Below are 138,456 nucleotides of genomic sequence, written 5' to 3' on the forward strand. Positions count from 1 at the left end.
CTACCTAACATGGTGTGAAACTGGTAGCGGCAATAACCTTGTGGCCCTGAATTTATCCCATCAATGTGTATGGCAAGAATTTAGAAAGAATTGACAGAAAAAAATGGGTCACTTTATTGCAAAGCTGCTAATATGTTATTATTAATGAAGTATTCCTCCATAGTCCTTTCAAATTCTTCCGGTGTCCGGCTCACTTTTTCCACATTTTAAGAGACAGATTCAGAAACGATTTCTCTGAAAACTTTTATTTGACAAACAACCAACGGCTGGATGGATATTTTCATTGTAAGCAATAAAAAGGAGAAATGTATGTGGCTAATCGGAAATGCATGTCAACGGTTGTTGTCGGGGGGGGGGGGGGGGGGTGATCAGTCCGTTTTTGTGTCGCTCTCATCTTGAACCTTTTCCTATGAGCTTGTAGCACAGAAACGACGACAGCAGCATGGCCGCCGCATGAATGAATCACAGTCCATTTCTCTCCACGTGTCCCCGCACAGGACATTCACTCCTGGTCCTTCTCCTCGCCGTGGGTGATGATGTGCACCAGGTTCTTGTAGTCCAGGTTGCCCGCCACATCTGGAGGGAAGGCAGCGAACATCTGCTCCATCTACGGTACACAAAAGAACACATTTTCATCCCGCTCCTTCCCTCTGTCGCAACGTGGACCGGCGGGTTACCTCTTCGGGGGTGAACCGGTCGGCTTGTGTTGTCAGCATCTGTGTCACACTGTGGACAGCGGAGACATGAAGCAATGCACCCCCCCCCCCTATTGTGTACCATAGATGCATATGAGTTTGTCAGTCAGCACTTACTAGTCCTTCCTCAGCACTCCTTTCCCCTCAGGGTCAAACACTTTGAACGCATTGAGAATGGTCTCTTCTGGATCAGCACCTTTCCACGTGGACGGACACACACACACAGAGTGGTATGAGTCAATTTGACATGCATGTTTTTTTTTTTTTTAAAATAAATCGCTACCTTTCAGTTTCTCCCCAAACATAGTAAGAAAGACGGTAAAGTTGATTGGGCCCGGAGCTTCTTTAAGCATCTCATCGAGCTCTTCCTGTTTCACATTCAAGCGACCTATAGGAGCAAACACAAGGACACTTAAGTAGAGATTGTATAATAATTTACTTGGTTACTTATAATTTATCTCTGTTAATTATAATATTTATAAAGTTGTGTTTATTATCAGAACAATCAGGTTGTGCTGCTTTACGGTGAGGCGTGTGGCCACCATTTTGGCTGAGATGACAAAATTGGTCTCCCTGACCGATGAAAAGCAATCATATCATGTTTTGTGTGTGTGTGTGTTTAAATCTTAACACATCACCATAGGGATAAAGTGTGTAAACGCACCGAGCGCTGCAAAAGTGTCCCTCAGGTCATTTTTGTCGATGAAGCCGTCTCTGTTCTGGTCCATGATGGTAAATGCCTGAGGTGCACACACACACACACACACGATATTGTTGAAAAAAAAAAAAAACTAAACGCACGATGATCTACCTCGTGGTCTACGGCTGTTGAGGTCTGAAGCCCAGGGGATGGGGTTTAAATTTGGCATGCGGCACATGAGAAGCATTTCGTGTGTAACCTAATCGCCAATGACGGCCGTCTGAATATTTGGCCGAGCGCATGCCAGCAGGGAGTTGCTGTTAAAGCTGGGATGGACTGAAATGCCGACAGGTGTTTGTGTTCCAAACACGGCAGGGGCGGAGCTACGTGGTGATCAGGGGACTCTCTGGCCACCCCTCATCTAGAGGAAAATTGTGATACTTGTGACTTTTCTATCATTTTTACATGGGTTTAGTATTATTGGATCCCTTGATAATCTGCCATAATTCATTGAGATGAAATGCATTAAAAAAATCTTGTAATTGATCCAATTGCAAATTCTAAAAGAATCGGTCTTAAGTAAAGAACCTTTGATTCATGCAGTAAGTTAAAATCGTGACCCTCAAACAACGTGGCTGAGAAGCCATTGTTTATCATTGCTTATGACAATTGATCACACTGATTAGCTATTAGCTAACAAATCGACGCATGAGATAGAAGTAGACTATGCAATGGTGGACAAAAGAAAAGTCACAGCAAATAATATGGCATTATCGAGTAAATTAAGCAAAGCAAAATGTTGCTCTTGATTTAAGACTTGATCCTGCTTGTTTTATGAGTGTTGAACAATTTTATTTCGTGAAACCCTGACTGCAGATAGTATGATAAACAATGACTTCTCGGTTACAGAGGGTTTACAAGCATGCAAAAGTACTTGTGTGTCAAGCGGCACGCCCTGTTGACAAATTTCAGATTACGCCCTTGAACTATGGCCTTGACCTGATATGACAAAGACGGTCAAATGTGGTCATCCAACTTGGTGAGATAATACATTTATATAACACTTCTTTCCACAAAGCGGGAATAAGGATACGTGTGTGACAGAGGCGTAATCTCTTTGATTCACCGCGTTGGTTTCAGGTTGTGCAGTTTAAACTCACCTCCTTGAATTCCTGAATCTGGGCCTGCTCAAACATGGAGAACACGTTGGAATTGGCTCCCTCTCCTGTTCTCTTCTTGGGTTTTTTGGGCGGCTGTGGACCAAAGGTAAGGAATTCATGATGATGAATATCATGACCTCGGGATGCAATCCCGCATTGGTCGCCAGGCTCATAGTAAGGCGTAATATTATCATCATGCTTGTTATTGTAGAAATCAGTCCAAAATACTTTTTCATGAAGCATTTTTTGCAACTGCAGTGAATAATATGAAATAACAATACATATACCCTGGCAATGATGCCATTAAGATAATGTGACTTGAAAGCAATTTTAGGGTGATAAAAAGGTAGCAATACCCAAAAGCATTATGCCTAATAGTCATTTTTGAGCAACCCCCACCCCCAAAACGTCATGCGGTTCAATTTGAGAAGGAAACATAAAAGTCTGCGCACTTCAAGGCAGCATCTCTTGTCTCGTAACACACACAGGGTGACTTACCATGGTTGAGCAGCTGGGAGGTGAGAGCAACAATGATCCAGTGAACAATGAAGAGAAGGTGGGTGGCCTTTTGTAGCCCCCCAGCTGTCATCTCCACTGGATGATATTTATAAACGATGTCCACTTTAGGAAGTGACAGGTAAACGATGCTTCGACCCGCTTTGTCGGCCACATACTATTTCATGTGCGCTCTTCCCTTGAGCACAGAAACACACATATAGACACCGCCGCAAGATTTGCTTTTGTCACTGTTAGCAGAGAGCTGAATAACATGATTAGAATATCCAAAGCAGTTCCAATGTTAAAGTCTCACCCTCTCTGTCCACGGAACACTGGCTTTACTATGGACACAATCTGCCACTGTATTCAGTAAACTCAAATCATTTTGTGGATGATGTTGGTTCATTTTTAGAGCCCGCTATTACCACCCAGATGGGCCAAATGCAATTGGAAGTAAGATAAAATTGGGTTTAAGTGCATTTCGACACATATATTAGACGTCAAATCTCCAATGTGTTGTTGTATGGATGACAGTCACAAAACAATAAGCTTGAGTAAAAATAAACTTTGGTTCTCCTTGCCAACAAATATTTACCCAGTTGGAAAGCTCGTTTGTTTCCATCTTAAATGATGCCCCATTTTTAGACGAGTTGTTGAGAAGAGGAATGGCATCTTGTAGCAGTGTGTGCCCAGGCTACTGAACAGCACGAGAAAGAGGCGCCAGCCTATTGTGCAAGTGTTTGGTTCAACCACACTCCTGTGACGGGACTCGTCGTTTGTTCAAAGACTAAATGGGACATTCTATCCTGTTTTCTGCATTCCATACATGAAAGAACACCAAACAAGGGTCAAGACCCCCAAAAAGCTGTTTGTCACAGACAGTGACGATTTGGCACATTTTACATGTTCATTTGTGCTCCGCATGCCAGAAATACTTACCACCAACGCATACTTGCGGCTCAGCACCCTTGGATTTACATATTTATTCCATTTTTTTAAAAACAATTTTAAACTGGGCTCCTCTCTTCCAGGAGCATAGTTTGGGGCTGTTTGATTTGTAAATTAAAATTGTTTAATTTTTAGGGCTTTCAGAGCTAACTACCTTATTGGCCGGAATATAAGACGGCCCTGATTATAAGACTCAAGTTTGAAAAAATACTTTTTGAACACCTAATTAATTTTTATACAGAAAATAATTACAGTACATCTGAAACAAATGATTATAACAATATATATGTGAGAAAAAGCATTTTAGTTTGCCTCATTCAAATCTAAAACGCAATCACATTCCTAAATGAATTGGCTTCTGGTGTTTGAAATGTAAATTACATCATAACTTCTCCTCAGCTGCTGGTTAACCTGGCTGATCTTTGACCTGCAACAGAAAAGGCTCGAAAAGGCTTCTTACCACATTTTAAAAAAATTTTCTTCTTTGTGCTAACGCTATTTTTATTCTTTGTGGCAGGGGTTCACTTTGGCCTGGGGAATCAAGTTCAGCATTCGCTTCAATGATATCTGGCGCCATCTAGCGTCGTGAATGGGTATAATGTCTAGACCCCCGAATATAAGACGACCCCCACTTTTTCAGTCTTATTTCAATGCAAAAAACACCGTCTTATATTCGGGTTAATACGGTATGTTATTTAGTACAATGGTACTTGGTGAAAAACCACTGTATTTGAAAACCCCAGAACAGAACCAGACAACGGAGGCATGAGACACATGCTCACTGTCACCAACGAGCTCTGCGACATCACAAGTAGCCGTTCAAATATGTGCAGCTAAATAAACACGTCCTTACAATGTGAGCATGCTTCATTAACAGGTCCTCTCAGATTGACTCAAGGTTCCCAGGTCAAGAAAAGTGACAGTGTGTGAGAATGAGTCAGGATGACGAGTTGACACCACGTGTGCGCGAGCTATATCGAGAGAGGCGCTCCCGACAGTCGCTGTCAAATAAAACGCAGTTTGATGGCCTCGCGGCAGATGTCAGGGGTGTCATATCGCAAGCATAATGTGAACAGCCAGGTCACAGTTATTGTTACCCGAAGGAGACTGGGGGGAGGGGTTGAGGGGAGGTACATGCTATTGTTGAAAGCAGCCCCTCCCTTTGTGATTTGTGAGCAGCCAAGGCAGCTACTGTGTCTGGAATGACGGGCCATTGTATCCCTGCAGGCTGAGCACTGGGATGTACGCGTGTGCCTAAAAATAGAACGACCTCTTCAAACTTAATGGACGTGGACAAACGGTAACATCACTGCCGGGCCATTAAAGCCTTGAGATGATGTAGGAAATATGCACAGAGATGTTCAAAGTCCATACATCCATTTTCCTTTCTCCTCACAAGGTTCGCGGGGGTGTGTGCTGGAGCCTATCCCAGCTGTCTTCATTCGGGCAGGAGGCGGGGGACACCCTGAACCGGTCACCAGCCAATCGCAGGGCACACACAGACGAACAACCATCATGTTCAAAGTCAATGGATATATTTAATATTGTGTGACCAAATCTCCACAGGGAACTGGAATAAAACATTGGTTGTTAGCAAACATCAATATCATATCCAGCATCAAAGCAGTTCAATGAAATGTACAACTTAAGAGTATAAAAATAAAACAAGGATGGGTAAACAACTGGTTTTTAAACAGTGAAACCCCGGACGTCCTGCATTTGGGAATTCACTTCATTATTCGTTTCGGTACTCAGGCCATAGCAATAGCAGTAGTGATGCGATAAAAGTATTGCTTTGGGGGTCATCACGGAACTATGTTGCAGTTGAGGAGTTTCATTTACACATAAGTTCTATTTTTTTTTAGGAGGAGGTTGGGTTGTCTGTTGTGTACTTTTGTTACGTATATAACGGGGCTTCACTGTATTCTGATCAGCAGGAAATGCGTGCATTTGGGTTCATTAATTGCTTAAAAAACCTTTTCAACCAAATGGATCAACTTCAATACATTCAAGGAAGCTTGTACATTGAAAACTATCAAAGTGTCATGAAGTTGAGAAGTCTTCATGTTCAGTGATTGACTCTTGTCAAAACACATCAAATACAGCATCTATTTTGTGTCAACACAATGTAACTTATGTCACAGGTCACATTAGGATTTACACAAATCAAAACGAAACACAACAAAGAATCCGAAATCGATTTCATTTGAGTGCTAAACTGGCATTTTACACAATCAGGACTGCCTTTAAAACACAGAACTCAGAATGTGAAAATGTGTTTTTTTTTCCCCCTCGTCATTTGCTGAATGATGGAATTTAAACAGAAACCAAATGAGGCAGAAGCAGAGGAAAATACACTAGTTGATTCCAAACTAGAGCGAACCAAATTATTTTCAGCCACTACTTTCACCAATTTGGATTCCATCGACGGGATGGGAGAGTCCAACAATGCTGCTTTCATCTCCCTCTTTTTTTTTGGGGGGGGGGGGGGGGGAATGGAGGCTTGCCATTGACAAATGGAGGCACTACACTAGTCAGAGCCAGAATGCAATCACTCACTTTTATAGACATTTGCACATATTAAAAGAATACTCATTAGACATTCAAGAGGACATGTTATCACTTTTTTTTCCTTTAACAAAAATAGACATGGCTTATCCAGCCTTGAAATTCCATCTCAATATATATTTATATATATATGTATAGAAAATTATGTCTTGTCTATTTACAGTCAGATAGCATTCTGAAGGATTAGAAAGGTCCTGCTGCACGGCATTGCGGCTAGCGCACTTTTTTTTTTTTTAATTCTCACCTATCCCCAGGAAGACAAGCCTCTGCTTTGCGGCTTTATTGACTTAGTTCAGATTTTTGTTTGTTTGTTTGTTTTTGTTTTTGTTTTTTTAAATACATGGCTTTACTAACCTAGTACCAATACGGCCAAGTCAAACAGAAAATTAGTAGTGAATGATTGTAAGGAGCTCTTAATGATTGTGTGTTGACAGTCGCAGATGCTCCGAAAAACAAAATGCTACGGAGGCCGTGACAGAGCCCGTGCGTTTCTTTTTCTTCTTTCGACCTGTAACTGGTTCTGTTAATATTTCAGCAATCCACGTGAGAGTTTGCATTGCTACAGCTGAGCTTTTCGAGCATAATTGCATTAAGTTGAGTTTATTTTCCTTTAAACGTCATTGAACTGAAAGGTAGAGCCACCCCAAAACACAGTAAAAACACCCTGCTTGAAAAGTTGTTCGGATGGCATTTTGGACATTGGTTTATTCCCCGAACAATGGCCTCTTATTTCCGAAAACTATTTGTTGTTTCTTGAGTGGAGTTGCCTACTTGGATGCCAATCAAAACAACTGTGTGGCAGTGTTTCCTTGTGACTTGGTGACATTCTCTCCGATTTGGACCTCCTCGCTGTCGGAGAAGAGGCTCCTAAACAGACGACTGGTCCCATACCTGTCCAACAGAGTCAAGAGAAAATATTAGCAATATAGCGAAGGAACCCATTCTCATCTGGTCAACCTCCAATGTGTTCAGATTCTAAAGCTATTTTGTTTTTAAACCATGAGAAATGACAGAAATGACTCCAGGCTCTGCTGTGGAACACTGCAGCTCCAGCAGCGTTACCTTCGAGCTCTGTGCTGCCGCTCCGATTCAAGTTTTGTTGGGCAGCTGTCACGTGGCCTTACATGAAACGGGTGAGTAAAAGATCACTTTGAAAACTTTCAGACCACCCACAAATAGATTTCACGATTTAACTTTTGAAGGTAATGGGTGGCATCAGCGCTCTTTAGGGAGCCACCCATATGCATATTCATATGGATGAATATGCATATTTGCAAATGCCAAATTTTCATTCAACACATTTTCTCATATATCCATCCATCCATTTTCCAATCTGCTTTATCCTCACAAGTCCAAAAATGATTTAAATTAAAGGTTGTAGTGTAACTAAATGGGTAAAAAAAAAAAATCCAAGGGTGTGAATACTTTTGCAAAGAACCGTGTGTTCTCACAACATAACTGTATGTTCTACAGTTGCGCCTTAATGAGAATTTTGGTGGTATGAAATCCAATTTGTATGACCCCGAGTTTAGTTTGTCTTGAGATTGTTAGTAATAAATGAAATCCATTAGTGAACAACAACAACCACAGACACGCATTTTGGTACCCTAGTTTCTTCACAGTTGGACACAGGCCGCAAAGCAGTAAATAATCTAGAGTTTTTGGCTAATACACAGGGGTGCTTTCTTGCAAACACGAGAAGGCTATTCATAAATATTTATTGTAAATCCAAGCTGCCGCCAGGAGACAGATTAAATTAGCATAAATACTGGAAAGAGCTTCTGGCTCATTCCAAAAGACTGCAAAGAAGCCACTTTTAAAGAACATTCTTCATCATGTTTACTCTCTATTGACTCGTAAATTACTATGCTCGATATTGTCATTGTGCCACCATCCACCCACCATCACTGCGAGTGAAAATAGATTCTCAACAGCACCTGAGGTCAAACAGAAACGTCTACAATTGCCATGATTTGCAACCACTACGCCATTAACCTTCGGGTGCTGCGAGAGCTCAAGCGATATGTAAATGGAAATGTATTGATGGGGTTATAGTTACCACAAATAATGTACAGTATCTTGGTTTACCGATGCCACGGCAGAATAGTGGCAAGCAGCACAATGAAATGCTCTTCCGCAAGGTGGCAGAAGGTACCATTAACCTTTGTATCAACCTGTTGCCATTCCGTCAACAGTGTTCAACTAACAGGCCCACGGCTCACGCAGAGAAGGTAGATGTTGTGAGCAAATTGACATTGAGATGCTCGTTATTTCAGGGAACGGATTTTTTTTTCTGGTGGTGTCCGATGATATTTTTCTAATGAAGAAAAAAAAAAGTGCCTTGTATCATGAAAATTTGAATGAGTTCACTCATTCAATGACAAGGATGTTTTTTTTTAGGGGGGTTAGATTACAGGCATTCAATCGCAGGTACCTCTTTATGTATATATATTTTTTTTTCTTCACATGGTATGATAAAGGAGATGAAAATGGGCTGGGACTGAATTTAAAGCAATCAACTGACCTTGGCAACGGGGTTGATGGGCGTGCGTCCAGAACCAGTATGAAGCCTCTGGCGTTCCTCGAATCGACCCGGTGACCTCTCCCTGCGCACATCCATCACACGCCCCGGGGAGCGCTCCATTCGGGGGTCGGCCATGGCCCTTGCCGGGGAGCGCTCTAATCGAGGGTCGGCCATGGCTCTGCCGGGAGATGCGATGATCCGGTTCTCCAGCATCCTGCCGGGAGACTTTTCTCTCTCCAGAGGACGGCTGGGGGATTTGTCACGCCGAAACTCGGTGCGGGCCTCTCGGTAGCGGTGGGGTGTGCCAGGCTCCCCGTGGACAAGGGGGTTGCCTGCCAGCCTTTTGGAGATGTGTTCGTTGTAGGAAGGAGGCCCACGTTTGTTTGGGCTGTCGGGGAGAAGGAGGAAAGGAACAAAAGGAAGCGCGCCCTGGGTGACGAGTCAAGGCTACCAATTCTACAGGAAAACAGAATGCTTTGTGTTCTACTCGGCAGATGTTGGAAAGGGAAACCGAATGACTCATCCACCGCTTTGTGGTAGTGCTCCACGAGGGGACTTTATGAAAAATGTACTTTTTCATTGCTTGTGTTTAGGTTTCTGTGGAATGCCTGCCCACTAATAAATTGTGGAATTTGCATAAAGATTTTATGTGTCTGTGAGTGAGCCGTTCTGCACTTTCCCCACTGGTGTAGCATAAATATAAAAAGTCTACACACCCCTCTTCAAATGCCAGGCATCTGTGACATTTAAAAAATACATCTTTTTGAGAGGGGAAGTAAAACTAAAATGAATCACTTCGATCCATTCGTAAACAGTAATTGCCCACATCCTCTCAGCAGTAATTATTCTGTGGTTTCTGTCTCAATCCCTCTCATGTGATATTGCCTAATTGTTATTAAGCTGTTTTTAGCAATAAACAAAAAGAATCAAACAATCGGTTAATAAACAGCAACCGGGGAAAAAGGTTATGTAATACACGTAAATGCAAAATTCGTCTCTAAAAAAGTCTCAAAAATCTATTTGTTTGGCAATGCAGGACTCGGGTTGCTAAACTGAGTCAAAGATACAATACAAATGGCTTTGGAATGTAGCAGATAAGCAGACATCAAAGCCCATTTTTGACATCAGCACTTTTTTTTCCCAGTGCTAACTTCATCAAAAGCGCAAGCACCCATCCACCCATTTTCTACTGCAGATCCTGTTCAGTGACATGGAAGCTGGATCTTATACTAGCTGACTGTGGGCAAAAGGCAGACTGGTCCGGACTGGTTGCCAGTCGAGTGCAGGCCACACAGAGACCACTCGCATTCACAACAACATGCATGCCTACATTCACTGAGCGGGACTTAATCTCACGCTAGCTGCAAATCAGCCCAGTGTACCACTACGCACATGTTTGACTCCTCAAAAGCAAGCATCATGTTGTAATAGACCACAATCACATGACATAAAATAAAAAATGTAGTCTTTATTAACTCCCCTTCAACATTTACATGTTTAAATTATCTCATGATTTATTACATATAAAAAATGATCTCTTCCTCCTGCAAAACAAAAGAAAATGCAGCTCTCACTGATAAAAAAAATAAAAATAAAAATACGAAGGCCAAACTTAACCATCACCAACTGTGCAGGCCAAGCTGTGCCCTGCCGTACCAGCTTCACCAGTGGTGTCAGCAGACCAACCCTCACCAACAAGAAGTGAATGACAAACGCCACACCCAAAACAAGAGACCGACCAAAGATCTTTTTTTTTTCTTCGTCAATGAAAAGATCTATCTCCCTGATAGATAAATTAAACGCTTTTTCCCCTCCCGTCCGATTAAACAAATACCAAAATCTAGCTTGAAGCTGAAGTGGGGCTCAATCAATCACAAAAATTTCTTTGGAATCGGGACATCGCATCATTTGCACATATACAAAACGCTGGAGGAGGAAAAAAAATGTGCAGTCCATACCCTGAGTGAAAACAAAGGCGACCTCACCTGCGTCCGGAGCCACAATGTTGCAAGTCTCCTCCGCCATCCTGGTTCTGAATCAAGTTGCCCTTACAGCAAATTACTCTCAGTTTGTTCTGATATGATGACGCCAAGTAAATGGCGCCGGAGGAGATAGCGGGGCCAAGGTAGCGTGGGTTTGGGATGTCCAGGTGAGCGTATGAGTGGGACCTGAAAAGAGTCGAGAAAGAAGCTACGCACACTGGTTTTGGCAGAAATATGAAAAAATATAGTAATTCAGTGTCAGCGACTATATTTACATTTACTTACAGTAGCTAAACCTGAATACAATACTTCATAGCATTCAATGGATTCATTCGCCATGTACTGTGTTGTTGTGTACGTTTGCCATCAACCAACAAGAAGAATCCCGTCGGTCTCTAATAATAAGCTTACCCTAAAGCAGAATGTCCCTGGATCTCAATCACATCCAGAGAGTTGAAGTAGGTCACAAAAAGGTATGGCTCTCTGTAGGCTGAAAGGTCAAACTCTCATTGAATATCACATGGCATGCTGATTTTGTAAACAGGATAGAAAATGCAATATTATAATCCAATGAAGATTCACTGACCGAATGACAGAGGCAGGCGGCTCCACTTGATATCATCAGTCCTACTCCTGCGGCCGTATGCGTCCACAAACACACCAAACTCTGCGATAAAAAACATTTTCTTGTCAAGTAAAAATAAATCAGCACTTTTTTTAAAGTTGGTGGGAACATTCTACGTGTCAGCAGCAGGTGCATATGAGAGAAAGTGAAGAGATTTGCTCTACTGCATTGGCATTGCGGCACCTTCGCTGGCACACAGAAAAGAACATCTCACCATGGAAACAGAGCAGGTATTCCTCCTTCTGAGGAGCCGTGGTGACCTGAATGATGGAGATGGGGAAGCTGTGGGAGGATGCAGCAAACACAGCAGAGGCTAACGTCACGTCGTTTTTATCCAGGAACTCTGCGGGGATGGACACACGCATTAGTCAAGCGGCTCAGTCAGGTTGAAGTGAACGCGCAATCGATTTAATATCAAGAGCACTCGACGAGAGGCCGTGGCGGATGACAAACCTTCGAGCACGTACTGCTTCATTTCAATTTCATAGAATTTGTTGGTGCCGATGATAATACTGTAGCCAGTGAAGTGGATACAGCTGCAAGGCTCTGAGGTCTCAATTTCCTGTAAATCAAGTCAAAAGTTGAACAATATCACCCACGTCATTGCTAGACTTAAACATAGCTTCGGCTGTATGCGCCGCTTACCTTTCTGATACAGAACTTGTTGAGGCTTTCATTAAGCCGCAGAATTGTAATTTTATTGGGCATAGCGGCACAGATACAGATCCCATTGTCAATCTGTGAAGGAGGTGAAAAAAATAAAATAAAATACATTTTGGGGAGGGGTAATGCTCATCTTTGAAAACTGATCATTTTACTCCATCTGACAAAAGTCATCTAACTGACCTTTCCAGAGGAGAATAGATGGCACCCTTTCACCGTCTCGAAGATGAAGGGGTTGAGGTCTGGTGGAGCTGGGAGATGGGATTGTGATAAAGACTGTTTCACCTTCTTGATCTCCACCAAACACAGGGCCCGATCCTCTCCTGGAACACACATTCCATACAAATGCACTTTATATTGCACAATATGAAATGCATATTGAAAGACTTAAAACATGAAGGGAAGCATGGGCATGATTAATGAAAACCTCTACGACTTGGTAATAAAGGTTACCGTACTTGGGGGCTGGGGGTTGGGGGGGCAATTAGAAGAATTAACATTGGTGAATGGCTTCACTGACTAACCAGTGATCATCAACAGCTTGTCGAGCTCCCTCAGGATCTGAATCTGGAATACGGCGGTCAGGCCCGGAATGTGGGTTAAGGAGTTCTTTATGACGTTCAGCGCATACAATCCTTCCTCAGAGCCGACCAGCACGATCTAAGGTGAGTAACAAGGACGGCCGTAGCTGTAAAACCTGCAGGCGGATTGCGAAGCCGCCTAACGACAAGCTTGCACGAAATGTTTATGGCAGAACCTGGTCAGTGAGAGGCAGAGTGCAATTGATGTCCAGACGGTCGTCGCCCTCAAGCTTCAGTAAAGAGTTGCCCAGAAGTTTCTGTAAGGACAGCACAGTACAAGATGTGAGGAGAAAAAAAATTGGGGCGGGCATCAAAAGATGTTTATCAAGAAAGACAACAAGCTCTCAAACATCCCCTTCATACAGATAGAGCAAAACCCACTTGATGTTGGAGAACATGCAGCCACAGATGAGATGGTAGCCTGAACAAACAATAATGAGTCATATTTTACACATATCACCGGCATTACCTAATTCCCCTATACAAGTGTAATTTATGCAAACAAATGCGGTTGTCGGGGCGCTTCCAATTTTCAGTACTTCAATTATTCATGTGACTATTTATATGTAACTATTCCTTTGGTGAACGCAAAAGTGCCACAGCGGCACGTATCACAGCAATAGGGAGAAATGAATCATCTGGGCATGCTGCACTGCGAAGGGGACCATGACAGTTGAAGAGGTGTGGGAGGCAAGGCAACTATATGGAAATCTCCGAAAAATATCTTCATCTATATTTTGGTTCGGAGCTTTGGTAGCGAATGCCAACCGAGCACAAATAGCTTTTCTTCTTTCCGAGACACAATAAGGTGGCAAAGAACGTGTAAGTATATTTCAGTGAAAGAGCTGAAGCAGCATGGCTCTTGCATGCGCATGCATAGCACAGCATGCTAACGGCCAAAGGTATAGAGTTCCAAACAGACCCATGCATTTGGCACAGTCTTTTTTCCGTGCACATTTGGCCACTTTAAAACAGCGACCACGGAACCATTTAACAGCCTGGTTCTGCGTTATCCTGCACAGAGCTGTGATAGTGTTCTATGCATGGACAGGTACAGCAACTACATGCTCAGGCAGTTGATCACTGAAGCCCAAGCATTCGTGCAGCTTCTTACAGTACCTGAACCAGGGGTGACAGGTTCTTCTGTCTTTTAGAAACACCTGCCTATAATGGTCCACGCAAACGCGTCGAATGGGGATACACACAGCACATAATGACATTAACAAGGACGATCAAAACACACAAAGAGAAGATGTGGTTGGTGATAACATGCAAAGAGAGAGAAAGACAGAAGAGGAGAAAGAAGAAATGAAGGCACTGGCTAATGTCGGGAGCATTTAGTAACGTTGACTTCAACCGCAACAAGCAGTACACGCTTCCCTTGAGTTCAATTACAATTTGACACGGCCATAAAACATGTATTATTCCAAATGACACAGACAAAAGGTTTAGCGCTTACGGCGTCCGAATCCCCTTTGTCTTTAGTGCCACGGCTACCAGCCACCACAGACTCCAGTACAGCCACCCAGCGCTGTTTGTCCGGGAAACTGGGAGCCATGAAGTAGAGAGACTGGCCTGGCCAACAAGTGGTGTGGGGGTGTGACTCCAGCTTCAGAATGTAAGGGATGTCTGGAAGCAAACACACGGAAAATGTGGATCGACAAATCTCGGATAGGTGGATATACTTTCGAGTGCGGTACAAGTAGCTGGCAATGAACTGCTGACCTGACTTTGCAGTGTTGATGAGCTCTGAGGCTCCAACAGCTCCATGAACAGTTATCTCTCCATCAGGAAGACAAAGCTCAAACTCTTCCTCCGCATTGACACAGTCTAAAAACGACATGTCAAATTAATTTTGCACTGCGTACTGACTTTTCTCTGATGTCTCTTTCATATCCTCGAAAAAAAATGTTGTGACCTTCTCTTGGCTCCGTATCGTAGATTGATATTTTGGTTCCATCAAGAACCACATATTTCGTCTCCCAGCCCTGCTGACCACGCTTGCCATTTCTATGCAAAACACGAAAAATAATCATGATTCAAATATCAGTTCAGAACGTTATGGTTAATATCAAATTTCACATCACGGTACATTCATTGTCCATGGACCAGTATATGTCAGGAAGAGTGAACCATTAACCTTGGCTGCTTCATCCATCCCTCCAAGCGAACATGTCCACTAGCTTCCTTAACCTGTAGTCCCGGGGAGCTTGCCTTCTCTCGACATAAAGCCTCAGAGAAGTGGGTGGCATATTCAGCTGGCAGGCCACAAGTGGCTGGAAGGCATGGTGAGCATTTGGGATGGCAAAGAGTGTGGCATTCTACAGAATGACACACATACACAATTATAATTAATTATAAAGATTATTCATGGTAAATTCTGGAACCAAAAAAAAGTTATTTTTTTCACACTCTAACATTTTCCAAATAGGCCTGGTTACAATCCCAAAAACGTCCATGTGAGATTATGTGGTGGATGGCTTTCAAAGACGATGGTTAACAATTTTGATAAGAGTAGCCAATAAATCCCTCGCTGAAATACCACCCGTTGTTCTCTGTAAACAGAGGAGACAAACCCAGACAAGTGGCAGCCTGGCGTCCAAAATGCACAGTGTCCAAGCAGACGGCACATTTGGCAGCCCTCATGTTGAGACCCACAGTGAAGCGATGGGGAATGTTGTGGTGCATTCTCTCCTTCACGCGACGACCAAACTCTGCAATGTAAGAATAAGGGGAAAAGAGCTGTCAGAAATTGAGATTTTGTTACACTGGAGAGCAGGGACATCTCACAAGATTTATTTTTTCACAGTTTGCATGGTGAAAATGACAAAACAAAAAGAGATTTTATTTTTTGGGGTGAAAATACTCAGATGTTTGCGTGTGAGCCTCGGAAAATGCCACTATGCATGCCAGTCAGAATGGAATGCATAAATGATGAAGTATGGAGGTCCAAAAAACATGAATTGAGGTGCACACCACATTGGAGAAGACGTAAGAAAGGAATGGGTGACTGCTAACTTACTTTCAAAGGTGACCCTCCTCTTTTCTGCAAGGAATAAGAGGAAAGAGACAGAAAGGAGATAGCAGTCTAACAATAGCTATGTGAAAGTGACACACACACACAGGTTGAGGCCTGAATCACAAAGAAAGGCAATGGACTTGTCACTTCAGCAACGTGTATCTGATAGGATCAGAGCACGTCCTCTTGGTCCGTCTACTTTTTATTATATTGCTATAATAGGAGGATTCTTCAGAAGTCATTAGGAAACTTAAGAAATAGAACAGTTCAAGCAGATTGGTGCGACGAGATAAATTCGGTCCTTTCAAAAGAGAAATGTCTACATACATTAAAACCAGTTTCATCCATTATCTTTCCCTTCCGAGAGAGGCCCAGGCAGGATTAACAATATCGGCTGGATAAAAGCACAGCGGCTACAAACTGAAACACAACTTTTTTTTCTCCTTTTGAACGGTAGTTTGTGTTTCAGATTTACAAGGTCCTGAGCATAGTTATCCAACGTAATTTAGGACCTAATCCTGCCTTAGACAGACTGACAGAAGAAACAAACAAACAAACAAAGGGTCCATTTTGTTGACAGTGATAGGATACACATGATCTTGAAGATGTACCTAACGTAGACCGAGTGTGTATGTCACCTTCAGGTGTGGATGTCTCCTTTGAGCGGGTTGAAGGGTTAAGCAACCCACAAGGGTTGGGTTGATGCTCGGGGGACTTGACAATGGCCGACATGAGGATTTGATGGCGAGCCTGGGCTGGTGTGGAAGTAGCCATGTGATCCTGCGCTTTGAAATGAGCGGCTGTATTTTCAGAAAAAATAAAAATAAAAATAGTCAGTAGAAGTATACATTGTGTTACGAAGAACTTGTATGAATAACTGACTGGCACTGACTGCTACTGAACATGGACTGTTACAACGTACCCTCTTCTCTCAGGGATCGTAGCTCTATTCTCATCTTCTGAAGAGCCTCTTCCAGCTCTCCACACCTTGAGCGCTCCTTCTCTAAAGCAAGCTTCATGTCGCTGTACTGCAAGGGAACTGCCGGCTGGGGTTGAGGAGTCAATGCCCCATTAGTTGTAGTGCCTACATCTTCACGCCGTCGACCAAAAATACCCTGCTTGCAGAGGGAACATGGAGAGATTATTCGATTTATATCATGAGACAACATTTTATCAATTGCGCTGCTCCCCTTTGTCCCCTCTACAAAAACAGAGCCTTGATCTTAGACTCAAATTAGTGATTGTCAACTGGTGGGTCACAGACAGTATTTTTACTCAGGGTTTTTCAGAACACTATAAATGTGTACCAAATATCTACGTAAAGTATACAATATTCAGTCAGTCACTAGTCACGAGCTTCTCTGTAAATGAAGACGGTGCAGCTCAGCCTTTGGCTAGCAAACATCAGAGTTAGCAATATGCTTTTGACGGTATGTCAAACTCATTTGAAACGCCGTTTAAAAATGTACGTTGTTGTAAATGTATTGTCAGAGGCTATTTAAAAAAAAAAACAAAAAAACAAAAGGATTTATTGTTCTTATCTACTATAAAAGTGGGCCATGACTTTGCAACAATAGGAAGTTGCGGGCCCAAGGGTGACAAGATGACAACTGTTGAGAACCACTGCTCGGAAGCAGACTACAAAAGCTATGAAACAGAGGCTTCCTCTAGTGGCTCTCGACTTTCGACCCAACATGAGACTGACACTGTTCTATTGTTTTCTGGCGTCTACTACTTATGTGTTAGTATCAGTAATTTGTCTTTTGTAATTGCAACAGCTGCAGCTGTTGTGAAATGCGCTACATCGTGGTATTGCATTACATTGTAGAGTCGTAACAGCCAGGCGCCCCAATATTTTTTAGCTCACTTGTGTGCAATATACAGTACAGGGATTATTCACCTCACTTCCATCTATGTGCTGAAGCAAATTTTAACCGTTTATTAGGATGTATGTCCATTAAATATTTATTTCTGACCTTCTTTTTCTTGGAGGGCTGGTCCATTTTGGCCTGGAGGAAGTCAATGAGTTTGGTCTGCTGTGAGATGGTGCCCTCCATCTTCACCTTCTCATGGGAATATACAGCCTGCAAAATAAAGCTGAAATGTAAAACCCTTTGAGGATTTCACAGAGAATACTTTTCTTATTTAGCTCTACATTAGATCTCTCAGGAATCATTGGAATTTCGAATATCAGTCATGAAGGTCCCCACACAGCATCTCATTCAATTGCCAGGATATTGCAATTGATCACCTGTATATTCTCCAGCTGGTATTCCAAATCAGTCCTCTCAGTCTTGAGCATATCAGTCTGGTCTAGTGCATCCTGTAGACCCTGGGTCAGACGGAAAATGTGGCTCTTTTGGAGATCCATCTGCTGCTGCAGCTTCCCTTGCTGTGAAAATACCATCAGACAAACCGTCATTGAAAAAAATGTGCTAATAAAAAAACAAACCATATATAACACCTTCCTATTCAGTGAATGTAAAGTATATCCAAACATCGTCAAATTGCAAGTTTTTGGGACATGAAAAAAATGAAGAAAAACAAAAAAACAAAACAAAAAAAACATTGGGGCCTTTTTTTTAAGGGAGGGAAAGAAAATTAAACAACTGAGATAATGTAACTATGGATGTTTAGAATTAACCAGTAACATTCAAATCCAATTTAGATGTGAGTCAGCACATAGCTGCCACCATGTAATGTGGCTCTGAATAACCCCACATCAAGTTCAGCTGTTCCAATAGGCATTTCCTCACACTTTTGTAGTGCCGAATGGAGAGAAGAAGCTTAAAAATTTGATTGTGGAACTTGTGGTGTTCTGAAATTGAAATATATTTCATTTGTGTGGACAATGTCTTGCTAATCTAATTGACTTCCTACCTCTTCCATCAGCCTCTGTTTCAACTCCCTCTCAGTTTCCAATTTCTGCTGCAAGCTGCGAGCGTTCATCTCCAGCATGGCATGCTTCTTCTCCAGGTCATTGAGCTGTGTAAACAAGAGTAATCAGCACTGGCAGAATTTTACAAAAATGACTGCATTGGATGATTATGTAATCTCACATATCTAGAAGCTACATTCAACTTGAATTAGAAGAATGCAGTTCAACTCACGGTATCTGACAGACTTTCAGCTTTGAGTCTCTGCTCCTTCAAGGCCTGCTGCAGTGCCAATATCTCAGCCTTGTGCTCTTTGACAGCTAGTTCGACCGCCTGGCGGGATTCTGTACTGCGCTGGTCGGCCCGTAACCTGCGAAAAGCACAGTAACAAACTGTTCATCAGTCCTGATACATTCGAGACTTCCAACATTACCTGTTTTGTTTTTCATTATCCAACAGTCTCTGCAGTTCCCTGGTGCGTCTTTCGGCCTGGCTCTTTTCATCCTCCAGGGCCCCTCTCCAAGCCTCCCACTGCCGCTCCTTCTCTAGCAATTCGTCATTCAGGGACTCGAGCTCCACCACTTGCTCCTCCAGCATGCTACATGTCGTCTTCAGTGTCTCAATATTCTAGGAACGTAAATACAATGGCAGGTTGAGGAGACTATCATTCACAGAAATTTGGAAAAACGTCTTTGCTGGTCCTCCGACATTTCCGGTGGCAGAAAAGTCTCTGCCCCAATTTGTTTGGAATCGTCTTTCTAACTAAGAGATGGATATACTTTACACTGAAAATTGAGTTTGGTCAAACATTGGGAAACATTACTTGTTTTTGATTGTTGAGATGCATCTCACGGTCTGCCACCTCTCTCCTGAGCCGGTCCACCTCTTGGCTCAGCTGCAGTTGCTCCTCCCTGTCATCTGATGCTTCATCCAATTGCTTGGACAGGTAGAAGTTCTGGCGGTTCAACTCGGCATTCTCCTGACTCAGCTGGGTAAGTTGCTCCTCCAGGTCAGTGATCACCTGAAGCAACAAAAAGAGCTCAATGAATCTACAGTGCTTTTGGAACAAATAATTGACTGTGACAATGAATCAAGTGATATGACTGATACTCCAAGATTCCACTACCAAAAAGTTTCACCTTGGTATTTTTGATCAAATAAAGTCTTTCAGAAACCTAACGCATGTAAACTCCACATAGGAATCCCGAGGCAAACCTCAGAAATGTGAGGCAGACATGCTAGCCTCTCTGCTACCCATTTTAACTCATTCAGTACCAGCCAATTCTGGACCAAGTCTGAAAAGACGTTTAAAAACGTCTTTGGGAGTGAATGAGTTAATGATATAAAGAGCCATCCATCCATCCATCCATCCATCCATCCATGAAGATATGAAAGATATTTCACTTCCCGTGGTATAAATCAGCACTTACTGAACAGCTGTCTCTGAGGGCATCAAACTTCTGTTGAATTTCATCTCTGTGATTCTATGAAAACAGAAAAATGTGGATCAAAATTTAGGAATGACAAACACAATGTAACAGCCGATTTATTAAAAAGGTAAAAAAAATAAATAAAAACTTGTTGACCCTCTTTATGTTGCGCATATGGTGAATGATGCTCCTGCTTTTAAACGTCCTGTATTGCCTTAATTTGCATGCGTACCGTCACATGGTAATGGCAGTCATTTGTTCACTTGCACTTGCCGTCTTACCCTCAAGGCGGTGATCTCCTCCTCAGCCTCAGCAGTGGTTTCCTCCAACTCAGTCTTTGCTTGCTGCAGCTGGCTCTCCAAGGCAAGACGAGCTGCCTGCAGGCTGCTTATCTGCGACTCGCGCTCTTGCAGAGAGAGAGTCAACTCGGACACCTGTCTCTTGATCTCCAGCTTTTCCTCTTCATGTTCTAAGCCCATCTGGAAAGGCAACAGGACAGTGGTAAATGTGTGTTTACTGCAGTGTCACAATGACCTGAAAAGGAATATATTAGCATATAATTATCATCATTTGTTGGTGCAGAGTAGCAGATGGTAGATTTTTGTAAAACACAAACAACAGTTTGAGAAACAACTCAATCTCAAAACTTGGGTAACAGCAGTTACCTAGACCTAAATTCAAGAAAGGAAAGTAACATTTCAAGTTTTCAACACCAGCTTTCCGTGACAACACGTAAAAAAAAAAATGATGAAATGAGTATCTTATGAGATTTTATGCATGGACCATTTGTAAAATATGCATGTGTATGAGACATCGGACAGCAATGGTGTGTTGGCAGGTGTAGTCAGCTATGAGTGGCACACTTTGCATCAAGTCTCAGTAGGTAAAAAAGCGACACTCGGCCAACAGATTGCCTACAGTAATATGGAAAAGTGGTGCAGAAGGGCTTTGACTGTCAAAAGAAGTGTGTGCTAAAGTGGTTTATTTTGAATTTGGTGAAATGTTAAGAATGGGTGAAAACAAGTCTTTGATTCTCACTGAAACTGAGCACCAATCTGTAGTCGTACCGTATATTAATTGATCTGAAAAGACTATCAGCTCAGTGGCCGATCAACCGCCTTAATCCGCTTTGTGGACAGTAAGACTGTAATGCAATGCTGCATCGAGAGATGGCTAAAGAGCATTACTTAATCCTGAGCAGAAAGATTTTGTTTCTGTTAGCCATTGGCTCACCTCCCGTAGCCTACTCTCCAGCTCCAGTAGACGGGTCCTCTTGGTCTGCTCCTGCTGACTGATTTTCTCAAGATGTTCCTCCAGTTTGGCATTCTGAGCCTCCAGCTTGCCAGCCTGAGACTCCAAATAGAACTTTTGCTGTCGCAGCTCTGAGATCATCTCCTCCTGGGCTTTCCTAATCAAGCAAAACCAAACAGACAAAAAGAAATAAAATGTAAAAAATATATAGATCACCTGTCCTCTTTACTTAAAAATAGAGGGGCCCGTGTTACATCTTCAACAAGAGTGAAATTAACAGTGGTATGATAAAAAAACATCTTTCTGCTAAAATAATGTGATATTGTAATATATTCATTCAGTTTTAGTTTAGTGACATTTGCTCTGTGTAGCGTCATGAGCCACCCCAAATCATTAAAAGGAGCCATCAGCCATGGTGCAAAAAGATTTAAATGTACACTAATGAAGCCGTTGGAGACGGGAAGAGATGGTGTCAGTGTGGGTGGGGACCCTCATGAAAGCACAATGTGGGTACAAGGGCTTGTTAGCGCACATATTCTTCTGGGTGTAGATGCTGCTGTTCGCAGCCAGCTTGTTAGCCTCTGACAACTCAGCGATGCGCTGCTCCAGGTTCTTCATCTTTGAATCCATGGCGTTAATAGTCTGCAGAAAGAGAGGCCGCACAGTGTGACTGTGCAAATAACAAAAAAACTCCAGGCGTACACAATCATGCAAGCTTTGGCATGCACACATTTTAGTGGAAACGTTTTGGGGAGGACGGGGGCGGAACAGAAGGTTTCACTCTAGTAAAATCCTCTTAGCTTCCCTCAAAAGTGTTGCTTGAATCTTCCACTGTCAAATTCAGAAGATGAAAAGCTTCTTAACTGCCTCAATTCTACCACATTAACCAGATTAGGATTTGAGCCCAGACTTTACAGTGCAAAATGATGTACAGTACAATTTAATCGTTCTTTAAAGTGCTCATTCCGATATACCCAACCCACTGTGACGCATTGTGCATGGAAAGAAAGGAAAAGATGGAGTAACGCTGTCACTTTTGAAAGATGCAAGTTCATAAACTTCCCCACGTAAACATTCAAAATGTACACTCAATACACGACAGCCTTTTTGTTACATTATTTACAGGAGTTACAATTATTTATGGAGACTGAAACTGAACAATACACATTTGCTTTACCTGCATCTGAATGTACAGTGTGAATTTAAAGGCGGTTCTCAATGTGACAATTTTAAGTTGATTGCCATTTCTCTTACTGCTTTCTGCTCGCTGAGAAGTTTGCTGTTCTCTCTTGACTCCTCCTCCTGCTGCGCTCTCCGGGCTTCTAGGCTCTCCTTGTCGGCTAGGTCCACCTTCATTTGGGCTTCCAGAACCTTGATGAGACAGAGCCAGCGAATGCACGTCATGGGGTCTAGCTTTGGTTGAAAATTCATCCTGTCGAAGAAATTTTCAGCCCCGTAACGCCACCTTAATTTTGTCCTCATAAAGCCTCTCCTTTTGGATAAGCTGAGTTTCCATCCTTTGTGCCGTCGACTGTGCATCTCTCAGGTGGTCCTCCAGTTCCTGGAGGGAAAGGGTTTAGGTTAGTTGAATAATACAAAGAGTCGAATAAACGACCATTTCCGGAAACGCATGTTCACACACCAATGCAGATCGGTTTGCACAAAGCTACTATGGCAACAAATACACAATGAAAAGAAACAGAGAAACTTGCATTGAGAAGTTGCAAATCCACAAAACGGCCGTAGCTGCGCCTGTTCATGCTGAGACGGTCTATGGAGTCTGTTGATAAGCTGCCATTTATGAGAGCTGAGCTAGCTAGTTCATGCAGTGTGCAAGTATGAGCTCTCAGAAGGACCGATGAAGATAACCAGAGATGGGCAGTGGGTACGATTAGGGGTGGAGTGCTGAAGAGTATTAAGGAAGTCTTATCTGTAGGTCTCTCACCAGGATCTTTTCAGCCATCTGCTGAATCTGCTGGGATTTGGTCTGAATGTCATCTTTCAGCTTATTCTCCCGTCGCTCAACCATCTCCAGCCTCTTTACTTGGTTCTCCAGGGTCTTCCTGCCCTCCTGCTTACACACCAAAAACAAGAAAATGAGACATGGGGCGTAGCGTACACGGCAACAAAGTTGAAAGAGGTGGAGGGAGTCGAACAATGGTAACAGTGTGTGAAGAATATTTTACAATAAGGAGAGCAAGTTGCAGCATTTTTGTCTAAAGTGGTACCTCTGTCTCTCTCAGACGTCGTTTGAGCGTGTCACTCGAATCGCTTTTTCCTCGCAAGCGCTCCAGGTCTCGTTCCAACCGTTCTTTGGCCTGTCTGACATTCTGCAGCAGTTCGGTGGCTTCTGTGCTCGCTTTCACCGCCTAAGGGAGATCAGGAGGTTAAAAGGCAAGTTAGTGGATCCCTGGACAGACTTCCTGAAAAATTTGGACCAGACATTTGCACTCATACAGTGAATAAAAAATATTTGCAGATTTAAAAAAGCTATAATTAAGATTCTGGCGGACCGGTAGTCCAGTGGTTAGCACGTGGGCTTCACAGTGCAGAGGTACCGGGTTCGATTCCAGCTCCGGCCTCCCTGTGTGGAGTTTGCATGTTCTCCCCGGGCCTGCGTGGGTTTTCTCCGGGTGCTCCGGTTTCCTCCCACATTCCAAAAACATGCGTGGCAGGCTGATTGAACACTCTAAATTGTCCCTAGGTGTGAGTGTGAGTGCGAATGGTTGTTCGTCTCTGTGTGCCCTGCGATTGGCTGGCGACCGATTCAGGGTGTCCCCCGCCTACTGCCCGAAGACAGCTGGGATAGGCTCCAGCACCCCCCGCGACCCTAGTGAGGATCAAGCGGTTTGGAAGATGATGAATGAATAATTAAGATTCTTCAAAATCTTGTTTGTGGACTTGCCATAGTCACATTCAGTGAGTCAGATTTCTCTCATTGGGGAGAAAAATGACCACGGATTAACTGTCTCTACAATATATCTCTCATTTCAGAAAATCAAATGAAAGACTTAAGAAAATCGGCAGGCATGAAATATTAAACAGCAATAATACAGAATAAACGGAGAACAAGGAAGGCGACGGTGATTGCCGGACCCAGCTTTCTAGGTTATTAAGACAATTCCTTGTCTCAAACATACAAAGAGGACTGCATTACTCTAAATCCATAGTTCTTAACCTTGTTAGAGGTCAGAACCCAACCAGTTCAATGCATCATTAGTGAAAAAAAATGATATATATATATTTTTTGGGGGAGGGGGTTAAACAAATTCAAGACATAAAAAAACCCAATTATAAGTATAATGTATACATTTTTTTAATTGCGCACAAAATGAACCAGCCCGTAATGGCCAAGCGGGCATGTCATAACTAATTGACATGTTGAGTCGGGTGTGTCATAAAACCTCCATGGCAGAGGCTCTGTCGAATCTGTGAAACTGATTCACTTATCTCCTTTGGTTCGATTGAACCCAGGTTAAGAACCACTGCTCGAAATCATCGATAAATGTACCTTTGACAGTTTGTCCTGGAGCTCTTGGATTTTCACCTGCTGCTCTGCATTTGTCTTGAGAAGGAAACAAATGGTGAAATATAACTACAACAGCAGCACCATGAAACTATCACACCGTGAGTCTCACTTTACCTTCTCCAGTTTGGAGAGAAGCTCCTCTACCTCTGCTCTACCTTGCTCTTTCGCCTGGAAGCATATAGAATGATGACGTACACCTTATCCAATTTCCAATGTTTACCGTTTAATAAGGCAACAGGAGCAGCGATGTGTTGTACAGTATACTGCACATTTCTTGGATAGTGTACCTTCTGAATCCTCTGCTGGTACTCCACAGCCTTCCGTTTGAGGTCCTCGCTGGTTTGTCTTGAGTCCCTAAGTTCCGATTCGTAGAGGTCACTACGGCGGCGCGCAGCGGACAGGTCCTCCTCCAGCTGCCTGATGGTCACTTGCATTTCCTCCAGCTGGGCATGGTACTCCTAAAACAACACGTCCGTATCAGAATCTCATGGCGCCAATAAAAGAAATGTATCATTTGTGAAATCACACAAATGAGAACGTTTAGGTGATTAAGACAAAGCCAAAGAGCATTCATTTCATGTCTATTTATTATTGCAGTTGTAAAGCAGTTTGTCCCTTTCATGTAGCTCAGTGTTAAATGACGGAAGGGGGCCACAATTTTCATCAACACTTTTAATATAGTGATTTTTCATTTACTATTTCTCAGTGCATGTCTAAAAGAGACACTATTCAATAACACATAGATAGAAGCAAACGACAAAATAACATGATGTGATTTTTGTGCTTGCATAAAAATTACCATTCAAGGATGGCACAAAATCTCTCAACAGCAAATCAACATTAAGTGCAAAAGCTAATTTTGTACACCCATTGAGAGTCTTAATATGATAGAGGTATGATGTTTGTCCTGCATGCCAGTCAAAATCCACATAAAATCATTAGGCCTACTCAAGTACAAAGTAGTATAGGGCATTATAAGACCCAATGCAAGTGGAACAAAACCATGCCACACAAATTCGACAGAAAACTCTGACAAAACTCCAGTTGTAAAATTCTAGTTTTACACTCAGACAAACAAAAACTACAACAAATAAACAATTATTGAGGGCAGACAGTACTGTGTTCCAATGCACTGAGTAATCCTTACATAGTAAGCTACGTAATGAATGACTCACGCAAGTTAAGTACTTCTCTTAATGGCCCTTTTATCATTTATCATATTATCAAGTTTGCATTAAATGCTTTGTGTTTTTTTATGCATTCGAATTATGCGAAAACAAATTACAGAGACTCGTTTTGAACAGCATGAAAACAAGTGAGCTGTTCTCTTGCTTTATAGAGTAGACCAAGATGTGCTGGCATTGTTTCACCGTGCAGCCAGCTATAGAAGCTGCAGTGCACTGCAGTAACGATTGTTGATCCCCATCAAAACCAAATCAAGGGTAACACGGAAAGGGTGATTAAATGTTTCACATAATCTATGATGGCTAATTCTGCGATTCTTTAGTGGAGAGTCAAGACAAAATCCCTTGCTGAACATTTTTGCTTTATCTTGATAAATTATAACTTGGTTTTTTTTTGTTTGTTTGTTTTTTCATGACTGTATGGGTATTTGTAAAGTACTGTATTACACAGTAAAACGTGTACAGCATTCTCCAATCCCAAATGCAGAATCATTAGGCCTATCTTACCCCTGGAGACAACTGTAGGCAAGCGTGATGATTAATGATCAAAGTCACTTATTTCTGTATCTTGCAGGGATGCCATCTGCAGGGATGACCTTTTATGATTACAGAACGACAGAAACTCAGAGGTGGTGCCCTGCCCAGGAAATATGCAAGGTGCAGCATTGCACTGCTACTCCGCCATTTCATGATTACAGGTCAAGACAAACATCCATCCATCCATTTTCAGGACTGCTTATCCTGAACAGGGTCGCGGGGAGTTGCCGGAGCCTATCCCAGCTGACTTTGGGCGGAAGCCAGGCAGGTGCACCACTACAACACCAGCGAGTGTCTAGACAAAGATCGATCGCCCATTTCGATGGGTAGATGGACGGAGCCGACAGACTTTCCCTTTTAGCCGGTCGTCTTTGAATTTTGTTATCATGCGGGCGCTAATGGAATAACAAGCTTATATTGACGATGACGAAAGGAATGATGCAACCACAATACATACTTGCTCTTTAATTTCCTGCAGTTTGTTGCTCTGCTCACGGATGTCGTGCAGCAGCTGCATTGCTTTGTCATCTTCTCTAGAGACTTCCACGCGCGCCTCCTCGAGGCTACGCTTTAGGCTCTGCAAACACAGCAAGGATCACGGTTCAAAGTCATATTCGTTTATTTGGTCAAGGGCACCGTAGCACGCAAGTTTTAGAGTGAACGACTTGGTTTTAAGCTTTCATTTGAGTTCCCTCTGTATTTGATTAGTAAAGACAGAGAGGTCTCGGGCGAAACGTCAAGATCTAAGAGCTTGCTTGATGGAAGCATTTCACATTAAGATGACTACTGGAAAGCCAAAAGATTTTGCTGAGGTAATTGGGCTTTTTGGGAGGGCATATCAGAAGGTGTTTGTGTAACTCACAAAATGTCTGGAGGCATTCTCTCACATCTACAGAGACATAATTGCATGCTGTATGACTCACGCTGCACTCCGTAATGTAGGTGGCGAGGTCTTGCTCGAGGATGCTCCTCTGAGTCTCAGAGGCCTTCAGCTCCACATCTTTCTGGTGTAGCACTGACTCGAGATCAGTCATTTTGCGTTGGAACCTGGAGATCTCCTGCTCCATCTGAATGCAGGGTCAAATGAATCATTGAATAAAATCCTGTCTTGGTAGACGTCAAACTCAGGCTCGGGGGCCAAAACTGGCCTGCCACATTATTATATGTGACCTGGGAAAACAAATCTTGTGCATCAACTTCCATGTTTTTTTTTTTGCCAAAATTGACAACAATTTCAAATTGACATTGGTAACAAATAAAAACCTCAATCTCCTGCAGCAATTTTTCACTTACCGGACCCCTTGTTATGGTAACTTGAACAACTATAATCCTTCTGATTTTACAACAAGCTATCCATCAATTTTTTGTGTGTATGTGAGAATCTGATGATGCAATTAAACATTTATATGCTCATAACATATGGCCCTCAGAGTTGAAAACAATATGACACACGACAAAAAAAGGAGTTTTACACCAATTATGTTGTTGATTTGACTACACTAATGTGTCGGTAACCACTTGAGAGAGACTTTGGCAGTCGGCTACTTATGTACTAATACGAATGTTTATGAATTTCGCACGGCACCGTGTGTGACCTTGAGGAGCTGCGGCGGGCCAGCATGCACTGTGTTCAGTTCCCATGTAAGTAAATCAACAACAAGGTGGTTTAAGACATCTAAAGGGGTTACGACTGAGTTATGACTCAACTGATAGCTGATAAAGGCCACTTTGGAAGAAGAGTGTCACCATTTATAGGGGACTGAGTGACAATAAACAGAAAAGAAGCCATTGACACCAATGCTTCAAGGGGTATCATTTTGGGATTGCCCCATTCTCTCCTGCTGGTTAAAAGGCAAAATGACTGGAGCATGAAACAACTCTTAGAAAAAAATAAAACAGCTACCAATGAGTTTCTTAAACACAAGAGCGCATTTCGGTGTCCGCAGCATAATCGCTCAAAACCGCTATTTCACAAGGTGGCGCTAAGCGTTTTAAGAAAAAGAATGTTAAAACGAGAATAAAATACATATGTAAACACCTCAGGAAAAAGTGTTTGTTTAGAGCCATTGAGCGGGGTGCAAATGATTGGAATGGGACCACCAGCAAAAGTCTGACCTTGTGACATTTGTCTTGGGTTTCTTGTAATTCTTTGCTTTTAAGGTGGAGCTTCTTTTCCATGGAGTTGGTCTTAGCAGGAGAGTTGAGGCCTGCAGACACTACCCTAGAGTCAACAAAAGCAAAAGAATAAAAAGCAAAGGCAAAAATCAAATCAACAACACATCATCACTCCTTACCAGGCCAAACATCAAGGTTATTTGTTGGTTACTTGTGAGTAACACGCAGCTAAACCATAAATCTTTACAAAAAAGATGCGATCTTTATTTAACTTTTATGTGCGGAACATTTTAATTTAATTGTAGTTCAAATGACTGTGGTGTCATTGAGCAAGACTCCGATATCCCCAAGTGCTCCTCAGACGCTAAGTACCCCCCAGCCCCAGTGTGTATGTGCTTCACATTTTCACTTAAAAAAATTAATTAAGTAATAAAACAAAAAAAATCCCAAAACCAACAAAAACCATTTAAAAAAAAATTCTTCATAGCACTGTATTTGCTCTCTCCCTAGGATTACCATAATGTGGCTATAACTTTAATACACCAATATTGGCTGAATCTGTTGTGGAATATTTAACATACACTACACACGGACAGCGGTATTGAGGCATATCGCTTAATCCATCATTTAATCAACCGGGGGCTGCATTGAATGAAGTCCACGTGAATCAAAATTCAGTAACGGGACATTTTGGACAGTTTTTTTTAATTCCAACAATCTGCAAACAGTTTGGGGAAGGCCCTTTTCCAGGATGACTGTGGAACAGTTCAGAAAGCAGAGTAGATTCAAAAGCATTTTTCTATGAGATACTCACATTTACACTTAAAAGTAAATATTGTTCTCGTTACCGGTATTGAAGGAGACTATTTGCTACATTAGGGGGTCAGCAATTAGTTAGGGCAAGATATTTGCCAAGAAAAAGACTTAGGACCACTTGATCTCCTCAATGAGCAGAGATCATTCCCTGTGGGGTCATGAAAGCTCTCACCATGGCCATCTTGGCTGTGTTCATTCAAGGCAATTTGACCTGATGGTCCATTTCATTTGAACTCTCCATTTAAATGTTGGACAATTGACCAAACCACTTTGACTAATTTAACATTTTCCTCCACATTCCATTTATGGATGAGTTAAGAACAATAAAACAAACACCTGTACATACATTTTACACCTTTAACCTTTGGTATTTAAAATTGCTACCTTCATAAGCGTACGAAAAAGATTAACAGAAGATAAAACGACACATGATCTGTTGCTCATTTCCCCGCCCCCTCCCGAAAAATCACCAGTCAAGTACAGAGTATGAGTTTCAGACACGCTGCTCAGGGGATTTTGTTGAGTGTCACTAATGAGCAGTCAGACACGTTCACCAAAACAAAAATGACAACAAAAGAAGGATTCTACAAACCCCCAAACCACAATATTAGCATTATCATCATGCCCAGCATTCTTGGGCTCAATTGTCTCTTTTTTTTCCCCGGGAGTCTATAATGCATATGCGTGCGCCCACACATCCTAGGAGCGCCTCTCTTTACTGAGTCAACAAGAGCAAAGGATACAGTACGAGTAGTAAACATAACTGCTGGTATGTAACAGCAAAAGAAAGAGACATTTAAAAATGAAGAAAATAAGACGAGGCGATGAGAACAGTCAAGATGGGGGTGGGGAATTGGGGGAAGGAAAAACACACCACACATTGGTCACCATAGAAATAGATGCTCCCCCAATCTCAGCTCTTGCTGTCTAATCTGCTCGCGCCTTTTCCTTCCTTTCTGTTACTGCAGCTGTCATGATCCGCAGTCTCCAGCACGATCAAGCTGGCACGGGCTAATCAAACACGTCCTTTTGGATTATTACCGGAGGTTAGGAAGTCAAACAGGATCAGGGATCATTTGGGTCCCACAATAACAGTAGAGAGGGCGGGAATGTGTGTGTGTGTGCGTGTGTGTGTGTGTGTGTGTGTGGGGGGGGGGGGGTTCCACCTCTCAGCGAACCTCATTGACACACTCAGCTGCATACCAATCAGCATCAATGGCAAGACAACACCAGCTCACAGCCCCTGACCCATGAATTTGCACTCCCTGGTCATTGGATCAACGACATGTGCTCTCAAGACACAGAAAAAAAAAAAAAAAAGAATAGCAGAAAAAGAAGCAACACATGCAGATTAAGTAAACCTCCTCTTGTTTATGCTATCTTGCACAGCATATTGCAAAACCCAATTTGTCCTCAACAGGCATGACACTGACAACCCAAGTGCCCAGTCACCGAAAACCATGCACGCGCCCTGGAATTTGTTGTTGAGCTAATGAGAAATTTGGAGACACAGGAAGCGCCAATGGTAGCATGGGGTCTTTAATTAACAAAGGTGAATCAGATAGGCGTATGCAAGAGGTCCACCAGATGAAGTAGGGAGTGTGTTTAAAAAAATATTTTTAAAAAAGCCAAACAGTGCAGAGAACAAATTGAACTTACTCAGATTTGGCCAACGTTGTCAGTGCTCTGCTGAAGAACCATCCTAGAAAGGGGAGATCCTTGCCCTGGAAGCCCACAGGGGGAGCTCCTCGCTTGGATGCTGAGGCTGGCCGGGGGGCTGCCTGCGCCGGCTCCTCAAAATTAGAGGTGTCATCTTCAGCGTGCAACGCAGGAACAAAAGGTGGGACAGCTGTCGGGGTGGGGAAAGAATTAGAGTCGGGAGCGAAAAAAGGCAGGGGAAATGTTTTGAGAGGCGGACAGGCTAATTCAAAAAAGGGGGTTGGGGGGGAAGACAGAGGAGGAAAGAAGGAGGGGAGGGGAACCTCGCAGAGCGGTGTGCGCCGAGTGCGGTAAATCGCACGTTGATGCACATGGTGCCTCCGTCCCTCCCTCCTCACACTCACTCACTCGTTCGCTTGCGCTTATGCTCACTTGCCCTCTCTCACTGCAGCAGAGCAAGCTTCCCATCTTAAACCAGAGCTGAAGCCTTAATATCAATCTGCATCCATTGATAAATACATAGGCGTACCTGTGTCTTTTTTCTTTCATACAGTTTATTAACCAGTTAATGGAATTCAATTCAAAGACTGTCAAAACAAACTGGTAGCATATTCTTCCATTGGCACAAAAGGCCAAATGGGGATTCGAAACATTGGCTCATCGTCTGCAGATGACTACAATCAAAATTCATCAAAGATGAGAACGTTTGAGAAGAGAGGGGAGGGCTTGCATATCAATGTTTGATAACAACGTCAGAATACCAAAAATAACTGTTGATTCATCTAAAAACGTGACGTATTGCAAACAGCGGACGCATTCGGGAATCACAGCATTGTTGTGCATTCTAATGTGACGGCACTTGAATGAAAATGTTCCCCGATGTGACTAGTGTGTGTAATTTTATCACAGACGCTGAGCTGAAAATGTCAACCTCTTCCACGTCTTTCTCTGTTATCCAAACCAGCATCATGTTCTGTTGCTAATGCAATCAGTCTTTCATTGATTTGATTTTTTTCTTTTAACTCAGCATACAAGCTTGATGAACACAATATGACTTCTACATGATGCCCTTTAATCACATTTCTTCTCCATTATTTTGTTTATGAAGTGAAGACATCCCCCAAAACTAATAATTATTATTAAAAATATTATTATTTTGAAAAGGCCTAATATTGGCACACATAATCGCCCAGCTGATTAATCGGCCAGGCCCTATAAGAAAGCAACAGATAGCCAGAGGAGAATCTCTACCTCACCTTGTCGTAAATTGTTCCAGTCCACTCTGGAAAAAAACGAGTGGCATCTGAGTCCTTGGAATCCCAGACGTTCTTTAGCTCCGCACAGCAAACTGAGCACCAGGTCGACAAACTGTTTGCTGGCGCGCGGCTCTTCTGGAATCTTTAGATAATGCTAAAAGCAGACAACATCCACTTCAACGTTCAGTTATATAGACACACGGTATATACGTATTTATTGAGTAAACAATATCTGTCCATTAACCATGCAAGATGTAGAAAGCATTCCATTTGACGCAACTTGTTTTTTGCTCATTATTAGTGTGATTTTGTTTTCTTTTTTGTCCATTCCTTAAAATGAAAATTTGTCAGGTCACATTTTTGAGATGAGAAGGCATGGCTTACAATCTCTGTTCAAGTTCACTCCAAATGTATTTTTGCTGTTTGAGGTCAGAAAAGCTAAAACAGAAAACAAAACTACAGAGGGGACTAAGAGACGAAGCCCAATTACAAGCGAATAAACAAATGAAGCATCTTGTCTGTATAATTTTCCATATTTGAGAGTTTCAAAACGGTAAGCACCTGGAAGTTGAGGATGTTGTGGATGGTCCGTGTTGAAGTGCCATCAGAGAAAGGCAGTTTGGAATATATCATGTCATAGGCAATGACCCCGAGGGACCACCAGTCACACTCCACGCCGTAGGTGCTGTGAGGGCCCCCGTTCATGGCCTCCAAGACCTCAGGGGACAGGAAGTCTTGGGTTCCCACAGGCACTGTGGGAGTGGCCACCTGGATAAAGATAAAAATGACGCACCAGTCAAGTACAGAGTCATTCACACAGACAGTAAACATTATAATCCACTCACCATTTTATTAGCTGTGAGCTTGGCAGCTGATCCAAAATCTGCCAGTTTAATGTGACCAGTCCGATCGATTACGACGTTTTCGGGCTTGACATCTCTGTAAGTGGTTATGTTCGAAGAGATTGCTTTTAAAGGAGGTGGTGGTTGGCTCACATTTGTGACATGCGTAATAAGTCAGTGCACTTTTTTTTTTTGTAAATTAGGTGAATTTCTGTTTGATGAATGGGTAGCTTGGAGCTGTTGATGAAACAAGAAAGTGGCAAGAGACAATTCACTGTCTATTCTATTTCCAACTACACTAAAAAGGCGTTTGTCCTTTTCCTGTGTCATTTCTAGCCAGGAGATACCCATTCAACAACAACTGCAACTACCACCATGACTCTGTAAGATCACAAAGCAGTCTCACCTGTGGACATAGCCCAGCTGGTGGACAGCATGAATGGCCTCCACCAGCTCGGCCAGATAGAACTGAGCCATGGACTCGTCAAACTGCTCCTCGTATCGGTTGAGCAGGGACAGGAGGTCGCCGCCTGGCAAGTACTCCATTGCCTAATACACAGTTGGAGGCAGTCAGAAACCAAATACATACCGGCGGGATCGCTATTTGCGTCTGGTTTGGTTGTGACTAAAATACGCAGCTAGCTCATGTTGAGGATAGATCTCGAAGCGGGACTATATTTAGAAAAACAGGCAACAGTAGAACCATGTGTGAGATCAAAGCACATTTCTGTTTAGGATTATAGGGTGGCTTTCATTTTAGATGATGTAACATCAGATGCGGTGGTAGATTATACGTGACATTGCAGTCAAACAACTGTTCCTCTAAAAGAAAACTGAAATGGCACAAACGGGACAATCATTGCAGAGCATGCCTGTCTGTATTCATAAGCATCAAACCAGTACAAGGCGATGGAAAAAAAAAAAGTCTTCCAAGTTTACAAGCATAAATCTAAATGCGTCTCTCCGTTTCTCGCCTCTATTGTCTGCAAGCGGAGATGAAAGGCTTTTGTTCAGGCTGATTTCAGCTATAAGGCGGCAACCATTATAGCCATAACAGATGAGAGCCCCTGGTGCATGAATGGTCGGCAAGTCTGAATGAGAGGGAGCATTTTGCTGTGTTACCTAGCAACAAGGGAGACTGGGAGCCGCTCTACCACACGGATAGAGATGGATGCTTTGTATTTTGCTCCATGCTCTACTGGGGAGCAGGGTGAGACAGAGGGGCAATAAAGAAAACGCACGAAGGGAGAAAGAATGGAGGCGGACATGATAAACATGTGAGGGCTCACTTCTCTAAACAGTGTCAACAGTGTGGACACAGATTATCATAAATACTGGAGAGTAACGTTCTTTATTACTGTCAATCAATTCAATGTTGACATCAATATTTATTGATCCTGACACACGACAAAATTTTTTTTCAAAATTACATTTTATTTAAACCTTAGAGGAAATCAACGTCTCCTACCGGTTCTAAACCATAAGGACATTGTCAATGTTTTAGGGGAAAAAAAGGTTTATTTTGCATTTTCTATTTTTGTCCTTGTGTCGCTTTTTTTTTTCTTAAACAAGTTGTTCCTCACACTGCACACTTCAGGTTCCTTCCTGGAGCAACTCATGTATTATTCTGACTGTTCTATTAGTTTCACGTACTGAAACTCACAGCTGTGAAAGAAAAATGGAAAAACAGTAACCTTCACAAAAGCACGATAAGTACATTTTGGTACACCGTGAGATTTTGTGCAGAATTATACTTTCTCCACTGTCAAGATAATCATGTACTGTATTTATACTCCTTTCCATTATCATTGAACTCAACTAATTCAAATTATTCATCTTCCTCAAGAGACACTCGCTAGTCTGGTCGCCGTTTTCAGTGCCTGACAACGTATTAGTTTGAATGTTTTCAAAGTGGCTTGACATTACATAACTACAGTGTTCTTGTAAATCAAATTACAAATAAACTACATGAGAGTGTATCGATCCATGTATTTTTTCAATCTCTTATTTTGGTTTTGGGTGAGCTGGAGTCTAGCCCAGCTCATTGCTTGATTACTAATTCACACAGTACGATGCCGGATAATTTTGTCAAGATTAACATTCAGTTGCAACCGAGAATCGAATTCAGCGTACCATAGTCATGATAAAAAGAGTTGTGGCGAATTGAGGATAAAAGCACAGCCTCACCAAATAGACATGCTCGTCATCCTGGAAAGCACAGAAGAGCTGTGGGATCCAGGGACTGCAGTTCAAAGACAGAATTCTCCGCTCCTCTTCATGAAAAACCACCTGAATCAAATGGGGCCCAGAATATGCAAAGAATAAAATCACAAAACGTGCAATCGTTAATTTCTGTTGGTTTTAAATGATAAAAAAAAACAATCATTTCATGTAACGACAACCTTTTATGTGGTGGTTCCATTTAATGATTCAATCATAGATGTGCAGCCTGAACAAAGCATTTCTTGTACATTACATTACATTGCTCATTTAATGCTCACTTTCCTTCTCTTTCTATTACAACTCATGTACTATTCTGTCTGTGAGCTGTTCTGTTAGTCACATGTTGTGAAATGATGTATCTGCACTGTAAGTGTTTGACTCGACAGCATCCTCCAGTGGGATTTTCTTTGACTGCAACAACTGAGCCAGGTCACAACTATGGCATTTTTTTTCTTTGTTGTTTTCAAATACTCCAAACAACCTACAAAATAAGTCATGACACACCAGAAACAAAACCTTTTCTACGTCAAAATTATTTATATTCACCATTCACCTGTATTTGCCTCAAACCTTTTTAAAGAAAAACAAAAACAACTACTTTATTTGAATAAAGGGCATTTCATGACTTCCAGGATGTAGTAATTACGAAACATCCCCCCCCACAGGAAACAGTAAGTTAATTCACAGCCAGTGTGAAAGAGATCATTTTCACTTTCTTGATGGTCATACAATTATTAAGAAAAGTCAATGTCTAACGTATAATATGTAGCTTTTAAGAAAACACTCCTGCTTCCTAGAAAAAAGTAAGTGACCATATAAAATATTCATCCCTCTCAACATACAGTCACCATCCTTAACGCCACTAACATTCTTCAACACAGCAGTGAATGGTTGACAATTTCCTGCACTAATCAAGGTGCTTCTAATTGCAACTACACAGGAGGCCAGTGAAATAAAATGATTGAATTTGAAAATTGAGCACAGAGCATGTTGTCTTGATGAAAAATGATCCAATCAAGCAATATTAAAACAGTTTAGAAAAAAATCAGCTCTGAAATACTCACTTATGTACTTACATTTTCCTGAGCACGTAAAACTGTCTTTTCCATGACTTTCAGAGCATAAATATCTCCTGTTGCCTTCTCTCGTACAACTTGAACCTTGCCAAAGCGACCGTGACCCACTGCAGCGCACACCTCAAAGTCATGAAGGCCCGGCTGCAAGGCCCGAAGCTCAGAGACCACCTCAGAAACTGCCACCATACACAAAAACAAATCAGTTTAGTGCACAGGTCATCAGTTCAGTGGCAATTCATTAACAAAAGAGTTGACCGTAGGTTTCAATGCAAGTGTGAATGGTTATTTGCTACTAAGTCCTCTGCAATTTGCTGGCAACCAATCCAGGACAATGAGTCGCTTATCGATTTGTGATACAACTACTGAGCTCATCCTATACAACACATCCATCCATCAATTTTTCGGAAGACTTGTCCTCACTTGGGTATGGGTCAAACTGGAGCTCTACAGGCACTTGTGTGTCATATGCTTACACTTGTTTACAAAGTTGGCCACATGGTGTATCTTCATCAACTCGGGGGATTTGCACTCTTGGTACAGTAACAACAGAGAGTCCACAAACTCCTCCCGACCCAAGAGGCATCCTGGTTGCTGCCCATTCAGGTTGATTCGACCCTGTGGAAATACACGAAGGGACAAAAAGGAAGTTACCTCATGGCACTTGCTTGTTTTTGTACATATTGATATTTTGGGAGCAGTTGGAGAGAGACGTGTACCTGAAACAGCTGATTGAGTCTCGAGCTTCGGATAGTGATAGCGTCGGCGGAGGTCGGCATCGTTTTAAGGCCTCCCTGGCTCACGTATTTGAACTTCAACATTCTCAATAATATATATCCTATGCCAATGACACATACAGACCAGATCTCCGGTTAAATGTGACGTTGTGATGGATTAAGAATAGCGCAAAATGTACAAGAGTTACATTTGTAAACACAGCATGCTAAGTGTAAGTTAGCTAAAACCCGTATTTATTAACGAAAATAAAGTTGGACTTTCGTCTTCACTTACACTCACAGACATAAAACCCAAAGCGTGGGGCCCCTCATGGAACTTCCATGCAAGTACCGGTAGTCCCTTTACGAATATATTACAAATAGACTTCACAATACAAAACGACCGGTGGCTTCCTCCTTGTTTGTCATTGCTTCCGGTAAACTTTCAAATTTTGCGCGTTGCCCGCCCATCAGTTCTAGTGTACTTCAATGAGATAGCATGTGATTGGCCAGGCCCGTGTAAAGGTGGCATTTGATTGGTTAGATCTATATTTGTGGGCAGGCCTCATAACTTTAACCAATCACATAGTCCGTCCTTTTGCTTCGCAGGTTCGCAAGAAGTGACTGACGTTCGTTTATCAGCTAAAAAAGAAGCTGTGAGCAGTTTTCACCAAACTGAATTAATGTATTCGTGAATAGTTCCGTGATACATGGCAAACGTAATACAGCATGTTTAATGTACTTTTTAAATATATCACTATGACTCATCTGACATCTTTGCAAAACAGTGGATGAATATTTTATGTTTGATGAGTCATAGCTTACTTTTTTGGGCGAAAGTTTTGCGCTCAATTGTCACATTTAATTTTGAATGGGCTGATGGGCCTGCTCATTTCAGGGTGAGGTGGGAAAAAAAGTGCAAATGTGTATATAAAATTGTTTGAAGAAATAACAACATGCATTTTTACTTTTGAACATCTGCAAAAATGATTACTTATTTACTCCAAATAATGCATTTTTGTTTAAATATCTACAGAGGCAAAATCTTGTGAAGGACAAGATAATTAAATATCCTTCTTTTAGATGGCAAAAGGTAGACGTGACATGAGATTTTCCTGAAGTAAAATGTGTACTTCGGCTCTAAAAAAATTGAAATCACCGTGACTGCACGACATCATATTACTGATTTAAAAATATATGTATATAAATTCCACGTAGACAATCAACAGTCGGGGATTGTTTTATTATTATTTGTGATCACAAATGCATATTTCATCCTTACAAATGCCAGTAATGAGTCAATGTCATATCACAGTGGCTTCGGCTTGTCCCAGGAGGTGTAAGGAGGTGCTGGAATTGTGGTTTTAGGCTTAAGGCTGTGTTTGTGATTTGGTATTTGGAGACGGTTTGGGATTTGGAGTAGGGTTAGGAACAGGATTGGGGTTGGGAGTGGGTTTAGGTTTAGAGTTGGGATTTGGATTTGGAGTGGTGGCAATGAAGCACCCCCTCTTGTGCCACTGCATGTCCCTCACACGTCGGACAGACTGGATCTGAGGCGCAGTGGCTCCCCAGTCATTCCAGTGCTTAAAGTCTCCGTGCTCAAACACATACTGGCGTCCTCTGTAGCCCGGGTACATGTAACCCACCCACCTTAAGAGGCAAAGTACAGTGGACTGAATGACAGCTCTCCAACGATAATCCAAACTTTTACACCGGCATTTCAACCATGCAGATAACACCGAAAAGCCAGGAGATTGTATCTTACGTGCCGTTGATGGCCTTAGCACTGGCAACTCGATCCTGGAAACCATAAACCCACAGACTGGGAACATCATCGTCAACAATCTCCATTTTCCTGCCTTCAAAACCTGCGTTCTCAAACAGGTGCAGCTTGTGATCTGCACTGTCCTGGAGAGAGACACACTCGCTTGAATTTCCTGTTGTATTTGTTGACGTGACAATGAGCATTATGAATACGGACCACTTTTAGGGGCCTGAAAGAGCTCAGACAGAAGTGACTCTGGCAGTTGGTCCAGGTGCTCCAGCGGGGATACTCCCCCTTCTCCAATACAAACTTCTCACCTGCAAAACGTGGATGTTCAAAACCAATCCATCTGGAACACAGGAGAGAAAATAACGTACACACATCGGTCCGTGTTTTTTGGTTGGTGGGGTCTTTAAATATTCAACGGAGACGCAATCACTCACGGTCCAGATTCCACAATGATGGAGCCAACTTTCTGTGTCTTCTCCAGCACATCTTTACATTCGCCAGATAATTCCACTTTCTTTCCACGGAAGTTCTCCAACTCGAAAACGGTCAACTATGACGCAAATATTAACATGAATGACCAAGTCCTTTTTGGTAAGTCCTATTTACTCAGTTTGTGTCATTCAAGTACCTTATATGAGGCTCCAGCTCCTCCCTGGCCCTTCTCTGCAGGTAACTGGTCTGGGCTTCCTTGTTGATCTGTCATTTTCCTTAGTTCGTTGCTATACGATTTAACATTTATATGTCTTCACTAATGTAGACAAACAATATGGCACACTCACACCGTCATAGTCTACGGGGCTCATTTTAGATTTGCTTAAATTATTTCTGCAGAATAGAATCTTAAATCGTTTCATTGCCTTGTACAGCCAAACAGTCGTGCTTTAAGTACATTTACAAAAACATCATTTGCAACATATGACGCTGCTGCACAATCAAATGAGATCCAAACATAAAAAGTTCCTTTACAATTAATTATGTTCAGTTTTGACTGACACGTTCAAAGAGGTGTCCCTTTAACATTACCGCATGCTTATTGTTGATGAAGGCAGCATTTTTTTTTTATCTCATTCGATGGCGGCTTAGCAGAATCAAATTACACATTAATAGTACATACTGTTTGGAAGCAAGCATTCTGTGGCAGATAAGGCAGAACTCGTTAGAAAGTAGGAAAAACAAACTTGATAAGGATCTTGATGGCCACATAAATATTTTGTTCACCTGGATGGCTTGCGTCAGTGCACCTGGTACAAGCCAATATCCCTGTCTTGCGTTGTTCTTTTTCTTTCTTGTCAGTCTGTCTTAGTGTGAGGGTGCGTAAGTGGGTGTGGAAGCCTGGCGAGCAGTCGGTGGAGGCCAGGGGGGTATTTATGGTTTATTTCTGGCCACAGCAGCAAAAAGCCTGTTGATGCAGCAAGTCTGTCGCACCCATTGTGTCCGTCACACTGCTTCTCAATAGGCTTGCCCTCTGTCCCTGGCGAATGCGGCCCAGCTCTGCTCGTGCTGCCATCCTGACCATGATCCTATAGCGGGCACATACTCTGCCAGCGCGCCAAGAGAATGAGCTGAGATCTTTCTCACTCAGCAATCTGGACCACACCCAGCTACCTTGCTCTACACCTGGCGGCTCCATGGCTGGTTCTTCAGCTTGCACGCTAACCCTCCTCTTACGACGCCAACTTCTGTCACAAGAGTTCATTTAATCAGCTGAATCATCATGTGCAGGTTTTGCCACAAATAAGAACTTACACTCATTGACATTTCATAGAAAAGCTTTTTAATAAATTGCAACAAAATGTAAATAAATGACTTGTTTGGTTATTGTTTTTTCATTAGAAAACAAAGGCACATAAAAAAAGAAAAAAAATCTCAATTCGATAAACATATTCACACGGTGCGGTAACATAAAAGCCTTCCTCTTCAGCTTGCTGATGTTATCATGAGATGTTTGGATTACTTTGTTGTACTCTGAATATAAGTAAAATGATTGTCTGATCACTTATGTGTAGAGGCAAAAATAGGGTGTACATAACCATATTTCTTACCGCATTTCTTAAAGTGCAAATGTTTACCATGAAAGATCAAATTATGTTCAACGAAAGACAAGGGGTGATCTGCATTGATGAGAACTTGTGAGTGACTCTGGATTTCCTGAGGCGGGCCGAATGGCATGAGTCCACGGTCAATAACAGACAGCAACAAAGAACAAAATAGAAAAAAAATTGGCAATTGATGTCATGTTCTGCATTCCGTTGACGATCACTGGTTGACTTTGCAGCATTAGTTCAAACATGTACTTGCCATGACTATAAAATGTCACATAGCCTTGGCAAATCATTTCCGGGACTATTCGTTTGCAACGACTGAAAATATTCCGTTTCAAAAAGGCCTGCGTTCCGTTTTGCATATTTCAGATCTGGCTCAAATGTACAAATAAGGCACTCAAGTGCCAAATATACACCTTGGTGAGGTGTCTCTCAGCACAAACATCTGACATGGATGGATTCTGCCCTTTAGCACGGTGGTTCCTGTGGGGAACACAGTCCAGAGAAGACATCAAATGACTAACATTCACATCCATTTTCCTTTTAAACACGGAGAACACACAGCAAAGGTGACAAATTTCTGACGAATGAACAACATATTTTCATCTTTTTTTTTTTTTTCGACTCATAGTCCTGACCTGCCACCTGCAGCTCTGCTACCATTCCCCTTCATGTTGACTGATACGCTTTTTAGACTTCAGCTCTGTCAGCCAAGCTGGAGAGACCGCACTGAGAGACACACAAAGATTTTGTGAAAGGGGCTAGAACTCTTATTTACCCAGCATTTATCTTTTTATGCTACTCTTACCCTCCATCTGTGGCGCCTATGGGTGGAAGTACTCGTGCGGCTCCGGCAAGCTGGGCAGCAGAGCGAGGAAGGCGGGGCAGTGGGGAAGGAGGTGGCACCACTTCATCATTTGGACTTTCCTTGTTGTCTTCAGTCTCCTCTCGCCCTTCTGCTCTCTTTTTCATCTGAGCCTAAGGTAGTGTGTTTAGTTCAGTATCATCACACACCAGAGCATACAATATTTGGTATGAGCGTCAGGAAACATGAACTCACTTCCGCCCCCCCCCCCCCCACCCAGTTAGTAATCTATAAACAAATACAGTGCAGCTCAGCCTCTGGCTGATGCAAACTCCTAAAAGACAAACATCTGAATGAGCTTTCCTTGAACTTACGATGAGGGTTAATGGGCTGACGCCAGGAAACACAGGGACCTTTCGGGAGGCAGAAGGAGAAGGGGCGAACCTTGGTTTTGGCTGTTCCTCCTCTGAGTCAGACTCCCTTTGCCCTCCATCTGAAATCAGCAGAAAGTTGATACATTAGGATGTGGAGCTAGCGACATATATATGAGAGAGAGAGAGATAAAATGAGATTAAGGATGACCTGTGGAGTCACAAGACCTCCAGTCCGGAGTTTCTATCGTAGATGGTTGCGAACGGCTGGAACGTGATGGCCGTGATCGGATGCGCTGCTTGCCCAAGTCCGCCCTGGATTTCTGTGCCTTGGTGTTGAGGAGGGGGGTGGAGATCTGTGCGATGGGATTTAGAATTTTGCATCAATCAATATTAACTGTATAGAGTGGACCATCTGAAGGCGAATGGACCTAAAGTTTTACAGTTTGAATACAGATTTTTTTGGGAAAAAAAATGCAGGGGATGAGGATTACTTCTGAACATACAATTTTATTTGACCTTGAAGAGGAATATTTCAATTTCCAATATGTACAGGGAAAACTGTTCCATTACCTCAACAAATCAGATTGATCCGTGTCCTGGTTTGAACTTAATGCTTCAACGGTACAATGTGTGAATATGCAAAGTGGTACACTCAAAGGTTACGTCTTTGTGTAAATCAGATTCTTGAATGGTCTAAGGTGTGTAAACAGAGTCATCACGAACCTCAGGGAAACAAGATTGCGCCAGTTCAGTTGCATCAAGATCATCAGAGACCTCAGCGAATGGATCAGTCAAAGACCTCGGACTTGGTTGAAAAGCAGTCCTTGGAAATCAGCCCGAAAAAAAACATAAGCAAGGCTCCCAACTGAAAAAAGCTCAAGTTATTGTTGCAACGCAGTCACATTGTTGTGAATTTTCCGGTCCAAACTCTTCTCAATTTCTTACAACTTGAAACCACTAGAGGGCATAGAGAGCTCAAATGTACATTTTTGAGCTTCAACAGCCACAGCTCAACTTTGAGTTAAACTTTTCCAACACATAACCCAAAGGCTAAATAATGGGACTTCAATGACACTGTGTATGTGATCAAAAAGGTAATTCTGCTCCCTGCTCAGCCTCAAACAATGTAACTTTCTTCAAATGAGTATAGAGGTGTTTATTCCATTCATACTAAGTTCCATTGTACCGGTCAACATGTAAATCTCTACCTGTCAGTTTTAGACCTCCACTCATAGGCTGCATGCTGCCTCTCTGACTCCAAGTCGATCAAAGCATCCGTTTCTTCACCATGTCTATGTGTACGGTAACTGCTGTCGGGATCCTGTGGGACACACACACAAAAAAAAAAAAGTGATATTTTTGCACCGTTACGTCACTTGTACTCATCACGTTAGGATGACATAATGGAGAACTGAAGGAGAAAATCATCTGTGCGCGGAGCAAAGATCACAAACTACATGGGGAGACAGGGGTGAGGAGCAACCAAGCAAGCGTCTTTTAATGAGCTGCTTAAAGAGACTAGGCTGCGGTTACTCTCACACCATGATCATGTGTTTGCAGACAGTAGCGCGCACAAACACAGACTGACACACAATGATATAGATATCCCATATCCTAAAGTTCCAAGTTGCTGTCACACCCACATGCTGCAATGTATGTGCACACATGCACATTCCAAATTAAAGCAATCTGTCACCTGGGGCATCCCAGTGTCTGATACTGTCACTTAGATACAGAGGGAAAACTCCGCCGAGCCTCCGTATGATTTTACGTGCTCAAACCGGTGTCCATTTATGGCAAAATTTCGACAATCTTGAAGCAATATAGCAAGAACGAACTAAATACAATGTATAAAATGCATTGGTGAGCTCCCCTCGAGCATAATGGTCAAGTAAGGAACAAAATGCCACCGTAATAGAATGAGGCTATAATTCTTGTGAGAAGTAGCATTATGTAGACGTGACAGATGATAATTCCTGGTCCAAATGTATACCAGAGATGATTTATGGGAACCTGTCCGAAATACTGTATGTAGGGCCTATTTGGATGGCATCCTATTTCTTCGGGAAAAGGAACACAAAAGCATCAAACTGCACATGAATATACCGCTCTTAAGAATGCCATTGAGTCATGAGATGTTACCAAATAAACCAAAGGGTGTGTCAAAGCGCTTTGTTCTCACACGCCAAATGTGAGCATAGCAAAATGCAATGCAAAAGTATACTCTCATTTTAACGTTAGAGCTCTGAAAATGCTTCCTCGTGGCAGATAACAACATTGAAAGATTTTAGATTAACATGCCAGCTAGCATTTTAACCAGGAAAGATACAAATAGGCCTGATGTTAGCATACTAGCTGTTAGCATGGTAGCATTTTAACTTTCTGAGTTTGTTTGTTTGTTTATTGAACATAAAACATATACAGTAACAATTTGACAGAAAATAAGGTAGATAAAAAATTATAAAAGAAAGAAATCAGTCTTCATTCAACACAGTTATTATGTTCAAGGGAGTAGGAAGAAGTAAAAAACGTATCTAGTCCTACCCCGTTATATAACTTTCCAGATTTTAAGCTTATGAAATCTGCTAAAATTACAAGACGTATTGTGACAGCACAACAAATCGCTGGTGTCGTGTCTAACATTTAAAATGAGCCCAGCCAAAGCCTTGCAAGATGGCAGGAACCACAGAGAAACATGAGCGACAGAGCAAAGGATGAATGTACGGAGACTGAAAAAATACATTCGTGGACAATTTAAGCTAGTAACCCGTTTTTTAAGGTCATGAAAAGCGAGGATGTATGGCCACCCCCAAAATTTACATGGTTACAAAGTCAGAAACCCAGTCAAGGTGCTAAGGCATATTCAGCCAAAGTAGGATGTAATTCTTTGCGTTGACTCTTTGTCACATTGTTATTGTCCGCTGCCATATCAATGACACACGACACCATAGAGAGGGAAAAGGCATGCTTGGGACTGATAAAACACCACATTTGGAAGACCTTATCGGGTAACCATGTTTTTTCCTGAAACAGGCTGACCACTAAGCTCCATCCAGTATTTTGTGTACTGTATGCATTTGTCTAGGGGAATCCCTCATAAAAGAATTAGGGCTTGGGAAAGGTACAATCAATAAGAACCATTAATTGACACAAACTCACTCATTCCTATCCACAAATTCACATGTGTACATATTGATCGATGACGAAATGATCCTTTCCAGATCGTCACTAAAAGCAATGGCATGTTGTTCATGTGACGTTCATTCATACATATTAATCGAGATAATGTGGGATTTTTTTTTGTACACCAAAATAGGACTTTTTCTAAAATGATTAATAGAAAAAAAAACCCAACAACAAAATCATTGGTGGCCCAAGACTTATGGTGCTGTATGCTGGGTTACAAGAGCGGCTCTTACAGTGCAGGTTTCAGTGGATCTCTTTTGTCGACTTCTGATGGAAAAGTGACGCATTGATCTCCTGCTATGGTGGGCAAAGCTGCGGAGAGACAAAACGGCTTTCTGTAATCTCCCATTGCCGTTTCCACCTTTGTTTTCTTCGTTGTCCTCGTCCTCCTCTGCAGTGCTCCAGACTAGCGCAAGAGCCCCCTGAAAGGAGCGTCGCACACAGCCCACCCAGCCTGCCACATGAAGCTGGGCAGCTGACAGTTTTCCTCCAAAGTACTGCATGGTTGGAGAGCTCATATAAATACCACGGCGACTGGGGTCTCCACAGAAAATCCGAGATTGTGAAAAGTGACTTTCTGTAGAAGTAATGTCCATAAAATTGTCATGGATTAAGCACCATTGCTTTTCTTATTTTGATTTCAGCTCATGGCCCCGACCTGAAACCAGGTATTTGTTGTCATTCAAGGCAGCAAAAAACAACAGGAGCCTTCAGAGATTCACTGCGGTGGCATTGTAAACAGCCATCACAAGAAACCCCATCAAGTGTACCTCATTGTACAAGAATAATCTGTGTCAGTTGATGAGTCTTCTTCAGAGACAGGCAGTTTCATTTCCATTTCGTGCTGTATCCTTTTGGGAGCAAAGGCAGACGTCCAAAGGCGGGGTCCGGGTCAAATTAAGCGCTCATCTTGTAAGATCTATGCTTTGCAAGAGAAAATCCAAAAAGTAATGGACGTGTCCTCGACTGGGTCATGATGTAGTTTACTGATTCGAAGCAGGCCTTGTCTGAGGGCGGCATTCCTAGCCAGGAATCCTCTTGGAATGTCGGAGCAAATGTGAGCTCCAGATTGGTCAAAGGACATGTGAACCTTCTTGTCCACAGTTAAGCCCGGCCTCTTTGGTGTGCTGTGAAGTGGGCCGGTTGACAGGCTCAAAGCAGAGTCTTAGCATGTAGATTGACCTTGTTTGGTCACTGTGACACGCAAGCCTTTCACTCAGATCCGAATTAGGATGTGGTGATCACACACTACCTTGATACTGGCCGATGTATCCTGTCTGTCTTTATGCGCTTTGCTCAGTATAGCCGGAAAAAATGTACAGTACTCAGTCGACTGTACACGTCGTGTTTGCCCATTGACACATTTGACCTGTTCAAGCTTTTCTCGGTTTAGTTCATTAATTACATAACCCAGATGCAGTCTTCAAAGGCAAGACATTCTTAATTGCGTTACAATTAAAATTATGTCAGGGTTCTAGACAGCAAAAGCACCGGTGGGAAGTTTTAACTTTAGCATCAGCACTGCCCCCTGGTGGTGCAAGCATGGTTGGTGGTCAGTTCATGTTCCTCAAGCTATATCCTCTATTACAAACGCTAAATTTCACACATGCACACACCAATGAGCGGCTGCTGCCAATGCAAGGCACTGCCGGGCCTACTGGGAGCAAATTAGGGATCAGTTACCTTGCCCAAAGACACTCTGATGTGATCAGTCGGAGCTGGGATTTGAACCGCTGACCCTGATGTCACTTTCAACTCAGCCACAGCCTCCATTTATAATTAATTATAGACACAATTTAAAAACGCGTTTAAACATGGAAACACACTATTATTGTAATTTCAAAATAACCTACACTATTACATTTTAACTTTTTAGTTTACACCATTTACAAATGAGCTGTCCCATCTGCCCATTACATTTTTTTTTAAAACTAACGTGTACCTTGGGCAATATCAGTTTACCCACCCCTGTTGTAACGAAGGTAATTTTATTTTTGTCTTGTAATGTAGCATTGCGCTAATTGTTTTTTATTCTGTATTTATTTATTTTTTTAACCTGGACTCTTTTCTCTTTGAGTTTAACATGCGCAGGGCCATCTGATAATAGCTCACCACATGTAGGTTAGGGCTTGTTTGCTAAAGCATGCAAACAGGCGAAAAAGATTGAGGGAGTATCACAATGACGCACGCACTGAGTACAGACTGTCTAACCACAGAGATCCGTGCAAGAGAGCCCACAGTTTTCTCTGCAAAAAAAAAAATAATGATGCATGTTCAAACAGGCAGGTGATCTGATCTGCCTCTGCTTGCTTTGCACTCTCAAAAGATCTTTCTTTGCGATGAATAATATGCCGATTTTTTTTTTATCTCGTGCAGGCTTAGAGGCTTGTGTTTAATGAGAGGTATGTGCTTGTTTATAGCCTGAACACACAACGTGTGTAAACATATGTCGCTGTTGTAAATAACAAAAAGGATTTGCGGTGAAAACTGCAGAACTACACTGCGAAGTGAAGAAGAAGTGAAAAAAAAGTAAAATCTGTACATGTAATAAATTACAGTATCTTTGTGTTTGTTTGTCCAAATATTTTATAGCGAGCAACAATTTACGCAATCAGCAGCGTCTGGACTGACAAGAACAAGGCGGGAGATGGCTACAAGCCAGTTAAATCCTACTCTGGCATAAAATGTCATTTCAGTATAGCGCAAGTCAACACAAGTCTGACTCCAAAGTAATTGGTGAACAGCTCTATTTTGACAAATATAAAACATTGTTATTCACATTTGCACCAAAATGTTATCACGCGCGCCACCACCTCCACATGGAAATCGGTTATAATCCTGCCAATTTGCAAGCATCAATCAAAACAACGGTTAAAATGGTCACAGGCGGCTTCTCTCATTTACTGTGTTATTCATTGGCAGCCCGGACACGGAAGGGCGAACATCTGTGCTGCAGGGATTCGGAAAGTTGCCAGTAACGCCATAAAAAGTCTCTAAATGTTGTTGCTTGCTGCCTTTTTTGAATTCTTCTTTTTTGTTTTTTAAGATTAACTCAATAGATAGGTTAGGAAAAAAATTGCGATATATCGCGCAAAGACATAAAATGGGGAACATTGAAAAGCCACGTCATCGGACCCCAACTCCACCCCGAGTCGTCATGGTAACAGAAGCCACACTCAGCAGTTGACTGACTGATCCGACCCCACAAATCGTGTGATGTGAACCAGAGTTCAATCAGGAGGTACAAAGTGGACTTTTATCTACTATCTATTTTGCCGTAAGAATGTCTGAGATATTTTATGAAGGAAGACACCTAGGAACTGCTTTAAATGATGGCGGGGGTGGTGGGAAGGGGGTGGGGGGTTAATTTCTCCTTTAAGCAGCAACTTCAGGGCTTTCCCTACAGATGGGAAAAGTACAATACATTTACGATATTGCGGTAATGACAAACAGACAGCAGTTTATTGACATCGTCAATGTTAACAATGCGGCCGACACAACATGAGATGTGTGCTTGTCCACCAATATTGGTGACTCCAAATTCGATAGTGTGGGTTTTACCACCAAAATGACAGTGATGGCTTTCCCTTTCCTAAAAGATCATCTAATCCAAAAAAAAGTCTATTTCAAAAGGACAACAGATTATTGTTTTCACAAAAACTTTCCCCAAATAGGGCGCAACAACTAAAAAAAATAAATAAAAATTCAGACACCAATTCCTCAAGACGTCTCAGTCTCAACCTCACAGATGCAGACCATAACGTTACAGCGAACAGAGTAGAGCGTAACAAAGGTTATGAATGTCGTTTGAGAACTAGCAACGGATTGACACAAGTCAGAGGTTCATATTTCTTTTAGCGCTTGAGCTATCCAGGTATCACATTTCAAAGCAACGCCAGCAGAGACTGACCATATGATCGTGACCGCTCATCCATAATCGTCATTATCGACTATCGTGACGCAAGGCAGGTCAATTCTTGGCTGGCGTAGTTTCATTAGTCACGATCACTCACGCCCACTTAAAGTACAGCGGTGTTCTTTTTAGGGCATGGCGTAACCAGGTGAAGCGAGAAGAACAAGATTTTTTTTTTCTTATTGTGTCGGACAGCGAGCGGCTGAGTCAATGGTAAAATATCACTTATACAAAGTCTGTTCAATGACTTTAGTGGTTTTGCCCAATATCCACTTTTAAAGCCTGGGTTTCCACTCCAACATATCAAGTATAAAAAGTCTACGCACCACCACAAATGGCAGTTTTTTTTTTTTGTGGAGAAAATCAATTTGAAACGTTTTCACCTTGAACGTGACCTAAAACCTGTTGGGGAAAAAAATCCAGAAGGAAGACTTCACCAATCACATTTCATTTCTGTTGAAGGGATGTCAGCACACGTTGAGGACCATTTGAAATGCCTTTTGATGAACCCCAAATAAAGTTATTGGGAAATCAAATTCTCAATGATGTATTAATATTTTAAAAATGAGTCATACTTCAATACAAGAAGCCGAATGGGCGTTTACTGAATCACGGTCCATGTTGGGCTCATGTTCAATTGTAATCATGGCTTGTAAAGATCCATAAAAAGAGTTCAAAGAAATGTGACTTTACCTCATACTTGTAATATTTGCCTCCTTTTGCCAACTCGATCTGCGGCTCCCGCTCTTGAGACTCCTCCTCTTGCTCTCGGTGGTCCTCCTCGCCGTCCGGGCGCACGAAGGTTGATTTCGGCTCAAAGGCCCCAAAGGCCCCTTCCATGTGCACTCTCTCTCGAGCGGCACCATCCGGAGCCACCCGAGCGTCTTCCCTTGCGTCCCGTGTGATTGCCTCCACATTTTTCTGTGACCCCCATCGGGTCGGCCTCACCGAAAAGTCATCGAAATGACCGACATCCGCCGGCGCCACAGGCTTGGGCTCGCTGACCGAGAAGTTGTCGTAAACGATGCCGGTTTCCGCGTAAGGTTTGTACGGCGTTTGAGGCAAATCGTTAGCGTCAAAGCCGATGAAATTTGGCTCCGTCTTTTCGCCGAAGTCCCTTTGCGCCTCCCCCCTGTGTCTCTCCAACCCCCCCTTTTGTTGTTGCATTTTCATCTCCATCTTGCGTCTGGTCCTGGACTCCTCCTCCTTGAGCGCTTGCGCCACCCTGGATTCCTGTTTTCTCTGCTCCCTTTCCTCCCGTCTCTGTCGCTCCTCTTCTTTGATCATGAGCCGCAGTCTTTCCATTTCGTCCCTCCTGCTCTCCTCTTCCTCCAGTTTTTCCCTCTCCAGTTTTTCCCTCTCCAGGTCCTCCTGTTTCTGCCTCTCGTTTTGTTCGACCTTCAGCCTGAGTCTCTCGATCTCGTCCCTCCTCTGCTCCTCTTCCTTCATTCTTTCCCTCTCAAATTCAACCCGTCTCCGTCTCTCCTCTTCTGCCATTGCCAGTCTCGCTCGTTCAATCTCCTCCCTCCTCGTCTCCTCCGCCCTGAGTTTTTCCCTCTCCCATTCCTCCCTTCTCAGCCTCTCCTCTTCTTCCATGCTGACTCTCAATCTTTCGATCTCCTCCCTCCTTTTCTCTTCCTCCCTTAGCCTTTCCCTCTCCAATTCCTCCCTTCTCCGTCTCTCCTCTTCTTCCCTCTTCAGCCTCTCGATCTCTTCCCTCCTTCTCTCCTCTTCTCTCAGCCTTTCTTTCTCCAGTTCCTCCCTTCTCTGCTTCTCCTCTTCCAACTTTTTCACTCTCATTCTTTCAATCTCCACTCTCCTTCTCTCCTCTTCCCGAAGCTTTTCCCTCTCCAATTCCTCTCTTCGGTGTCTTTCCTCTTCTTCCCTCTTCAGCCTCAACCTTTCTTTCTCCTCTCTCCTCCTTTCCTCTTCCCGCAGTCGAGCCCTCTCCAATTCCTCTCTTCTCAGTCTCTCTTCTTCTTCCCTCTTCAGCCTCAATCTTTCCATCTCTTCCTTGACTCTTTCCCTCTCCAATTCCTCCCTTCTCAGTCTCTCCTCTTCTTCCCTCATCAGCTTCAATCTTTCTTTCTCCTCTCTCCTCCTTTCCTCTTCCCTTTTTCTCTCCTGTTCCTTCCTTCTTTCCCTCTCCAATTCCTCTCTTCTCAGTCTCTCCTCTTCTTCCCTCCTTAGCCTCAATTTTTCTATCTCTTCTCTTCTCTCCTGTTCCTTCATTCGTTCCCTCTCCAATTCCTCCCTTCTCAGTCTCTCCTCTTCTTCCCTCCTTAGCCTCAATTTTTCTATCTCTTCCCTTCTTCTCTCCTGTTCCTTCGTTCGTTCCCTCTCCAATTCTTCCGTTCTGTGTCTCTCCTCTTCTCTCTTCAGTCTCAACCTTTCGATCTCTTCCCTCCTTCTCTCCTCTTCTCTCAGCCTTTCTTTCTCCAGTTCCTCCCTTCTCTGCTTCTCCTCTTCCAACTTTTTCACTCTCATTCTTTCAATTTCCACTCTCCTTCTCTCCTCTTCCTGGAGCTTTTCCCTCTCCAGTTCCTCCCTTCTCCGCCTCTCCTCTTCTTCTCTCTTCTGCCTCAATCTTTCTATCTCTTGCCTTCTTCTCTCCTCTTCCATCAATCTTTCCCTCTGCAATTCCTCCCTTCTTTGCCTCTCCTCTTCTTCCTTCTTCATCCTCAGTCTCGCTTTCTCCTCTTCCCTTATTTTTTCCTGCTCCAATTCCTCCTTTCTTTGCCGCTCCTCTTCTTCCCTCTTCAGCCTCATTCTGTCTCTCTCCTCCCTTCTTCGCTCCTCTTCTCTTAGCTTTTCTTTCTCTTCTTCCTCTCTTTCCCGTCTCTCCGCTTCTTCCTTCTTTAGCCTCAATCTTTCTTTCTCTTCCCTTCTTCTCTCCTCTTCTCCCAGGCTCTCTTTCTCCAGTTCCTCCCTTCTCCGCTTCTCCTCTTCCAGCTTCTTCACTTTCGTCCTTTCCAACTCCTCCGCCCTCCTTTCTCTCTCCAGGGCCTCTCTTCTCTGCTTCTCCTCCTCCCTTTTCAGCCTCAACCTTTCTTTCTCCTCCTCCTCCCGCTTTCTCTCCTCGTCTTCTCTCAACAATTCATCCCTTCTCTGCTTCTCTTCTTGCCTCAATCTTTCTTTCTCTTCCTCTCTTTTGATCTCTTCTTTCTTCAGTCTCTCTTTCTCCGAATCCTCCCTTCTTTGCCTCTCATCTTTTTTCTTCAGCCTTAGTTTTTCTTTTTCGGCCTCCACCCTGCTCTCCTTTTCTCTATGATTGGCTTCTTCTTTCTTCCTCTTGTTCTCCTCCTCCTCTTCTTTTTGATTCTTCTCCTCCTGTAAAATCCAGCTTTGCTTTTTTCTTTCCTCAGCTTTTCGCCTTTTCTCCGATTCCAATTGTTTTATTTCTTCCACCTCACTGATGTCCTCGTCCTTGCTATTAAGAGCTGCTTGTTCCTTTGATTTGCTTTCCGCTTTCGATCCGGTGGTAAGAGGGGCTTCTCCGTCGTCACTCTCAACCGCAGCGATTTGAGCAGAACGACGTTTGGCAGCATCTCGGCTTCTATCCATTTCAGGAGAGGAGGCATCGTCGGCATCGTCGTCTTCTGCTAATGACTTATGCTCCGACTCCTCTGATGTGTGCAGTTGTTCTGTCTGAGGTTTTTCAGTCGTGTCGGGCAACGACGTGGTCTCCGCTTCGGAAACAGCTGGCAATTTCTGAGTCTTCTCTATTGTTGGCACGGTTGATGGCACTGAGCTGGGGAGAAAAATGAGAGTAATTCAATTGAAAAGCAAACGCCCATGTTAGCTTTCAAAAAGTTAGCCGCAGTTTTCGACAGTTTGCGACATGGGGCCCGTCATTGAGCTTGAAAAATGACTAGCTACGTAAGCAAAAACAAAACTGCAATGTCTGTCAGGAAAAAAAAATCACAATTAGATCTTCTTCTGATATCATTCAGCCACCTTGAAGGCTATTTTTTTCTAAAGGACAATTTAGAGTGTTCAATCAGCCTGTCGTGCATGTTTTTGGAATCTGGGAGGAAACCGGAGTACCCGGAGAAAACCCACGCAGGCACAGGGAGAGCATGCAAACTCCACACAGGAAGGCCGGAGCCGGGATCGAACTTTCGATCTCTGGCTGCGCTGTGAGGTCGACGTGCTAACCACTCGACCACTGGGATGCACTAATACCACTTTATCCAGCCCAGTGGAAGCACAAGTTCCCTGTGACATCGTACAATCAAAGATTGGACATTCATGATTACATTTATGATTGCCGAGAATGATGACAACACAGCAAAAAGAAGGCGTACTGACCTGGTCTCCTGAGTCCAGTTTTTGATTCGCTCCTTGACACCAGCCGTTTCATTGACAAACTCGGGCTGCACTCTCTTCACAGAAACCTCCGGCTTTGACGCAGAGTCAAATAGAAGACTGATCCGGCGTTTGATGCTGCCACCTCCGCTGCTTTCTTCCACCACTTTGCCCTCATCACTTTCTGGGGCGGATGACTCTGGCATGTTCGGTTTAGGCTGGTCTGCATTTTCTTTTCCTTTGTTGAGAGATAGAGATCTGCTGCGGTCAACGGGTCGAGGCGCACCACCAGAGTTAAACTTGGAGGTTAGCTCCATGGACAAGCGCTTCCTGGTTCCGCCCCACTGAAATGTTTCATTGGTTTTTGATGAGTCATTGTCCGGCGATTCGTCAGGCTTTTGGATCGTGGTCGCCGGAGATTTGTCTTCACTCTTTTCAACATCATTGGATTTTGTGTTAGTTATCACCTGAGTCTCTGCCTTGTGGTTCGTTTTGGCAACTTCTTTCTGGACTGCAACAGGTTTGGTTTCAGCTTTGATTTGTTTTTTGGGATCCTTTGTATTGACGGTCGTGGACTTTTGTTGAGGTGGTTTTGTGGACTGTTTGGTCAAGGGTTTAGGGGGAGTTTTACCCACGGGTTTTTCAGCCTTGTCTTTGGAGGACACATTAACAGCCCGCGGAGCATTTATAGAGCGAATGGTGTTTTTCTGTGTAGAGAAAGGCTTGGCAGAAAGTCGAGGCTTGGGGGGGAGCGATGGCTTGGATTTTGTGACATCTATCACCTGCGGTGAGTCAACTGTGCTCTGCATCGTTGGGTTTCTAAAATGAGAGAAAGTGAAAAAGAGGAGTTTAAAAAAAAAACAACAGCTGGAAAACACCAATGTAGGCATGGAGAAAACGGCCCCATAACTCAAACAATCATTACAACACCATTAAGCCATCCACCTTGGATTGCTTCATTTTTTTCGTCTCGCTTTCCCCCTTTGACATTATTAATTATTATCATAATTGCCAGTAAATTAAAGGGGAGAATTGATCTGCCTATTGCGAGGTCCACAAACTCCAGACTGGATCAACTTTGCCGATGCCTTTTAGAGCCAGGTATGGCATCCATATTTGCCTTAATTGCTTCAAGACATACTTTATCAAGAACCAGTTCAAAAGAAGCCACCGAATTCTTAATGATCACTTAATAAATCATTACATGCATCGGTAACCTAAACGATTGGGCAAACTCTTACAATGTTACAAAACTGAACTTTGCCAGTCTGGCATGTTTGGGGTGTGTGTATGTGTGTGTGTGGGGGGGGGGGGGGGGGGGTTAGGTTTCAACTCTTTGCACGTCACCCACGGATCACCAAGCTCGCCCTCTCATTTATTTTCTCATTGAGAATCAAATACAGGGGTGTGTCCAACCAAAGGAGAGACGGCTGTTGAACACACACACTGAACTTGTTTGACTATATGTGTGTGTATGTGAGTGAAAACGATGTACATGTGTGCAATCGTTACTCAAAACACCAAGTAAGCTGCAGCTGGTGTTGACTGCTGCGTCCACGTCCGGCCTTGCTCTCGTTTTGTCTTATTACCTTATCTCTTTCCAACCACATTCTTGGAAAGGTGGTTGTGTCCACTAACTCTCACACAGTGCACTAGGCATTCTTTATTATAAGTATGAGCATATATTTATGAAGAGCATAAGCATTCTTCATTGCAAGCATAATCAATTCATCATTATTAATATGCAAGTGTATGATTATTAAACTAAAATACATAAGTATTCCGACAACACCATAATTGCCATATGGATATTTTGAATAAGTCTGTCAGGTATAATCATTATAAATCATAGTCATAAATCAATCACTTTTTTGTATTGCCTACCGTCACTACAGTTGAGGGTGAGCTGGTGCGCCTCCCAACTCACTTTAGTGGAAAGGTGAGGGGATAGTCTGACTCTGGACTGGTCACTGCCCGATCGCAGCTAAAGTAACTCAAACGTTGGAAATACGACATGCCCTTCGGTTACAAGCCCATTGCAGGATGGATGTATATTTGTTGACGTTGTGAGGTTGTATGTTATTACAGAACATGTATTTGGTCAAATAAAGTTGAAACCCATGATTTGAAGCAACAAGCAGAGTATCAGAAAGTGGGCCAATTTAAGTAAGGACTTACAAAGTAATGCAACAATAGTCTTTAGATATTTGTCTGAGATTAGTAAACCCAACAACTTCCAATATCGTTTACGGTGTTGCGTACAATAAATAGCTGTCCAAACTGGCAGCTGACAGACACATATGCGGGGTCAATTAGATCAGGAAGTCATTATAAGAGCTCCTACAGACTTGGCAGACAGTACTTCCTGGCCGATTTCCTCTGCAGCCCATTTAGGGAGCACACTAGCCATCAAATGAGCCATCTACTGGTTGCTGCCAAGCAGTGACATCTATTGAGGCCTCCATTGTTTCAAGATGTTAAAATTACGATCACACTTTCATGGAAAGCCATTTGAACATGCATTTGATATGCCGGATATTTAGCTTAAGGTCCATATATTAGTATGCTCTTTGCCCTCACTAGTTCAATTCAGCGCATCAGTAGAATGACTGCAGCACGGTCAAACAACTGTCTCGTCTCTAGCTGTGGTGTTGCACACTATGAGTACAACGTGCTAACTGCAAGAAGTTAACTAGAATGACTTTATAATTTCACTTGCAGTAGCACGCAGTTTTTAAAAAAAGAGCACTTTTTTTTTACACAGTGCATAGTTTGGCCTCGGTAGGACCATAAATAATTGTCCTACTATTAGTATGCCAAAATTGTCCTACTGGTGTGCAGAAATGTCAATGACATTTGAGGGAACAAAAACCTACCGAGTTAGAAACAATTGTTCTCCGAGTGACTTGTTTTGGGGTGAGAACAAAGAGCCGACAAGTACATGCCTTAGGCAGGATATTAAAGGTATCAACCTAAAGTGAAACCACCTTTCCATACACTTTTGCAAACGAATCAGTTTGGTCTGAGATCCACATGTCGATAGCGGTTTGAGGATCGGCTACTGAACAACCATGGGGGAGCATTTTTTGGCCAATAGCAGGCACTCTCACAAGAGTGACGTTGTGTTTACACGGAGTGTAAAGTGACGTTTCCAAATGTGTCACTACAAATTCCCCAGGCATTGTTTGCAGCATCTGGTTTGACCTGTCAGTCTTTTGGAACCGACTGGTCTCTCAGATCCCCACCCATAAGGTGTCAGCCTCCTGAACACAAAATCACAAATGTAGAGCTTTGTTTGATTTCAAATATCACTGTTCGCGTCTATTTTTATTTACATGGGGCGGGGTGGTATATATATTATAATATATTCGGTGTATGTAGCCACGCTTAACCGTGGAAATCGTTCTGCTTCGTCATGTTTGTTTGGCTTGCCCACCTTTCACGCGCTGCTCACCTGCTTTCGTCGAGTGATGCAGCGCCTTCAGAAGCCCACAAAGACGCCACTTGAAATAACAATACAATATAAAATCCGTTAGACCCGAGCTGTTTTACGAGCGTGTTAATAAGTAACGGATATACACGTCAACGGTCAACCCTCGGTCACTGAACTGGAGAAAAGTCATTAAAAGTGTGGAACTTTTGCAAGTAAATCAACCAGAACGATCGGCCAAGGCGTTGAAGGCATGCAAATTTCCACACGGTTCAACAATTACAGCACAAATATAAAAGGCGTGCTTGGCGTGCACCTGCTCCGTATAGATGTAAAATAACGTGTTTGATTTACCTTTTGGACTTCACGCAGTCATACAGATCGGGAAGAAGGAAGGAAGTGGGAGGAAGTTAAGAACGGAAAATATAAATAACTTTGCGTTATCCTCCACCGTCTCGCCTGCTTCTCGCTGTTTTTTCCTCATTCCCACGAAGGAGGCGTCACAATGTGTGGACGCCTCTGAAAACACTCCCGGCCCTCCTCCACACGCCTCCTCAGCTCGACCTAGCACACAGTTTTAGAGGTTAAGTTACACATATTGATAGAGGGGAAAATACAGACCGCGCCTTCAAAATAAAATCAAGAGCGATCTCAACTCAAAGACCCAAGGCATTTACCCGTTTGCATAAAAGACCTACAGTAATTCTCTCAAATATTGTCCACAAAGATGTTTAAATCCGTGTAAATCTAGTGAGCACTTCTCCACTGCCTTCCACGTCATCGGTACAACATCAGAGATCCTGAGTCGACAGCAGGAATCTTTGCAGTTGTGCCTTGGGCTGCCCACAATAAAAGTCCACTCGAACTTGCTTTGTTTTGCTGTATTCAATGGCTGTATACAGATGCTCGATAAGGTGTCACCAAATGGTGCCAGGGGGCACCAGGTAGCCCCTTAGGACCACTTGAGAAGCCCGTGGGACAATTCTAATGATAGCTCATCAGTGACATGTGTCTTTGTGTAAGTGCTGTTGCCAGAGGAAACCAAGCTTCAGTTATCAAAGTGTTTCTCTGTGTTTGGATGGCAAAAAAATAAATACATCAGAGGTAGGAACATACAATAATGTTGTGGAGCTGTCGTGCTTTATTTCCTCAACAAGTGCACTGAAGATGGGCTGTGGATTGAATGCCAAGCCACCAAAGGAGTGACTCAAGAAGAATCGTATTAAGGTCAAGGTGTGGCCTAGTTGGTTTCCAGACCTCAACCCGACAGAGAACCTGTGAAGGGAGCTAAAGCTTTGCATTTGCAGGCAATGGCAAGAAACGTGAAGGATTTAGAAAGTTTCTCTCGAGACAAATGCAACAAAATACCTCCTGACGTACGCAAACATCATCAATGGTTTCTTCGCCAAGTACTATTTTACTTGTTGACCAATGAGGCATTTCACTCAATAAATTACACCTCACACCCTTTTTATTGTGTTTTGACACATTTTTGATTGATACTCTTTATCACAATTGTCACGGTGGTCAACTGCGTGCACGTTCTCCTAACTGTGCAGAGGTGCAAGATTTGATTCTGGCTCCGGCCTTCCTGTATGGACTTTGCATGTACTTCCCATGCCTGTGTGGGTTTTCTCTGGGTACTCTGGTTTCCTCCCACATCCGAAAAACATGCACGGCAGGTTAATGAAACCCTCAAAATTGTTCCTAGGTGTGATTGTGAGTGTTAGTGGTTGTTCGTCTATGTGTGCCCTGCAATTGGCTGGCAACCAGTTCAGGGTGTAGCTCGCCTACTGCCTGAACACAGCTGGCATAGTCTTCGACACGCCCGCGACTCTCACGAGGATAATCGGATCAGAAAATGGATGGATGAATTAAATTGGAACTGAAGTATATTGTCGCCGATTAGCCCAGAAACACTAGAAATATCTACCATGTTATAGTGTATGTAGTGATATTTTTAAAGACAGAATTCAGGGAACATTTTACTTTGAATATTCTTACTAGCTGTTTCCTTTTGCCGCTCACATAAACTTGACGATTCTGCCTTGTGGACCTGATAAACAGGTTTTTGCTGAAGGTACGCTGCTATTGAGGAGAAAAGGAAATACATAGATCCATGCAGCTCACTGTGCGTCACTGGGACTGTCCAGGTGACCTGGACTATCTCAAAAAAAAGGCCTCATTTGCATAACACATGAGTGCTCCACAAGGTTCATTTGCCTGATGTACTTAGAAAACCATTAAAAACACAAATGAAAATGAAACGTCCGCTGAGATGGTTGAGGAATATTCGTACATACATTAATCAAATTGTACCATTTGATTCATTTGAGACAATCTGAAGGATTTGGCATGAAAAGTTGGCATTTTAATTTTCTTTTAAAATTAATACATTTTATACCTGCGGACGAGGGGTTAGAGCAGGTGTGTGCAAACTACGGCCCGCGGACCAAATCCAGCCCGTTGGTCTTTTTAATCCGGCCCGCCGAAGGTCGGTACAGAATGAAGGTTCGATGTCAATGACTGCATTCATTTCATTTGGACTTGTAATGACAGGCATTTCAACGCCAGGTGGCACAGTTACTTGAAGTTTCAGAGCATAGGGAGTCAAGTCAAGTCAAGTCAAGTCAGCAGTATTTATAGAGCACTTTCAAACAGCCATCGCTGGAAGGGGGAGACGATAAGGAAGCCCGCAGTAGCGCCAAATCAAGCAAATCCGTTCGATACGACGGAATACTGTACTCTTAAAGTATGAAAAACGTGCCAAAAAATGCAAAATGCTGCTTTTTAAATAAAGAAATCCAATTAATATTATGTCGAATTTAGTTCACCCTTTTGATCCGGCCCTCCATAAGATTTTCTGGTTCTCATGTGGCCCTATGCAAAAAATAATTGCCCACCCCTGGGTTAGAGCGTCCTCTCGGTACTGAGGATGGGGTCGGAATCCAAGCTTTGGCCGCCTTGTGTAGAGTTTTTTACGTGATCTCGTTCTTTGTTTCAGACATTAGAGTACCTCAGCATTAATTTACATGCTCTAAGACTTAAAACTAATTCTAGATATACCAATTAATGTATAACTGTTCACCTTTGGTATGCAATTCCTGTAATTGTGTTGGATGTTTAATCTTTGAGAATTCAGCTCAGTGAGCAACTGCAACTGAAGGTTGAGTACACCTTTTCTAGTTTTATTCTTGTGTGACAGTTGAGAATATAACGAGGTCATTTAAAGGGGAAGTCAAGTCAAAAATGTTCACTAGCCTTAAACGATTAATATCGAGTTTGTGGAATATGACTTAAGCAGCCACGTCCACCTTTTTTTATCCATCTCAGGGGGTGGCCATTTCGTCACTTGCTGTTGGCTGAATATGTCATGAGCGTGCCTAAGCGCTCATCTTGTAAATGTCACATGACCAAACCCACAAAACAGGTGAGCTTTGACGGTTGTTACCTGAGCACTTAAGTCAGTCGTGAAACTCAAATATTATAACCGAAAGTTTATGAAAACAATTTGCAATTAGCGCACTACAGTACTTCTGCTTATAAGACCATCTAAGAGTGTTCATCACCCCCTAGTGGACATTTGAAGAACTTTTGCACCGGCCCCACGCTTTGGCGTTGTCTGGGCAACAGTACAGCATGCGCAGACAAAAGCAAGAGTTTGGTCCTTCCTTCCACACTCGCAAGCGACCCCGCTATCTTTATTTAGCATTGAAATAGCACTTTTTTCAGACAAGGTTCTACGAGGGAAGTCAAAGATGAGCGACGCGCCGGTGGCTGACAAAAGTTCCGCGGCCCCCCCACGAGAACGCAAGCCGAGCGGAGGGGTTGTCAAGCGGCTCAAGTCGCTGAGGAACCAAGTGGACAGCAGGCCCGTCACCGAGGAGGACCTGCGGGCGCAGAACGGAGCCGTCACGCCGGAGGATATCCTCGGACTGCGGCTGCCCACACGAGGTTTGACTCCCTGCAGAGCCTCTTGGAATTGGCCCTTTTATCGACCCCCTTAATGACACTGCGTGGGGACATAAATAACCTCTTAACAGCCTACAGAATACACGGCGTGAACAATTAAAGTCAAATTACAGTCAGAGTTATTGGATAGCTTTTGCCATTGAAAACCCTGTTCAAATTTAAGCGTGAAATGAAATGGTAGCTGCAGGCGACAATATTTTCTTCCTCTCCCCACTAGTGGGTTTCCGTGCCATTAGAGCATTAATTTCAAATCCTTGATATCCATCAAGGTGCTAGAAAGAACACTCTTGTCCTCTTTTTGCCCGTTAGGCAATTCAGCCTGCACTAGAAGAACGACTATACCGCATGACGGTTTGACGTCCTAACGGGCAAAACTGTCTGTTATCATCGCAGGCTACCTGTGTAAACCCGAGGACAATATTTATAACATCGACTTTGTACGCTTCAAGATCAGAGACCTGGAGACGGGCACTGTTCTGTTTGAGATCGCCAAACCTCCACACTCAGGTAACCCATCGCTTGGCCTCAGCTTTAACTTCATCGTCAAGTGATGATTACAAAGCAACATACACTCACCGAACTGAAACTACGCCTCAGGGTCGTGTATGTCAAGAGGGTTTGGAGGTTGATGTCGGATGAAATAAAAACATCTCCCTTTGCTATGGCTTGTAGAGGAGGACAATGAAAATGGAGCGAGCGATGCGAGCACGGGGCGGTTTGCACGCTACCAGTTCACCGGGGCCTTCCTGCGCCTGATGACCGTGGGAGCCACGTGAGTGACTTGAGTTACTCCTCCACAAACCCCGTGACTTCAATCTGTGATCTTCTCCGTCTTACCAGAGTGGAATTCACCGTCGGGAACCGACCTCTTAACAACTTCCGAATGATCGAGCGGCACTATTTCCGAGATCGCCTACTGAAAAGTTTCGACTTTGACTTTGGCTTCTGCATCCCAAATAGCCGGAATACTTGTGAGCACATCTACGAGTTCCCTCCGCTGTCCGAGAGCTTGGGTAAGTTGCACCGCTGCCGCGGGCCGGCGGCGGTGTAGTGGTTCACATAAATAGAGCGGCGTTTCCATTGTTGTCACCCAAAGTAGAGATTCGCTCACACGGTGTGAAACGTGGGCCCGTTTAGTTGAACGCAAGGCTATTTTTCTGTTGTACGAGTGTCAACAGGTGGATACACGGGCGCATTGTACCTTCTGCAATCGAGTGGACAAGTATACTGATGTCGCTAGCGTAGACCAATTAAGTGAAATTGGATAATTTCCCGCACCGCCGTTGAGGAAAGACTTCACAAAGAACATTTGTCAAGCTAACATGAGATCACGTCTCACTCAAAAGACCATTCGCAGTCTCCCTGGGATTGACCGACAACTAATTCAGGGCATAGTCACCCAGTCTTTTGCTTTGGGAACTTAAAACCCTGATCTGACTTGGGTTTCCACCGTGGGGTGTGTCGTTGTGATGGAGATAAGTGCGTCAGCTACATTAATAAGGTGACATCATCGGAACATGGCAGCGTTTGCGTAACCCGCCAGTGAATCCAACAATGGATGAGAACTGTGACAAAGCAAACAATACAGGACATTCACCATTTTGGGGGGGGGGGGGGGGGAATAAGCTTTGTTTGAGGATCCCTTTGTCTTATTATCATTCCGTTACTGTTGTGACAATTCTCCAAAACAAATGACTCACTGCAATGCCAGTGGAAGATGGTACAGTACAGATCGGTTATCTACGCCTTGCGGCCACTTCGTGGTGTGGTTTGCTTCGTTTTTTTTTTTTCAGCGTTCTTTGTTGGGGTAAGAAGTGGCATGCAAAACACAGCTGATGCTGGGTTGAGCACCTGGAAATGATGGCCGCTGAAGATTACTGTCAACTGGGAGAAGAGAGGAGTATTGCTGATGGGAGATTTTGAACCTTACTGTCAATATATGGCTGCTTTCTGCTCGGCTGGGTGCATCCTTCTTCAATTCGGATGCTTTAGAAAATTTATGCTCGGGGGTGTGGACTGAAGATTGAGCCATTTGCTGTCGATTTACATCCTCACCTTTCTGTCCAACACGTCCAGCGGTGTGTGGCTTGGGGTTATTGTGGCCGTTGTGTGACAATGAAATTTGAATTGTTTGTTTGCCGTGGTTGGCAATTCACTAAATCATGCTGGCCTGATTTAATTTGACATTTATTTTTCTGCTGCCGCAACCATCCCATCTACGATCTCCAGCTTGATTCTCCATTTAACTGTTATCAACTATAGCATGGCCAAAGGAACTGAACTGTCAATTTGCCTCCAAAACGGAACCTTTTTGCACATTATTGGCCCTTGATATTAGTACAGTTACAATGGGGTGTTGTAAATTAGTGCAAATTGTACCCTGAGGGGAAGAAATAGACACCACCTCCACCCTATTTCTTTCTATCGCTGAGTTTGAAAAAAATAAAACACTATACCTGCATATGGATCTCTAAACAAGCAAACAAAAAAGGGAACTTAATAGCTTGTAATTTTCAGAAGACACACAAGCCACTTGACTGAATGGACGTTTTTTTCCAGTGTAGCTTCCCGGAGGAATGGATCTGTGAAGTGGAGGGAAGATCAGAGCGATCAATAACCTCTCCAACACGTCATGCACATTTGAGCATTGTATCAACACCCGCCTGAGGGGAATTTAAAGCCTCATTTTAGTTGTTCACATGAAACCATGACTGCTCCTCCTCTTGTATTTCATGGAAATTTCCTCAGGAATAAGAAAGGACCTCATAGTCATCTAAAAACTGCCATTCCATTTTTTTCTTATCTTATTTGATGTAGTTTTCAACATTGTACTCGTGATTTTAACTGCTTGTTGTAAGGTGTCCTTGAGTTTCTAGAAAGGCGCCCACAAATAAAATGTCTTATTATTATTATTATTATTATTCCAAATGTATCACCGGTCATACCTCCAACTTTTGTGATGTAGGGATGGCTAACTTGCTTGTGTTGTCTTTTGTTGCTTCAGTTCGTCAGATGGTGGACTCTCCCTACGATACCCGCTCCGACAGCTTTTATTTTGTGGAGAACAGACTGGTCATGCACAACAAGGCTGACTATGCATATAACGGAGGGCAGTGAATAGCCGCAAGCGTGTAACACTTATGAACGGCAACACGTTTATGCACAGGTAAAACGCAAATGCATGCATATACTTGGCCATGCGGGTGTATCTCAATGAATCAAGAATATTGTGGAAAACTTCATTTAATTCAGTGACATATTTCATGATTTATTTTTTTATACAGTAATTTGAATTAATAACTAAATCAATTAGAATATTACAGAAAGCATATAATATATATAATTTTTAAAATATGTAGAAATTAGGTAGGAAAAGTATTTCCCCATGTGCCGGTATATGACTGGAGCTACAGAATAAAGAGTTTTTGAATTGAAGTAATGAAATTTTTAACAAAACTATTTTATGTTATTCAAAATTATTGAGATGCACTTGTATTAAAAAAAAATAATAATATTGAGTATGTATTGCAATCTTACTTTGCCCGGTGACTGCTGTGACCTAATAGGCATTGCTGTGGTGATCTCAAATATGCTTGGCCTCATTTTAGTTTTTTTTTTTTTTTAAAGATGTCCTTTCAATCAAACATGCAGCGACACCCACATAAACACACAAAACAATTTATTCAAGCCCCGAGTGTCACAGTGTGTTCTCAGTGTTTGTCAGAAGCAGCTGCTCTTCTGAGCTACCACCCCCACAATTCACTCCAGACAATACCAAGGGAAAAATAGAGGCTCAATCTACAAAAACACTCCTGTCAAACACACATGGTCAGTCTTGCGACCCCCCCACCCCCTTGGCCACAACCTATCGGGCTTTAACACCCTCGCATGAAAACACAGACAGACAATCATGCTGTAAGAGTTCATTCACTCAGTGTTATGTTCTTGTACTTGTCTACTTTTTACTCACCGTGTAAAACGAAAATAATCCTGATTAAGTGGTGTACTAGTCTGTAAACAAAACAAATGACCTTAAAATAAGAAATTTCAAGTCAAATATTTTCATATTGAGTGTCTGAGCCTTTGGTTGAAAGTGAAGGATATGTTACCCATCACATTCAAGAAGAATAAGATTTTGGAAATCAAACTGAAATCTTGAGTGCTTTTCAGGAAAGCTTGTGTTGGTGTTCATATTAGTGATCTTGTTTGAATATAATGAAATAAATGAACATTTGCAGATTAAAGAGTACAAGAGCCTCGGTTATTTCAATGGGGTGGGCAGAAAAAGGGCAGCACCGCGCGTTTAGGGGTTAGCACTTTAGGAGTAGGCTTTCCTGTGTGGAATTTACATTTTCCCCACGTGCTTGCGTGGGATTTCTCCACGTACCCGAACTTCCTCCAGCATTAAAAAAACACGGATATTCGGTTGATTAAAGACTTTAAAAGCCTAATCGATGTGAAGTGGACATGAATAATGCTTGGTCTGTCCTGAGATTGCCAAGGCTAACTTTGTTGTGCTGATGGGAAAGTAAATTCCTGTTTTTGCCACCAGGGGGAGTAAGTCTACATGAGCACTTTTGGTTTCAGTTCCGTTTCTTGTTCGGCTGTAAAAAAAAAGAGCACGGTGGTAAGTTTCTAGAAATATAACTTGACCGGCTAACGTTGAGACATTTGTGTACAGTTTGCCTGAGTGGTTTTATAAAAGGCACATCAGATATTTTTTAAAACGACTTTTGTCGTGGAATTGTAATTTTTTCTCACGCTGTTTTCTTTCAACTGTGTTCATCCGTCTCATGCAGTCTCTCTCAATTTCCGTGAATCTTTCCAACAGTCATGGCCGAAATCCCATTGGTCCCTTTCTGTCTTTCTTCCTACACCTGTGCGACTCTCCCGTTCTGTTTTCCCCCCTTTTTTGTCGGCCTCTCTCACCTGGTAACCAGACCTCCGGAGAGCGGGGTTGAGTTTCCACTTTCCCAGAGATGAGGACAATCTGAGCCACACAAAGATCCACAATGGACCCCCTCTGCGCTCTCCTCCTTACACACACACACGGTGAAATGCATTTCACACACTGCTTGACAAAGCTCCCTTTCCTGTCCACTCCTTCATTCAATTTAGTCTCTCATTTTTCATTTTTTTCTCAACTCTTTTCTTTTTATCTCACATGCTAGTTAGGCATCCACATAGGGTCTCATCATACCACAAGCCTTACTATAGAACCGAGGCCCTTCTGTAATCACTCATGCGGAATGAAATCAGACAACGAGGAGTCCATAAAGGATACACTATGATGATTATCATGATTGAGTTGATTGTAGTATGTGTATGTGGCCCATCTTGCTTCCAGTACACCCCGTTTGGCTTTGCTATGTTCTGCGCCAATCCCAGAGGCTGATTGGCTGAACACGCTAACGTTGCCACTCAAGCCAATTGCTCCTGGCCAGGTAGTGGACAGAGAACAGTAGAAAAAAAAAAGACAATCAAACCGCCTGAAAACGCTGAGGCGGACTGCAAGCGGCAGCCATTTGTCCTTGGGGAACCCTTCCATGGATTTGTATTTGATGTCATAATTCAGCATGAGACCCTTCAAATAAAGCATGACGAGATAGACTGTGAAGGCCCAATGTGTCAGTTGCCAATTAGCCCACAAAGATCTCATAAATCAATAACCACAGCTTTTCATCAGGCTCGCTGGAGGCCTGCACAAAGTGCAGCACGCAAGTAAAACAGCTGCGCTCGACCGGACCACGTGTTGTGTTTGATATCAATCTCACAAAAACATCATGTCAGTGGGTGTAAAATTAGCATGCAAACACAAGCGCTGCCACATGTATTTATTGCACTTTCCAACTTCCCAGGGATGATTTATATGTTCCCAAGGCTTCGTGGAACAGCAGTCAGTGGTGGGTCGGCGCGCGGAAGCAACTGAACAAGTGGGAAAATTCAGTTGCACTCCCACTCCTCCCACGACACACACACCTTCTCATGTATGCTGATGAGTGATTCACACGCTATAGTGATTAGGAGCGAGAAGCTCTGGTCTGTTGAAGCTTCCTTGAAACACACACGGATCTGCACTCAAGCAGGGGGACATAGAGAGGGAGGGTGCAGTAGTTTCCTATAAATAGCAGCACGGAATGGCGATGAGAGGTCCGGTGAAAGAAAAAAAAATAGAGGGGGGGAGTGGAAAAAGGATTAAAAGAGATGCAGGGACACACTGCACTTTCACTTGCGTGTGTTTTTGGAAGGTTCTTTGGAGAGAGGTACGTATCATGCCACCGATGAGCCCCCTTGCCCTGAGAGAAATCATCTTTCCGTACACACTTCCTCTTCCTCTCATTGCGCTCCTTTTTTTGCAAGGTGCTGCTGTGACAGCCACTGCGCGTTAACACAACATTGCCTGCATCTTCCGATAAAGAGATAATGAATCACCGCAGGCTGGTAGCACAATGCTCTCCAACATCGTGACTCCATCTGTCTGTGTCATGATGTCATTTCCAGCAACTGCTTTAAGTGACATCACCTCCACCCCGAAATTAAAAGGGGGTTTAGGGCAGAAGGAAACATGGAGGGGTTGTAGAACTGTGAATAAAACAAAATCCAAGATCAAGAAGCTTACAGATAGCTCATTGTGATACAAAAGTGCCCTCTTAAAGGTTTATTTGAAAAAAAAATGGTGAGACACCAACCTAATTTCTAAATAACACAACCATAACAATAACGATCATCTTTTTGCGATAATCAACAATCCACATTTTCCAGAGAGCGGTCACGGGTAACAGGCTTATGGATCATTTAAATCTTTCAAGTAGCTCATGTGGATGTTTTTGGAATGTGGAAGGAAAACAAGAGAAAAAACATCAAGCATGCTATGTGGATAATGTGTGCAAACGCCACACAAGAAGGCTGTAGCCGAGATTTCAACCACCTCTGACCACTAGGGCACCGTGCTGCCCAAAGGGTGCTGGAGCCTATCCTAGCCGAATCTGGGTGAAGGGCAGACTACATTCTGGTCTGTATGAAATTTTGCTACATCTATCACATTTCTTTTATGATTTGCCTTTATTGTCAATGACCAGCACAACACTCATCGTTGAAGAATGTCAGCAACTTGTTGAGCCTTGACAATCCTCGTTCTCGGACAAGGCGGCAAGTAGTGGAGAAGCGAAATCTTAATTTCTTCATCACATCATAAAATTGTCTTCATTTGTTTTTAGAAGAGTCGTCTAACTGTGCTAACGGTGCACATGAAATTGATGAGCCCATCATCGAGACGTTTCCGGACATCATCTTGACAAGTTGACATTCCCCCCATTTTGCTTAGAGTGTACTTCCGCATCTTGCCCAAAGTCAGCTGGGATAGGCTCCAGCTCACTCATGACCCTTGTAAGCTTTTGTGGTACTGAGAATGGATGGATGGATGGATTCTCTCCCACCGACAATAAAACAACTAAATCATACAAAAAAAATAAACAACAACATTGACTTTGCAATTAAATCACAATTTAAGATAAGCTATGTTGGTATTATGATAAAATATTGTATATACTGGCACGGTGCCATCAAATCGGCACTGCTCTGCCTCCCACTGGTGGAGAGTTGCCACTGTTTGACTTTCCTAAAAGTGAGCTACCAATTACAAAAATCACCGAAAGTACATTGGCTATGATACTAATTTCCTTGTTGCGAACAAAGATTTCGGTATATGTTGTTTCTGTGGTAGAAATGGGGGCGGGGGGGGGGCTTCCCTAAAAGACGCGTGTGTGGTCTTACAGCGTAGCGATGTCGTGTGCTTACGCTCAGACGGCCCACGGATAGAAATAGTCCCGTGTCATCACGGTAAATACTGTACTATACTGTAAGTCGCGGTGTGTTCATGTCTGCAGGAAGTTCACAGCCACCTTCAGAAGCCTCTTCAGAGCCTTCCCGCAGCGCCGGCCCAGCCGTTTGTTTTGTGTGCGAATGATTAATAAAAGGTGAACTCAACCCTCAGTCGGTGGTTGACGAGGCCTGGTAAGCTTCCCGGCAACCTCTTCCTTCCTCTCCCTTTCTCTCCCCCCTTTGTCTCTCTTCGTTTGCCACACCTTCCCCGGGGGAATGGAGGGTTTGTGGCTGGAGAAGCAAGGTGGGGTTCTTGGCTCCAGCACAGGTGTGCTCATTTCCGCCCCCTGTCCTCTCACATCTAATGATTTCTTCCACACGCCACCTGTCAAGTTGAAACTACGCCCATGCCAAATGATGCATTCAATGTTGGCCCTCCTGCTCGTTTTTTGGTGTTGTTGTTTGATGAACTAAACATACCATACATACTTGGACACACGCTGGATTCAAAGATGTTGAAACGGTTGTGTTTGATAGATGTTTTGAAGTGAGAAAAAAAATCGTTTTGGGAACGGCGTCACTGTGACATCAGACGACATATCCGATAGGAAAGGAGTTGGGGGAGTGATTTCAGACTGCTAACCGCAAAAGATTTGGGCCGACCTGTTTCAGTAAACCACATCGAGAAAATGTAGGGGGGGGGGGATCTCCCAGTGTCCCCCTTTTTAGCAGTTACTCATCTCCTCCACCTCCTTCAAATTAGCAAATACAAGCCTTTCTTATGCAGTAATGACAAATCCATATTACCTACTTCACATCCAAACCCTTCAGGCAACTTCCTTGTTGACCACTAGCAAACCATTGTTCTCTTTTTTTCATTCATGTTTCTCGTGGTATGTATTTGTATTGTGGCCAAGATTTTTTTTCCACACAAATATTTACTGCACTTCTAACTTTACTGCATTAACATGACACAATGATCATTGGACTAATATACAAAATCGGGTTACATCATTGTCGTAGGAGTGATTGGATGAATATATTTTCGATTTGCAACACTGACCCAAATCGTTATTTTCATTTTTATTTTTTGATTGGAGCCCAAAACCTATTATGGTATACTTAATCAACAAAACTGTGCATATTCACTTGCACATCATTTGGGAGCTCTGTAAAAAAATGGTTGATTTCAGCAAAGCAAGCAATAAAGTGTGTAAAGTATACCACAACTCTTCATCCTTGGGAACAGGATAAATTTACAAAAAGTATGTATTACATACAGTATCTACTTTAACTATGCAAGTCATTTTACATTCTTAATATTCATAACTTTCATGCAAGTACTAAAATGTACAACTAAGCATAGCAACAGTATAATGAGAGAAAATCACAGTAAATTACTCACCCTTTGCTGACCCGTGATGTAGTTGAAGCACATAAGGAAGCATAGAAGGAAGCTGGCTGCAGGCGATTTGACTCCATACTTAGCTTTTTTCAACATGCGGAGCGTAAATCTAGGTATACAAAACATCAATTTATAGTATACGTTGTCGATTAAAATTCAAAAACAATTGTGCGCTCACCAAATTCTCATTGAGCCGCAGTCTCAAAGAATACGCACAGTCATGATTTGACCTCTGGAGTGTTGTGCGAATTTAGAGGGAGAATTTTTCAGAATGCTTCTGATCAGATTCTGAACTGAGGGTCATTTGAACTTAGAGTTGTAATTCACATTTTCCTCATGCGAGTCAAGTCTCCAGCCTCCATCAAAGCCAAGAACCGACTCTGTCACAGCTGCCGGCTTTTCACATGCTGAAAAGTCTTTTTCTCTGGCTTCTCCTTCTCAGCTCTCTTTCAAAGTGCCCCGAGGCTGGTGCGGTACAGGTCCCAGGCCCTAAGAGGTCAAAGTTCACACAGAGACAATGGGTTCACACTGTGGGTCAGTTGTGGTCAAAAAAACAAAAAAAAAGAAGGGGTGAAGACTAGTTTGGACAAACTACCGCAGTGTTTTAAGGGCAGAGGACTGGCAACAAAGCACAAGGGACACGAGAAGGAGTATGTTTGAAAAATAGAACTGAATCATCCAAAAACATTACAGTTGGAAAAATGCACCAAAAAACACTTCTTTCTTATGATCCTTGTTTGTTATGTTTAAAATACAATTAACGTCATCGAGAGAAGTGAGTTCCTACTTTATTGTACTTGCTCACATCCCTCAAAGTTGTTCATGCTGCTCCAACACCCTGCTGACTTCCACCCCCCCTCCCCTTTTTTTTAATCCAGTACCATTGATCATGCATGCAGAAATTGAGCACGCCCAGCCAACAGGATAGGTTAGCTGCATGGCGCAAGGCCCTGTCCTACATACTGTTCCCTCGCTATGGTCCACCGGGCTAGAGTCACACCCTCCCCCTGATTTGCCTCACACACATGCGCACACACACACACATTTGACAGGTGATTGTGGCTTTCATTTCTGTGATTAAATTCACACCGTCTTTACAGTGAAATAATTTCACCATGATTTATTTGGCTTTGGTCACAGTAGCTCGGCTCAGCTGACCAAACTCTCCCCCGGTTGAGAGTGTAGCTGACGTTGAGGTAATGCTGCTAATCTTCCACTTAGCTGGTTAGAGCTGTCTGTCACATGAGGTTGACACCGCAGGAGTAAATACTGTACGAAATAAGGACCAGTAAAGACCGGAATGGGGTTAGATGAGGTTGAACTTTGGTTGTGTAAGAAGCGGTTTTGAGATGTAGAGCGGTGACCAAAGCAGTTTTGAGCATGATGTATTGGAATGGGCACTGGGTAGCTTGAAAAGGTGTGCCGAGAGGTCTTGGAGGGTTGGGCTCGACGGGGATGAGTGTTGAAGTGCGAAATGCGGAAAATATGGTGAATGGAAAAACATTTTAACCACCAAATTATTTTAGTTCATTATTTTTGCAACGTTTAATCCTTTAAAATCTTTATCATCATATTATACGGTGGCACTGGTTAGCATTCACAGTGCAGAGGTGCAGGGTTCGATTCCAGCTCCGGCCTCCCTGTGTTGAGTTTCGATGTTCTCCCCATGCCTGCGTGGGTTTTCTCCGGGTACTCGGGTGTCCTCCCACATTCCAAAATCATGCCTGGCAGGTTAATGGACCACTCTAAATTGTTCGTCTATGTGTGCTCTGCGATTGGCTGGCAACCATTTCAGGGTGTCCCACGCCGACTCACTGAAACAGCTGGTATCGGCTCCAGCATGCCCGTGAGCCTCGTGAGGATAAGCGAATTAGAAAATAGATGGATGGATTACATAACTATAATCAGGCCAGGGGTCCTTGGTTTGAAATTATGAATTGCACATGTTGAATCGGTTTACTCATTGTCATTTGAGTGTTTTATATTTATGGCCTAAATGTGTTTTTTTTCTGACCAAACATTTGTACTAGTTAGAATTTTACTCGGTGTTGGTTAATGATGAAAATGTACACCCGTGTAAATAGAAATAAGTTTGGCTCACTTCAACTCCAAGTCCTACCTCCGCACATGCTCAACAAATCATCTATGCTTCATATACTTTGGTGTAATGTATTCGTCATACGTTAAGCTAGCTGCAATTATTCTATGCACAGGACACAGTGGTCCCACCAATGACACATGAGAGTAAAATGCCCAATGAAGAGACACTCGGGAGTGACAGTTGATTGATAAAAGCAACTGACATCAGCAAAGCAGCCTCGTAGGTTTGCGCAAATCAGGAGCCTTGTGCCAACTGAATTTTAGGCCAGTGTCTGATTGTGAGAAACACAGTACTGAACTTAGATCACTCAGAAAGTGTTGACCTTTGCCAAGGCTTGGATGTCGTCACACTATTAAACAAAAACACGGAATGACTAAGATTGTGTTCATTAGAATCATGGGTGAGCTGGCGTGAATCCCAACTGACTCTGGGTGAGAGGTGGGCTGCACAACAACCAATCGCAAGGCACATACAGAAAAACAACAACTTTGGATGTTTTTAGTCCTCAATGAAGATGGACAGGGCGAAGATGCTAATTGCACAACATACGGCAACACTGGAGACAAGATTCAAACACAAGCCGTGTGAGGCAGAGCCACGACGCACCAGACTGCCATGCTGCTCGTGAGTGTGCCTGATTTTTAAATAAAGGTGAATGTTATGCTCTGCAAGAAACGACTGAAAATGTCCACCAAACAGCATGGAAAAAAAAGCACAGTATCTGCTGCCAAATGTAAAAAGAAGGACCCTTTTCACTCCTCTGGACATATAAAGGCAGACTTCATGTCCCAAGGAGATGTTTTCCTTTAGAGTCATGTTGTCTTTGGGAGTAAACTCCACACGAGAGAAGCCCGAGTCCATCATACATTTGACCTTGAAATACAAGGAAAACATGACTTTCCCTCAGTACAGTAATGCATCATAACAAAAATAAAACTGTATTAAATATAGTCCAGTCCACTCTGTTGTTACACGTCATAACCCCTTGATTATTCTCACAAAATACGGAGAATGATGACCTCTTCGTGCTAATGATGCACAGAGAGGGAGAAAGAGAGGCAAGGGGTGTATAGATAGAGGCGAAATATTCAAAAGCGCCTTCACGGGCCGTCACGTTGTGATGGGCCAATGACGTGAGCGCAGGGAAACACTGGTGAGAACACACCAATGGCGCCGTGAATAAGGACAGGCGGGCGGGGGGCGGGGCCTCCCCCCCTCCCTCCTCGTGTACGCGTGTGTGTGTGTGCGTGAAGCTCAACCCCTCCTCGTACTAAGCACCCCACCAACCACTCCACCCCCCGCAGCCCCACGGCTCCCCACCTCCCCTCCCCCCACAGCTCCCCACCTCCCCCCCCCCTCGCTTATGCCCGCCCCTGAGTCTGGAGCAGCAAGCGGCGGAGCTTCACTGGCTCTCCTCGCCTCCTCTCAGTGCGGGAATACAACAGCGCAGAGCGGCATGGACACGGAAGGGAGCCCGAGCAGCCTGTCGTCCGTCACGGACAACTCCCCCCACGACCCCTGGTAAAAAGCCTCCGCTTTCGCCCTGCCTACCCGTCCCGGTTCGAGTTCACCTTGGACTTTTAAGTTGAGTTGAGTGAGGGAGTGGAGCCGAGACAAAAGACAAGCACGCCGTGTGTGCGTGTTTCTGTGTGTGTGGGATGGATCCACTAAGCGGAGAAGACGCTCTCTCTCTTTTTTTAATTTTTTATTTCCACATCCATCTTCCTACCGGAGGCCACATTTTGCTCCAACTTCTGCACCACCAACGGGAAAAATCGCTCCCTTCCCTCTCGTCCTCTTGGGGATTGTAACGGCCCCACCGGCCCATTGGTGACTTCGCAACATGGCCGATGCTTTCGTCTTACTTTACTGATGCTCTATCGCACGCACCGACTCCACTTTTCACTCCTCTTATCGCTACCGCCTTGTGCTTTTCTGGAACGCGTACGTTTCCCTATGTGACTTTCTGCTTGTGTTTCTCCCATTCAGCAAAATGTTCATCGGAGGTCTGAGTTGGCAGACGACACAAGGTGAGAGATGTCCCGCACGTTACTTTACACACACCCGCACACACAGCGGTCGAATGTTATTCGTGCTTACCCTCGCATATTCCACCGAGTTGCAACTCAACTGTAAATAGTTCAACGCATTGCCTTTCCGTTCAATGAGGATCATCTCTTAGGATTTAGTCTTGCCGAGACGCGAGGAGATTAACGCTGAAAACACATACAGAGACTGACTGAGCGACTCGCGTGTCCTTTTCTGAGTAAAACACAACGTCCGATATGCTACGATCGATGATGCCTTCACAAGTTTACCCATTGATGGCCACGCTGGCGTGTTGTTTTGCTTACCGCAGCGCTCCGTGCACCGTCACAGGAGCCATGCGCGCAGCACACTGTTTATTCCCGCCACTGTACCCCCCCTCCTCCCCTCCCGCCCCAACACACACACACTCCGCCCCACCCCCTTACATCTTATTATCATACTGACTGCAATGGTGTCCAAACAACAATTACCATCAAGTGGAGCGTTGGTTGTGTGGGTCCTTATAGATCCGTTACATGCTTAATGGTCGCATGTATAAATTGCCCATCCTGTCATCTCACAAGCAAAATGATTGTTTTGTTACAGAGGGCTTGAAGGACTACTTCTGCAAATTCGGAGAGGTGAAGGAGTGTATGGTGATGCGAGATCCTATCACTAAAAGGTCGAGGTAAGAAGGAGGGAGTGTGCACCCCATTGTCCAATCACTGGATGGGACCCTGGCGTGCTCTCTTCTTGGACATGGGGTCGATTGAAGTTTAAGTTATGTTCTTTCTGATCACTCCCAGGGGGTTCGGGTTTGTCACATACGCAGACCAGGCCGGCGTGGAAAAGGTGCTGGCCCAAAACAGACACGAGCTGGACTCCAAAACTGTGAGTCCCACCTCTTTTTTTTTTATGGTGCCGCTCACTGTTGTAACTTTTCCAAATGTGTGTTGCGTGTTTTCCCCCTCAGTGCATCTAGCCACCCACCGTATGGCTTGTAAAGTTGAGGAGTACGTTTTGAAGCAGCAACCCCCCCACCCCCCACCCCATCCCTTCTCTCTGCTCATTTCCCCCTCCAAATCCTGGTTCACGGCGCCAACCTGAAAGCGTTCTTTCTTGGTCTTCATTGCCATGGTTACCTGGGGGATCTAAATGGGGTCGAACCCCCCCCCCCCCCCCCCCCCGCAAAACCTTCTCGGTGTTTTTTTTTTTCCTTTGGTAGCAAATGTTTTCTTTTGGTCCTCAATGAGGGGAAAGGGGATGTGAAGAAAAGAAATGAGTTGTTGAGTGACTGTTGTGAAGGCCAGGAGTGACGCTCATGACTGCCTGCTAGTTCAGTTTTAATTACTGACGCTGTTCATGTAATTTCCCCCTCCTACACATGTAACATGTGGGCACTCAACAGTGTTCGGAAATGTGTCACACACACACACACACAACCTACATGTGTGATGCTGTGACACGCTGCGTTTAAATCTCTATGAAGGTGTGAAAGTTGCAGTCTTGGTCATGTAGATTGGGTGTTGTTAGCTTGCGCCATTTCCTAACCACATGTACACACATAACAATAGGATGATTTGAGAGCGAAAATGAGAGGCACAGCATGGGCCCAAGGGTGGAGAAAGGTAGCGTCGGTTAGTTGTTGGAGCAAGCCTGTTGCCGGGGGTGACGCCAGCCGCTGGAGACAGTGCTGTAAGTACACAGCCTGTTGGGATTTATGTCGCCATAACAACTTCTCAGCTATTTTGCATTCATTTAAGAGCAACTTTGTGCGCGCGCGCGTGTGGCACGGATAGACACACGATAGTTGCGCATCTTGTTAGTTTGCTCGTATGCGAATTGGATTTAATCGGAAAGTGGAATGGCTCCGCTGGGAGTTCCTCTGATAAAAACTGCGTTGTCCTCACAATAGTTTGTGTTTTTCGTGTGGAAACCATTTCTGGAGAACTATCGAGTGTTCATTTTAAATGTTAAACTTATATTTTGTGGATTCGTGTGATGTGAACGCTCGCTTGGAGGAGGAAGTTGATGAATGCGCAGTTTTGCAGACCTTTGCTATCGTTAGCTGTTGGAAACTATTGGAAACTGAAATAGATCCGAAAGGCTAAACAGTTTGGTTTGGTACACACGTAGCCTTAAATGGGTTTAATCCAAAAACACACTTGGAACAAAGAAAGTAACCTCCAGTTTTGTTTTCATTCAAATGTATAATTAGCGTTTTTTGTTTAGTGGTGTTTTATAAACACCTCAAATTTGCAAAGGACATTGAAAGAGAGTCAGTTAAAACCAGCGTTACAACTTTGCGATTACCGTAAAATAACAACTTAAGAATGAGACGTCGGCACATGATAAAAGATCAATTTTTAATTCTCAATATTTGCCGCTTAAAATCCAGACAGCCGTCTGCGGTTGGATGGGGATTACATGAAAGACAAACATTCCTGAGTGGACCGGGTAAAAAAAAAAAATTATTTGAAGCTAGGCCGTCTCCAAATGAAGCCGACCCTTTGCTGTGTGATAAAAAGCGCTTTTAAAGTACAACATATGACAAGGATAGGAGATATCAACAGAATTCTCCTGCCTTTGGGAATAAACTACATCCACAGGTGCAAGGTCCGTAAAAGCGCGGCCACATGACGTGCGGCATTAAACATTTACCCTTCGTTAACATCTCGCTTTCCATTAGAAGATGGGCAGAAGCTTAAATTTTGATGACACTGTTGGAACTGTGCTGTCAAATGACAACAAATACGATGTCACGTATTGTTTTTAGAGCAAGGTTGTTGCTGGTTAGATTTCCTGCCAGAGCAGAAAACGGCCTTAGGGCAGCGGTGTGCTGTTTTCTGGACACAGGAGAAGGGCACAACTGGTATTTGTTTTCTCGGGAGAAATGTTTCACTGGAAGCAGTTAGGGGAGAAAGAACGAGTGAGAACAGGAGGTGGGGGGGGATTCTCCTCCTTTGTTTTAACCTGGTTTTAGACAAAAAAAATTTAGAAATTTTATTTTTCCATTGTGTTATTCCTAATAGTCGTCCTAAACAGTATTTATGGATGATAAAAAGGGGTTGTTTTGGGTGATTGGAATAAAAATGTATTTTTCGCGAGTGATACAGTTGGGTGATACAATGAGTGATACAGTTGACCTGGTGCATGCTCACCAATTTGACTCGTAAAATCAAATACTTTTACTGAAGATGCAAAATGTATGGCGCACTGAGCATGAGTCATTAAATGAGTCTGAAACCAGAATGGTACCGAAACATTTTCCAAAAATAACATTAAAAAAAAAAAAGACCCAGGATCTGTACTCCACCTGTCCACAAACCTTCTTACAAATGTATTTACATTTTACATTTAAATGTCATTTTTCACCCAAAACCCGCATAAAATCCACCGACCGAGACCTAACATTCATAGCAGAAGTAATATGCCTTTTTGGACCTTTAAATCAACTCGCGACGCGGTCTTGTGATTTGATTTTATTAATTTTTTTGCTACTGGCCGTATGGCACGAAGGCTTTCATCTAGCAGCCGCACCGAAACTGCATATGCTCAAACCAGCTGCTGTGCACCGAATGGCGGTGCACTTTTCTACTGTTCGAACACCTGGTTAGCAGAAGCTGGCCGTTGGCCCGAGCGAGCTCTACTGGAGATTAGCGGTTCATGCTGACGTGGTAAAGACTCGTACAAAGGAGGATGGAGAAGGTGGAGGCGAAGAGGAAGGCGGGAGGATTGCTGTAATTAGTATAGATCTGAAAAGCAACTAATCGGATTGAAGGAAACAAACTGGATTGGGCTTCCGAGGTCCATACGCGGCCTCAGATGTGTGGATAAAGCCTAAACGGGACCCGAAGGTGGATCCAAGCGCTACATGTGCACGCCACCATAAGCACGCATGCCCGATTGCCCGGCCTGGCACAGCCCAAAAAAAAAAAATCCTTGGCTTTCAGGGCCGTAGGGGTTTGGTTCGGTAGTTTTGGGGCGGGGGGTCCTCATTAGTAGGCGTCGCTAATTTGTGCCGACTGACCCTGATGGGTCCAAACCAAATCCCTTCCTATACTTATGTCTCATTTTGCCCCGTAGCTGTTTTGTTGTTGTGACTGAATGTGATAATACCACGATAAAGGGGGGGGGGGCTGCTGTTTGTTTGCCGTTTTTGTTCCAAGAAGGTCTCAGCAAGTGTGATCACAAGCTACTTGTGGAGGTGCAGTAATGAGCCAGTCAAAGCACGGGCGATGTACGTTAGTGCTTATGTTGGCGCTACATTATCCGGATGCTTGTGTATACAGTATGCGGGCCTGTTGGGGGTAGCACGGGAGCCCTAGTTCCTCTACGGGCCCATCTGTTTTGTACTCTTTGTCCTGTTAATTAATGAAATCAGAGGGGCTGCCTGCTGGGACGGCCCCGCTGCACCGCTACACTGGACAGGCCCACTTTCTCATGAGCCGAGTCTCTTTTCCAAATGAATGCTTTCTCTTTCTCCCCGTGCATTTTTTCTTGATCCCCCCCCCCCCCCCACACACACACACATCCCCTCCCGCCCACCTCTTTATTTTACCTATTACGGTACTGGATGGAAGTTGATTTTTTTGGGGAGGGGTCAGCAATTATTTTATATGTTCGATTAAGGTTCTATTTTTTGTTTTTCAGTCCGTTGCAATGGTGAACACGCCGGGCCACGTGAGGTGACTATTGGTTGTAGATTAGTCCTAAAAGCCAAGCTACTAAAAAAAAAAAAAAAAAAAGAATAAATAAAAGAAATCACATTGCCGTCTCTTTGCCGCGTAGCCGGAGCGCGGGTTGGGTGTTATGAAGCAGGGTGTTAGTCAGAGCATTACGAGAACACTCAGTTATAACTCTTTTGAAGAAGAATTGCTTTCTTCCCCACAGTGTGCGTGATTAGCCGCATTTTCGCCAGTTGACTGTTACACGGTCGAAACGCTTCTCAAATGTCAAGCCTCTCTGTTCAAGATGTGAAGAGCTATTTCTGAGTGTTGCAAACAGTGACCTGGCTAAGCCATTTTACTTTTGCTTTTGTGGCCTGTCTGTCTTCCTTAAGGCTAATGCGGCAGTCTTAATAGATGCTTTAGTTTTCGATTGTCAGAGCCTTCCTCTGAGTACCGCCAGTTGTAGAAATTACACGTTAGATGCATTCTGTTTTCTCGCTGAAGTGGAATGCTTTATTTATTTATTTGTTTTTTTTTAACAGCATGGCATGACTGCAGTAGCCATAGTCGCGCTACAATAAGATGCATTAGTCCTAACCTAGTCATAACCGTCTATACTGTATTAAGCCGTTTTTACGCTAAGATCTCCTTATCATGTAAATTATATTTACCGTACTGCTCGATACAACACCCGGCATGAAAACATGAGTACATTGAGACATTCAGAGATGTTCCCATCCCGTTAAAAATAACAAGGAATCGCATTTATCATTCGTTTTATTTAGGATACAGTTTGTCAAAGGCCCATCCCGAACAGAAACTCCTGATATTAATTTCATAGATCTGCACTTTATTATTACATTACGAAAGGACACAAAGAAATGTAATATTTCCTGGGACGGTTACACAAACAACGACAGCACCTTTGCCGTTGAGGAAAAAAAAAATGCCGGATGATGTGTCTCTACTCCAATTGGGACCTGGTGTCTCCCACTCACATAAACACAGTTTACTTATTCTGTTATTGCGTTACACCTCAGAGGTCCGCGTGACCTTTGCTCCCAAGTAGTTAGGTATTGAATTTGGGTCATTGAGGAGAACGAAAAGCGTCTTCCGCCTGATGAGGGGTTCGGTTGGCACCTGCGCTCTTCAAGCTGGTAATCCCACGTCAAATATGTGATTCAAATCCTGGAAGGAATGTCATGTGGTCACTTCCTGTCGCCAAAAGTGCGCGTCCTTCGTCTCGAGGTTCGGACCAGCTGGAGGTGACACGAGGCTTCTTGTCTTTTGTCTTATTTGAAGCTGCAAAGTCGCCCGGCAATCCCTCCCAAGGGCACCGCTGCCGCCTGGTAGTTACCCAGCCTTGTGCTCTCCAAGTGGCCGCAAAGACACTTAAAGGTCCTCCAAGGATATTTTGGTCTGAAGAGTTGGCATCAGAAGCCGGGAATGATCACAGGAGAGTGATGAATACAGTGTGTGAATATTGAAGAAAAGCGCGCTCGCTCTCGTATCGTGCGCATTGCTCACTTTTCGAGTGCGTGTTGTTTGGCTCTTTGATAGGCTCCTTTTTGGTTGCCAATATAAATTCAACGCCTGTGTGAGACACAAGGGGTTTCTCTTCACACATCCAATTATTAGAACAAAGATGGAAGCCTAAGACCTTAATACACTACAAGGTTCTGTGACCTAAAAAGAAAAAAAAATCAGCTCTTGTTGGCTTGGGTGGGAATAACACAAGATTCCAGGCAAATTTGAAATGCCAGGCCAGGCTTTGCATATTTAGCATTATTACAGGCCGGCTCATTCAAAACTCATTTGCTTCTAAATTTATCTCTAACCTTGACCACTGCTCAGACATTCCAGCGGGGGCGAAATATGGATACATCAAATCTTGTTAATCCTAAATGGAGGTTGTCTGGATTTGTCAGTGCGAAGAATCCTTCTGGAAATCGGAATCTTACACGCGTGTTCGTTTTCGGCTGCCGATTGCCATACTCTTGTCTAGTTTGGGGTCCAGATGAATTTGTTTATTAATACACTACTAGGAATAATACAAAGCGTTTAAGCCAATGTGTTTATGTCTTAATGTCCATCTTGTTCATTACACCCGTGTGTTTGGATGTTTGGCGTGCTTGCATCAACAAGGGCCTACTATACATTCTTAAGCATTAGCATATCTTCTATTTCTGGATGTGTTGCCCTTCATATACGCTCAGTGACTTAACTACAGCATGTTTCTTGGAGAAATGAGCACTCTTGGAGGATTAATTCATTTTCATCTACAAGGCTCGCAGAAACGTAAATGTTATTTTTTTAAGGGTCCTCAAAAAACTGCATTTACGCACACACAAAAAAAACCCCTGTATTGAATGTCCTCTTATTTTAGCTTTTCATAACCACACATCACCCATTGCACGGCAACATTTTCGTTAAAATGCATCTTTGGTTTCAACTAACAACTAACAAGCTATGCTAAGTTATAGAAGAGTTATAAATAATGTCCCAATTATTTGTATGCTTTCTCCATTCAGGGATATTAAGTACCCTAAATGTGTAATCGATTAAAAAGCTCGAGATTATGCTAGAAGTTAGCCGGATGCTTCTCGAATGGTGTCAAATATGACATTTCCCCAATGTTGTCAGGGCTTCTGAATATGAAAACTGAAACGAGTGAGCATTGATCTTTTCTCTAGTTGAACTGCTGCCGCGACAAATCTTCAATCCCAAAAAGTTAAATTACAATTTTAGAAATTATTACAGGAGTAAATCATGTCAATAAAACGCCAGCGCGATTTCTTACATTCAAAATTAGTCCATGCTTCCTCGCTCGTCTTTGTGGTGATTTACTTTTCAAGGCCCATCGTCCAACCTAAATTCACAATTTGAACGCACCGTCTATTTACACTAAGAGTGAATCAATGTCAAGGAGTGGTAAGGAATAAGGTCACTTATGGTGACGAGTGTCACATTTTTCTCAAATGACAAAATGATTCCTCAAATAACTACAGTGCCAAGAATGTCACCGACTCAAAAGCATTCAATACGTTAGTCTGCTGCTTCAGTAGAGCCATCGCCTTCACAGTTTACTAATCAGTTAAAACTGCAAAGCTGGACTCTGAATCTGAAACTCAGAATCCAGAATCTGAGAAAATACTTTGCTGTGATGTGTGTATGACTAAATAAAAGCCGTCTGCTCTCATGTCTCCCGCACAGATCGACCCAAAAGTGGCTTTTCCTCGCCGTGCTCAGCCGAAGGTGAGTGCACATGCAACGCCGAGTGATGTCATGTGTCGGCCATAATCGCTCAGCTCTGTGGTTGGTTAGGATTAGCGTCGGTCACATGATGGAGGAGAGGCGGCAATCCACTTGACCGGCCTGACACTGTGACCCTGTCACCCTGACCCCACCTCCCCCACCCCTGACCACCCCGCTCACCCCCCACCGCCACCCTCCACACGCACGCACTGCCATTTTTTGTGCAATTATATGAATGACACATATAGCATGCATGCACCTGTGCACTCGCACACACTTAATATTTAGCTCATTTAGCCTGAATGTGAAGTCGAGCTCTCAGCACTTGAAATTAGATCAGTGAATAAAACAACAACAACCACAAAAGAAGTTGCATCATCAGTCATTTTTAAAAAATGGTCTGCTCCCTTTTCTGTGCTTACAGTTGGTCACAAGAACAAAGAAGATCTTTGTCGGAGGACTCTCGGTCAACACCACCATTGAAGACGTGAAGCAATACTTTGACCAATTTGGAAAGGTAAACTTGGAAAAACTCTTTTAATTTGGAAACTGCACCCCCGTGATAAATAGCATGCTTTCCTGTTGATGCCGTTCATATGTTTGACCTTTTCTTTCCCCAAAAAATTTTTTTTGATGCCTTTACTCGGTCCATCTCGAGGCATCTGCCAAATTATCAGTGAGAAGGGTGGGGAAAGATAAGAATTTGAATTTGACTTTTATTTGGCCTCCCGTAGGAGAAACTTGTCTCGGAGGTCAACGTGTCGAGGAAAACTGAATCAAAGGTGGTTAGATAAAATGGGTCTGATGTTGTGCAATTTTTAATCATCTCACTTAGCGGCACTGCTTCTTTGAATGAAATTTGGTGCAAGACAAACACACGCTGCGGAGACAGATGCGTGGCTAAGGAGAGGGAGGAGAAGGGAGGAGGGAGCGGGGAGAGGGGGGTGAGGGAGATGGCGGGGGACTGAAAGGGAAGAAGCAACCCCCCATTGAGCGAGAGGGAGGGGGAACTCGGAAGGGTTGAAGGGCAGAGAAAAGGAGGAATGTTGGTATATTGAGGAAGAAATGTAAGTTTGAATGGCGGGGAGGGAGGGTGGGGGGGGGGGTGGGTCAGCCATCTGATGGGCCAGAAATGCACCAAAGTATCCAGCCTGCATGCAATAAGGGGTTACTTTTTACTTTTTAGCCCACTGTAGCTTGGATGAGGGTGTGGGGCTGAGACTCTTTTAAGGACTTCGGGGCTTTTCTCTAATAACTCACCAAATGCAACAGCTGCTCCTTTAACCCTGCCCCCCCAAGCCCTCTTCCCCACACACATCCTACATACACCAAACGCATCACATTTTACCCCAAAAATCAGCACCACAGATGCTCTCCTCCATCACACACACACACACACACACACACACACACACACACACACACGCGCGCTGATCAAGTTCCATAGCTTGTTGCTGTGGTGACCTGCTTTTGTCCATAGTCCCACAGTAATCCAATGTTGTCTTTCTTTTTTTTTCCCCTTTGGGGTTGCTAAGTGTGTATTTGCATGAATGGAAAGAGGCGTGTGTGACAGTGGCACCGTTTTGGCTTTGAGCAGAGGTGAGCTTGCATACATTTGGGTAGACAAAACGAGAGCAGAACTCGCAGTCAGTGATCCAGTAAATGTTACGAGGTTCTGTTGTCAAAAAGTCTGCTTAAATCATCTAAAATTGGACATGGCTTTGTGCTAAAGGCCAAATATGTTGTTTGTCTCGCTTGGCCTGTGAATCAGGGTCGAAGCATATTTAAGGCACTGATTTGATTCAAGTGAAGTTGTCTAAAGCCTTTTTATCACCAAGCAGTTCTGTTGAGATCCGTAGGGCACACGTTTGTAAAGGATGCTAAAATATCCAACCTGCACGGCACCGTTTTCAAAGAAATATGCATTCTTTGGAGAATGCAGATAATAGTGTAACGGTTTCACTTTCATGTTACGGTTCAAAAGAAAACAAAAAGACTCATTTAGAAAAAAAAAAGATGGATTATGATGGGGAAAGGAATTTGCAGTGCGCCACTTGTCATGAAAAATAATGTCACCATACCGCACTGTCTTCTTCATGTTTATTTCAATAATTGCTGATTTAAACACGTGTCAAACTATTTACGCAGTTATCCTCCAACAGTACTTGTACATTTGTACTTAAAATGTTTTCAGGGAATCTGTTTTGGGACAGGCAGCTGGTGAATACGCATGTCGTTAGGCGATCACAAAGTCTTGCCCTAGCGTGCATATGACAGCATTTTTGGTCCTTTTCACGAGTTGTTCATTTTGGCCACACTGTAGTGAAACCTTTACAAGAAATTCTCGTTTTTACTTGGTTGTTGCTGTGTAAACAGTCCAGTCAAAAGACAGCGTTGGATAACCTGAAAGGACAAGCAGGCAGTGCGCATGCTCGTAAGAGTTTCTTTACAAACTCATGTTGCCCCCTACTGGCCCGGCATACACATTACAGTGTTTTCAATCGGTTTTGCTATATTTATTTTTTAAGAATATTTTTAATATTTATTTTAATTTTTTAAAACGTACATTGTTGTCCTTAAAACACAACATTAATCGTGTTGTAGGTTGCTGTCAATCAGGATTACATGTGTAACACGTGCTAAACTCCATTTTTCAAGGTGCTAGTGTCGTGTGTCATGGTTTCTTAGATGTTCCCCAAAAATGTTTGCAGCTCTGAGACGAATCACTTTTCCCCGGTGGTTACACTCTCTCATATCAAAAGACGGCGCTGACTCCACAGAATAAGGGGATATTCGGACTGCACGGACACATGAGACTGAAGCTGTATCATGCGTAGCGGCAATCTCACAGTGCATTCCTGCTGAGCAGGAGGTATTTCTTGTTTATTATCCGAGCCTGGTTACAAGGTGCAGGTTGGGATGGAGTAGGACTCAGTGTCCTGTTTATTTTCATACTGTGGCACCGCCTCGAAAAGAAAACACCGAATGCGCTGCGTTTTGTGCAACTCTTTGATGCATACTGAAGTTTGTTTCCTTAAGCGCACTTCTGAAAGCACATCTATACTCCTCTGCTTCGTCAGAGTGGACGGAAATGGCCGTTCATTATAATATGTCAGATTTGTGAGTTTATTTGCAATGTCCCTACGGAGAATATGTTATTAGCTATTGTAGGTTCATATTTTCTAGCCCGTGTGACTTTCGCGCCCATGTTTCTCTTGAGATTTACCGGACGTGAATCTAAATCCACTGTCTGGACTTCACAAGTAATTCGACCGTGAACATTTCACGTCTGTTATGGTCCAAACGAAAGCCTGTTTCAGTCTTTTCATCATTCAAAATAAAGCACCTCACAGGCCGAATGACTACGTACTAAAATACTAGAGTTGAACCATAGCCACTGCAAGGGAAAACAGATCTGGATGCACATTAGTTGTCGATGGAGAACAGAGTGCAGAGATAAAAGGAAAAAAAAGCAGAATGGACAGGGCAGACGGGAAAAGTTGGGACTCCACTCACCCATATGAGCCAGCAATTATGAGGCTTGACTGAACACTTTGTCTGCTGGCCTGTTTAGAGAGCTGTCCGGAGAGAGCGTGCAAGGATGAAAGAGGGAGATGTGAGGATCGAGAGCAGGCGGGGGGGAATGTGAACGCCACCCTTCACAATCTACTATGTTGAACGCTTATTCTTCTCATAAAAAGATGCACCTAAAAAAACAAAACAAAAAAAACCCAGACTACTTTCAGGTGTCTCTCATTCGGTCACGTGTCGATCTTCTCGACAATAATGCTGAGTAGTTCGAGATTGAGCCGCTGCTAAACCAATCTCAGTCCACCCGCAACTGTCCAATCAAATTGTCTTACAGCACCCGAGGTAGTGGACATCGGAAATCGTGTTTGGCAAGGGCAAGCGGCGAGTGTGCGACCGCAGCATAAGCTCATACACGTGACAAGTTCTTTGAACAAAATAGTCCACCATTGTCTTCTGTCTCAATTCAATATTTTGTTATCTTTATATTATCATCATGTCTTTTTTTTTTTGCTTCCATCTCAGGCTTTGTCTGTTCTGTGAATAATTCGGCCTCGGTTTGAAAACTAGCAGCTCATGCTAACCTAGCATAAATACTTCGGATGCTAACAGGGTCTCAAACTGCTCATGTAACTCTAGTCTTATGCTAACATGTTGGCTTGCAGCTGTCTACTTACTGTCCTGTTCCCTGAGCTCGCTGCTGTGTCATTGAGTATGAGCGAGTGGAGAAACGGGGAGGACAGAATAAACTCATTGAAGGACTGCGGGGGGTGGGGGCTGCGTGGGTTCGTGCAGGGGTGCTATATATTGAGATAGATGGGAGTCCAAAAGGGTCATGGAGACTGCAGAAGCAACCTTGGTCCTCTCCATTTCCATCCTCAGCATGTCTAGCTTGCAAACTTTTTCAACAAAGGCGCAGACGTGCACGGGGGTGTTCATCATGTGAATTAACGTTTAAGAAAGCAGACGTCCTGGTCATCCCGAGGTCTCTGCCGCTCACGTTACACCGGTTTGAGTTTCAGCGGCGTCGTGAAAATAGGCATGTCGTCATTCCCCACCTGTGTCGCCATGTGAGTACGACACAGGACGGGCCTGCGTCTTTGCATTTTCACCTACAAGACGACATCGTCGGCAAAATGATTACCGTCGACACTGACCGGCAAAAACAACAGAAAACATGAATAAGCCGAGCATGCCAAAACAACCCACCGATTCAATTTTAGTTAGAGCCATTTGTCACCTGCCCTTAAGATCAGACACCACGAGTGGCCTTCGACACCGTCAGAAGATTCCAAACTTTTGCTGCCGGCAAATGGCAGGCGGGCGGGGTGTTGGTGGGTTGGGGGATTTGGTGGTGAAAAAGGGGAGGAGGAGGAGGAATATGAATAGTGCTGTGGAATGAGTGTGAATAGGAAAGTCGAGGGAGAAGAAGAAAAGCAGTGCATGTTGACAAAGCCCCTTGCTCACTCTTTTTCAGATGCAAAGTGTTTGTCAGCAAATTTTCCAATGTTCAGTCAAAACTTTCTCCTCTTTTGATCCCCACGTTATTCGGCTTTACAGTTCCTCATTTCCCCCTCCACCCCACGCAAAATTGAAATGAGGTTGGGGGAAGCCGCGTTCTTCTAATTGAAATTCTTTCCGTCTCCAAGGCAATTGTAAACTTTGTGGAGAAAGCCGAGCGGCGAGTGCAGAAACGGGAGGACAAAAGAGGGAAGAATTTCCTGACGTATCTTGTGATATCTCGCCGTCCTTGCTGATTGTCGCATTAAAAAATGTGGATTTCAAGTTACCGCGCGCGCACGCCGCGGTCATCGCTTTTTTTGGGACCTCATTCTGTCTTTTCTCCTTTGTCACCTGTCACCCCTCTCTGTCCCTTCACCCTCTCCATCTGTTCCCCCCCACCCCTCTTGCTCCAATGCTAAAGAGGGACAATGGCACCCCATGCTGTGTGATGATGTGTGTTGACGTCAAAGCCCATCCTTTGCTTTGTTCTCACAGGTCGACGATGCCATGCTTATGTTCGACAAAACAACCAACAGACACAGAGGTGCGTATGGAGGATCACACACCCACACGTACGCAAATTAAAGTAATTGGTGTGCGGGACCTTATGAAGAGTCCTCGTGGGAGAATAGGAGGGAGGAAAAAAAAAAAGGCAGGAAAAAAAAAATCTTCATATTCATGCGCCTTTTCCACCCTCTACTCCTCCATGCTTCATTTATCTCTGTCCTCTCCCAGCGAGGCCGAAGTGCCGCGCCTGCTGAGGGTCGCAATAAAGGGTCAGATTGGTTCCAGGAGAGGATGGAACTTAATGAGATGAGTGAGGAATAAGGGGGAAGGAGAGGAAAGAAGCCAGGAGGTAATAGATGAGCCGGTGGGGGGAAAAAAAGGGGTGTGGCCGGTCGAGGTTAATTCAGGTAGGGAACAACCAGCGTATCAACAACAGCTGATTGACAGGCCAGCAATGTCACGATGGTTTCATGTTTCTACCTCCCTGCTGTGAGGAAGGGTAAGGAGAGATTTAATGGACGGCCGTCACTCCTGTCCGGTCTATTCCTGTCCGCATGGCATCAGCCTATAATAGTCTCCGATCTTCCTTGCAAGCAAGATCAGGATCATCAGACACTGTAAAAAAATGGACTGATTTTTTTCCGTTCGGAGTGAAGCTTATGCACAGTCAAAGGTGTTTGTGTTTGCAAGGCGGGCTCTGCTTTCGCCACTCTTTTTTTTAACAGACAATAGGAGTGTTACAAGAGTGTTTTTTGTGTCCTCCAGGCTTTGGTTTTGTCACTTTTGAGAACGAAGATGTGGTCGAGAAAGTGTGTGAGATTCATTTCCACGAGATCAACAATAAAATGGTAGGCAAGCAGAGACGCGACACACCGAAACATTTGCAACAACAACAACAGCCTAAGGGACAGCTGCACAATTATAAAGGCAATATTATTTATCAATATATTTTGCTTTATCGCTAATTCTCCCTTTTTTTGGGTGAAAATAATTACATGTCAAAATGCGTGTTTGTAAGCGTTACATTCATGTCTGCAGATTTTCCGACCTAGGCTGCGCATGTCATTTTATTTTCGCATCACTGAAATGATATCCCCCCCTACCCCCTGTGTGCTGTAGGTAGAGTGTAAGAAAGCACAGCCAAAGGAGGTGATGACACCAACAAGTTCAGCCAGAGGTCGATCCAGAGTGATGCCCTATGGGATGGACGCCTTCATGCTGGGCATCGGCATGCTTGGTACGACTCATTACTTGAATTACCTTAAAAATGTTTTTCACTTGTACCGTAATGAGGACAAGCGCTACAGAACATTGATGCACGGATGTGGTTGTACTTATGTCCGAGTATCAGACAAATATTTTTAAAAACACTTTTTAAATACATTTAGCGAATACTAATGAAAAACATAATTCTCCTTCCGGTTTGTTTGATCTTCCTCATATTAACCTACAAAAGAAAAAACAAAAATGCACATCGAGGTCATATTCTGGAAAAGACCGTGACGCTCGATTAGATATGATTAGCAGGTGTTTGGTTCCCTCTAGTGGACAGTTAGAGGAGTGTTTGGACCAGCAGTATTGACACTGCATAGTGGATGAGTAGATGTTTTGTTGCTCTTCACTTCGCAAAACCCAATTGCACATCCTCATATTGTTGTTCAGTTTTTTTATCTCTTTTTTTTCCTCTGACAGGCTACCCAGGCTTCCAGACCACCACTTACACCAGCCGTAGTTACTCTGGAATTGCGCCAGGTTACGCCTACCAGTTTCCAGGTGAGTGTGTGTACGCCCTTTTCCACTTTGCACAGGCGAGTCGCTGAGAAGAAAAGCCAAAGGATGCGGGTTGTGGCATGTAGTTGAATCAGCTGCACTGAGATCACAAAATGTGTTGGAACAACAGAGGCCACGTGCGCACGCACACGCACGCAAAGATAGACAGGCTCTAGTTTAATACAAACGCTCTTCCAGTGGAGTCTCTGCTCGCTTACGGTCACTTTTAACACTATTCAGCACAATCTTTTTGGGGGGAATGTTTTCCAAACTCAACATCTTCCGTTTCTCTTGTGTCTGCTCAAATCTTTTGCTCTGTTTATTTTTTGACTCATGTAACCTCGTGTCCTTTGGCTGAATAGCGCCTCCTTTTCCTCCGTTCCCACCTTCCTGCCTTGCCCCACAATAGATGTTTTCACATAAAACCTTGACGCTCTGTGCGCTTGCCTTCACGTTTGTGTCCCGCTGTGGCTCTGTAGTGCGGCTTGTGGATGGTGACCGTATTTACAGAGCGCTCTCTCTTGCCCTTCTCTGTTTCTAGAATTCCATTTAGAGAGGACCCCCCTCCTGACATCTTCCCATCCCCCTGAGTTGACAGGTCAGTAGGTACCCACTATATGTAACAGCTATTAAGTCAAATCCCCAAATTTGACTTCATTCTGAGTAAGAACAACCATGAACAATATTGATCAGAGATCCTTATGGTCCCATTTTGGACTTCTTTGAAATGTGATGAAGGGTATTCAGGATTGGGCTAATGTTTTTTTTTCGTAACTGGGAGTCTGTGGACCTCTAATGGTCCTTTGGTGTTACTGCAAGTGGTCAGTGGAAACACTATACATTCATTCATTCATTCATTCATCTTCCGACAGTATTTTAAAAACCATCCTATGACATTAGAAATAAGATTAGTTTCCTCGAATGTGACTGAGACCTATCGCTACTGAAACTACAGAGGGTGAAAGGACTTTTAGTTGTCCTACTTCATCTGTTTCACATCTGCAATTCATTATATTTTAATGAGATTGCGTTCCCTCTTGTATTGTTAAAGTTACCCCATGACGCTGTTAATACAGACTCAACATGATCAGCTTTTTTTTTTCAAATTAGGAGCCCCCCATCCCCGCCTCCTGGCGTTCCAATGGGCATAAAATGCTGTTTTTAATCAAACCGCACTCCAAAACCCCCAGACCGGGTGGGACGTCGCGGGTCGTCAGGGTCGAGCAAATGTATAGAAGGGGTCCAGGGCTCCAAAAAAAAAAAAAACAAAAAACGTTAGGAACCAGCCGAGTCGACGACTGCGGCTGTCTTCATACTCCCCCTAGTGTGCATGACTTGTACTTGCACCTTTGGCTTAGAAACCTCCTTTGCTGTGTTTCAAGAAACCAAAGCTTGATTTGGTTTGGGTTTTAAATCTGCCGATGGATCAATGTTTCAGCATCTGTTTGAGCTTCCCGAAACAAAAACGTCAGTCAATCCGTACGTTTCTGTCACCTTTAGCTATTCCCTTGACTGCATACGGACCAATGGCAGCGGCGGCGGCGGCAGTCGTTCGAGGTGTGTATGTGCCAAGCGCATAATTGCCTTTGCACTAGCAAGTCTAATGTTCAAGCTTGACCCAACTTCTCTGCTGCCTAGGCGCCACCCCTTCTCGCACAGCTGGATTTCTGAGTACCAGCAGCCCCGGACCAATGGCTGACTTGTACGCCGCAGCGAATCAGGACTCAGGAATAAGCAGCTACATCAGCGCGGCTAGCCCCGCCCCCAGCACAGGGTTCGGCCATGGTCTCGGGGTATGTCACCAATTCTACCTCCACGCCCTTGAACATAAAAAGTTGACGCCACACTGTTCAAATGCCAGGTTTATTTTGATGTTATGATTTTTTTTCTTGTGACTGTCCAAGTTATCTGTCTTTTTTTTTCACGCACGAATCCCTGTGTTTATTTGTGACACTAACAGCGGATATGCATTCAATGTGTTCTGTGCGTCCTCAGGGTCCCCTGATTGCTACTGCGTTTACTAACGGCTACCACTGAGTTGACTCGTGTCATAGATGATTTGGAGGCTTCTCTTCTGCTGATGAGCCAATCGAATGCTGAGTGCTGTTTGGCGGCACAACCTGATTGGCTGGCCGCAGCCCCGCCTGGCTGTCCTGTGGCTAAACCCACCGACTGAATATCTTTTTAAAAACCTGAACTCTGTTTTTGCTGTACTAATCTCACATGAACATAATATCTCAGCGTGTCCTCAACTGGATCATCCTGAGACCCCACCATTATTTTTTTGAAACTGAGAAAACTGCAAAAAAAAAAAAAAAAGGCTGTGGCGAAAACCGCAGAGGACTATTTTTTTCAAATTTTTACTGTATCTCACTGTGTTATGTTTTCATCATGAAATTCTTGAGAGCTGTCCCTGGTTTAACACCGGGCACGAAGCGTTTTCCTCAAAAATCCTTTTTGACATACAAAGAACAAATCAACGACAAGTCATTTTTCTAAGCTTCATGGAAACACGGAGAAAAAAATGTATATTTTGATAGTCTCTAAAAACAAACCTTTGTAATATTGTTATTAATATTGACATAATATGATAATCTGTGAGGTATTTTATTCTGTTATTGGTTTGAAAGCAATGTTTTTATGTCTTCCTGTAAGATATTGTACATAGACTTTGGGTCGAAGGGGAAGTGCGGGTGAGGGACTACTGAACCAGCTGGCATGAAATTGGTTGGTTTGGAGAGCTTCTATTTCACTGGAAGTCGTCGATATGAAACGATACGTGGTCATCTCACTACTTATTACGCAAGAGAAAAGTTCTTGTGTACATTATTGGCCATTCCTCTCCAGCATGGACGCAGTGTGGCACTGTCCATAATAAGGCAAAAACGTATAAACGGGAGTTTGTCTGGCATTTATGTTCTTTTTCAAAGTCATCACATTTTCATGCTTTTCTGCAAGCAGCAGCTTTTAATGTTGGTGATACTGCTTTCTTGCTTCTGCACGAAAACTACTTAACAAACTATGTCGATGGAGTCATTTTAAACTTAAACTGGAAAAATCAGGGCTTTGTCAGATTGGGGGTGGGGGGTTGAGTTGATTTTTTGGATTCTTATTTTCTTTTTATCCACTCACTTCTTTGTTTTTTTTTTTTGTTTCCTTTCTATGTGCTCGCACGGTGAAGCACCGTGGAAATATATGAAGGACATTCTCCGAGAAACAAGATGTCGAAAACATCTCAACAATGTTCTGTTCTCTTCTCACTGTGGAAGGTGCATGCGAACGCGTCAAAAGTGTGTGAGCGAGTATTCGTGTGCTTGCATCAAAGGATGATACGGAATGACTTGTGACCAGTTGCCTGTATTTGGTACTGATATGATCTCCCCGTTGCATTTGGTTTCACTGCTCTCCACTGTTTCCCTCGCATCACTTATTTTGTATTCACTGCTTTGTGCCCCTCCACGTTATTGTTGATGATATACAGTTGCTGCTCCATTGTAAACGTTGGTGGAGGGGGTTTGGGCAGGGAACATGAAATGTAACAGGGTCTGGTCCCAGTGGGCTCTGATAAAGGGTCTCGATGGAGACAAACGCTGGCTGGAGGGCAAAGTCCAACGCTGGAACAAATTCAACATGTGCAAAAAGAGAGAAAAAAAAGTGAGCTGTTTGTTCAGCCTTGATTCACGTTGAGCATAGCAAGACACTTGAAGCCACTTCCTCATCCAGCCAGTCATTCCTGTCAGACCATCTGGGACACGACACAAAACTACTGCTGGACACCGACACTGTAACTTTTGAACTTACAATAAAGCAATAAGTTATTTTGTACCTTGCAAATGAAAATAGTGCTATTATTGGTAAAAGCAGACGATGTGTGGATAATCTTGCGGCATTAAGATTTTATTTTCAGGAAAAAAAGAGATATATTTTTCTGTGTTGAGATTTTGACCCCCTTGTATTTTGACGATCTGTCCTGTGTTGATGTCAGGAAAAGGGCCAAAGGTTTGAATTGAGCTTGTAGCGCTGACACAAGTTCATAAAAATGAGGGATGGCCCCACCAAGCTTTACAGCAATTCTTTTCTTACCCCCGACTCCCAGATAATTTGAATTTTTAAATCTTAATAAATTATTCTAAAGTCTGTGTGTTTTTTGTTGTTTTTTCCCCCCACCATGATACATATTAAACAGTGGCATGCAGAGGCTACAAGCAAGGCTACGGCAGAAAAGACTCACTTCCCCAGAAGGGGTGACTATTTCCCCGGGCTCTTGGTGCTCTGTGTGGGGTACAGTAAGATAGAATTTGGTGATTGAAAATATCCTCTTTCGTTTGAGGTTTATCCTCCTGTTACCTTTTCTTTTGTGTTTGCTAAAATGGCGCCGGGAGTACTCAACTACCCCACTGGATGAGAGTAACGTTTGTGATTACAATTCAGTAGAGGGGAAGGAACGTCCACTTCGAAGTTAGCTTCTTTAAACCACTCTTAACCTGTTTTTATCCTGCGTATCCCGTCAACCTTGTCGAGGTGGTCTTCTCAATCATGGTGCGTATGTGTTAAAACTTTTAACTTAAAAGTATTTCATTGTTTCACGACACACGCCTGTTTTGCTTTTAGGTAGATTAGCATATTCGCACAAAGATGTAGACCACATGATGTCACTTTCAGACTATTAAGAAGAGAATTGAGAATATTTGACTTTATAATGTACAGTATTGACAATGTGTCTGTGGATAAAAAAGAGCACTTTATATTTTATGTTGATAAATAGTATGTACGATAAATTGGATTATGTTTGTGGGGTTTGTTGTTGTTGTTGTCCTGCTGTCAATTAAGAAAATCAAGACTCGTCGCGAAAGAAAATTGATCCCAGGCTTGCTATTTGATGAGCGACACACATTCGGCCAGACAAAAATGCCTCCCAAGGCCAAACTTAGCTGAGATAAGTTCCAGTAGCGTGACACGTCATAGTATATCCTCAACTAAATACAACAGATTTCCTCCTGTCTGCTTTGCTCTTAGCCAGGACTGTCACTGATTTGATTCTGAACGAGACCAAAAAGTGGCGTTCGGTGTGACTCCTGCTGAGGGAAGGAAGAAATTTCTTAGAAGCATCCAGATCTAGAGGGAAATGGGTGATAAATGTCAATCCGTTTATTTTTTTTAGTGTCTTGTCCTTACCTGCATTTTCCTTCTCAGTTGTGTGAACAATTTTGTTCACACAACACACACACACACAAATATTCAGCATGTTTACCTGAGTAGTAGTACCAAAGTGTGGTAGTAATTCAAGTGGTGCCTCTGGTTTAAAAAAAAGCTATGTTCAAACGCAATAGCGCAAATAAACTTGAGCAGTCGTTTTTGTTATATTCGAGACCATGAGTAGCATTACATGAAGGTGAAAGATGTGTTTGGAGTGCCATCGCTTTGAAGTCACACAAGAGGCAAAACCTAGGAGAACAAGATGAGGTATGAAATGAGGGCAAGGATTAGGTGACGAGAAAGCATTCCTGAAATCAAGGGATGACGGTGGGATTGCTGACGCGAGTCTTATTTCAGTTTGATAATATGAAACTTGATTGTTATGAATTGCTCGCATGCAACGAGACAAAAATAATTTTAAATTGTCTTTAGTTATCACCTCTAAAAGTCTCCACTTTCAGGAAACGAACTGTGGGACTGTCTTGCTCTGAACCCGTACAGTGAATAGGAAATATTTTTTTGTCATGTATACGTGTGTGTGTGTGCATGCCTCAAGTCACACGGAGCACTGCTGTTGCACAATAGCCCGTGTGCTGAAAGAGTGTTCTGTGATTCACCGAACTAGGTCAGTCCAGGCAGCTGCTTCCATTAGCACAAGATAGAGCCTCCTTGCAAACATATCCCATCACACATTCCGGCCAGGAAGCAGCGGTTTGATCTGACTGAGGACAGGACCATTGTTTCCAATTTGGAGGTGCTGATTTTCATCCCAACGGCTGCAAACTGCTCCAGTGAGATTTGGAGATGACGGGCTTGCACCACATCATCTGCAAAAAGCAGAGATGCAATACAGAGGCTGCCAAACCGGACCCCAACAGCGTCTAAGAATTCTGTCCTTAAAGGTTATGAACAGAATCGGTGACAAAGAGCACTTTTTTTTTTTAAATCTAAAAAATGTTGTATGTCAAAAATGCGCTACCGTTGCATTGACAAAATGTCATCTTCGCATGAACACTGATGTCATCAAAACCTTTATGATGTCATCGCAAAGAGAATTCACGGAAGAAGTGCAGACAAACGCACAGTTTGGTTTACATGCACAAGTAACTGTACATTAGTGGACAAATACAACTCGCAAGAAATGAGTAAAGATCATGTAAGTGCCGAGTAGATACAATAAGTCTACTTCCGATTTTTTTTTTTCCAGTGACCTCCCAACACTTGCACAAATATGAACTCTAACCGTCTTTTTTCGGTGATGTGTTTTTCACAACGGGCTCTCGTGATCAAAAGGCCCCTGCCAAGTCATACAAAACTACAAACAAGAAAAAGGCAAGTTATGTTTCTCATTCTTGTTGTCATACTTCGAGCCATCAACAATGTAGGAAAATGGAAAGCATGACAATTTGGATCACATGAAACGCATTTCAGGAGGATGACGATCCCGGAAAACTCATCAAGCCTGCCGATCAACTGGAACTCACCGAGGCTGTAAGACTTGACGCAAAGTGTCGTTTTATGAAGAATACCAAATCGGATTTTGTCTCGTCGAGTTGAACGGTGACTGTATATTCTTGGATTGTTTTGCTACTGATAGGAGCTGAAAGAGGAAATAACACGGACTCTGACAGCCCAAAATCCACATGCCCCCCACAATATTGCCAACTACAAATTTCACGTAAGACATTGTCATTGTCAGCATCATCACCGCTGCTTTTTCTTTTTTTTTTGTCTCTGTGTGTAACAGTGTCATTGCTGCTTTATTGTTTTTCCAGGAGGGTGCTTACATTCTGACCACGGCTGTGAATCACATGGCAGTTCATTTGGTCTTGGAGGGTTGCCTCGAATATCAAGATTTTGATGACAGCCAAAGTGTGACACCCACCGAGGAGCTCACTGAAGATGGTTACTGAAACTCGGAACCTTTTCTGTTGACAGGAATTTGTCAATCCCAATATTTGTGTGTTAGGAGGACTGCGGGCAGTGTTCTTGGCTCGAGTCATGAAATTCCGAAAGAGATAACGCCTGTTATGATGAATTTTACTCTATTATGTATTTGCAGCAACGAGAGAAGAGGGAGAAGAATCTGATGAGGTGAGGCGCGATGTGATTTGGTTGACGCTCGCGAGCGTTTGCTCTTGTTGGGTTGCAGCAGTTCAGTTGAAAGAATCTCCAAATTCACATACCATCCCACAACAACTTCCTCTTTTGTTCCTTTGGTGATTTTCCACACAGGAGTTATCTATTGATGGGGGTGAGGAAGAGGAGCCCACAGAAGACGACATACCAAACCCAGAGCCAAAATGTACAAATCAGTTCAACTTCATCGAGAGAGCCTCTCAAACCATCAATAATCCACTGCAGGTAGGAAGGAGAACTCGTTCTGTTGACACCCTAATTTTGGCCACGTTATGATAAACGTGCGAGTTGAATAGCCATGTTGGAGATAAAAGTATCCGCTGCACAATTACACATGCGGGTTAAAGGAGCGTTGGTGCGGAGTGCCGATGCGGATTTGGAGCTGGGAGTCGCGGCTTGGAGTTTGAAGCGGATTACGTGGGACAGGAGAAGTGAACTAATCTCTTTTCGTCAATGGATGCTACAGCTTTGTGTTTGCTTTCAAAACTTAGCTTGTAGCAGACGTGTGCACATTTTCAGCATGACGTCTCTGATCCACTGGAGAAAGGACACTTTGATCCTCTCCTCTTTCATCTAGAACTGCTTCAGACAACAAAGTGTATGCAGAAAATTGGTGAAGATTGAACGACTGTCTGTGTCCTATGTGTTGTCTTGTGTTATTTTTGTTATTTTGACTTCAAAATGGCGCCGCGAGAGTGGCTGCCTTTCCAGCAGCTCCTATATTTTGTTGTTCTACTTCTTACTTTCATAACTTTGCTGCTGTGAATTGGGAATTTCTCCATTGTGAGACTAATAAAGGTTTTTTTCTTTTTCTTTTTTTTTTTCTTTTCCTGCAGGGTCGAAGTTGCCAGACTGTTCCTCCTCCACGCTGCAACTACTACGCAACTGCTTGTCAGGTCGAGAATTCTGTGACCTTTTTAATTAAAAAAAAAAAATATATTTTTTTTTGAAATCCATACAGTTTAGAAACATTCGCTTGTCATGTCAAATTATGCCATGACTCCTGTTTCGCCTTTGCAGTGGAACATATATGACGTGTACATGGCGGAGCTCCAGAAACGAGAGTTGGAAAAACAGAAACAGAAAGAGAAGGAGAGTGACAAAAACAAAAAGAAAATGATGCTCATTGAGACGCCGGCGAGTCACACAGTTGCATTGCACCCAGTCGCAAATCTGTCAAGTGTTTGTAGCCAGCTGTATTGATACATCCCCCCCCCACCCCCCAACTTCTTTTATCTCTACAGAGCGATGACATCACCCAAGTATCCAAATCAGCCAAGCTGTTGGAGCGGATGGTCAATCAGAACTCGTATAGTGAAGTGGCACAAGGTGTTCAACCTTTGGTCTTTGTCGGTGGAGTCATCTGTAATATGTCACGCATGTTTTCTTTGCCCGCCTTGGATTTCCTTTCAAGATTTCAAATACTTTGAGGATGCGGCTGATGAATTTCGCGAGCAGGAGGGTACTGTTCTCCCCTTGTGGAAGTTCCAGTATGACAAAGCCAAAATGATGTGCGTCACTGCCCTCTGCTGGTAGGCATGCTCACCAACACATCGAGCATTCACTCGCCGGAATGCGAGGCGACTTCATAAATGCACCTCATTCCGTAGGAATTACATGTATCCAGATTTTTTCGGTGTGGGATTGGGATCATGTGAGTCTAAAGAGAAATATTTCAAATTTCAATAAATGACACTGTGTAACACCAAACGTATTTGTGACGTTGAATGTCTTTCACATGCTACCCAATGGCAGATGACTTCAGCAAACAGGGCCGCGGGATGCTCCTCTTCTACACCTTGAAGAACTCCACCTATCCCGAGTACATCTTCCCGACAGGTTGCGGAGTCATGAGCCTCGACATCCATAAGCGACATTCGTACCTGGTGGCAGTCGGTTTCTATGATGGATGCGTGTGCGTGTACAACTTGAAAAACAAGGCACAGGAACCGGACTACAAGAGCACCGTTAACAATGGCAAGCACATCGACCCTGTCTGGCAGGTGAGTGGGACGAATTTGATCCATTCGCAGCCGTTTCGAAACGTTGAGAAACACAACACGGGATATTGCTGTCATCGCGATTTCGACTGTTTTCCATTCAGGTGCACTGGCAGAATGACAACAGCCTCAATTTTTACTCAGTGTCTTCCGATGGCCGAGTGGTGTCGTGGACGCTCACTAAGGTTCGCTAAGAGAAATGGAGACATTCTGTATGCGAATGGATGTGTCTCGTTTGATATATGCGCTTATATATTCTCTTTTATACAACGCCGGATTCAGATATTTACGAATCAGATGTGCCGTTTCTGCACTCTGGACGTACTTTTAAATTTTCATGTTATCTGCAGAATGAGCTCCTCTTCTCAGATGCTATCAGACTTGCACTGGATTACACGGTGTCTGAAGGCCCAGAGGGGATTCAGGATCTCACCAATGGTGAGTTTTCACTCCATTTATGGGACATCCTTGACATCTAGATATTGCAAATCCAACGGAATTTCCTCACCGAATGCTTTTACGTTTGTCAGCCAGGAGAGTTTCTGTCACTGTGTGTGCCGCTCATTTCAGCCTCGTGTACTTCTTGTCTGCAGCTAGTGGCACATCCTTTGACTTTCACCCACAGATTGACGATCTCTTCATAGTTGGCACAGAGGAAGGGAAAATACACAAGGTACGCCGGAAGAATTCATTCCGCCAGCCAAGATTTGGCTGTCGGTGAGGTGTCAGATGCTTGAAAGATAGCAGCTGTGCCCACAAGCCTTAAAGCTGATTTAGACGAGAGGGTGTGCGCTTTGTCACCGCAATCAGAGCTGCAATCCTACAGAGAAAAAAAAGAAGCTCAACCCTAAATTTGTCGTGAAAACTCACATTTTCCTCCACGCATTTTGAGACGAAAAATCAAATTTGGGCCCGGATTTTTCTCATTTATTTCTAGTCCAATTTGAACTCCTGCTTTCTTTAGCTTCTCTTTCTCTGAGGAATATCCAGTCCGAAATTGAGCAGTATCCAACTTTTCTCATTCTCCAGTGCTCCAAGAACTACTCAAGCCAGTACCTAAACACATATGATGCCCACAACATGGCAGTGGATATGGTACAGTGGAATCCTTACCACTCAAAAGTCTTCATCTCTTGCAGCTCGGATTGGACCGTCAAGATCTGGGACCAGGATTACAGGTAAAATAAATTTATGAATGATCAAAAAAAAAAAAATGAGCAGGCGATGCAACATTCTTTTTTTTTTATACCATTATATGAACGGTTTTAAGCGCTCCCATGTTCACGTTTGAGCTCAACGCATCAGTTGGCGATGTGGCTTGGGGCCCGTACTCCTCTACCGTCTTTGCTGCTGTCACCACAGAAGGTTTGGTAAGAGTCATTTTAAACGCATTCTCTGTGAAAAGTACATGCAACTGGGCCATCACAGATCGCGGAAACACTTTTTATGGTCATCTCTCGGGTAGATGTCGTGGGTTGAATTTATTGCACGTGGGCATCTGACACACGTACGGCACATTAACGCAAGGTTAACCTCGTCCCGTTGAAAAACACACTATGCACGGCGTTTGTTCAGCACACAAAGTGCTGTGATTTGGTTTTTCAGGTTCATGTTTTTGACCTCGCCATCAACAAGTATCAAGCAATTTGCCAGCAGCCAGTGGTGAATAAAAAGAAGACAAGGCTGACTCACATTGAGTTCAACCCCATCCATCCCGTCGTCATAGTGGGTGATGACCGAGGCTCCGTTATCAGCCTCAAACTCTCCCCGAACCTCCGCAAGAAACCAAAGGTAAAGTTTCAAGAACAGTATCGCATTCTCATTAAAAACAAACAAACAAAAGGTAATTTTGTGTCATGGTTGTGTTACAAACAAAAGGTAATTTTGTGTCATGGTTGTGTTAGTGATGCTGTGCATGTCTCTTTGTGCACGTGTAGGGCAAGAAGGGTCGGGATTTGGTTGAAGGTCCTGAGGCAGAAGTAGCCAAGATGGAGAGGCTACTCAGTCTGCTGAGACAACCTGAGCAAAGTATTGTTTTCAAGTAGCCCACGCTTTCCTCTCATAAGCACTGTAAAGTACAGTGGAGTATTTTACAGGAAAACTATTTGCACATTCTTATGATGCACTCCTCTGACCCTTCTGTAGAACTTTGTGTGTACAGTAGTTGAACAAATACACTATGTCATGATCAGGAATTGAAGTAACCTTTCAAAATTCACTCCATGTAATGATTGTGAGATTACCGTATTATAAACTTTCCATTGTCATATTGCGTCCAAAAAATGGTGTACAGTATGCTCATTGATACTCCCCGTATTGCAAGCTTGCCGTGGCAGAGAGCCTTTGAGCGGTTGTTGAATGGTAGCAGAGAAGAAGAAAGGCAGAAGGAGCCCACAAAAATAATGGCCCGCCAATTGTCTTATCTTCATTTCACTGGGCTCTGGCCTTCTCTGTCTCAACTCAAGGACAATGTGAGAGCCGAGTAGCAATCTCCCCACTAAAAAACGAAATAAAACAGCACCGCAGGACTCCGCTGTCGATGTGAACTAGCAAATGTGAATGTTTCCGCCAACCGTCGCAGTTGCTCCAGGCAGAAATTACCATTGTCTGGTGTGTGCAACGTTAATCCACTTGATTTGCATGCCAATAACAGCCTTACAAAAAATATATTGCACGGCCATTTAAAGGACGGTCAGCACACCCAAGAAGCAGCAGAAGGCAGGACCCACTCAAACCGGCTACTATTTATCCTGCTCATCTAACGAAAGTAAATATTTTAATGATTTTTCATCTTCATGAGTTAGTCGATCTAGCACCCTCTACTGTGGACTCACCGCTGTTGCAGTCCTATTTTTAAATACTGGTTGTGTGCAGCCAAAACGAAATTAATATAAAAATATTAATTTAATTAAATAATGTTTTTTAATTTTTATTTAACATATTTATATATTTATGTCTAACTGAATTTTAACGCAAATTTTAATCAATCAATGCACTACATGTTTGCACTGTGGTTGAGAGAGGAAATTAATTTAATCCATGCTGTATGTTACACGTAGAGCATATTTGACAATAAAAGCTGACTTGACTTGACTTAATTGTAGTCCCTACTCAATTATAGTCTTTTAGAAAATTTTGGTTGACGTAAATCAGGGGTGTCCAAAGTCGGTCCTCAAGGGCCGCTGTCCTGCCTGTTTTCCAGCTCTGCCAGGAGCAACACACCTGATTCAAATCATCAGGATCATTCTAATGCTGCTTCAGAGCTTGCTGATCATCTGAATCAGGTGTGTTGCAGGCGGGAGAGCTGGAATACAGGCAGGACAGTGGCCCTCTCGGCCCGGAGCTGGACATGTCTGATGTAAATGATTTAGAGAGAAGATGCAATGCAATGGCGCTCATGCCAATGGCAGTAATACAACCTACCAGTAGAGGGCAGTGGCTCACAACATCGAAGTGTAGGCCCCAGAGTCTGTTCAAACGGAGCTCTAAAATAAGAAGCCTTATTTATTGTACTGTTGCGACACTGTGCTGTGTCATCATGTTCATTTTACCGTGACCATTCTTATTTACGACTGCAAAATATGAATATTGGATCTATAGTTGACCTCACTGCCTGTAAATACCGGCATTTTTTAAATTTGCCTTTCTTCCGTGTCAGTTTATGCGAAACAGCAGAATTTCACACAGCACCATTAAACATTCTTCGCGTCAGTTTATTAATTTATTCATATTTATTTGTTCATCTGTTTGGCAGGTGCCAAATGGTGATTTTAGTAAGGGAAATAATCCATACCTATCTGGGCCTAGGTGAAAAAGTACACTTAGTAGCTGTAGATCTGTTTATTATTTTGTGTAACGTCCCAATTACTTAGCCATTCTAACCCGCTGTTATGCCACCCGTCCACAAGGTGTCGCGGGAGCTCGGTTGTTGATTAGCAAACACGAGGAAGCCTGTAACACGTTCTTGGTGCTGCTGAGTAAAAACCACTTTCAAGCTCATCAGGACTGGTCTCTTCATATCAAAACTACAGTAGCTACGTGAAACCAAGAAAAAAAAACACATCATGACGTGATCCAAAGAAAGGAGATATTAAAATTGGTTTCATGATGCAAAACAGTTAAGTGTGATAAATGTTTAAAAAAATCAGGAAGGGGCAAATGATTTTTTTAATGCCATGGTTGTTCACATTAGACGCTGGGACTGCAATCATCACGGATGGGTCTGATCATGTGATGCCATGTTGCTGTATGAAAGTTAGACATTTGGGAACTGCCGCTGCCGTGATGTACCACAATCTATGACCGTGCCCTTGAAACAAATCAGCATCGATGACAAAATGCAGGAAAATGCAAATTTTTATAAGCAGGGTAAAAGCATCTTTGGGGAACAGTTATTGTACCGTTGTCGTCTTGTTGAAAGTCACTTCCAATCCAGAGAATAACGAATTGTAATTATGATTTGATGAAGCACCTCTTTTTCCATACCATCGGCGTTTTTAGAAGCCATCCATCTGATGTGTCAGGTTAAGAGGGATTAGTGATTAGGAATGCATGACTCAGGGGCCACTCATAGTGTAGGACTTGTTTGACAGCGTGGGTTCCGCTTCTATTCAGTGGCAGAATGAGTGAGTGTGAATGGTTGTCTGTCTCTGCATGTGCCCACTGATTGACTGATGATCAGCCCAGGGTGTAGGCTGGCTGCCTTTCCTTCCTACAAATCACTCGGGGTTGGTGCCAGCCTCTCGAAGAGGATTAACGGTTGTAGAAAATTGATAGATGGTGACTCGGGTGGCCGTCTTGCAATAAAACGGGTGTCATTGGTTTGGCTCAGCTCCTTCCTTCTGTCTTGAAGAAGACACGGATTTGTAACATGGATTCTTGTCTTCTTTGTGCTTGTGTGTCTAAAATATATGTTGCAGCTCCGAAGCAAACAAAGCGGTCGTGTTGGTGTTTAAAATAGGCACTTTATTAATTCGTGAAACACTCAAGTAAACACAGACTCTTCTCTGTCGGACGACGTGGCCTTTTCAACTGCCGTCCAACTCGAGAGACGTTTAAGGGCCGCCTCTGAAAACCCGTAAATTAATGATTACTTCACTGACACTCAGAAAAGCCAAAAATAAAACAAAACAGAAACTCAAGTGAATAACATAAACAGTCTCCTACATATAGAACCAAATCATCCCTAAATTGAAGTTTTCCCCGAAGACACGCACCGCTGTGCGGGAAGTTATTTTGTCAGCCCTCAGCTCTGCAATGTGCTTGTTCGCCATAACAACCCCCCCACCCCCCTGTGCTGCAGCAGGATCCTGATGTAATTGCCTCGGAACGGTTCCTCTCTCTTGCGCTTGATATCACTGCTGACACCCACTAACTCCAACTCGGCCCCGCCTCCAACCAACCGAGCCCCATTCTCGCGCTCTCTCCGACTCTCTCTCCCGTGCACTCAATCTCTTGCTATCACACAACTCCTGAAGCGATGCTGCCTCGTCTTTGATTGTGTTTGATGAACAGATGGAGATGGGGGGGGGGGGGGGGGGTAGCAGCAGCACACAAAAGTAGAAAGAGCCTGAAAGGCTGGTGAAGAGCACTTGGATTCATGTGACTGTGGACTGTGAAACATAAGCGAAGCTACATGTTCATTCAATAAGAGCCTGCTGGGTAAGTAAGCAACTATTTTAATATTAGTATTAGTCTGTGCAGTTAAGATTTACGGTTCTGCTTACGGCGCGTATCTTGTAAATTGAGAGCGAACTTTATCACTGTCGTATTTGTTACCTCGTTTGCCTAATTGCCGTTAGCATGCCCAGCCGCGGTCAAACAAGAATCAATTATCACATACACTTAACCACGCTTGCTGATGTTGTGTTTAATTGAACTTTAACGACCATTTAAAACAACTCGCTCTGCCGAGATTCCGTTTAAAAATCATGTCACTAGATTCGGGATAAAAATATTCAATCAAATCTATCATTTTTCACTTTCGTTCACTTTAGAATTTTGCTTGACTTTCTCATTGTTGTCAGTGTATTCATTGTTGTTCAATAACAATTGGGAATCGTCGGTTTTCTACGAAGGTGTGAAATTTGGTGCAATTGGCGTCAGTTAAAACTGAACTCCCATCCAATCAAGGACAGCCCCAATTTAAGGTCTGCTAACGGAAGAGATGAGCTTGCTACAAAACACGACGATAATAAACCCAGACTTGACTCGAAGTGACATGTGGTTGGCACCCAGAGATATTTGCTCAGATGATGAGGTTGCTATAATTAGGAATAACATGTGACTTTGTTCTGCTTGCGTCTGGTTATTACTCCTGCCGTGATAGTGATGTGGATGATTTGATGTTAAGTCAGCCTGGAAAAAATAAAAATCCATTTCGATGAACTTTAAAAAAAAAACATGGAAAGATTTTCCACAAAGAAGTGGTCGTTTTTAATGATGAACAATTGTAGTGGTCTCGATTGATGCACTTGAGTTAGGTCAGTGAAAAACTTATCATGGTTGATTTAATAAAATTATTCCGATTTTGTCTAACTTAATGGACTTAGGTTTGATAAACATAAAGGGACACTTGAGGGGACTGATCATTGGCACGAATATAATAGGTCTGTACGTAAAAAATGATGCCAGCACCGACCCTGAACACTGTAAGCAAAGTTCGGTTCATGCATTTTCAACAATATAACAACAGAATACAAAAGGTGCTTTGCCATTTTGTTTCCAGTGCATGATGCCATCATTAAGCATGAAGCAAAGGGCAGACATTTGTGTCAGTGGTTACTTTCCATGACATTTCCAGCAGCTTTAAAAGGCAAGAAAATGCAAATTGAGGCTATCTGGTGATGACGCTTGCGCCGTCTTCATGGCTTCTCATTTTCTGCTCAATTTGCCGTCTTTCTGCCGTTATATTTATTTCCATTCTATCTTTAAATAGAATTACAGGTAGGCCTACGTTTCTCTATATAAGCCTAATTTTGACTGTACAATTCCGCCCCCCCTCATCTCTTTCAGATATTGGCCGTCATCCACTACAGTGTTTTGACTGCGCCTACGTGGACTCGGTCATACAAGCAAATATATTACTCATCGGAAGAGATGCATAGTTGAGAATTGATATGACACCCTGAACGACAAAAGTCGTCGTTGCTACTGTTATTTCATCTAGATAATTAACCGTAAGGAAAATGCGCTGAATGGAACAACAATTACTTCATGCTCATTTTGTCTACCAGCTTATCAAATGTGGACATGGGACCATGCAGATAAGAAACATTCACACTCAACTGCTTTATGAAGACTCCAGGATGGATCCCGCCTAACGTTTAAGCCAACTCGGGACACTGAAGCCCCACTATGGAAACTGAAGAGAGCCTGCCAGCACTGTCCACAGCAGCATTGGTGGCCATTGTGTGTAACGCATTTGCCGCCATCTTCCTCCTCCTCCTGTGTCTCGTCCTTTATCGAGCTTGCAGGGTCCCTTCCAGCCCAGACAGACTGATGGTGTTGTCTCCCAGTGAGGGAGAAGGCCGGCCTCTAAATGAGAAGTACCTCCTGACTTTCTGACTGCAGTGGGAGGAGTCATATGTAGCAATGAAGGGGGGGAAAAAGTGGGAAGAAGCACCGGGTCTGGTGAAAAGCAATAATTCGGCATGTGTTGTGGAAATTCAAAACAACCAGCGGCTTTGTATGAAAATAGCTGTGATGTCTAGACCCGGAAGTTTAATGCACACAAACTGAGGAAAATGATTGCTGGAGGTGGTTTCTAAATATATCCTGTCATTTCATCCAAGCATATTGTTGACAACAGGGAGCGAGCCTGTGCATGTGTCATTGTCACTCATAAATCCCAGCGATCGGTTTGTGCGCTCAACATAAATGACTGCGCCCCCTTTTAAAAGTAAAATTTTATGAACTTTTCAGTGAAACATACTTTAATGTGGGCGGCCCGGTGTTCCAGTGGTTAGCGTGTCGGCCCCACAGTGCAGAGGTCCTGGGGTTCGATCCCGGCCAACCTGTGTGGAGTTCGCATATTCTCCCCGGGCCTGTGTGGGTTTTCTCCGGGTACTCCGGTTTCTTCCCGCATTCCAAAAACCTGCATGGCAGGCTGATTGAATACTCGAAATTGTCCTTAGGTGTGAGTGTGAGCGCAAATGGTTTGTTCGTCTCCGTGTGCCTTGCGATTGGCTGGCAACCGGTTCAGGGTGTCCCCGCCTACTGCCTGAAGACTGCTGGAATAGGCTCCAGCACACATTTATATGTACGTACCATAGAAAACCTTTGGATTAGCGAGGGCACTTCCGATATCCATTGGGGTGTACTTTATGCCGAGCACTTTATCGTCTCTGACATCTGGTTACAGGCACCTTAATAACAAGACGTGTCAAGTGGATTTTCATAGCCTTGCTTGCTTCCTTTTACTCGCTTTAGGTGTAATGGCCGAATGTCCCAATAAATTTGCCCTTATCGTGCAAGACGACGGTTAAACAAAACGCAGCAAGGAAGCAAGTTTCACTGTGTCAAAGCAACATCGACGAGCAGCCCTCTCCAAACCAAAACCAGAGGAGCTAAACTAACAAATCACAGTTAATGGACAGAGTGCCACATTTGTCCACAACAAGATGTCAAGGGTGGGGCATTGAGTGGTACTTCACTGAACAAGAGCGTCACGGACAACCGGCAGCATCACGACTCAAAGCAAAGCTCTCCCTCTACTGTAGAATGAAGTCAAAAGACTCTTGGTTCATTCCTGGAATGCTGCCCGGGACTGCACGTGCAAGCCAATGAACATCATTTTGTCTGGTTGCGGTCTGAAGACTTTTCATCAATCGGGCTAATTTTGTTTTGCCGGTCACTCTCGCGCACTCTACTTGTTTGGTACATATGGAATTGCCGTTGTGAATTACCGCTGAAGTGCACTGCAGCGCTAATACTGCCCGTTTAATGTAACAAGTGCTACCGGGTATAAATAAATGCACTTTATAATTGAATATGAGTGATTTGTTTGTTAGGCACCAGCCTTGATGAAGAGGGTAAGACAAAGGGTGATTTTTTTTTTTTCAAAATACATCAGGTGTCACCCCTCTGTGCATTTTAATGGCAATTTGATCAACTACTCGAAATGGATAGAAAACTAGCATCATAATGACAAACGAATGAATAAAATGTAATTAAAAAACACCTGTTACATTCATGCTGGAAGTTAAAAAAGATAATAAATTGACATGCAGGGCAGAAGTGACGTCTTTTTTTTTTTTTTTTTGCACTGACTTCTTGGACACGTGGCGACAAGGAAACGGTGAGGGGTCACATGACACTGCTTTGCTCCGAGTCCCTCAGTAGGTTGAGAAGCTTCTCCATCTTGGCCGTTTCTACTTCAGGACCTTCGGGCAGCTCTTGACCTTTCTTGCCCTGCAAACACACGCATATCAGGCACACAGGATTTCCTTGACCTTTGCTGAGTAAACACAAGGAGATTACATACACGGTGAAGCTGTCTGCAGTCGGTGTATTGAAAACAACAATAAAAAAAGAGAAGACTGAGCAACACCGCAAAAACAAAAAATGGCTTTGTAAAATATTGATTTGTTTGGATTGATGAACGCAGCCATGCCATACATACACACAAGCACGCACACACACACAGACTGTATATCGACGTCAATATTCGGCCAACATTTTTTTTTTTTGCTTCATCATGATTCTCATTATTTCCAACAAAACCCCATTCACAGCATGACAGCCTGCGCTCGTCAACGTGAACAGCATTTCTACGTCGTGTACATCAGCGGCGTTCACTTAACAGCCCTCCAGCTCAGAACAATAGAACAGACAATTAGATTATAAAGGACATTTTGTAAACTTCATTAAATTCCCATTTTCATTGACTGCCTCTCCTTGTTAAACTGCCAATTGTATCATGTCTGATTTGCACACTCTCTGCATTGGGGTATTTTTTTCCACGACATCCTGAAATTTGTTTCCGTGCAGTACGTACAAGTGTTGGTTTGCTGTTTTCAGTTTGCACAAATTCTGAGGCCCTCTATGTTCACGTTATTTGTATATTGTTGATAATATTTGCAGTGGGTGTTTGTGTGTTGTGGCTATTTGCCACTCTGGGGTCTAAGAGCACCGTCAGCAGTGCTGAACTTTATAATTATGTCCCAAATGCACTCTCAAGGGCTGAAGTCGAAGGTTAATAATCATGTGTCGCCCGGCCTGTGTGTTTGTTTTCAATGCTGAAGAGATCCGTTTGTGAGTATGGCTGACAATGCTTTGTAAAATGTTTAACGCATTACGATTATGAGCATTTAAGTGATTTTCATTGCACCATTAAAAAAGGAATAATACAAATCAAATTGGACCGGTTCCAGATTTCAATTGTACGTGTTTATATGTCTGTTTACTACTACTTTAGATTCCAATGGGATTAAGTTGTGTCCAACTTCTGAGCCTGAATCATTCTGGGATCTGCACTGATTATGGTAAGGAGAACATTGCGTAAAAAAAAAAAATAATATCAGTGTAAACTGTATCCCGATGCGTATATAAAACGTGCTGTAAGCAAATGGTGAATATTTAATGCGTTGAAAGTCTTTGGTTGATTAAATTCAATACATTTAAGGTCAGAACTGCCGGTAAGCCCCGTAAAATATAGTAAAACGTATAAGTCGAAGGAAAATAGTTCTAATCTTTTAAAGAAGACAAGTTAGATCATCTCTCTTTTGCCTCTGCGGTGATATCTAATGACAAGCGGCTCAGTGTACACATTGCTAATTGTTGACTGGCCCGAATAAGAAAAAAAAAGCAGGAGGCACACGATCGATTGTTGGCGCTGATAGCGAGTTAAAGGAGCAGCTGCTCTTCAGTAAAATGAGCCGTAGGTGATGAATACAGAACAAGGGAGCAATGTAATGTGTCAGGGACATGGGACAAGGGTACAAACAAATGGCTGCTACTTCCCGGGGGTCTTCTTGATCAGGACTCTTACCTTTGGTTTCTTACGGAGGTTTGGGGACAGTTTCAGGCTGATGACAGAGCCTCTGTCGTCTCCCACGATGATGATGGGATGGACAGGATTAAATTCAATGTGAGTCAGTTTGGTCTTATTTTTTGCCACCACCGGCTGTTGGCAGATAGCCTGATATTTGTTGATGCTCAGGTCAAAAACGTGGACCTGGAAAATATGATCAGGACACTTCATGAGCTGTGCAAACAATGGTCAAATGTCGCTGCTTTCTTAAATACGTTTTACTGACATCTGATCGTTCTGTTGTTCTTTCCTTGAGCATAGCTCCATCTAGTGGATGCATTGTAGATTGAGTGTTATAAAGCGGTGCGTCCAATATATGAAAAAAAATACAAAACAGGCCATTCTTTGAAGGTGCACCTCATAATCCAGTGCGCCTTTTAGTGTGGAAAATACGGTACAGATATTTTATTGTAGAATTGACAGCGCATCATACTAAAAGGTGCTTTTAATAGCTTCCCCCCGCTCTCATGACGCGAAATCATATTTTTCACTTTGGGCAAATGAGTGACTTTAGAAAGCAAAGATGACAGCGCAAATATGGGCTTTCACAATAATCTCACTGGGGCCCACCGATATTTCGTCTTGACATGACAATTCCACATCCGTCAGCTCTGATTTCAAGTCTCCTAAAATGGGAACAGAGTTATGTCTTGGCAGAGCACGTTCTTTTTCGCGCCTCGGGCCACCAGGCATGTTGTCATCCTCACAAACACATGATCACAAACAGTATCAGTCGAAATGAGTCAAACTGATGTCACAGAAAATGCCAAATGCCAAATATGAATATGGCTATAATGTATTATGTCCGGGAACTGTTTTTCTCAAAATCTTCTTAAAATTGACTTCCAAAGGGATCATTTTGCATCTGGTTAATTCCATGCAGTTTGGATTGACAGGCGGCATACCCAAAAGTGACATTTACAAATGTAATGACTGGCTCACATTTGGAAAACACAGTGTAAGCTGTTCACTTTGGGTACAGCCCAAAGATTAAGAAAAAAAAATAGTCGACTGGTGATAATGACCTTCAGCCATGACGGTTTAATATTCTCATCTTTTGCACTGTTTTAACCGTGAAGAGTATTTACTTTGGAAAATGCTGGCCAAGGAATTCACCAAACTTTAAATGACTTCTTAAGAACTGATGATACACGTCACTCTCGTTTTACATATTATATTACAGCTGACTTAATTGACCATTTTTTACTGCCTTTTTTTTAAATGGTGGAGAGACTTATTTATTTTAGTTTTTTTGTGACAAAACAGAAGCAGTCAGAGGTGTGCGGGAGGACTAATTAATACTTGCCCAGCAGCATGGACAATGTCCCAATGTGGGGGAAAAAAAAAGGCATCAGCAAAAAGATGAGAATTGCTGTTTTATTGACAGAACAGTATATCCACGGTTTTAAATTATGCGGGCACTCCTGTTTTGCTCGTGAGTGAGATTCCATGTAAACAATGTGGCATTTGCAAGGCCATTCAATTTTGATGTGAAACTCGGAAGGTGGTGGGGGGCAGGGAGTATAGTAATTTCCATTCTCATTAACACTGCAAGTCATTTTGAAAATGTCAGTGAAAAATGCATTGTGATGACAAGATTTTGGCACACGAAGAAAGTGTGTATGTTTGAAAGGTTACACTTTGGTGCTGTTGCATATTAAGATTGCTAAACCTTGGCAGCGGTGCGCTATTATGTTTACTGAAAATGTGCTTTTATTTATTTATTTATTTTTAGTCGGCTGTCGCCTTGATAAGAAGATTAAAAAAAAAAAAACAGGATACAATTGAAAAGCTTTGGACAGACTTTATTGTGCTGCTGAATTTGAATGTGTCTCCACAATTGTGGATGTGTCAACTAAGCTCTATGTGCAGTTTTGCCACAGTGGCTTAATCTTGATCACTTCAGATTTGATGGTTTGATTATTGGCTTGTTTGTTAGTTAGTTTTTTTTTTACCTGCTTGATTTGTTACTTTTAAATGATTCTTACCAATCCTTCTGTGGTGACAGCAGCAAAGCTCGTGGAGGAGTGTGGTGCCCAGGCCACATCAGCAACTGGAGCGTTGAGCTCAAATGTGAACATGGGAGTGCTGGAAAAAAGAAAAACATTTCAGACAAGTCCTGTGAGTATAATCTGTCTTCATCCGTAATATATTGAAGGATACTTTAGCAATCCCTAGTGGGGTTTTGTTCAGGCAATTTTGAAATGTTTCAAACATGACTGACTTAGTTTTTACCTGAGCTGGTCAATTTTCATGGTGCTCAGGACGGGTAAATAAAAAAACGTACAGGCCGGAGATAGGTAAAATGAGGGATGGAGAAAGGATATAAGGGACGTTGAGGGCAACAATGTATGATACATAATGTTAGGGATAATTGTTTTTTTTTTTTTCGATACGAATGGTTCACTGTCATGTAGCGGTCCAGCTAACACGTCTGACAAAAGTGTTATAAAATCATATGTAGAGAATACAAGGTCATGCACAGTAAAAATATATACCCTGTATATAGAAACACACCTATATATGCTCATTGTATTCAAAATAAGATGTTTCTTGTTGATTTTCGAATATTTCATCCAGCATTGGTCTTACTTGACGGTATGGTCCCAGATCTTGACGGTCCAGTCTGAGCTGCAAGATATGAAAACCTTTGGGTGGTAAGGATTCCACTTCACGGCATCCACTGCCATGTTGTGGGCAGCGTAAGTCTCGAGGAACTGGTTGGAGTAATTTTTGGAGCACTAGGGAATGGCAAGAACATTTTACTGTCAACCCAAAGTGATTGATAAACTTTTCTCTCAATAGTTCAAATAAACACTTTTGAAATTGTCAAACACCTAAAGTGGTCATTAGAATACAATAGAATTTGCAAAATGTTGTTTGAAAGAAGAATTAAATCTTGTGTGGTGGAAGTTTTGAAAAGTCTAATTTTAAGAAATTCACAGTTTGGATTGCAGGTCTGAGTGCGGTGACAAATAAAGTGCGCACTCTCAGACTAAATCAACTTTATGTTTTGTGGGCACAGCTGCTGTATTTCAAGCCTCTGACAGTTCATTGACAGCCAAATCAACATACCTTATGTATTTTACCCTCCTCAGTGCCAACGACAAAAAGAGAGTCGGTCTGTTTGTGGAAGTCAAAGCATGTACCGCCAACTGGAGACAAGGATGATGGATGGAGGCACTTAAAAGTGCAGTCCACAATGAAAGACAGTGGCCCGACGAATGTACATAAAGAATTCCGTGAGAAAAATTAGATCTACAATTTCTGGTACGGTTTACAATACGACCACAAGGAAGTGAAATCTTACCAGTGCTGCAATTAGGACCGTCCAACACAGCATCAGCCACCGTGAGCCTGATCGTGTCTGAGAAGACCAGCTCATTCTGCAGACATGCAAATACAGTGCACTCCGCTTAATAGAACACCGGTTAATAGAGTAATCCGCTTAATAGAGCAAAAGGCTCTGGAACGGATTTGCCTAATGCAATTTCCTATAAAGATACTCCGCTTGGTAGAACAGATCTCCGCTTAATAGAACAGGCCGTAAGCAATGAACATTGTAAACTAGTGGTTTTCGAAGTGTAGCTATCGCGATACTGTACCACTATCGCGAGAAAACGCGGTAGTTCTAGCCGTATACAGTAACAGGTAGCACGCGTCACTCCACACATAGACACACGCACGTCACAATGGCTTCAACTTCATTCAAGAGACGAGGGCTATCACCTGCGGATAAGAAGGACATACTCAGACGATACGATGCATTGCCGGATTCTCAGAAGGTACGCCCGCGGTTTCCAGGACTTCCCTCTTATCCAGCGCATTGAGAGGGAAGTCAACCGCAAAATTACGGACTCCTGTTTCCAGACAAAAGTAACTAAATTTTTCTCGTGATTTGAGATGTTTGACTGAAGTTGATTAAAGTTGTTGTTTTGTTGTTTGATTAACGATATGGACGTCCACAGTCGAAATATCTCTTCTAACTCGTCAGCAGGGGTTTTTCTGCGTGCATAACTTGGTCGTCGACGTGTCTGAAGGTGTACCTAATAAAGTGTCTCCGGTTAATAGAAACTCCGCTTAGTAGAACAGAAGCGCTTCGGCCCAATGGTGTTCTATTAAGCGGAGTGCACTGTAACATGCTAAACACATTTATTAGATCACCAAAAAAAAAGAACACAGACCCGACAGCTCAATGAACTGCTCTCATGTCAACTCATTCAATTTCAATGAGCAGTCAACATTTTGCCATTTTGAAACGGAAGGAGGGATTTCAAATTGAATGCCAGCATTGACGGTTTAATAAAATTGTTAGCACTGCGTTGCATGTGGAAATGTTAATTACTTCGGACACCATTCAGCAGCTATCCCACAGAAGGAAGCTCAATAAACACAAATATCTGGTGGGGGGGGGGAGAGATACTGGATAGTTAACTCATTCACTCCCAAAGGCGTTTTTAAACGTCTTTTCAGACTTGGTCCAGAATTGGCTGGTAGTGAATGAGTTAAAAACTCAGGAAAGGAGTCCTTTGCCTTTGGCTAAGCCATTTTGTGTCTGATTTTGTTCAGACTACAAAACCTATTGTGTGTTGACAACTAACCTTGGATTGTACCATCTAAAAATAATATATAAGTAACGGTCATAAAACCAACCTTAATGAGTGTCCATGACACAACACGGCCATCTGAGGACACAGAATAGAAATTGTGCTTGTTGTCCATGTCGTCATTCTGCCATCGTACCTGATTGGAAAGCCATCATCAATTGCAATAAACCAATTCTTTACATGACAGAACATGACTGATAAATATATCAATCCATTTTCTTTTCCGCTTGACCTCAATAGGGTGAGCTAATTATATTTTACGTACCGTAATATAATCCCTCACCTGCCAGACAGGGTCAGTGTGCTTGCCAGTTTTCGCATTGCTCTTGTATTCGGGTTCCGGTCCCTTCTTCTTCAAGTTGTACACACAAACGCAGCCATCATAGAAACCGGCGGCCACCAAATAGGAACGTCGCTTATGAATGTCGAGGCTCAGGACGCCAGAACCTGTTGGGAAGATGTACTCGGGGAAGGTGGAGTTCTTCAAGGTGTAGAAGAGAAGCATCCCGCGGCCCTGTTTGCTGAAGTCATCTTAGGAGAGATGAAATGTTTCTTCCGTCATGCTAAGAACCACATACGCTTCTCGGAAAGGTAATGATTCATTGGTTCGTGTCGATGACTTACAAGATCCCAAGGCCACACCAAAAAAATCGGGATATTTCTCATTCCTGTGGAATAAGGCGCATGCAAACATTACTCGTCTTGCGCTACATTGGCGTTTAAGCTAGCACGTGGCGTGTTGGTTAGCAAGCCTACCAGCAGAGTGCTGTGACGCACATCCATTTGGCTTTGTCGTACTGGAACTTCCACAAGGGAAGAAGAGTGCCCTCTTGCTCCCTAAATTCATCCGCCGCATCCTCAAAGTATTTGAAATCTGAAAGGACGCACAGGAAAAATGGAAACTGTTATAGTAGCGGTGTGGCAGACTGCATTATAGTCGGTCCTTTGAATCGATAATCTCACACGGTTAACGCAGCGTCGGACAAATAATAAACCCACCTTGCGCTATGTCATTGCATGTATTCTGATTGACCATTCGCTCCAACAGTGTGACTGGCATGGCCATCGGTGTGATGTCATCACTCTGCAGAATTTGCACAATTTGTCAGGGCAATACAGAAAAAGATTGTTTCTTGTTGCACAATGAGCAAGAAAAAAACACGGCAAGTAAATTGAGCTACCGGTGTGTCATTCAATATCTTCTTTTTGTTCTGGTCACCATCTTTCTTTATTTGGAAGGCTCTCTGCTTGTCTTTTTTCATTTCTTGTTTCTGCAGCTCCTCCGTGTACGCATCATATATCTCCCACTGAAAAGACCAAAAGTGCCGTTGAGCATTTTTAAGCATTCTCAGCTGCTCTAAGCGGAATTTGAAGTCTGAGAATATTCGGCCACCTGAGTAGCGGTGGCCGAATAGTTGCAGCGTGGAGGCGGTACCGTCTGGCAGCTTCTATCCTGCATGGAAACAGAACTTCAAGTCTTGACGAATTGCTGTCTACACTTTTTTTTTTTTTTACTCAAAGAGAAAGAGAGGATAGAAATGAGACGGGTTTTTTTTTCATTCCTACCCGCAGTGCATTATTGAGTGTTTGCGAAGCTCTTTCGATGAAATTGAACTGGTTTGTACATTTTGGCTCCTGCTCATTTGTTTTGGAGGCAACGCTATCTGGCCTTTCATCTTCTCCAGCATCCTCATCCTCACCTCCATCTCCAGACTCATCCTGCAAGGAAACCGACAAAGAAGCTGTCGCTAAAATCACACTGAACAATGACTTAAGGATCTACCATTACCAGAACTGAATGGTTGTTTTTCACATTCCCCCAAAAAGGATTTCATTAAAATGAATAAAAACACAATTTACCAGTGTTTCTGTTTTTCCCTCATCAGGCTCGACTCCGGTATCAACCGTTGTTGTCTCTGTACACAATCAAGACCCAAATCACACCTGAAATGCAAGTTTCTTTTTTTTTAATTTCAAAACGTGTTCATAGTGACATCTGGTGGCTGAAAGTATGAACCACTAGAATTCAGTCAGCCGAAGTGGTCTACGCGAACAGAAAGAACGCTGCCTGCAGTTGTAATAACACACAAAAGGCCTGTATTGACCCCCATTTTTTTCTTGAAATAGAAAATGTTGCAGGTGTCAGCGAACGCCGAGAACACCTTCAGGAAGGTCTTCATGGGCTGCCAGCCTGCGAGCCTCATCAGAGTCCTGATGAATGAGACAACCATCCAGGACAAAGTGGACAGCCAGCTGATCAACAACACTGGTCAGCTTGAAAGCACCTTCCTGGAAAAGACAAAAGACTAACGGTATCAAAAATATCCATTAAGTGTCCTATTGGCTTGAGGTTGATCTGATCGTTATGATATGCAACGACAAACCTTTGGTTTATAAAAAAAATCTGACAAATGGCAATACAGAAAACTGGCAATGATTGTATCTCACTTAATTCTCAATTTTTCAATTTGCATTTGCTAAAACAAAATGACAGTGGAGGCATTCTCATTTTGATGTTGGTCAAAGGTCGATGTGTTGTTTTGAAAAAGATGTATTCCAATAGATTGAATTTTGTAGCAAAAAAAAATTGTAGCAAAACAATTGGATACCATATATGAAATGTTACAGTGGTCAAAAATCACTTTATTATTTTGTCATTAAGATGCAAAGTTTTACTTTTGGACATTTCACTTTCATCTGTCTCATGGCATTAATTTTAGCAGGAACTAAAACGAATAATTTGCTGACACTACAGCTGTGATTCCTCTATTTACAAGAGCGCTCGGACTGCTGTAATATTCTGACCTTGAAGCTGTATCGGACGATATTTTGCGGCGCGTGTGGATTTCTGGCTGTCAGAATCCTTGTGACTTCCTCCTTCAGCTCCTTAGTTGGATTAATATAGAAACGAGCAGAGAACATAGTATGACCCTACGTCATTTATCACTGTAACTCATATTGTCAACATGATGATTCGTTTTGTCGTTTTGCGTGAGCTCTCACTTACAGCTTCAGTAAGATCCAGTTGATCAGCAGGTTTCGTAAGTTTGCCATGAGTCCTTTCTTCCCAGCCATAATCACCAAAGTCATCTTCCTCATCCTGTAACGGGGCATGCAGTTACTGTGTTTTTTTCTCCTCCTCCATCATTTGTTTTTAGTGAAGAATTAATATAAGAAACATAAATTGTGTGTGTGGGGGTGTGTTTTGGAATGTGACTTACCTTTCTCTTGTTGGTGTTTTTTTGTGACTTTGCAGCAGGCACCTTCTTAAAAGTTAAGTATTACAAAACAAAACAAAACCCAACAATGATAGGATTACACATGCTCAAGTAAAATTTCAATATTACCTATAGAATGCTTTTTTTTTTTCAGTGAGCCACCGTCCCATGTTATCTGTTTCCCTATTTCTCATGCACTTAATACCATGTCAACTCCGTTGATCATTTTTACCTTTTTCCCGGGTGCTGCAGCATTATTGGTCGGCATCTTCAAAAGGGTCAACTTTGGATCCAAAGCAAAGTGCCAGCAGGTGAAGCCAGGCTTGGCTGCCCCTGTTGTATACCGGTTGCCCAGACAACCACAAGTCTACAATAGAGCTTCTTCGATTGTCCTTCTGGCAGCTCGCAAACAACTCGTGGTGTGCATTACTGCCACCCGCCGATAATACCTCTGCTTGACCCACTTAAGTTATCCTCAAAATAAACATGCTTCCATAGTGCATGCATGCACCACATTTGAGCTGATTTATCTGAGTAGCAAAACAGAACAAGCACACGTGTCCACATGCCACCAAATCCGATCTGAAAAGTTCACTTTTTACATTTTGACGCTTGTGCCACTGTCATCCCCTTTTGTTTTCTTTAGCTGGGCTATTTACAGGAGGTCGGTGCCACCACCATGTGAGTGTTTAATACGTGTCTTGTTTTGACCATTTCTGTGTGGACAACTCTGGGAAAACTTTGAGTTCATTTTCAGAATTAATATTTTGGCATATCCTGACATTGGAACAGGGTTGCAAAATTAGGGCCCGGCAAGAAGGTTTTCTTTCTCTGCCTGCAGCTCAGCGGCATTTTCAGAAGTTTTATGACAGCCGCACTGATCCAACGCGCTATACAATTTGTGCTTCAGGTTGTTGAGCATCATAACCTTCCGCTTGAAGCTGAAGTCGGTACAGGCAATGTTTTCAACACTCTCTGCTGAATCTAGTGTTTGTTTATTCTGAGTTCCATTGCAACCGTCCAAATAGACTTTCCCTGACTTTTGCCTGCTCTGGGAGGGTGGTATTTTGAGTCAGTGATGGTAGTATCAAGCCTTCTGCTGTATTTCATGTCAGGAACCAAAACCTTGACATGAATAGTGTACTGTAAATTGTACTCCGGCAGTGTGATAGCCATAAACATTCAGAAACACGATCCTTTTGAGAGACTTTGACACGAGAATGATATGCTTACAAGACTGTACAGCCTACGCTGTCAAATGATGATATACTGACGTCTGTCCGAATGATCCCGGAACCAAAATTGAAAAAAAAAAAGGAAATGTATGGTGACTTTAGGGACACATAACGTATATTGAGATAGCCTTTCAAGATTTAAATGATATGAATCTCATTATATTTGAGCAAAATTCATTGGCAAACTGTTCAGTATAAATGAACACAACGAAATAAATGTACCAGTAACAAATGTTGTTTCCACACCAATTTCCAAATCGTCTTTTACATTCACTTTCTTCTACCAGGGTACCAGTTCGCGTGGAATTGAATATAATGTATAACATACAATATTTGAGGGATGTCACCACAGTGCAAACACACTCAGTGGTGTTGTGTCAATTAATTGTAAACGGAAGCGGGGTATGCAAATGCTTCACTGCTCACTCGATTGTAATATTGTCCCTGATTGGATGGCAACCTCATGAATATTTCATCACCCGGAAGTAAGGCGGTGCTGCTGTTTTGCTGTCGAGTCACCTCTGTGGGGATGGAGGAAAACCAGCCGCTATAATGCTGCAACGGAGCATCTCAGATCAGGACACTTAGACACAAACCGTAGTTTATCGTGAATATCGAACCGTTACCGGGAGGTTTTTTTTTTGGCAAAAATGATGGAGGAAATCGACAGGTTCCAAGTGCCTCCTGTCAACGGAGAGACGCAACCTTTGGTAAGCGAGCAAGCGCTCGTCTTTATGCTAATCGGCCCATTGAAACGATTGCGAACCTTCTTGTCTCGTTTTGTGCATTTTGCGTTTTAGTCCAGCTCGCCTTCTATTTGACCGCGGGCATGATTTGAGCGTATTTCCGTTTGTATTCGTGATGGGAGAAGCTATAACGTCAGATTGATAAACGAATAAGAGCATCGCTGCCAAGTCTCGCCCCTCCTAGGATGAAAATCGAGCGAGTAAACAACGCATTCTACGCGTACCCGCTTAAACGTGGCACAAGTCACGTCTTTTCAAATCACCATGTTGGTGTTGACTTTTAACGCAGCTTGCGCCCAACACTGTCACATTTCGTCATTTGGTGACGTGTTATTTGGGTGCAACTCCACATGATGAATAGGAGCTCCCCTCCTCTCGACTGCAGGCTCTGCTACGCTGTCCACGCTTCCATTTTTAAAAATGTCATATGACAAATCTCAGTCACAGGAAGTCACATGAATTTGAGCATTATCCCGTCGAGCGGGTTTTCCCCCAACCTTTACCGAGCCAAAATGTCTCCCAAAAATTCTATCTACGTCATCTATGCACCTGTACCTTCTTAAATTTTGTGGAATTTCTCTGCCTGTCACTATATGGCCACGATAGATGAACAGAGACATATTATTTTAGTTATAGTAAATAAAAACTACCAGTTAAATGAAACTGTAAAGTTAGTTAAGACAAAAGTCCTTTGCCACCGTCTTGTAGCATCTATAAGGCAATTACAAAGCAGCATCTTTTTGCTCATTTTTCCTATTTGCAGTCGGCCATTGACATAAATAGTGGAAATCCTAGATTATAATTATACCCTAACCATAGCTTGCCAGTGTTTTTTTCCCCCCAGTTTATTGGCGCAGTCACTTTAGATTGCTACGATATCTGATGGTGTTAGTTGTACATATGGCAAGGCTTTTGTAATGCTAAACACTTCATTGTCATTCCGAATGAATCAGCTTCCCATCTGGCACACTCACACACATTCACGCGCACGCACACACTCTTTCTATATCCTCCTGGATTTTACGTGTGGGGTGCTTGAGCACAAAGGGGTCAAACAAACCAAAAATACTGCTGGCTTCTGTGTTCCGTCGTCACGTACATATTTTATCACAGTCAGATATCACCTTGTGTTAAAAACTCCCATTTCATTTAACACTCTACAGTATCCTGCACATTTGATTTTTACTCCTTAACCCACATCATTGTTTTTATATGTTTTAATGCCACAACAGCACCATAATCTTGAAATATAGAATTATATTTGGAGAAAAAAAAGTACTCTTATATTAAAATGAAGCATTTATTTTCCAAAGTTGCAGAGAGCCACATTCGATGCGGCCACATGAGATGCTAGCACATGAATGTTAATAAGCACGTTGCTTGAATTGAGATCCAATTATGACAGAGAGCCGCGCTGACTGTTACGGTATAATGTAGAGCGGTTGCAAATGTCATTTGTGGTCGGCTGATTAGTCAAGCCACACTGCGATTGGATGCCCGGGAAGCCACGAAGCGTTGCTGTGTAATCCTCCTTCAATCTCTGTGGACTTGGTGCTGCGTCAATGGGGAAGGCGGTCAAGGAAGATCAGGCTAATGAAGCGGCTGCATTGGCAGATTATGTCATTTTTGTCTCAAAAGTGGGTGTGTCACGATATGGTACAACAAATGTGAAAGGCAGGGACAGCAGGTCAGGGTTTATTTTTGATACCGTCTATAAAAAAAAAAAGCCTGGCTGGTGTTGAATGTCATCAGTCTTAAATAGAATTTCAGTAGTGACATGCAAATTATCTTTCAAAGCAGCATGGTTCCTTTTTTTAATGATTTCGTTGTACTACAAAATAGCATTACAAACAACTTTTAATGAGCCGCAGATCTGGCGGGGAACCACCAAGGAAATTATTCTGCCGTCATTCATAGCCTTCCGGGCCTGTCTTTCTTTTCGTAATCCGTTTTAAAGCTCTGTTGTTTTTTCCACTCCTTTGTATTTGTATTGGGTGGTGGAATTGAGTTATGCGAGTGTACCCAATGAATTATTATTCTCACAATTAGGCAAGATACAGTAAATTTAGCTCACATTAAGCTCGTCCTGTTTCATTCCTCGGAGCATCCATCAATCGCCATGGTAAATCTTGGCTAGTTCCTGCCAAGGCCCTGGCGCTCTCCTCTCCACCCATGTGCCCTGTGGAACCCCTCCTGTTGCAACACTGGAGGGCTTTCGAATGAGCATAAAGTGTAACTCTGTTAGCAGGGCAAGCCAAGCATTACCCCGCTTCCTTCTCTCAATCTGTTGACGCCCCAGCAGCAACAGGAGCCCCCTCTGTTCTCCCACGGCCTTCTCTCCGTGCCATCGGCGCTCACGCAGAAAGAACGAGAGCCAGGAGTGTATAGGGCGCAGAACACTCGGGCCTATTGATGCCGCACACCACGCGGCCATAGTTGGTCTTCAGGCAATTAGTGCTGCGGTGTTGGACACGAATCCCATCTGAAGAGAGCTGATTTAGTCATTCTGGCAATGTTTGTGTTTGTGTCAGCGTGCATTAGAATGTACTCAAATGGTACAATAAAGCAGAAGAATTCACTCTCCCATCCTTTTTCTAGGATCCGGCAGCCTCCTCCAATTCGGAAGCTGACGCTGATGCCAAAGGAGAGACGGTGTCTATGAACTACAAGCCCTCACCGCTGCAAGTCCAAATAGGTATCGCCACCTACGCAGTGCAACTCACCACTTGTCAATATGGATTTTTTTTTAGGCTGAGTCCGACAACCGAGAAAAATATTTGCATCCGTGTGTTATCTGAACCGGCTTATCCTCACGAGGGTTGCTGACGTGATGCTATCATCATTAAATAACTTATTTTTTGGCCCCTTAATGCTTCCCATAATAGAGGTATGAATTTGGCAGTTTTCGCCAATTTCTTAATTCTGAATGATATTTTCACTTATGCTTATACTGTACTGTGTTTTTCAATCACACACTGATTAAAATGAGAAAGATGTGTACACATAAATCAACCATAATTTGGGGTCTGGAACGGATTAATTGCATTTCCATTCATTTAAATGGGAAATCCTTCCTTGAGTTACAAACTTTGCGAGTTACAAGTAGGCTCACGGAACCAATTAAATTTGTACCACTCTACTGAGACACATTGTGTCTTGATGGGCATACGAGAGTTTGAAGAAGGATGTAATTCACACCGAATACCGAATTGTTCTTGATTTTACCGTTTGGTGCTTTCTACCGCCTTTATTACCGATTTGTCATGTTAAATCGCTCCATGTACAGCACTTTGTATGCAGCGATGGCTGTTTGAAAGTGCTCTAGAAATACTGTTGACTTGACTTGACTTGACTTGAATAGCATTCTGTCAGCCCTGCTTTGTCTTTGAGTTTTTCCTTCTTACCAACGAACAGCATTTACCGTTTCACGTGAACGTAAGCTTACTTCGGTATTGAATCAATCAAATTCCGGCCGACGTCATGATTTTGAAAAAAGCCTATTGTGCTAGATAACCGCCTTTGCCACAAGCGACTATGTTGCCGTTCCTTGTCATGTTTACTGATAACACCCCCCCGCCACCCCTACCCCTCCTCTGTGGTTGCCCAGAGAAACAGAGGGATCTTGCCAGGAAGGGATCAGTGAAGAATGGCACTGTGGGTAGTCCTGTCAATCAACAACCTAAGAAGAATGCTCGGACAAGGTAACGACTTCCTTTCCGTAGCCGCGTTGAGCTCCATTCAGTCCGGAATATAGCGCCCGCCGCGTACAAGCGCATGAAAGGTTTGCATCCAGCCTTTTGAGGGATGTCATCTGACTTTGTAATGCTAAAAACAGACGGCGGCAGCAAAGGCGTGGGTTTATTTGGGTTCCGTGTGAGTAAATGCCGAGCACGGAGTCGGCGTATAAAGCTGGTGTAATAACCCACACTATCGACAACTGCCTCTGTCTAATCCTGCTCCCTGGTGGATTAGTGGGAATATATGAAAGGCTAGCGAGGGGCTCGATGCCAAATGCTCCGCGGCAGACTGATAATCTTCGAGTCCTGGATTCTGAGGGGTGACAGACGTACCTCACTTTTTCCCCTTCTTTTGTGGAACTGAATTGAATGCCCAATGTGCAGTAAATGAATGCATTCTTTCACGTGAAGGGAAGTGGTTATCGTGGCCATTCATTGCACTTTTCCTTTTGACATTCTGAGCATGGTGTTTGTGTATTTTCGCCAAAGACTTGAATGCATAAGGTGAGAAGCTCGGTCATCCGGGAGGGGCTCAGAGTCGAGCCGCTTCTCCTCCATATCGAGAGGAGCCAGATGAGGTGGCTCGGGCATCTGATTCGGATGCCTCCTGACCGCCTCCCCGGTGAGGTGTTCCGGTCATGCCCCACCGGGTGGAGACCCCGAGGAAGACCCAGGACACGCTGGTTAGACTGTGTCACCCAGCTTGCCTGGGAACGACTCGGGATCCCCCGGGGAGAGCTGGAAGAAGTAGCTAGGGAGAGGGAAGTCTGGGCTTCCCTGCTAAAGCTGTTTCCCCCGCGACCCGGCCCCAGATAAGCGGTAGATGATGGATGGATGGATGGATGGATGGACTTGAATGCATCACTTTTCATTCATTCATTCATTCATTCATTCATTCATTCATTCATTCATTCATTCATTCATCTTCCGAGCCGCTTGATCCTCACTAGGGTCGCGGGGGGTACTGGAGCCTATCCCAGCTGTCTTCGGGCAGTAGGCGGGGGACACCCTGAATCGGTTGCCAGCCAATCGCAGGGCACACAGAAACGAACAACCATTCGCACTCACACTCACACCTAGGGACAATTTAGAGCGTCCAATCAGCCTGCCACGCATGTTTTTGGAATGTGGGAGGAAACCGGAGCACCCGGAGAAAACCCACGCAGGCCCGGGGAGAACATGCAAACTCCACACAGGGAGGCCGGAGCTGGAATCGAACCCGGTACCTCTGCACTGTGAAGCCGACGTGCTAACCACTGGACTACCGGGCCGCCCCATCACTTTTCAAACCATTCTTTTTTTTTGGGGGGGGGGGGGATCAATACGGAATTCATTAGCTACATTGCTACCCACAGGGTAGCGGTATAAATGGCAAATTGTCACAGAAAAATAATGCGCAAGAAACGTGCCGTTAAAAGGGCGCTCTAATGAAGAAACACCCTCTTTTGATTGTGTGCAGGTTGGTGGTGCCAAATAAAGGCTACTCCTCTTTAGACCAGAGCCCAGATGAGAAGCCCCTCGTGGCACTGGACACCGACAGGTATGTGCAGATTGTGCAGTTCACCGTCTAAACCTCAAAATACAAAAATCAACAGTAAAAAAAAAAAAATAGCTTGACCTCAGAGGGGAGTGAAAGATTTGGAGTGTTTGTTGGTTGCATTCATCCACGAAGCCACTTGAGAGAGTTGGATCAGTCGGGATCCCAAAAATGGGGCAAAGCCCCTCACAGGGTGTGGGATTAGAGGATAGCGGGGTTGAGGATTTGGCGAGGTGGGAAAAGCAGCTCAGAGGGAGCGCCTGCTTCCACCCTGGACCGGTTCGGTTTGTGTTGGCCAGAGATTAGCTCACATGTTCATAACAATTCAACCGCGATGACCCCCCTTTGATCTTGAGAAAGAGGGAAAATAAATACATTTGCACAATGCTGGGTCGTTTGGGGAGCGACGAGGAACTGTTGGATGCTCGGGGCATTGTGAGCAGACGCGTTGTCATGCCATGCCCACGTAGTGTATTGCGTCATTTTGTAGAGTCCTGAACCCCCCCCTCACACCCCCGCACCCACACACAAATGAGCTCATTGTCCACATGCAGGTCCACTTTACTGTGTCAAACAAACAAAACCCCAATCGGTGTGGCACAAAGATTTGATTACAGTCGGCCAAACGTCCCTTTTCCAAGATTGTGAAGAAGACCAACAGCAGCTTCTTTCGCAGCGGTTGCCATGACAAAGAGAAGCAAAATATAACAGAGATGGGATATAGATCCTCATTCAAAGGGTCGCCTTATATCTATTTGGCCACTTCAAAATAAAAGAAATGACACATCGGATCCACATGGGAAATCTTTATTCGTCAAGAGCAAACTGCGGCATCTCCTTAAACTGTTTGTCTCTTGCTTTGCAGCGATGACGACTTCGACATGTCCAGGTACTCATCATCGGGATACTCCTCGGCCGAGGTGAGATGTCTGAGGGACCAGGTATCTATACACGCATTTTATTGAAGTTCACGTAGTGATCGCCCTGTTAGCCGCAATCATTTTGGTGAAAGAACAAAACCTCACCGCCTGGTCATCAAATCCCATCATCCCTTTTAGCCCCACCCCGACTAGTCATACCCCAATTGGCCGCATGGGGAAGAGGGCAGCGGTGGTGGGATGCATCGCATTTGTCTGCCACTGTTCCTTTCTCGTTCACCGCTCCTCTGACACCACACGTCGTGACTTTCAAAGCTCCCATTGCGCATTTCTGTGTCACCACACCAGATTGCTTTCGCTCGCTTGGATCAACGTGGTTCACGTCCTCAATTCTGTCTCCTGCAGCAAATCAACCAGGACCTCAACATCCAGCTCCTGAAGGACGGCTACCGACTGGATGAGATTCCAGATGACGAGGACCTGGATCTGATCCCGCCCAAAGCCGTCAACCCCACTTGCATGTGCTGTCAAGCTCCTCCCTCCACAGCGTGTCAGATCCAGTAGCACCGCCCTCCTCTTTACGCAGGAAAAAAAAAAATTACAGAGTGGGTTGAACAGTTTGCACACCTTTAGAAGCAGAAAAAGAAGAAGAAAAAAAGTGTTTGTAAAAGTAGAAGATGGAGGTAGGTAACACCAATGGGTCTTGTGCACGCGCATTCCTCCTATGGTTGGATGTGTGCACCTTCTGCCTTGTATGGTGAACTGCAATGATGGCACAAACATGTGCTTGAAGGAAAATGTCTTCACTTTTTTTTTTTTTCTCACAAGGACCATACAGGACTGTTGATTAGAAATCGTTGGACAAAAGACGAAATAAACACCTCTTATGGAGATATGGAATTATTTCTTCTGCTTCTGGTAAAGGATCGGAATTTGTGCGGTTCCACACCGCCCTTGTCTGTTTTGTCTTCATTTACTGTGTGTGTGTGTGTGTGTGTGTGTGTGTGTGTGTGTGTGTGTGTGTCTCCAACATAAAGATGTGTACGCGTGTGTACTACACAGCCCGAGAAGTGGCCTCATCCATTGGACTGCTCACCATAAAGCACTAAAGGTAGTCCAATTCTTAGTTTTCAAATGTAACGTCTGTTTCATCATTGTGAGTAAAAAAAAAAAACCAAAAAAAAAGTGAAAGCAAAAGGTTTGCATGTTTGCCTGTTTAAACTGCCGAATGGCCAACTTGTGCATATAATGGCTCACTCGTCATCGTACCGTCGGACATCATTCGCCGTAATATATTATTGTTGTTCGTATTATTTTTTTTTTCTTTGAGGAGCCATTTGTAAGGAATGGCAACAGAGCAGTTTGTTAGCCAATGACAACCCAGGCGTCGTTATGAAAGGAGTATCTTGTCCTGAGAATTTAGCAAGAAATGGTACAAAATGCTATCATGTCATCTCCGAAACATCAGCATCATTGCACGCGCGTGTGGGCTATGTGTGCATGCAACAGCCTCCACAAAACTCTGAAGCTCCAAAAAAATGGGTCATATTTAGCAAAAGGAACGTTATCATTTTAAAGCCATTATGGGTTATGTTATTTATGGCAAGGGTCATTTTGTCTGGAGAATCTGAGCATACAAAGTGTCTGTCATTTTTTTTATTTTTTTATTTTTTATAACTAGTTGCTGTGCATTAGTTTTTGTACCAGATCCTCCTAATTTCTCATGACAACCTCACTGGATTAGAAAGTGTTCAATGTGCAATTTACTCCACTTGCTGTGAAGTTTAATTTAAAAAAAAAAAAAACATGACTTCGGTGGCCACATTTTTATTTTTTAATTTTTTTTTAATTTGAGTTTTCCGAGTCAAAGAAAGTGTAAAATATTTCAAGTTATTCAGTTTTATTTAAAGTGTGATTTTTGTTGTTTTTGTACATATCCCACCTGATGTACTGTATATTTTGGACAGATATCCATAACACCTGCCATAACTTTTTATTGTCACTGCCAATCACCTTTTTTTTTTCCACACGGTCGCTTTGTGTTTACGACGCAACTTGCATTCAGTTAAAGTCATTTCCCGGTATGTGCTTTTGTGTGAATTTGTCCTGATAAAAGTGACCCGAAAAGACCAAGGCTTCCAAGTTTCTCAAAACAATGTTGGTTTTGTTCCACTCCCTCGTGTGCCAATAGTGACCAATTAGCTGATATACTGTGTGCATACGTAACACAACGGTGAAAAAAAAAATGGTGTATTGAATTTACTCAATTTTATTTCATCAAGTTGGTTGCATGAAATAAAATTATCTGGATCATGACATAATATTTTAAGTATTTAAAAAAAAGCTTTAAAAATGATCGTGTCGATTGTGTGCAGCCACTTGACATCATAGAATTGAGTGAATTGAACAGTGTACTTGCGTAGCAACTTGTACCTGTCAGTCTTACCTTTATACCAAACACGAATTACAATAATAAAGGGACTTCTTGTGATCATGCTTCCTAACTTGGTTCTAATGCTGTATGTTGACACCCTTTGTTAAAATTAAACTTACATTGAGACGTACAATATACATAAAATATCTTTTTGGGGTTATTTATGTCGTTAAAGTACCGCATATGAGGTCATATTTTGGTCTTCTGAAATGGACAAATTGTACAAAGTGCAGTGAGTGTCCGCATACTGTCTGCCCATTTTGGATTTGACTAAAACCAAACTCGTAAGGTGCCAGCGTTGCTGCCAACTTCTGTCTACAGCAAACTTTTACAGTAGATTGTGTCAAAGATGTGTGTCAGTAACGGTAATTCTGATTCCGTTACGTCCATAACGATGCATCATCACGCATATTTATTTGCAGTTGTACAATTTTAAATTCTTTTCCAACTCAACGACTGTTTTGCTTATTATGATGACTGTACAATGATTCCATTTAGACTTCACGCTGTTCAAGTTCTGTGTAAAGTGCAAAATGTCCCCCCACCACCAAAAAATAAATAAAAGCTAGCTGAAGCCTGGCTTGTTTTGTTGGTTGGTCGTGTCATGATGAAAATATATGAAATGCCACCTACGCCGGTTTGTCCACGACACTTTCTAGACCTGTTAGTTCAAAATGAGGGAGGGAAAAATTTATTTGAGTCTCTGTGCTGCTAATTGGTCAATTCATATCTTTCTGATCTCTGTGAAGGATGACATTTAAGTACTGGATTTAAATGATGTATCTTTGGAGCTCTGAATCAGTGCATACAATGTGCAGTGTCTCAAAAGTGAACTTTTGCCCGCTTTTCAATCATCGCAAATATATTTTGTCATTTGTCGTTTCCATCCTCTTTGAAGAAACACAACTCTGATAACGCAACTTTTCTGCATCCAACAAACATTCTGATGGGATTGGCCAACCGATAATGAAGAGTGAGTGAGATGGATGAGTAACAGAATACTGTCCTGCGTGTTGTCCATGTTGGGAGGGTTGGGTTTTTGGTGATTAGCCCGGGAGCTGATCCCTTGGGAGCAGATGGCGAATTGTGGCTTACCCCGACTCCTGGAGTCTGAGGAGATAGTTTGCATTGAGTAGCACAGCACTCATGTCTTGGAAGACTGTAACGATTTCATGAGAAAGGTGAGGGACGTTTTATGTTGTGTGTGTGTTCTCGAGCCAGGCCATGATTTCTTTCATTTTTTTTTAATGTTTCCATAAATGTGCATTTCAGTGTATATAGCCGGGCATGCTCTCTTGTTGACATCATGCTCCTCCTGCAAGACTTGCGGTTTGCAGTCATCGTGCTCCTGCTCCGTGTCAACTGTCTGCACGGCTCCAATCTGTTTTCCGCATCCTCCTATGAGTTCACCGCCTACAGGATGCAGCAATACAACCTGTCAAAACAGAATCGTGGTAAGCTGAGGGTGTCGCACCACGATTTCCTGTATTGCGATGCATTCAACGGAGACGGTATAGAAAACGGATGGATGTACGATATTGTCGTGATCATTTTGCCGGATGTTTAGGTTGCCGAGGCGCCATCGTGGTGGCAGAGGCCCGTGCTGCCGATGAGCCAGTGCTGACCCGCCGCTGTGTCGTCATGAGGGTGGCGGACTTCACCACCAAAACATACGCTGAGGCTCGGAGACAAAACGCTGCCGCCGTTCTGATTCTGCTGCCCCAAAATATGACAAGTATTTTTCCTGAAGAAATTCAGGTAACAGTGATTTACTATAATTGAGGATAATTGACTTTTGGGTGCTGTAAAATTCCTGGGAACAATTTAAGATGGATTGAAACACGTACAGGTGAACTGAATTTGAAGTGGACACCCTTGGAAATTAATAAAACAAATTTCCATTCAGCTCATTGCTAGACAACAGCAAATTGTGCAAACGGTACTGCACTTATACATACACACAAATCTAGAAAATCTAGAAAATTCAACTCGGCTGTAATTTCCCCGAAAAGCTCGAGAACGTCATTTGCTCTCCTGCTACATTTACAATTTGTTCAGGAATTATTTTGTGTCTTCCAGTCCTTCATGATGAGCGAGAGTCAAGCCTTGATGACGGAGACTCTCATGCCGGTTTACGTGGCCCCTGAGGATCAACAGCTGCTCCACATGTATGAGGAGGTGAAGAAGGCAGCATCTGCGCGGACGTCATCGATATTCATTCGAGGTGACGGACAAAGCATAACATACTGACAAGATACTCATCTCCCGTGACATGACCTTTATGTTTGAAATCCGGGACAGTCTTTCGAAGTATGGTCACAGCAACAGCCTTTCAGATCTTGGTGACCAACAATTCCCCAATCAAGGCCATAACAGACACGACGCTCGTTACACTGGAAGTAAGTGTAGCTTTTTTTTAAACATTTTTTTTCCTGTGTTGGAATACATATAAAACTGGGCTTGTGTTTTTGAGGGGGTGCTTCTTGGAGCTGGTGAGGACATACCCACCATTGTGATCACTGCCCACTATGATTCATATGGACTGGCACCAGTGAGTTAACTACAGTAAACATATACATGTTGACAAAATCAAGCAATGTGACTGAGCACAATGAATGGCAGCGGTATCTGTGGCCACATACGTTTCATCAGACTTATGATACAAGCAGATGTGATTGGAAAACAAATTATTTTTAGGGGTTTGGGGTTCTCCGGGTACTCCGGTTTCCTCCCACGTTCCAAAATACATGCATGGCAGGCTGATTAAACACTCCAAATTCTCCCTTGGTGTGAGCGCGGATAGTTGTTCGTCTCTATGTGCCCTGCAATTGGCTGGCAACGGGTTCAGGGTGTCCCCCGCCTACTGCTTGAGGAGAGTTGGGATGGGCTCCAGCATGGCCTGCAACCCTTGTGAGGATAAAGCTGTTCAGAAAATGGATGGATGAACAAAACACCGCAAAAACAGGCGTTGACATTGCGCAATGTGTGATGACTACACATGATGGATTAACAATAGTATGCAATGCCACGGCGTCCATCCAAACTGTGTGTGTGTGTGATGAACTAAAACGTGGTCCACAGAAAACATATAAACCAGTATAGGTGTGTGTGTGTGTATTACGCAGTGGTTGTCCTATGGGGCTGACTCTAATGGAAGTGGTGTCATCATCTTGCTCGAGTTAGCACGCCTCTTCCAGATGCTTTATAGTAGCCCAAGCACCAGACCACGGTAAGTTACAGTTCATTCGCAAGGTTCAATTCAATATTTAATGCTGCCCCCTTTTTTGATGTTCGTCAATTAGATACCATTTAATGTTCTCCCTGACGGGAGGAGGAAAACAAAATTTCTTCGGCACCAAGAAGTGGATTGAAGAGAACCTGGATCACGCTGGTGAGTTCCGGTTGAACTTTGAACCCTCCGCTGTGACCCCCTCGGACTGCTGTCTCGATGTAAGAACACGGCCTCACATTGCGTTTTATTTAGAATCTGTGTTTCTTGCCAGAATCAAGCCTCCTACATGACAACGTGGCATTTGTGCTGTGTTTGGACACACTGGCCAATGGTGATGAGCTGTACACGCACGTGTCCCGTCCACCGAAATCGGACACTCCCATGTATGCATTCATTCAACATTTGGATGAGGTAAATACAGTCACAAGGTCATTCCAATTTTAAAACAAAAGCAAGTTAACTATATATTGTATCGCCCTTTTAAAATTTATCTTAGGATAGAGGATGTAGAATGGAAATAGTTCTTTTTTTTTTTATTTCCCCTTTCCAAAATCGCAACACGACCCTGATCTTCAGCTTAAACAGTAGTTTGGATTTGCCATGTATTTCTCCAGTGAGTGTAGACAGTAAAAGGACCAAGTTGAAATCATGTTGGACAAGCTGGTCCACGGTGGAATTTGAAGGCTGCCAGATATGATTTTTTTAATTTCATAAATAATTTCATAATTTGAAAAAAAAGGCATTTAAAGAAGCATGTAGGAGAGCATACTTTAATTTTCTGGGTATAGCCTACCTAAGTGGTTGGTGCTTAAGAATTATTATTTTTTTTTTTAAATAACAATACCCCGCAGTGATCCAGTGGTTAGCGCATCGACCTCACAGTGCAGAGGTATCGGGTTCAATTCCAGCTCCGGCCTCTCTGTGTGGAGTTTGCATGTTCTCCCCGGGCCTGCGTGGGTTTTCTCCGGGTGCTCCGGTTTCCTCCCACGTTCCAAAAACATGCGTGGCAGGCTGATTGAACACTCTAAATTGTCCCTAGGGGCGAGTGTGAGTGCGAATGGTTGTACGTCTCTGTGTGCCCTGCGATTGGCTGGCAACCGATTCAGGGTGTCCCCCGCCTACTGCCCGGAGACAGCTGGGATGGGCTCCAGCACCCCCTGCGACCCTAGTGAGGATCAAGCGGTTAGGAAGATGAATGAATGAATGAATATATTGCTGATGATTATATGGACAAAAGTATTCACACACATGACATCGACTACAGGAAGTGAAAATGGAATGAAAACTTAGTCCTGCCCGTCATTCCACGTTCCACTTGTTTGTGAAGACATAATGCAATACTACAAATTTGTGTCCATGACTGTGCAAGGTTAGAGATGACTTAAAGTTCGAGGACCTGGCTCACAATCATTCCAAACGTACTTGACGAGAGACTAGTTGAGCTGCCTACTTTTGTTTGATGTTCTGCAGCACAGTTATTGGAAGTAAACAGTAGAACACAACCACAAATGACACTCGCGTTATCACAGCATAAAAATAGGTGAAGTCGAAAATGCTAACAACCTAGCCAAATGACTTGGGCTATTTCCACTCAACTATTTCCACTAAACAAGTATTGTACACGGTCAATGTTGTACGTGTATCAAGATACAGTATCACTGTTTCAGTTCTCAGCATGTTCTTATAATTTCTTAAGAACGACCAAGCTGCCGAATTGTAAACACTGTTTGTTGTCACAATGTCAATGGTTCAAAAACAGACCCTTTGCTCATTACTTATTCTTACTGTATAATGGGGCAAATCATCAGCGCGGTTAATGTGGCGTATTTAACGGCCTATTGGACGAGTGAAGCTCGAGTGAACAAATATTTAACATGTTTTCCCCGAGCCTGCATGGGTTTTCTCCGGGTGCTTCGGTTTCCTCCCACATTCCAAAAACATGCATGGAAAGCTGATTGAACACTCGAAATTGTCCCTCGGTGTGAGTGTGAACGCAGATGGTTGTTGTCTTTGTGTGCCCCGCGATTGGCCGGCAACCGGTTCAGGGTGTCCCTCGACCACTGCCCGAAATTGGCTGGGATAGGCTCCAGCCTAACTTGTGAGGATAGGCGGATTGGACCATTGATGGATGGACGGATAATATTACCCAAGCTGATAAATAATCATACCTTCCTTTTAACCAGGTGGTTTCCTCCATATTCCCTTGGATGAAGACACAAATGGTCCATAAGAAGATCAACCTTATGGACTCAACGGTCGCCTGGGAGCACGAGCGCTTCAGCCTGCGCAGGATACCAGCGTTCACTCTGTCTCACCTGGATGACCCCAAATCCGAGCTACGGGGCTCCATGCTTGACACTGCGTAGGTTCTCGCTTCTGTTTATGTTCATTTTGAGCGGCTACGCGTGTGTTATTTTCAGTGGACAGCAAGTGGCAATTGGGTGGCGACCAGTTCAGGTTGTACTCTACCTCCTGCCCAAAATCAGCTGGGTTATGCTCCAGCTCACCTATGAGATGTTATTGTAAAACACCCATAGAGCGTGTTACATTTTCGAGTTTTGAATTGTGTCCGAACAGTTCTCGGGTGGACTTCCAGAAAATTAAGAGGAATGGTATCATCGTAGCAGAAGCCCTGGCTCGGTACATGTACCATTTATCAGACAAGGTGAGGAAAATTATGTTAGCCAAAATTGTGAATAGCTGTTTGAGCATTATTTCAATAACCTTAAGCTTCATGTAGAAACAAGTACTAGTTTTTTCACACGAGGTTGGGACAGCTGGCATACAAGTAGCATTAATTGATCAAAATTACCAGTGGGCATTTTGGTGCTACTTGTGTGTGACACATGTAGGGGTTACGTTTCACCCATCGTCCATCGGTGATAGAATAGGCATGAAAATAAATAAATATCTAAATCAGATCATCCAATATAGACAATAACATATACACTGTTAATGTATTTTTCTTCTTTTATTTTAAGAGCTCGCTGCGAGATGTTCGGCTCTTCAAAGGCCGCTTGGTAAGCGTCTCATTAAAATATGAACGAATTGCTGCCATCTAGTGTTCAGATACCGACATTACATACAGTCTATTTATTTATGTTTATTTATTTCTTCATGTTTAACTGGGACAACGTTTTAGTGCCTAACCGTTCTACAGTCTTTATTCCATTTTAATTTTGTGACTGCAGGACTTCCATGACAGTCGAATATTCAGTCTCATGTCCTTCCTGACTTCAGTCCCTCGTGCCACGCAGCTGATGGATAAAGAGCCCGCTCACATCCTGCTCATCAACTCGCTGGAGCATGAATTCAAACAATACTTGCAGCAAGTCCACAGGCACACTTTTAGACAGGACAAAAGGTAACCTGAGTGGAAAAAAATAAGCTCCACTGTGCTGAGCTGCACTGATGCTTGCATTTTGATTCAGTGTCACCTTTTCCACACAGGGATCCTGATATTACCTTTTTTGATCAAATGAGCCAGCCGGTAGTGATGTACAGGTACACATGTCTTTCTCAAAAAACAAAAAATATATATTAGCTAAAAAACTGTTACTTGTTTCTTCCAGGGTGAAACCTGCTGCTTTTGATCTGTTCCTGGGTGGATGCATCACGGCATATTTGGGCATTGTTTACTATGCAATACAGGTATGCTCACATTTGTTTTTACATAGTCTAAATCTAAATCTAATCTAAAATCTAAATCTAATAAGTTTCAATACAAGAACTGTACTCTGGGTTCTGTCTTTTCAAGTATCTACAGTTCTTATTTTAATTGCTTGATACTTGGAAGTAGACAATTCTAATAAAATCGTGACCCCTAATATCTTCATAGAGGTTGACATTTTGATACAGCTCAACAGGAGCTCATTGCGTGTGCAGGTGTCCCCTCATGATATGACTATTGAACATGTCCATGAAGCCTTGTATTTTCTTTCTCTTTTTCTCTTGCAGAACTTTGACCACGTCTACACAAAACTAAAGGCAGCAGTAAAACCCAAGCGCCACTAAAACGACAGAATACGGACGATTTTAGCGGAGGAAATGTTTCCATTGTCATTTATAGAAAGACACGTTTTGTTTATCGTTTCAAATGCCAGACACTCTGCTGTACCAAGGCAATGGTGATGTGGGTTTGACAAAGACGATGATGTCTGTCAAACAACACTTGGACAATTGTTGAATTGATGGAATGGAATAGGCTCCTTGGTGATTGATTATTGATGTAACTTTGAAACGTACTTTGAAAGCAACTCTCTGAAGGCAAAGAAGACACTCTCCAGCAAAACGGTTCAGTTAGCACGTTAGGTTGTAATGCTTTGCATTCATAAAACCAAAATGTCTCAGTAAGAGGTTATTCCACTCAATGGACATGCTAGGCACTCAAGGATAATCCATCGATATCCATCACAAGGGCTTCAAAATTCTTCTTTTCACCAAATTACCATGCCTTTTGACTCATTTTATTGTGCCGGATGTTTTGAATTCAACGTGACTATTTTATTTAAAAAAAACACGCAAATTCAGCTTCACGATGGAGTCTTAGTTTGACTAAAATGAATGCCACAATATTAGAAACCACACAATTATTAATAAGTACTTCAGGAATAATCAACAAAGCAATTCTATTTCAATAAATTCGTATTACGTTTACACTACATCTCCCATGATTCATTGCGCGGGGACAAGGCGGATTCGCAGCATGTCTTGAAACTTTTTAGTTTTTTTCTCTCTCTCACTCTCTGGACTCAGCTTGGAGTTGTGTGGAGCAAAAACTCGATCCCGGTTCGTTTCTGCATGGTTCGGTAGGGAAAAAAAGTTTTGATGATGACTATTTTGAGCATGTGAATACGCAGGAATTGTCGCTGGCTACTTGCACGAGTTTTAGTGCTTGTTTGCCTCGGTAATGTTTGGCACCTTGCCCTCAATTTACGCACACTCAAATAACGTTCGCCGTGACTAACTAGTGTGACGTTGTAAATGTGCACTGTAGAATATATTGCATTTTTTTCAAAATCTGTCCTGTTTTAATAATCTATTTTTAAAAACCATTAGAGGCGATGACGTAAACCTTTTTGTGCACGTCCAGTTATTTCTCACGAGTTTGCGTTGTGACTCCATCAGCAAGTTTCGTACAGAAGAGGACGAATCACTGTCAACGAAGTAACCAGAACGAATGATTTTGACGCAAGGCTTTAGCAATAACACTCAGAAGCAAAATGAAAAATTGGTGTTTTAACATAAAAGCAGTTTATGCAAAGACATGGTTATGCACGTTCATTTCCAGAACCTCATAAACCAATGTTAAATTAGAAATACTTGTGAGTGATTTAATCATAGATTCACCAAACGTTTTTCTTTGCTGGGTGAGCCATTATTTTGAGAGTGTGGAGAAAATCGTATTATAATGAAAAATGACAAATGAAACCCCAAAATAGAAACTCGGCCTGCAGTTATGCAGAATGCTTTCAAAACAGTCCAACAAGCCGCAAAATAGCACATTTCAAATATCCTTTGTCATGTGTCTCAGTGACCAAATGACATTTTCACATGGACACAATTGTTCGTATGCTTTGTTACAGAAAGAAGCATCAAAGGTCATTGAATTAAATTGAAACTGACAAAAGGACGAATAAATTAAAAATCAGTGAAATGTACAGTAATTAAAATTTTTTCCAGTTTTTTTTCTCGATCCAAGCTGTTCTTTTGAAAAATAAGACGGCCTGAATTACTTCATATTTTTGCACGTATTGTTGCACAACCTTCCGAAAAAATGACAGCAATCAAACAACTTTTGTAACTGCCATCAAGCTCGGTACATGGTTTTGCCAGTCTTTTGGCCGACTCATCGAGTAAAACCGTCTGCCTATCTTAGGTTTGAAGCTCCCTCCTCTAGACTTCATATATCAGCTACGAACACATTCATGACCATTTTATAAGATTTGCGTCAGGGTACTTCAAAATAGATCATGTTTGGTTGTTAGCCGTTCTCAGGGGTTAATAACTTGTTGTACTGTTGACCTGCAACTGTTTTCGGATACTAGGCAGCATATCTCTCTCTGGAATGCCTTGAAAATTTCGAGATTTCATTATACTTTGCACATATTGAAGACACCGTGGGGCAAAGCAGGTCCAGGAAATAACCAAGCCTACTCCGTGTTTCACAGAAAAAAAAATCCAATTTTTTTTGTTTTTGTATGCTTCATTTTTGCAACGGTAAGCATAGCGCAAATGTAACTCACTCCAGTTTTGTCTCATCATTGTGTAGTTGCTGACCTGCATTTTGTGCATGTTCACATGCGGGTGTGTGCAGGTGTCCAGTACATCTAAGCATTTGAATTGGATGTGGGTTGGAAATCTGATGCAAGCACTAATCGTAATTGCTGAGACCTACAAAAACAAACAAAAAAATCGCCAAAGCCACACAGTTAGTGCCATACACCTTTACCTTTTTTGGGGGGTTTATCTTGCTTTCTGCTTTGGTACGGCACCTGGAGAGGAACAAGCTCGAAGCGCAAAGGTTAATTAGTGATGGCTTTATCTTATCACTCATGTTGCTTTGGGGAAAATCCATACGGAGTGTGGTTGAACACAGAATCAGTCATTTCGATTGGTAATCACTAGTAAGGGGAATTAGAGAGCACGAGCTCACCTTTTATC

At 43.1% G+C, this 138,456-nt stretch overlaps 11 protein-coding genes across 37 annotated transcripts in view; 6 read left to right on the forward strand and 5 right to left on the reverse strand.

The window, feature by feature from the left end:
• Positions 1-229: 229 nt before the first annotated feature.
• On the reverse strand, positions 230-3,096 carry myl2a (myosin, light chain 2a, regulatory, cardiac, slow). The gene is made up of 7 exons (XM_052075813.1): positions 2,994-3,096; positions 2,496-2,588; positions 1,360-1,435; positions 979-1,083; positions 813-891; positions 678-726; positions 230-607 (listed from the first exon to the last, which is right to left on the reverse strand). The coding sequence occupies exons 1-7, from the start codon at positions 2,994-2,996 to the stop codon at positions 503-505; spliced, it is 510 nt and encodes a 169-aa protein (XP_051931773.1). The 5' UTR covers positions 2,997-3,096; the 3' UTR covers positions 230-502.
• A 2,363-nt stretch (positions 3,097-5,459) lies between these two features.
• On the reverse strand, positions 5,460-37,860 carry cita (citron rho-interacting serine/threonine kinase a). 11 transcript variants are annotated; one of them, XM_052075747.1, is made up of 50 exons: positions 37,706-37,860; positions 37,414-37,532; positions 37,171-37,312; positions 36,698-36,873; positions 35,586-35,687; positions 33,805-33,947; positions 33,402-33,495; positions 33,118-33,324; positions 32,557-32,710; positions 31,301-31,490; positions 28,826-28,931; positions 27,634-27,777; positions 27,168-27,287; positions 25,277-25,447; positions 25,104-25,157; positions 24,972-25,025; positions 23,689-23,829; positions 23,406-23,531; positions 22,926-23,021; positions 22,715-22,831; positions 21,993-22,102; positions 21,443-21,617; positions 20,491-20,688; positions 20,210-20,263; positions 19,603-19,800; positions 19,213-19,406; positions 19,014-19,149; positions 18,784-18,888; positions 18,155-18,295; positions 17,880-17,987; positions 16,826-17,018; positions 16,542-16,703; positions 15,907-15,930; positions 15,461-15,598; positions 15,025-15,205; positions 14,803-14,894; positions 14,610-14,714; positions 14,344-14,513; positions 14,004-14,048; positions 13,061-13,141; positions 12,828-12,963; positions 12,487-12,626; positions 12,286-12,378; positions 12,094-12,202; positions 11,855-11,983; positions 11,602-11,682; positions 11,427-11,505; positions 11,019-11,201; positions 9,034-9,421; positions 5,460-7,400 (listed from the first exon to the last, which is right to left on the reverse strand). In XM_052075747.1, the coding sequence occupies exons 2-50, from the start codon at positions 37,513-37,515 to the stop codon at positions 7,377-7,379; spliced, it is 6,411 nt and encodes a 2,136-aa protein (XP_051931707.1). In that variant the 5' UTR covers positions 37,516-37,532; positions 37,706-37,860; the 3' UTR covers positions 5,460-7,376. The 11 variants fall into 11 exon arrangements, with proteins under 11 accessions (XP_051931707.1, XP_051931706.1, XP_051931712.1 ...); XM_052075746.1 differs by having other exon boundaries at positions 16,826-17,021; XM_052075752.1 differs by having other exon boundaries at positions 16,826-16,949; positions 23,406-23,534.
• A 774-nt stretch (positions 37,861-38,634) lies between these two features.
• LOC127607464 (beta-crystallin B3-like) lies at positions 38,635-40,545 on the reverse strand. The gene is made up of 6 exons (XM_052075808.1): positions 40,403-40,545; positions 39,813-39,903; positions 39,619-39,734; positions 39,392-39,524; positions 39,176-39,318; positions 38,635-39,060 (listed from the first exon to the last, which is right to left on the reverse strand). Exons 2-6 carry the CDS (start codon positions 39,885-39,887, stop codon positions 38,781-38,783), a joined length of 747 nt encoding a protein of 248 aa, XP_051931768.1. The 5' UTR covers positions 39,888-39,903; positions 40,403-40,545; the 3' UTR covers positions 38,635-38,780.
• Positions 40,546-40,935: 390 nt separating this feature from the next.
• LOC127607447 (trichohyalin-like) lies at positions 40,936-57,802 on the reverse strand. 13 transcript variants are annotated; one of them, XM_052075773.1, is made up of 12 exons: positions 57,597-57,802; positions 53,816-54,631; positions 52,551-53,255; positions 51,646-52,190; positions 50,198-51,447; positions 43,614-43,726; positions 43,129-43,228; positions 42,614-42,758; positions 42,406-42,524; positions 42,035-42,204; positions 41,865-41,955; positions 40,936-41,709 (listed from the first exon to the last, which is right to left on the reverse strand). In XM_052075773.1, exons 2-11 carry the CDS (start codon positions 54,619-54,621, stop codon positions 41,883-41,885), a joined length of 4,026 nt encoding a protein of 1,341 aa, XP_051931733.1. In that variant the 5' UTR covers positions 54,622-54,631; positions 57,597-57,802; the 3' UTR covers positions 40,936-41,709; positions 41,865-41,882. The 13 variants fall into 13 exon arrangements, with proteins under 13 accessions (XP_051931733.1, XP_051931736.1, XP_051931734.1 ...); XM_052075776.1 differs by having other exon boundaries at positions 50,198-51,206; positions 51,399-51,415; positions 52,007-53,255; positions 57,597-57,801; XM_052075774.1 differs by having other exon boundaries at positions 50,198-51,206; positions 51,399-51,503; positions 51,894-53,255; positions 57,597-57,801.
• A 2,995-nt stretch (positions 57,803-60,797) lies between these two features.
• LOC127607465 (protein unc-119 homolog B-like) lies at positions 60,798-65,458 on the forward strand. 2 transcript variants are annotated; one of them, XM_052075809.1, is made up of 5 exons: positions 60,831-61,196; positions 61,608-61,721; positions 61,887-61,986; positions 62,055-62,227; positions 64,219-65,458. In XM_052075809.1, exons 1-5 carry the CDS (start codon positions 61,001-61,003, stop codon positions 64,329-64,331), a joined length of 696 nt encoding a protein of 231 aa, XP_051931769.1. In that variant the 5' UTR covers positions 60,831-61,000; the 3' UTR covers positions 64,332-65,458. The 2 variants fall into 2 exon arrangements, with proteins under 2 accessions (XP_051931770.1, XP_051931769.1); XM_052075810.1 differs by lacking the exon at positions 61,608-61,721 and having other exon boundaries at positions 60,798-61,196.
• An 8,428-nt stretch (positions 65,459-73,886) lies between these two features.
• LOC127608254 (RNA-binding protein Musashi homolog 1-like) lies at positions 73,887-93,939 on the forward strand. Its single transcript, XM_052077262.1, has 14 exons — positions 73,887-74,062; positions 74,531-74,571; positions 75,176-75,257; positions 75,376-75,460; positions 82,453-82,494; positions 82,919-83,011; positions 88,021-88,069; positions 88,798-88,880; positions 89,152-89,269; positions 89,725-89,805; positions 90,344-90,400; positions 91,303-91,359; positions 91,441-91,595; positions 91,798-93,939. The coding sequence occupies exons 1-14, from the start codon at positions 73,905-73,907 to the stop codon at positions 91,837-91,839; spliced, it is 1,143 nt and encodes a 380-aa protein (XP_051933222.1). The 5' UTR covers positions 73,887-73,904; the 3' UTR covers positions 91,840-93,939.
• A 1,862-nt stretch (positions 93,940-95,801) lies between these two features.
• Positions 95,802-102,230, forward strand: LOC127608257 (dynein axonemal intermediate chain 1-like). The gene is made up of 20 exons (XM_052077265.1): positions 95,802-96,154; positions 96,292-96,330; positions 96,430-96,489; positions 96,596-96,676; positions 96,774-96,903; positions 97,061-97,092; positions 97,234-97,362; positions 97,974-98,033; positions 98,158-98,274; positions 98,382-98,466; positions 98,552-98,669; positions 98,748-98,791; positions 98,893-99,140; positions 99,242-99,322; positions 99,488-99,575; positions 99,731-99,810; positions 100,167-100,315; positions 100,408-100,507; positions 100,743-100,928; positions 101,075-102,230. The coding sequence occupies exons 1-20, from the start codon at positions 96,140-96,142 to the stop codon at positions 101,180-101,182; spliced, it is 1,950 nt and encodes a 649-aa protein (XP_051933225.1). The 5' UTR covers positions 95,802-96,139; the 3' UTR covers positions 101,183-102,230.
• A 5,758-nt stretch (positions 102,231-107,988) lies between these two features.
• Positions 107,989-119,568, reverse strand: LOC127608255 (dynein axonemal intermediate chain 1-like). Its single transcript, XM_052077263.1, has 20 exons — positions 118,227-119,568; positions 117,998-118,042; positions 117,784-117,876; positions 117,582-117,662; positions 116,939-117,065; positions 116,637-116,692; positions 116,343-116,495; positions 116,170-116,229; positions 115,958-116,083; positions 115,776-115,860; positions 115,533-115,650; positions 115,401-115,444; positions 115,060-115,307; positions 114,823-114,912; positions 113,480-113,555; positions 113,245-113,324; positions 112,762-112,910; positions 112,158-112,257; positions 110,128-110,313; positions 107,989-108,548 (listed from the first exon to the last, which is right to left on the reverse strand). Exons 1-20 carry the CDS (start codon positions 118,260-118,262, stop codon positions 108,444-108,446), a joined length of 2,058 nt encoding a protein of 685 aa, XP_051933223.1. The 5' UTR covers positions 118,263-119,568; the 3' UTR covers positions 107,989-108,443.
• A 150-nt stretch (positions 119,569-119,718) lies between these two features.
• fam219aa (family with sequence similarity 219 member Aa) lies at positions 119,719-129,135 on the forward strand. Of its 2 annotated transcripts, none has more exons than XM_052077269.1 (6): positions 119,719-119,939; positions 122,574-122,670; positions 123,583-123,676; positions 125,172-125,252; positions 126,115-126,190; positions 126,533-129,135. In XM_052077269.1, exons 1-6 carry the CDS (start codon positions 119,880-119,882, stop codon positions 126,689-126,691), a joined length of 567 nt encoding a protein of 188 aa, XP_051933229.1. In that variant the 5' UTR covers positions 119,719-119,879; the 3' UTR covers positions 126,692-129,135. The 2 variants fall into 2 exon arrangements, with proteins under 2 accessions (XP_051933229.1, XP_051933230.1); XM_052077270.1 differs by having other exon boundaries at positions 126,115-126,169.
• An 89-nt stretch (positions 129,136-129,224) lies between these two features.
• Positions 129,225-136,449, forward strand: zgc:109965 (Nicalin-1-like). Of its 3 annotated transcripts, none has more exons than XM_052077266.1 (16): positions 129,225-129,742; positions 129,834-130,015; positions 130,129-130,319; positions 130,641-130,785; positions 130,863-130,960; positions 131,035-131,112; positions 131,687-131,790; positions 131,864-131,952; positions 132,065-132,204; positions 133,977-134,155; positions 134,371-134,458; positions 134,775-134,813; positions 134,985-135,157; positions 135,244-135,297; positions 135,366-135,444; positions 135,751-136,449. In XM_052077266.1, exons 2-16 carry the CDS (start codon positions 129,868-129,870, stop codon positions 135,805-135,807), a joined length of 1,662 nt encoding a protein of 553 aa, XP_051933226.1. In that variant the 5' UTR covers positions 129,225-129,742; positions 129,834-129,867; the 3' UTR covers positions 135,808-136,449. The 3 variants fall into 3 exon arrangements, with proteins under 3 accessions (XP_051933226.1, XP_051933227.1, XP_051933228.1); XM_052077267.1 differs by having other exon boundaries at positions 129,843-130,015; XM_052077268.1 differs by lacking the exon at positions 129,225-129,742 and having other exon boundaries at positions 129,758-130,015.
• myorg (myogenesis regulating glycosidase (putative)) overlaps positions 135,834-138,456 on the forward strand; it is a 7,949-nt gene continuing 5,326 nt past the window's right edge. The window contains exon 1 of the mRNA XM_052077264.1: positions 135,834-136,601. The gene's annotated coding sequence lies outside the window, so the exon portion shown is untranslated. The remainder of the gene's footprint in view (positions 136,602-138,456) is intronic.

This window comes from Hippocampus zosterae, chromosome 9, assembly GCF_025434085.1.
Source record: "Hippocampus zosterae strain Florida chromosome 9, ASM2543408v3, whole genome shotgun sequence".
Lineage (NCBI taxonomy): Eukaryota > Metazoa > Chordata > Actinopteri > Syngnathiformes > Syngnathidae > Hippocampus > Hippocampus zosterae.

What these genes read in the sequence shown, in the direction of transcription:
- myl2a (XM_052075813.1), bottom strand. An exon ending in GTTTGGGGAGAAACTGAAAG is followed by an intron (nt 892 to 978) that starts GTAGCGATTTAT and finishes CCACGTGGAAAG; the next exon opens with GTGCTGATCCAGAAGAGACC. An exon ending in GGAGTGCTGAGGAAGGACTA is followed by an intron (nt 727 to 812) that starts GTAAGTGCTGAC and finishes CGCTGTCCACAG; the next exon opens with TGTGACACAGATGCTGACAA.
- cita (XM_052075744.1), bottom strand. Translation starts at nt 37,515, where the DNA reads ATGTTGAAGTTCAAATACGTGAGCCAGGGAGGCCTTAAAACGATGCCG. An exon ending in CCTACATTACGGAGTGCAGC is followed by an intron (nt 27,288 to 27,633) that starts GTGAGTCATACA and finishes CTGTGTTTGCAG; the next exon opens with AGCCTAAAGCGTAGCCTCGA. An exon ending in GGAGACATCCACACCTGAAG is followed by an intron (nt 15,931 to 16,541) that starts GTGACATACACA and finishes TATTCCTTGCAG; the next exon opens with AAAAGAGGAGGGTCACCTTT.
- LOC127607464 (XM_052075808.1), bottom strand. Translation starts at nt 39,887, where the DNA reads ATGACAGATCAACAAGGAAGCCCAGACCAGTTACCTGCAGAGAAGGGC. An exon ending in GAGCTGGAGCCTCATATAAG is followed by an intron (nt 39,735 to 39,812) that starts GTACTTGAATGA and finishes TTTGCGTCATAG; the next exon opens with TTGACCGTTTTCGAGTTGGA. An exon ending in ATCATTGTGGAATCTGGACC is followed by an intron (nt 39,525 to 39,618) that starts GTGAGTGATTGC and finishes CCTGTGTTCCAG; the next exon opens with ATGGATTGGTTTTGAACATC.
- LOC127607447 (XM_052075763.1), bottom strand. Translation starts at nt 54,621, where the DNA reads ATGCAGAGCACAGTTGACTCACCGCAGGTGATAGATGTCACAAAATCC. An exon ending in GAGGTCTTGTGACTCCACAG is followed by an intron (nt 42,525 to 42,613) that starts GTCATCCTTAAT and finishes TGCTGATTTCAG; the next exon opens with ATGGAGGGCAAAGGGAGTCT. An exon ending in TCAGCCCATTAACCCTCATC is followed by an intron (nt 42,205 to 42,405) that starts GTAAGTTCAAGG and finishes ACACTACCTTAG; the next exon opens with GCTCAGATGAAAAAGAGAGC.
- LOC127607465 (XM_052075809.1), top strand. Translation starts at nt 61,001, where the DNA reads ATGAGCGACGCGCCGGTGGCTGACAAAAGTTCCGCGGCCCCCCCACGA. An exon ending in ACTGCGGCTGCCCACACGAG is followed by an intron (nt 61,197 to 61,607) that starts GTTTGACTCCCT and finishes TTATCATCGCAG; the next exon opens with GCTACCTGTGTAAACCCGAG. An exon ending in CTGATGACCGTGGGAGCCAC is followed by an intron (nt 61,987 to 62,054) that starts GTGAGTGACTTG and finishes CCGTCTTACCAG; the next exon opens with AGTGGAATTCACCGTCGGGA.
- LOC127608254 (XM_052077262.1), top strand. Translation starts at nt 73,905, where the DNA reads ATGCCCGCCCCTGAGTCTGGAGCAGCAAGCGGCGGAGCTTCACTGGCT. An exon ending in GAGTTGGCAGACGACACAAG is followed by an intron (nt 74,572 to 75,175) that starts GTGAGAGATGTC and finishes GTTTTGTTACAG; the next exon opens with AGGGCTTGAAGGACTACTTC. An exon ending in CCATCCCCCTGAGTTGACAG is followed by an intron (nt 90,401 to 91,302) that starts GTCAGTAGGTAC and finishes TGTCACCTTTAG; the next exon opens with CTATTCCCTTGACTGCATAC.
- LOC127608257 (XM_052077265.1), top strand. An exon ending in AGGGAGAAGAATCTGATGAG is followed by an intron (nt 97,093 to 97,233) that starts GTGAGGCGCGAT and finishes TTTTCCACACAG; the next exon opens with GAGTTATCTATTGATGGGGG. An exon ending in CCATCAATAATCCACTGCAG is followed by an intron (nt 97,363 to 97,973) that starts GTAGGAAGGAGA and finishes CTTTTCCTGCAG; the next exon opens with GGTCGAAGTTGCCAGACTGT.
- LOC127608255 (XM_052077263.1), bottom strand. Translation starts at nt 118,262, where the DNA reads ATGCCGACCAATAATGCTGCAGCACCCGGGAAAAAG. An exon ending in TGTCATGGACACTCATTAAG is followed by an intron (nt 113,556 to 114,822) that starts GTTGGTTTTATG and finishes GCATGTCTGCAG; the next exon opens with AATGAGCTGGTCTTCTCAGA. An exon ending in CTGTCACCACAGAAGGATTG is followed by an intron (nt 110,314 to 112,157) that starts GTAAGAATCATT and finishes CATATTTTCCAG; the next exon opens with GTCCACGTTTTTGACCTGAG.
- fam219aa (XM_052077269.1), top strand. Translation starts at nt 119,880, where the DNA reads ATGATGGAGGAAATCGACAGGTTCCAAGTGCCTCCTGTCAACGGAGAG. An exon ending in AAGAAGAATGCTCGGACAAG is followed by an intron (nt 123,677 to 125,171) that starts GTAACGACTTCC and finishes GATTGTGTGCAG; the next exon opens with GTTGGTGGTGCCAAATAAAG. An exon ending in TGAGATGTCTGAGGGACCAG is followed by an intron (nt 126,191 to 126,532) that starts GTATCTATACAC and finishes TGTCTCCTGCAG; the next exon opens with CAAATCAACCAGGACCTCAA.
- zgc:109965 (XM_052077266.1), top strand. Translation starts at nt 129,868, where the DNA reads ATGCTCCTCCTGCAAGACTTGCGGTTTGCAGTCATCGTGCTCCTGCTC. An exon ending in GTCATCGATATTCATTCGAG is followed by an intron (nt 130,786 to 130,862) that starts GTGACGGACAAA and finishes AATCCGGGACAG; the next exon opens with TCTTTCGAAGTATGGTCACA. An exon ending in ATTCATATGGACTGGCACCA is followed by an intron (nt 131,113 to 131,686) that starts GTGAGTTAACTA and finishes TGTATTACGCAG; the next exon opens with TGGTTGTCCTATGGGGCTGA.